Source organism: Haemaphysalis longicornis, unplaced genomic scaffold (genome assembly GCF_048455015.1).
Source record: "Haemaphysalis longicornis isolate Haplotype H1 unplaced genomic scaffold, Haemaphysalis longicornis Haplotype H1 scaffold_10, whole genome shotgun sequence".
Lineage (NCBI taxonomy): Eukaryota > Metazoa > Arthropoda > Arachnida > Ixodida > Ixodidae > Haemaphysalis > Haemaphysalis longicornis.
Genome location: NW_027526204.1, coordinates 147,986,804 through 148,130,982, shown reverse-complemented (window position 1 = coordinate 148,130,982; position 144,179 = coordinate 147,986,804). Strand labels below are relative to the sequence as shown.

At 44.8% G+C, this 144,179-nt stretch overlaps 1 protein-coding gene across 1 annotated transcript; it reads right to left on the bottom strand.

Moving 5' to 3' along the window:
• Positions 1 to 40,901: 40,901 nt before the first annotated feature.
• On the bottom strand, positions 40,902 to 141,598 carry LOC144159603 (orexin receptor type 2-like). The gene is made up of 6 exons (XM_077691191.1): positions 141,437 to 141,598; positions 55,739 to 56,178; positions 54,462 to 54,654; positions 50,556 to 50,850; positions 47,443 to 47,555; positions 40,902 to 46,158 (listed from the first exon to the last, which is right to left on the bottom strand). Exons 2-6 carry the CDS (start codon positions 56,114 to 56,116, stop codon positions 46,055 to 46,057), a joined length of 1,083 nt encoding a protein of 360 aa, XP_077547317.1. The 5' UTR covers positions 56,117 to 56,178; positions 141,437 to 141,598; the 3' UTR covers positions 40,902 to 46,054.
• Between the last annotated feature and the right edge of the window lie 2,581 nt (positions 141,599 to 144,179).

Below are 144,179 nucleotides of genomic sequence, written 5' to 3'. Positions count from 1 at the left end.
TGCAAGGCAGAAGACTGCACGACAGCCTGCCGGACATGGGGACCGGACCGGACCACTCCATCGTGAAGCACTCCCAGACAAGCCGCCCTGAATGACTGCTGGCGCCACTCGAAACAGGGGCCACAGTTCGTCTGCATTTCAAAGGAGCCTGGGTGACGAAAGCTATAGTCCTGAGGCTTTCCGGGCATCCCAGGTCCTACAACGTCACGACAGAAAAAGGGCGGCAGCTGCGACGGAATCGTCGACATATGCTGCTAACCAGCGAGGCCTTCAGCCCGGACCTTACCGAAAGTGGTGAGGACTAAGCGCCGTCTGCTACGGCGGATGAGGTTCCAGTCGCGTTGCCGGGGTTTATGCCCACGGCCCCGATCTCGGGCACGGCTACGCACGTTCCAAGAAGATTGCAGCGACAACGCAAGGCGCCGAAATGCCTGGCTTACACAGAGAACTTTGTTGAAATGCCGTGAATGAGTGCTTAACATTTTGTGAGCAATTCAATTATGCTAACGTGTCAATTGTTTCATACACCAAGGAGGATCTATCGTATCTTGCGCAGCATGCGCCTCGTCTCAAACCCGCCCTTTATGATGCGATTGTGCGGCGAGGGTACGCACCCTTTCTTGTCTCGCTCAGTGTTTAAACACTGCTATAACAAAGATTGGGCCTTCTTCCCATCGCACCCGTGCGTCATGTCTCGTTCGATGGCGCTAGTAATACAGCCATATTTTCAATACCTTCTCTTCACTTTATTAGGTACTGCCAAAAAAACAAGTACAGCACCAACAACAACACAAATGAAGAAAGCTCACAAAGAGCGTAAGACTTGAAGGTAGCGAAGCTTTACGCAACCTCTCCGGCCATCACGAAGGTTTAGGTCCACGATTGCAGCATGTTGGGCTTCTTTGCTGCAGCAAAGACCTGTACTCCATTATTGTTACTATAAGGGTGAGCCTCTTTCATTTTTTTTTAAGTGATAATCATTGAAGATCACTTTGGTGGGGCGTACGCTATGACGTGTCTTTCTCGTTACAAACAAGTGTGTTGCCACGATTATGGCTAACGCTGGAGTCTTCCTTGTTCTGAGCCGGTGTTGCCACGATTACGGCGAACGCTGGAGTGCTTTTTTTGCAAATCCTGGCCAGTCGCAATAAGTACGTATGCTTGGCTTGACAATCGTGCTCAGGGAACGGTGGGTGGTCACCGCGAGGCACTCAAGTACGAGCGCTAGGCATTTTCCTGGATTTCTAACTGCTGGGCTGTAGCTGCGTGGCCTCCGTTCCAGTGCGCATACCGGACAATTTCTTGGTATTTTTAAGTGTGGACACAAAAAATTACGATTTGCTAAACAACTTTACGGTTTAAGCAAACACAACGATCAGTAACAAGGGGTCCGCTTTGACTCGCAATCGCCACGCATTACACATGCACACGCGTGCACTCGCATCAGTTATTTTCCTTATCTTCGTTACTTGCTTTGTAATTTGTGCATTTCAAAAAAGTTTCGTTCGCATTGTTCGCAGTTACAATTTTCGTTGCCAGCCACATACGCAATTTTCTTCGCAGTTATTGCTTACCCGAAACGTTTGGGTAGTGTCGCCACCAGAATTTTTATCATTCGCTTTCTTCGCTATCAGCTTTGAAATTAGCGCTTTCCAAAATACTTCATTTTGGATGTACTTTCGATGCGGTTAGCACATTTATTGGAAAGGTCGTTTGGGTTAAATAGGTGTTATGAATACGACTGCAACCTCTGGGAATAAGAACAAAAATGGTGGTCAATTACGGGTCCGAGAAAAAAATTTTGCCTCCGAGTGGTCCGTCATTTCAGCGGGCTTGGTAACAACTATAACCCTTTGTGTACCTACTGCACACGCACCTAGCAATGCAACATACAGAATTTTGCACGCTCAGAAAAGAAAACCGCAGAGGTCATAAAATTTTAAGGTACCGCTACGTTCGATGCGTACAAGGCTGAGTAGCCACAACACCCTGGGGGGGTTTTATGATAGATCGAGGTAACTTTGTTAGGAAAGGAGCTAGAGAAGCCTAAAAGGCTTAGAGGGAGGGAAATCAGGGAGTCAAATTATGTCCGGCTCACAATGTCAGCCTCGCGTGCGACATTCCAGGGGGAACGCAGGACTCAAGCGACGTGCGTGTGCGGTGGTGTCGCTATCCAGAACTCGTATGGTGGCCTTGACGGCGATGGCGCCGAATACCCTCAATACCACGACACTTCCCCACAAGGGGCTGCATAGAAGGGCGGACCCCTTGTCACTTTTTCGGCAGGTGATGTCACGATTGCAGGAATTAACGTCTTCAGGTTACTGGCGTCCGCGACAAGGGAAGTAAGCTCGCCATTTGGCGATGACATCATCATTCAGTGCAGCTACAGCTCCAACCTTGTGTATAGAAACCTTGGCTGCGCGCAGCAGTCCGCTCGGTAATGGAAGGGAGTTGGAAGGCACTGAGGCCAGAAGCACTTACCGTCCGCGTTGCTTCAGCAAGTCTCGCTGCTTTTCGGAGTCCTGGAATGGACGGATGGTAGTGAACCCGTGTTCCAGTGGCGGTGAGCTGAAGTTGCGAAGTGCGCCGTAGAAAATATAGGACGTTTTGCAGCAGTAGGTTTCATTTGTTTCCTGTAGGTGAAACAGAAATCGATTTTCGCCTTGTTTTTTCTTGGGCCACACCTAACAGTGAGTGTCGGCTGTTGACTATTAAAGTGCTGCATTGAAGTGGCCTTGTCAAAATTACTTTCTCAAACAAGAGAAACCTTGGAAATAGTTGCTCCGTCTTTTAGCACGAAACTACGCAGCAAACTTCTGGATGGGTACAGATGTCCATGCGCTGCTCGTTGAAAATTTCTGTGCGCTGAAGGAGGAGCAAACTTTATTTAGGTGAGCCTTAGGTTCTGATTTCTGGGCAGGCACCTGATGGGACGTTTCCTCTAGTGCGGGATACACTGACCTGCGCTAGCCACCCGGGCCCACCCCAACAGGCTTCGCTTGGAGGAGAGGTCGGAGCTGGTCAGCCGTTCCAACCACTGCTGGTATGTCTGTTGGGTATTAGGAGTAAAGGATGGGGATTGCTGACATCCCTATACGAAATGGTATAGGGGGCCAGAGTGGTGGCAGTATTTTCAAGAGGTGGCGTAGAAGGTCGGGTTCATTGCATGGAGTTGGTTGTTGTAGGAGAAAGAGTTGTTTGGAGTCGTTGGAGTATTGTGGCTTTGGTTCTGCATAGTTGTTGGCGCGGTACTGGGTATGGTTTTTTTTTTGTGTTTTTACGCTGACGTTTGCGTGACCATTCAAGCAGATATCGGCAGTATAATAGTTTTGCCGCGAGGGCAGTGCCCTTGCTTATGTTACTTGTGCTTGAAATCGTCGCCAGGAGGTCTCAAAGACGCACGTGCTTCAAGCACGTTTTCGATGTCCATGAATCCTGCACATTGAGTCACCTAGCTGAAAGCATCGCCCTCAGCTTTTAAGGGAGATGAACTCTATATCTGTGCTGCTCTCGCACGTGGCGGTGTTTCTAAACGTGTCCACATGATTTTCCCAGTGTCGCTAAGGCAAGTTTGGAAGCAGGCCCCCGTCCCTCAGCGTGCATACATCAACGCTGTAGGAAGGTACAAACATTGAAATCAAATATTCGTGTTAGTTAAGGTGTAATGACGCTCTATTCAAGCAGTTACCTATTCCTCTTTTCAACCACGCTAAGAGCGAGTCAAGCATACACTTCAGCTTCTTTTTAAAGCTTCAACTGTTTTCAACGCCGTCGTTCTGCGGTCACCATTGCAACCACGTGACGGCCAAAGCGGGCAGCCAGCGGGACTATTTCAATCCACACGAGCATTATGCATTGCTCTTTTTTTGGCGAAAGTGCCATCAACTGCTGCATCGAATACAAAGGCGCTGCTTTAGGACAGCCTTGCCCACCTTTAAAGAGAAGGCATTTTAGACGTTGTGCTCATTAAAGCGGCCCAGTCGTTTTAATGAGTGTGTGATATGCAAGGTAAGGGCCATTACACATGTTGGGGCTCTTAGTAAGTTTATTCTCTCTCTGTCTCACTTTCTTGTTATTCCTCTCATTTACTGCTTCATCTTCCCGTACGTATTTATGCTGTTTTTCTGATGCTGCCAAGATATAATTTTCCCTTCTTTCGGTGCGGCGACTAATTTAAAGATGCCATGAGTACATGTCTTCGAATTTAAATAAAAAGTGAGAAATTGTTTACAAAGAATATCAAATTTCACAGTTAAGCATGTGCATCTGTCACACGAGAGCAAGCGAAGATGAAGAAAGCATTGACCTTGAAATACTGGACCATGATCGCTTGAATGCCAGCATTTCTTTAGGGGAGTCTGTGTGTGCCGATGAACAAATGGTGACATGCGACTAGTGCAACTTGAAGAAGATTATTGTCGAGGCCTTCGACACAACCGTACACAATAACGACGTAAGCGCTGAAGATCCGAAATGAGACGGAGACCACTAGGGCAATCCATCTGTGGCCAGAGACAACGCAATCGCTACGCTCCACTTCATCGGGTTTCTTCACACACATGATTGTTAGTGATTAAACCGCAGCCTTTTGTTCGGCTTCCAGAAGAGTTACTCTAGAATATGTTAACAAAAATCACCGGCAAGAAAAGAATAGCATTTCGGAGGTTACCAAATAAAAACACTTTTTCACATAAAGGTTTTTTATATCATAAATGGCTCTCTATCTTTTCTGAACACCACTTGGATAATTCGGTTCCTTTTTCGGTTCTCGTGAAAAACACGTTCACTGCATTTGAATGTACCTATGTGCGTTCAACATTTGCAGGATCTACACCATTACTTATAATTTATAAAAAGGAACCTCCCCGTACCCGATGTATCAAAGGATACCCCAAAATCATTATCGGAACCTAAATGGAATATAAACCCTCTTTTCAGAATTAGACAAATTAATTTATAATTTTGAAACACAACAGTTCACTCTGGGTTTATTTCTAGGCGTTTTGATTCGATGAAACATGATGTGCTGTTTCTAAAATTGCCTTATTACGGAATTAGGGGCATAGTATTGAAGCTGCTTAGAAGTTATTTAACCGGTCGCTTCAATACACTCTTATCAATGGTTATCGATCTTCTTTAAAAACAATCACGTACGGAGTTCCCCAAGGATCAATTCTAGGGCAATTATTGTTTATTATATATATTAACGACATTGTACACATACCATGAACACCAGATATCATCTTGTATGCCGACGATACCAGTGTATTTTTCTCTGGGAGGCAGTTGAGCAGTATTAATACGGCTGCTAACACCTGGTTAGGTGACTTGACAACGTGGTTACAGGTGAATCAACTGCAGCTAAATGTTGCGAAAACAAAATACGTAGTGTTCAAGCTTAGAAATAAACCGGATGATACCGAAATCCAAATACATTTTCAAAATTGTGTTAGAGAACGCGTCTATACATACAAATTTCTTGGAGTTGTTTTCGAAGAAAGCCTGAGTTGGACGCCACATATAGAAAAGCTACATGCAAACGTGTCAAGATCAATAGGAATGTTATACAAAATTAGACATATGGTTCCTAAAACTATATTACGACAACTGTATTACGCACTGGTGCAATCTCACTTGCACTACTGCTTGTTAGTGTGGGGCACCACGACTACAACGAACATGAAACGAATAACAGTACTACAAAAACGAGCTGTTCGATGCATTGAAAATCTTCATTACTTGGAACATACCTCACCGGCGTTGTCTGAACTAAAATTGCTAAAATTACGCAGCTGTTTGAATTCAAGCTCCTAATACGCATTTTCAACGAAATCAAGCTCGATGAACCCGCCTTTCATACGCAGTATCAACCACCCAACATGTATTATACATTTAGGCACGAACTATACAAAACCCCAATGATTAGGACAAATTACGGGACCCAAACATTTGGTCATTTAATATCGTGTTTCTTGAACAAACATCCTGATATTCCGAAAATGGTCCACGAATCTCGTTCGATACGTGCCTTCAAACGTGATGTCAAGCAGTATCTTCTTTCCCGTACTATGGAATGAACTCTGCTGATGTTGTACCGGCGGTGTGATTACTGTTTTGCATTTATGTATACTTGCTTGGCTGAATTGTTCTTTATGTGAGTTCTTTGCTATTGATGTTGTTTTTCTTGCATTCTGTACTTTTTATGTTCGCTGCTACCGCTGTTAGCAATGTTCATGGACGGGTGAATGGGCCTTAGTCAGGCAGAGTCCATCTGCCTTTAGTCCACTCACCCGGAAAATTTTGTCTGAATAAATCATTTTGGAAACCTCAAAAAAGGGTCAAAACATCGTATAATGAAACTGGAGAAGCCTTGTGAAATGCAGTGATGTTAAATAAAAACCCTGTAAGAAGACAGCCTAATGAATGGTGTTTAGAAACTTGTAAATTAATTATAAAACGAAGTTTTGTAAGCAATATGCAGTGCTTGGAAAATATGCAGGTAATGGTAACAATTTCACCTTCAATACGTCGTAATAGTAGCACAAACATTTTTTGGTGCCAGGTGCATAAGGGAGCGGGGGGATGACGAGCGATGGTCTTGAGGTGGTCATCCCGGATTGTTGGCGTTCCTCATCCGAGACGCCACGGTCTGCTGTAGCCTGAACCTCCCGGGTCATCAGGCCACGCTGGTTCCCGAGGTCTGCGCTGGCCAGAAGACCTCCCAATGCTCCCCCTCACACTGGTACCAGAGTCTCTGGGAGTTTAGTTTTCTAGAACTCGGTCACTCGTAAGCAAATACATCTTGCACAGAAGTTGAATGCCCTGGTTATCAGAGCAACTATGTTGAGTAGGTTAACATCTGTATGATTGATTTACATTCCACACTCCTACCATCAGTACCCCATGCAGTTTGGAATTTTTGTTGAAGAACTTAAACCATTCCTATTGACAACAAACTCCAGTTGTCCACGTCTGAGCATTACAGACTTTTTTATTCGGCTTTTCATCATTCTCATGCTTATAGGCTGTTGCTGCGAAAATCCTCTAACATTTGTATTTACATTTAGACCAAAACTCTCCGTATGTATTCACAAACTGGGTCCTCTACTCGAGTGCATAGGGCAGAGCAATCGAATTTGGGGAGGGGGAATACCGTTCAGACATTTTTCATTTGCACTTCCTTTTGTTACTTTCAATGGTTCCATCGGAAAATCTCGCGATTTGTATTTACTACTTGACTGCGTACATTAATTTCAGTGTCAGATAATGGCATACGCCAAAGAGATTCTAACATCGTACAGAGAGCGGTACATCATGAAAGAAACGTCGGCGCCGCCGTATATGTATAGGTAAGAAAAGGTTAACATGTGCATCACTTTAGGACATTGCATACTTTTGCTATCAGTATCTCTGAAGCCGTTGGCATTTCTGAGTCGTTATCCAGCATATCTACATTAAAACGGGGAGGAGAGATTTGTCTATAATAAAATGTTTTAAAGTATTTCTACCAGGTTCTACAAAGTTCTGCAACAGATAACGGCGAATAAAACAAAAATCCCTGAGAGCTTCAAGAATATATTTTCTGTGCATGCGAATCAGAATCAAAGTGTTATGTGTGCGGAACGTTGCCTTTATAAAACGAAAACTATATTTCTAATATACGTTTCTCATGTGAGAGCAATCGACGTACGCAAATCGGGAAACATGATTACTGGGCATGCAACTGACGCTCCACATTGCTCCATTTCCTGAATTTCTAATAGAATACCATGTGAAACCGAAATTCTGGAAAACGGTGAGTAGAAGATGGCCTGCAGCAAAGATAACAAAGCACGGAACATTTTTTGACATTTCTCACTACTGCAAGTTGTTCTCTGGGCGAAAACTACACTTCCGGACTTTGAAAAAGGAATGCAGATACACTGAACGTTTCCATTTATAAATTACTTCCGATACACATAAAACGGTTCCTACGGCAGTCAAGATTTTAGAGCTGTCTTAACTCGAAAAAAGTTCCGCTGTTTCACAATTCCCATGAAGCGTCCAGCTGACTTCACGGCATGTCTTCTATTCTTGTATTTGCGTCCCTGCTCTCCTGCTCGCGTTGGCGGTCCTTTGCATTTCTGAAACGGAGCAGGTTGCACTCAATCTTTGTGATTTTTTTACGGAATCGAAACTGCTTACTTTCCAACAAAGGTCCCCAATCTATTCGAAATGTCGATTTCTATTCAAGTGTACACAATCTAGAACACTGCAAAAATGATTATCCTGTTGCGAGGCGCGCTTAAGGCTCCACCACATTTTTCTTCATCACCTGCGCGATAATATGTGGTCTTTTGCTGCTGCTGTTACTACTTGCGTGCTGCTGCTACTACCCACGAGCTCGATTATACAACTCGGCATATAAATCCTTGCTTGCGTATTTTATCGATACCTACATATATCCCTTAAGGGAAAAATTTTTACCTTGGTAAATGAGCATAATTATCTGTGTGTTTATTTTACTTCTAACCTATCGTGGAGTAATCAAATTAGACATGTCTGCTCTAAAGTATTACGCGTTTTACGTTTTATGCGGCGCAATAGTAAACATTGTCTGTTATACACAAAGACACTGTTATGCAAAACTTACATCCGCCATATTTTCGAATACGCGTGCACAGCCTAGGACCCCAGGAGGGTCACAGATATACAGGGGATAGAAAGGATTCAAAATTGGTCTGTTTGTTTTGTTTGGAATGACTATACAAGGAATTTCAGTTTGTCCCGGGCAAAAAATTCTCTGAGATGGCAATTTTTGCATGGCCGCAGAAAAATGCTCCGACTGAAGCTTTCTAACGACGTATTTCACTCGAAAACTGGAATAAATCGGGATCATGACTTACAAAATCCCTATGATATCATTCAGAAGAGATCATTTAGTTAAAGTGAAAGAAATTTCATGCAGAACAAATTCGTTTAACGTGTTTCTTTTCGAGGTCAATATGGAACTGAAATAATCCAACTCAGCAGGAGGTGTCTTTTACGTCGAGTGAAATTTTCGTCGCAAGCCTGCAGATGAGTTGATTCTTTTCAAAATTGTACGCTGTCTTTGTTCGCCGTTGTAGAACAGTTTGTGTTACTTCGACGGTTTCTGTTTGAACCCACTTTGATCCAAAAATTGGTGTTGTGGGTATCGTGATAAATAAAAAGTTGCAGATGACATGTACGTTTACGTCTTAAGATGTACAACGCGATAGCATTACTTACAAGTCCATGAAGCGTTTTGAAACGGAGTTTCTGCCTTTACAACCTATGCTTTTGCAGGCACTAATTTTCAGTGAAGAGCGCGAAACTAGCGGAAACGATATTTATTTGCCGTAGAGCAGGAAAGACCGAGGCCACCTGCGCTTGTGTGGAAAAAGAAGCCAGCGTGAAAAGCTACGTCCACAGCGTGTTGTTCGGGAAGGCGACAGTGCCAGTGTTTCAATGTTTTATTCTCAAGCGTTGTGACCGGCCTTAACTTTCTGGGATTTCATTCTAAGCGGACGGGAGGCACAGTGAAGCCTTTTATTGTGTATAATGTTTTTGGAGCTTCGAAAAGGAGGAAAACAGATGGTAAGGTGCTGAGCCCGAATTGCAAGGCCCCAGACGCAGCTGCTTTTTTCCCGGCTCTCTCTCTGAATAATCTCACGCTGATATATGGTGGCGAGTTAATCGGGGATGCTTCCCATGTTTCAACGGAAGGGGAGGATGTAAAGTTTCACTTGTTATTCTGTGTGCATAGTTCTGAATTTCAAAAGGTTGCGTGGAAGACATTGTGCATTTTTCCTTACATAGCAGCTTTCTTTTATTGTCGGGCATTTCCTACAAAACATCTTCGCCCATCTAGATTTCTCGATATATGTGTTGCTCCGCATCCTGCGCCGACCTTGCGATTCTTCGGCGATGACATTCTATTTGGCACGGGGAAAAATGATGTGTATTCACGTGCTTGTTGTCACCCGCGGCGTGACCTTCCAAACTCTCGTGTCCGGGTGTCAATGGGATGTGAACTGTGGTCATTATTGACGGAGAATATTTTTCAAGCGTTTGGGTACTCTGCCTGTAGGAACGAGTCTTTTCGAGAGTGGGTAATGATGCTTAAGCAGATGTTTTGTAGTCCTGATAGGCGGGTCGCCGACCTATTTGGTACTCGCAGAAAGTGGGAGGTTGAGGGCGGCCTTATATACTGCCATCATGATGGTGTTATTTTAGTTTCATTCAGTGCAGGCAAATTTCTGGAACGGCAGGCGTGAGGAGTGTCTGCTTAAGTGTTGTCATTTCTTTTTCTCTCTTTCTAGATCCTTTTTTGGTTAGGTTTATCGCAATGGGGTACAAATGGGTAAAGAGGTTCTATTTCTTGGTGATAGTGAGATCAATTCTGCCGCTTGTCTGTAGTGCCCTGACGACGATTTTTACGTGACCATCCTCTCGGATGATATCCTCACCAATTTTTAGAGTAATGTTTAAATTGTCCGCGTGGTGCCATCTATCCTTTTCCGCACATAGCTTGCACCGGAGACACGGCCGAGAGAAATTTCAAGAGTATATAATCGGTCTATTACACGCCCTGTGCCCGGTTTCATTTCTTATAAACAGACATTTTAGTTAGTTTGCGTTCTTAAAATCAGCCTTCCTTGCTTTTTCATATCTTTGAGTTATTCTTTCGCCAAGATGAGCGTTAATCTTTAACATTAGCCTTAAATATTGGCGTTAATCTTTCGCCAATCTTTCACAACATTTTCGCCCTTTCTTAGTCAGGTGAGACATAGTTGGTGCCACATCAGTCCCGCTGGCAGGGGAGCTTTGGCGTGATGGAGTAAGCAACGGCTGAGCACTGTATCTGACTTGTATGTGACTACCGATACGACGTATAACACACCGCACTGCGCAGGCTCGGCCTCCGCTGAAATCACGTATCGTTGCTTTCGTGTCGGCTGTAGTATTATTGTCCTCCTCTGCAGATTCCAGTTGCCGCTTCCTGTATTCGATGTTCCGGTGAGCGCTCGCAACTAGCTGCACCAGTAGTAGTTTTCTGTTGGCAGGGGGGTCGTACTTTCGTGGACACTTGGCGAGCATGGTGGTAGTGGACGTCTAGCAGGCACGGGGAAAGCGAGAAATGAGACTAATAACGCTATCGCGTTAATAAATAACATACGCATCTATACGTTTTCAGGGCGTGTTTGCTGAAGCCGAATGGCCAGTAGCTGTACAGTACCTTGAGGGTTCTGTATGAAATGGCAGCGATCAGAGGAACTGAGTCCTTTGAGGTCATCATTTCAAAGTTACTGGTATTATTAGGTGAAATATCAACTTCTCTAAAGTACGATCCCTACTTTTTGCGCTATTTTAGTGTAACGGCCATTCCCTATACGTGAACATTAATAATCCCTGTTTTACAACAACTTTCTGGCACAAAATGATTTCAAAATACCTATTGTGTAAATATTTAGCAAACCAAAAGTGTCTGGTAATCACTGGAAAATTGTTTACGTTCATCGGTTCTTTCTTTTTCCCAAGTTGACTGTAGTAATGTCACTAGGGCGCGGTTGTAACGGCACTTTTTTTTACGTGTTTTTTATTATCGTCGAGATCACTTAGTAGTGTCTGCTCCTGTAGAAATAAAACAATACTTATTTTAGGGTTATCTTCCAAGCTTCTGTGGTATGATAACGTCAGCGATACAGAAAATTCTGTTCTCAAGCACTCCCACCATGCCTACTCTGACAAATATGATAGGGGCGCCCGAGTTTTCAAAACTCGGTCGTCCCTTTAAGCGTCACTTTAAACACGAATTATTTGGTGCTTGCAAGCAGTATAATTTCTGTCTTTACTACATAATAAGGTTTTTAGCAGGCTCTTAGATCTGGACGCTGCCATTTATGTACCTTCAACAACAAAGACATTTTCCATGAATTTCGTTGAGCGGTCTACATGTTTTCTAGATTTATTATGTGACACCGTATTTAAAATTCCCGCCAACCTACGAAGGCTCCGCGCAAATGGGCATGCCGTTTCCGTTTTTATTATAACATATGTACCGTTGTACTCCACTTTGCACTCCTGTATGGATATGTAAAAATGGTAAACTAGCCACTAACCAGCAGAAGGGATGGAGCCTACAGGAGAAAGTGCCGATTGTACACCCAGGAGCCAGGAATCCGGGGTGTATCTGTACATTTAATTTCCCCTTATGCTGAATAGCAAACTTCCGCAATAAAAAAAAGGATGGAGCAGCTAAAATGTTCAAGCAGTGATTCATTTTGATGAGGTAATAGGCTGGTTCTAAATGTTCATTTCTAACCTTTTTTCAGTCTGCACAACAGCAGCTTTTGGTACCAACCCCAGTGTCAAGGGAAGAAATATTTCTTTCCGCAGGAAAAACTCCCTACATTGGTTCAAAATAAGCATTGTGTATCTTTCTGTCATTTTTTTACAACTTCCTTTCCGTGTCGACACCATAGGCTCCACCATAAAACCAACCAAATTTCCCATGTGGAGCAGCAAGCTAGCTTTTTGATATTTTTGTTGCATTCAATGCGGCTAAATTGTACTGCTCAAAATTTTCATTGCTCTCAGCTGGTGTGGCGAACAAACTGTGGCCCTCTCCTGTATTTTGCTGCGTGCGCACTTGGGCTACTACACTTAGCTTTGCTTCCAAATCTGCTTTTCCGCGGAAGTTCTAGTTCCCTTCCGGAATAAACAACTGAAGCGCCCATTTTAGAGCAGTCATTGTAGCCCAAAATAGGAGTTTGAACGTGTTAAAATGCAAATCTTCCACTTTAGGTCAATACAATCTATTTTATGGATCAACTGTTATACAAATTCCAGAAAAAAATCTGCGAAGGTTTGCGGGCTTGTTTGACTTTAGCGTATGGTTTTGTGAAATATGTTCCTATAGGGCATAAAACAAGCTTACGCAGAGCTGCATTTTCTAGTTCTCCAAATGCGTTGAATGGCCTACCCTTCCCAATCGGAATGGCAAGCGAGTAATGCCCCATCCCGGTTTTTCCCCTGCTATAGCTTTCGTATGTTATCGCCTGTGCGAGAAAAGAAACTCATACTTGGAAAACAACCTCTGACTTGCAGAAAAACAGTGCAAGAAGGGACAGCTGGTCGAAATTTTTGATGGCCTGGGAAAGCCTAACATTCCAAGAAAGTGGTTTGTTGCTGCAGCTGCTGTGGTCCTGAAATGTGGTCGACACACAACGCCGTTATATCTCGACATAATGGCCGCGCCGTTTTGTAAGCATTACTTTCGCTCGAAATGGGTCTTTTTCCAACCTTTCAAGCGTCTTGCCTGAAATAGTTGGGGGAGCGAAACGTTGTTTAGAGACCACGTAGATGTCCCACTCTGCCGGTCTGAAGTTTGTGATGCTTTATTCACCAAACAATGTCGCGTTTATACGGGCCGTAGTCTACGACATGACCCTTGATCTTGGTAATGTGTGGGTCCGTTCTCTTCTCTGGGCCATTTAGGTAATGTAGCGGAGGAATCATCACCGGGCAGAGCACATGAACACCCGTATTCCGTAAAAATCAGAATGCGTTTAAAAAAGCGAAAATGTGAAATCTCCTATTCCATCTGGCACACATTTTCAAGAGAATGGAAAGCCTTTTAAAAATTATTATGGTTTGACGCTCTTTACTTCAAATTTTGGTCCCAGGCAAATCAAGTCAAGATCAGCGTATGATTTTCTGCTTTGTGCCCATCTTACGGTGAATAAAAAGCCGCAAGTTTCGAAATATCCTTGTTACCATGACCACAACCAGCGCTAGTTTCTTAGTATAATGGCTTATAGTACTTCATCTTATATAGCATATGCAAATAGAAATTTTGGTTACAATCTTCTTTTTGAAAGTGAGATTTTAAACAACGGATCAAATACAATGGGAACACGAGTACAAGATATATGATGCTAGTGTAAGAACTCTGGAGAGATGAACCAAGAACTACTTCATGAGTGTATGGTGGGTATACAATCCTGGACTGACCAATGCCACGTCTTATAATGACAACGGAAACTTGTGTTTGAAAAGAGCGCAAAACATATTTGGTATGTGTTTGATCATCACTCATGCTATATAGTTTCCTCATTTGTTTTATTGCACTACATTGGTGACCTGCTGCACGCAAAAATAATTGTCGACCCAACTAACATAGCTTCCATAGATTTTTTTTACTTCTACAAGGAGTCGGTATACAAATTAATGGTCGCGTAAACAACGGCTGACCATATATGCCACCAGGGAGGTTATGCAAGAATAAGCAAAGCAGACACTTTGAGTAATTCATATTCCAGAACAATCTTTCTTGCAAACCACGTCCGGCTTTAAAGATAGCGACCTGCCCATCGCAGCCACAGCCGCAATGGGAGCCTTCGTGCCAAATATTTACCGTGTTGGGACGGCGCGCTCCTTTAGGTAGGGCTAGGCTTAATCACCAAATTTGGATATTCGCTTCGCCCGCAATGGGGCCTGCGACTACTAGAAAAAAAAATAGCGGTCGTACCGAGCAATGTCGATTGTACGAATCACTACCTATAATAACAGCCTGCAACGGGAATTCACGGTTATGTCTGGACCCATTTTTTAGCTGTGCAAACTCTGTCGTACACAAATTAACCACACGGCTGCCACCACCACCTGCTCGACTGGCATTCTTCATTTTAGAGAATTTTTGCAATTTAAACAAACAGAAACGTCATCAACTTTCGCTTTACGTCGAGGAGCTTTCTTTTGACGTGAGGCTCGTATATGCACGTCCAAACGTTCACAGGGAAGGCTCGTATTTGTATAAACACCCCAAAAGTTCTATTTCGTCTGGAAGCGCCGTCACTCTTGCCGGGAACGATAATGTTTTTCCAGCGAAGGCAACACTTATCTAACGCAACCTTTTAGCTGGTTCAGCGTGTACACCGTAACTGGAGCGCCACGCTTGTAGGAGCTCCTTCGGGGTGGCTTACAAGCTCAAGAAATGGCAAAGTTGGCATAACAGCTGTCTCCGCTCAATGCTTTCGGGGAAATCCGTAGTTATGCTCGGGATTGCTTTCTGAGCCACTGCCCCCGTACCGAAGCAATCGGATTTTGTTGAAAACAAATTGGTTTTACGGTGCGCCTGCCAGGATTACTGAGGTGCGCTGAACAAATACGATCGCGTACGAAATCTTCACTGAAAGTATAAAGCGAAAATGTTGCACAGGATATTTTAACATTTTCTTGCTCGGAAGCGTTTCTTTCCGCAACATTTTCCGCAGAGCCTAGCTTCTGCCTAGCTTCTATAACCTAGCTACAGCCTTGGCATCAGACTCACTGCACCTACTTTTTCAAGAATGACCTTTCATGCTGCTGCTACACTGCCTCCACAGAAGCTGTAAACTATCATCGAAGACTGCATAGGAAATTTCTATCGCCTTCTTGTTTGTTTTTTGTTATACTCCCGTTATGGTTCGTAAGTCAATAGGAATGGACCACTCTCCCTTGTTTCTTCATGTTCTTTTCCTTTTCTTTTGATGCAACATTAAACAGTGCGGGCAAAGGGCTTCGTCCTGCTCATTGTTTCTGATCCATGCCATAAAAAAAAGTGCACTGACTATTTTGTTTTCGTGTTTTATTCTTTGAGACGCACGCGCGCTATCAAACACGTGGAACGCCATGGAACGCATTCGAAAATTTTTAGTAGCTATATCCGCATGGGTGCGCGCTCGATGGACGCCCACCGGTGCGTGCTTTCGCCAGCCCAGTCAACCAAATTTTCGCGTTAAAAAGCTCTTACTTTTTACATCATCGAGCCCACAGAAGGTGTGCACTTTTCCTATTGTGAATCGGCAAAGTCTGAGCAAGGCGGACCGAGAAAAAGACAAAATACCAACGATGGCAGGCCGAACCAGGGCGTATACAGCGGAGAAATGGGTAATAAACGCAGCGCCAGCCGGCGCAGTGGCGTCGGAAACAACTAAAAAAGCCAAAACGCGCATTAACGAATTCGGCACGGGGAATCCGTGGGCTTGGGGAGGTGTCTATCTATAAAGCTGGTCGTGTTGAAACTGTGTTGATTCCTGCGCGCTCCTATTTATATCTCCTGCCTCCGCTGTGGCCTTGGTGAAAGAAACTGCGCCTAATGGACCTAATTTTCAGCGCTAATGGAACTCATCCCTAATGGCCGAGTTCAAAAGATCACACACGTCGCGTAGACATTCGAGCCGAAACCGCGAACCTAACCGTGCATAGGTCAGGGTAGATTACTTCCCGAGCCAGGTTATTGAATAACGGGACATGCATTCAAATAATTTCAGGCAGTCAATTATTGCTCACCATTTGTTAAGATTTTATTTTACTTTATGCGGAACAGCGCACGAAGCAGCGTGGATGCAATGTGGTGCTTGTATGCGCAATTACACCACCTGTCATATTCATTACACTTTACAAGGCTGAGTTAGAAGAGAACTGAATAGTAGCACACAATACAGAAAGCATGTACACAGGGCATGCCTGCGAACGTGGCTCGGTGTGCCCATGTACGCCCAAAACTAACTTATGTCCGACACTGCCCTCCACAATATCCGTAAGGAGAAAGTAGCCGACCACATCGCTGCCCAAGAGCACAGGCTCCCGACGTCAATCCAAGGCAGAACCATCCTGGTACATATAGGGTTTGGGACATCTCCCGTTCTCCTCTACCAAAAGAGCCTCCACCATGGGACACAATTCCTCGAATAGCAGTCAAACCCATTCCGCGACACATGAACCCGTCCTCAGACACCGGCAGGCACCGAGGCAGAGCCCTTTCCCTTTTCAGCCCATCACACGAGACATATTACTCAGGCGCCACATTTACAGACAACATACCCACAACTGTAGCAGTAGGTCCACGCGAAGAGGTCCATGCTACATGGCAGCCCTTAGTCACCCGAATTTTTTTTTTCTGGAATGGATCCCCAGACACCAGGAAATTATAGGGGATGAAAGGGCTCCGGCCCTTGCTCGTGCGAAACAAATCCGAGCGACCCTCAACCCCGGCCCCAGGAGTACAGCCTGAAATAAGAACGCACCGCTCATCGCAAGGCTCGCAAGCAACAATTGAAGGACTTTCGCAGTTCCCGTCGCAACGTTTCTCCTCCCACTTCTGATCTCACACGCTGCGAAGGTGCATACATCTGCCAGGTGAATACTGCCCCCCCCCCCTCCTGTGTGACCTCATTCTTTACTATATTATGACTCGGACTAGCACGCCACAGTATCAGATGTGCGGTGCCCATCCTGATGTCATACATACTTAGTGCACTTGCCCTCGCGCAGGCGATCATCCCACTTCCTCCTCCACACCTTTTACCACCCCAGATTCCATAATGGGAAAGCTGGGCCCCTCCACTAAAGGATCCTCGCCCGATGTCTCTGGCCTCACCTCGCCCTAGCAAATTGCCCACGTGCGGGTACCACCCCTGTGAGCACATTCCCCACCCACCAGAACTGTATTTTCGGCATCCTGGACATGGGCCGCTTCAAATAAAGGTATCTCTCTCTCTCTCTCTCTCTCTCTCTCTCTCTCTCTCTCTCTCTCTCTCTCTCTCTCTCTCTCTCTCTCTCTCTCTCTCTCTAAGTGCCCTCTGCCTAGTACCCGTCGGTAAGGGAGCCTGAAAATTCTACAGTTCATGTACACTGGAGACAGAAACCCTCCCGGTTTCCGGGTGAGTGCCTCTAAATTTTAAGGCAACAAATAAAATCAATTTGATTAGCAAATAATTTGCTTGCTGTCAATTCAAGTAAAAGCAGATGTCTTCGGGTGTGTAAGCAAAAGGTTCATCGTTAGGCTTCGTTAAAGTAAAACCTGTCTTTATATATCAGCTGTTGAGGGCTTCACATAACTATTGGTTTTTTTTAGGAAACGTTTTACCGCATTCAATGGCTGAGACAAATCCACATCGGCGCCACGGATGCGGGTTCACCAAGAATAACTCATGCTTTGCTCTGTTTAGTGCCGTACTCGTGTAATTCCCGTATATCATGTTCCCTTTCTTGTGTATTCGAGCTTCTCACCGCAACCCAATCTGTAAGTGAGTCTGATATAAAACAGACAAGAGGAAAAAAGTATTATGACGTGCAATCGGCTTGGTAACTCTTTGCTTGCTCTCTGTACAATGAGAAAGCACCTAAGCATAAAAACAACTTAATGTGAGATCCCTAGCTAAACGCAACGTATTCTTACTACACTCATCACGCTTATCCTCAGAGTCTGGATTTTCCCGAGAATGCAGCTTGACCGACTTTGCCGCTAACACAAGACCACCAGAACAGACGCTGATCAAATAATAAACATAATATTTTCCTTCTGTAGCAAGCTAAAAGTGTCGAATTATTTTACAGGCTGGAATATTGTAAAAAATGATATTAAAGAAAACTTGCCGAATATGCTGGGCAACAGAAACTGTTGCGAAACATTGACAGGCAAGAAACGTAAAAATAAGCCCCCAACATATAAATTCTGTATATTCTGCACAGCGGAAAATCTGAATATTCTCCAATGTAACCTTCAGCACTGAACTCTACGCAATAATGTATCAATGATCTTAAATAAAGCAAAGTTTGAAAGCAACGCAATAATAAATCATACAAGAGGGGCTCAAAACAAGCACGATGCTCGTGCCTGTTTTATTTTTCTGGGTACAGAAGCCGATGCGTTCCCTCCTATGCTTCGTCGGCTACGAGCCTTCTCATTCAATAAAGACAACCAATCAATGTTGCTCGTTTAGCACTCGCATTGGATATTTGCTCTTTATTATCTGAGAGGCCTGTCAACTGGGGCTAATTTCTCAGTCTTACATGACAGGTAACACACCTCGATGCTTATCTAATATTATATGGGGAGACAGGTGTGGCGTGCGTGTCCAATCTCTTCGAATGAAAGTATATAAAAAAAACACGGCTGCCGAGCCACCAATTGGGAAATTTCTGTCTTGCTAAAACGGCAAGATGGGAAGGATCTTTTGCCCTGTTTGCATCAAATGTCCCTATTACAGGAACAGCAAAAAAAGATTGGCTTTAGCTCGCTGTCACAAACACGCGCGAAGGCAAGTATTGCTAAACATTAAGTAAACATGACGAAAATATGCAAATGTCAGAGACGAAAATGAACCCTTCCTTGTATTTATATGGCATCTTATTAAAGGTCCATGTTAGTTCTGAAGAGCAAAGCACAATCGACGACGGGCAGCAATGCGAAGATTACCGGTGGCAGTATATATCCCCAGATTCGGGTTATGCATAATTCCGCGCGTGATATAAATAGAAAAAAAGAATATCTCGGCGCACTTAAGTCTGCTTACATGCTTTGAAGAAGAAAGCCCGGCAATACTTATTAACAACTTCTTTACTGCAGCGTCGTATATGCGCCTATTTCTCCGCTTTGGGTTGTTCATCTTGTGGCGCGAATAACTTCGACCTGCTTCTTTTCTGCTACAGCGAGTTTTCGCCTCTACGCGACGGGTACATCCAAACCCTGTCTCTTTTTTGGCACTGGCAACACGCAGTACCCCGCAGACCTAGTTTCCCCAAGAGCTGTACCACTTCCCGTGCCAAAAAAATGACACAATTCTTCACCGCTCTGCAGACGTGCCTTATTTGCTCCGACGCGACAGCCCCCTCCAAGCCCTCCTATACCAATATGCACTTCAGAGAAAACTAAAACACAGCACCTGGCATTTCACAGGGGAATTGAGATCGACTCCCTCCTCCCTGCGCTCAAAGCACTTGCCCTTTTTCTTTCCTCAAGAGAAATTGAGAATATAGTTCTCCAACACGTCCTAAATCCATCCTACTCTACAACGACAACGCGATCACGGGCAAACAAGATATTTACAACGCGCATTATAAGCACATAGCTAACCTCGGCGTATTTGATCTTTCAGAGTTGTCATTAAAGCAGAGTTATTTTACCGTTCAGCCGAATTTGTTGTGTTTGATTTCTAAATCGCGGTGCCTGGGTTTGACGGGCCATAAAAAGGCGTGTGCCGAAGTGGAAAACATCTCGCGGCTCGGGCCTTACATCCGCACATTTCGACCTGCTTTATCATTGTTGTGCCACTATTTCTGCGCGCAATAGATCAAATCCACCGAAAAATACCTTTTGTAGCGTTGGCCGAGATTGAGCAGTTTCGCGTGGGTCCTGGAGAGCCGTGCTGCGCATGCGCGAGGAGCCGTGACGTCTCACGGCGCACAGCTGTCGCGCCTGAGCCGCCGCCGCCGCGACTGGATTGGATTGGATTGAATTAAATTGGATTGTATTGAATTGGATTGGATTCGAAATCCTTTTACCAGCAATATGCATGATAATCAGCTAATCCTAGACAACCAGGAAACCTCAGAATAACCAGCTGAGCCTTAGCTCACGCTACGTATATCCTGGCATAGCCGAGCTAAGCCACTGTTAATTTATATGTAATTTTTAACTTTGGCTCACCGCGATCAAAACTGGCTCTCGTCGGAATAAAAAAATTTCGGCCGCCTTCGAAATTGCGATGGGAAGTCTGAAGAGACAGCGAAGCTGTCGGTCTTGACTAGTTCTAACGTGGATTTTCTTAGGTCTGCCCCTTTCCTAAGAGAGAGATGGTTGAAAGGCAAACTTTCTCCATGCAAGCTCTGTTAAACCAGAGTCCACAATCCTCCTTCGTATAGGTACAAAAGCCGAACAGCCGATGTCCTAAGCCAAACTCAGCATAACCCCGAAGACAACGCTTGCGCTACCAACCCAAAGGAAATGCGGTGCGCCCTGAATGTGATGATAGTGGAATCGGATAGTGGAATCGGATAGTGGAATCGAATCACTTCCATAACGCGAGGGATCCAGTGTGCGCTCCGACAACAGGAAGGATTTTTTTTTCTCTAATTGGCTGCAGTTCTTATTGTTCGTGAACGCTTCTAACCCGCTGCCCCTCGGGCCTTTGGGGTGGCCCCGTGGTTAGCTTTCCGGCTTCACGGTGTAAAGGTACCGAGTTCGAAACCAGGGCCCCCTAACCGCACCTTTTTTCTTGAGGCGCGCACTTACACCTGCTCGAAGGTGCCTTGCCTGTTCGCAATTTTCCTTCACACTTCGTTACCTAGCATTTTCACCCTTTCTACCTTGCCGAGTGTAATGTACTGTTAACGATCCACATGAACAGTAGAAAGCTTGGAAAAGCTCCGCAGTTAAAAAAAGGCTTGCTCATGAAGTGCTGTTCAAACACTTTATATATCTTCTTCAATGGCATTTCTCTACGTGTAGCCATAATATACTGTGATAAAGTGTGCCAACGGACACAATTCACGGAACGATTCAAGTTACCAGGTCTTGACGCTGGGCCTGAATAATAATAAAATTAGACACGCGAAGACGTTAAACTACGGGGATGGCGTCCCCAGCCAAGTAGTGTAGTATTGGAGACACTGCAAGTTCACAGCAGGCCCAAGCTCTGGCCACTGCAGAGAGGACAGTGTTCTCTTGAGGCAGGCTAAGACTCGCATGGTTCCACTATATTTGTCGGTTTGCACACAGTAGTAGCTACGAAAAAGTTTACATTATCATATGGGACATTTCACTTCCGCCAAAAGCTCTGCTCTTCGGGGGTTACATTTTTCGCCTCCATCAAGTCAATGGTCGCCCTGGCCGGTAATATAATCCGCGACCTTTCCCTAAACGGCACAGGGCCCTAACCGCTAAACTCGTATGACGCTTCTGTGCTTCGAAGATGCCAAATGCCCCCAACTTCCTCGCGCATCCACATGGTCGTTGAACGGCCCCCGCACTTAGCCATCCGTCGCCCAAGAACCTGGTGGCGCGAGCCTATTGATCGGCCGCTCGGTGCTATGCGAACAGCTCTGTGTCTTTTTCTCTCAGAACCCTTTCTCTGTAGCGCCAATGGCTTGCGGAGTGATGTGAAATTGGGCTGCGCTCTGCCGTAATGCAACTCGCATTTGCCCGATGATGCATTCGGTCGTTTGCTTCAGGCATAAGCCACTCGGCATGCCGTGCTTGAGAGGCGCAGCGGTTTCACGGGGATGCGTCGAATGATTGATTATCTCACGACAGCATTCCGTTAACTGTTGCATTTAAAAAAAGCTAAAAAGCTGTTGCGAAATAAAATACCACCAATTAAAAAGAACCTGCAACACTTTCTTCAACGTTCGTTTTTTAATGCCCGAAATGCTTTCAGAATGTAGTGAACACCCGCATTGACTATTTATATTGTAAGGGGCAAAGCTGCCCAGCCAAATATTAATTACGGCTGTAAAATAACTTGACAACTGACTCAAAGATTTTTTCTGTTTCTTGGTCTCGCCAGTGTATTCTCTCCTAATGACGTCATCTAAGCAGTACCGTGGCTATTGGCGGACTTTATCCCAGACGCAACAATCACCGTATTCGATAGCTATTTTAAAGAACGTCCAAACAAAAGCAAAGTAAGAGCTGGAAGGCGTATCTGCTGCGACGAGCAAATCATGCAGTGCCAGTTTGTGCTGGCGTGGCGATCGCTTTAGATTTCACAGTGCTTCAATGCACGAAGTAAATAGTGAAAGCATCTAAGGCAACTCTGAAAGACTTCCCATTAGCGCTTTAACCCCTTCCTTCGCGTGCGGGAGAGTGCGAAAGCTGCAGTTCTCCCCAGCAGGGAGGGTCACAGCGTTATTTGCTCGTCGTAGCAAATACGCCTTCTAGCTTGTGCTTTGCTTTTGTGGCCTTTTTGTACAGTGCTGTTGACTGCGTTCATCGCTGCAACAGAAGCAAAGCCGGATAATAGCCGCTACACCACTTGTAATGACGTAATTCCAGCGGTCGAAGAATGCCAAGACTGGGAAACGGAGAAAAAAAATTGAGCTACTTTTCAAGAGCAGTAACTTTGGGCTGAGGTACTTTGCAACCCCCTACGCTAGGTATTCCGTGAATTGCTTAACAACGTTCTGCATGCGTTTTAGGTTTGGACAGAACTTGAAAAAAGTGTTGCAGGGTCCCTTTGAGAGACGTTTTGCGCGGCCCTTTAAACAGCAAATAAATTCTTCATGCAATTTGTCTGCAGTCTTCAATTGCAACTTGTATGCTATGCTTTCCCAAATAAGGATCGACATTCTGAAATCCCCGGTACTTGAGAGGCCCGTAGCTGCTGCTTTGGGCTTCCTTCGTGGAAAAAAGAACCTGCTATATTTTTTTGCGCTTTCACAGACAATTAGAGCAAGAAACTCAATTAGGCTTCAGAAAAATTTCCTGCGCCTTTTCAAGACTTCGTTTACGAAGTGCTCATTGCTCGGGAAGCTTTTCTCGCTTTTAAAGTTGTAAATGCATTGAAGCCTCCAAAAATAGGATGTCCTACTTCCGGTTCGATTCCTTGATCTCCACCTCCGGAGAAAACACGATTTTGTCAGAAATATGAGACATCCGACGAACCCTCACTTCAGTAGGGTTTGAAAATGAAGTTCTCCCGCGACCAACGCTTCCCGTTCTGAAATAAAATCGTTCACTCAATTTTCCAAGTTTTCGCTTTTGAGAAAGCAAGCAGACAACAGAAAAGTGCTGAACGGAACAAATGCACAGGGCGCCGCACAAACGACAGACGCTGCGCTCAAACCTTCCGATAGAAAATAACAAGAGACTGGAAGCCTCTCACTCGAGGCGCACTTCTGGATTTCCAGCTAAAGAAAACTCTTCACACGAAGTTGGAAGCTGAAGACTACAGGGGGGCCAATAGCGTTCACGACCAATAAGCATGAGCGCTGTCGAAGATAGTTCTCGCTCCTCACGACTGCGGCGTACGCTCGATATTTTGAGGCACTTTGTCCCAATGCAATAAACGAGCCCTAAAAGTGTTCTGGGCCCATTGTCTGCTCGTCTTCAGCTCAGTAATATTTGAAATATTTTGCGTTTAAATATCATGCGTCAAAATATTTTTTTCTTTTGCACGCAATCAAAGCGTACAAATACGTAAAACACGCTGACATAAGCCAACATCAATAGTTCCTAGGAAAGTCACTCAATATGAGGAAAGTGTTCGATTGCCGAACCACTTATCGTTTTTCTCCTGTTAGCGGGGAGAGCCCTGGCGAGCCCAACCTGCTACTGACGTATTACCTCCCAGGTGCAATGTGCACGAACATAAATCTTTGTGCGTTGCTTTTGCAGTCGCCTTGGCAAAGCTTGCAGAAATACACCTGCTAACAGGCTTTCCACGTTTTTAGGTTTCGCCACACGGTTCACTGCGCCCATTAAACATTTACGTCATAAAGGAGGATGTTTATGATTGAGGAATGTGTAGGAAAGTAATCTTTTTCTTATATCTGAGAGGTTTTACTTGATAATTTCAAACTAAGCAATGATTAAAACTAGGAACATCGTAACCCTTACGATCAGCCGGCCGTTGGAACTCAGGCATAATGATGTAAAACCTTTCTCCTGAAGGTGAAATGCCGTATTTTTTACTCTGAATTATGTGCGAACGTGTCCACTTCAAAAGAAGGCACATAATAATGTTGGTGGTGCCACGTTCTTAATTCAAATATTGTTGCTAACGCGTTTGCAACACGTACTGGCATCCATACCAAAAAAAATCGATTTTATTCGTAAGAAATAGGGATCATGCCTTCGCTTTCAAAGTCTATGTTGCTGTTTAAATTTGAAATTTTCAAACCTCCGCAAACTGGACTTGCCTGTCTGGACAACGGCGACGTAGGTCGCTGTGTACCGTCTGCCTTCGAAAGGGGATTCAATTGTCTGGTGCATTTATGCTGCACAGTACGCTTGCGGGAACAATCTAATAATATTGCTCTTAAATTAAATACCAGCGTAAACTCCCAACAGCTCATTTATATGACGATATCCACGGTAATCAAGTTCTGCAGTCGGCTCACATAAATCGCTTCTGCTAAATACAGGATGCTTTCAGTGTACGTGCATGCATATTTGTGGAGGCCTTCTGCTTGATGCCTGCAAGATTTGGTACGGCGCATTCTGAAAACCCCACTTTAAAATTTTGCTTCCGCGTCTCTCTGACAAGAAATCACCGAGGATACTCAACAAAATAAAAGAGCACTAATATATTGTGCTTACCAATAGCTTTTCAAATGTAAGAGCATGTTCAGAGCCATCTCGTGTTTCCAAATGACCTCTCTTTTGTTCTTATTTTTTACCTTGGAGAACATAAATGTCAAGGAGCTCTCAACGTTTGATGTTCACGTCGACCTTCACATGGAAATCACGCGAGGCATTGTAGACGCTTCATTCATATGCATATTTTCGACGAAGCCTGCTTTTAAAGCGCCACCCGCGCACTGCCTTCCGCTTCACAGAAGTTTCTTTAAAGCAGAAAACAAATAGGCGAACTGGAGGGCACAAAACAGGCATGAGTGCATGAGTGATCTTTCCACTTCTATGATCTATGAACTCTTCGTAAGGTTCAAAATCGTCTTGCCTGGACAAGAGCCCGAACACAAGCACAACCCTATTTTAAAGGAAATAATTTATTCCACTTTGAGCACGGAGTTCAGTAGTGTACTTCAACTTTCCGCCGTCACTGCGGCTGGTGGAAGCTATGACGACTACATCAACTGCATGCGGTGTAATTTCTCATTTTTCGCTGGGCTATTTGGGTGGGGCGATATTTACGGGTTTATAGACCTGAGAAACAGAATCTGTGAGAGCCAAATCTGGCGAACGTGATTCTGCATTAGTTCATAGTGAGTTGTCACCCCGGCCGAGGGCGAGTCATAGCTCTACTGTGGTTTGTTTTAGTACAACACGCTATTGTCGCCATACGCGCAACAGCTAGGGTCCTGTGCTACCAGCCAACGTTGAATAAAGATGAAGGGTAACGCCCGTCTTCTACGTAAGTCTTCTTTGTTCCTTAATAGGGCTAAACTCAGCTTTCCACTCTAATTAACTCGAAGATCGGATTGCAGTGAAAGCTCATAAATTCGAACTTCAATTATTCGAACTTGTGGATAATTCGAACTGTACGATTTGGTCCCGTGAAGTCTCCATAGAGTTATATGCATGAAGAAGCCCATAAATTCGCTCCGAGTAGAGTGCTGACTGTCGCCCTTGTTCAGCCGAAAAACGTAGACATTTTCAATCATCGCAGTGTTGAAACGTCCTATTGCTTCATAACTGGAGTGTGTTGTTACTGACCTCCGCTATTCCCTCCGGGCCACTACACAGCGTCTCTAGGTGCTCCACGCAAGTACTGTCGCGGCCAGCAATCGGAGATACATCGGAGACAGCAATCGAGAGCCGGAGTCGATGCTGGAGAGGGTGTCTGAGGGGGTACTTCAGCTGTGGTGCTTTCAGGTCGATCTGAAGCCCTGACTTTGTTTATAATACTGATATCACCGCTATAAGTTAGTGTAACCTGGTTTGAAAAATTCCATCTGTGACGAAGAAAAAAGAAGGCAGCTTGAATAATTTTACATTCCGCGCATACACAAGAAAGTGATAAATTCAGAACGTCCTCTATCATTACGGAGATAAAAACTATGTAGTTCTGGTGCATCGCCCTGTGCAGCAATGTTCCTTCTGCAATGATACCATAAAGAACACAGCCTGTAATTCGTGGCTTACAAAGAAAAACAAGTAGCAGATTATATACGCCATCACTGGGCTGTGAGTGTTCATCGTATTGATTGTTGTCCATAAACAGACACACCAGCACACGAGCACTTTCATAATTCCTAATGCCGATAACCCCTTATGAAAGTTAGGACATTACGGCAGGTATCTTGCTATGAGCGGAACCTTTCTTGTAATGAGAAGCAGTTTTGGCTGTGTTGTTGGGTCTATGCTTTTAAATAGCGTCGTGCCATTACGTAAAATTTTTCCGCCCTGACACTTTCATAACGCTACATAGCGATAACAACTGAGGAACGTTAGGCCATTCGGCAGCTAACATGCTGCAAACACAATCCCTATTGGTGACGAAAGGCAGTTTCGATATTTTGTTGCATCTAGGCTATTGAGAAGGGCATACTCTAGCTACGCCATTGGGTACTCTTTTCCACTGACATTTTCGGAACGCTGAACAACGTTAACGCCTTAGTAAAGTTAAGTCATTACAATAGCTAACATAAAGCAAACATAATTCTTGCTTCTTAAGACCACCAGTATTGGCTCTGTTATTGTGTCTAGGCTATAGTAAAGAAGGGGACATTGTGTCACAGCATTAGGTAAACTTTTTGGGGAACAAAACGTATTCATGCAATTCTCTCATCCTTGCAGACTTTTGAGTGCACATCGACATATCTAAAAGCTAGTTTTCTCATTTAGATTTTCTTTAAATCTCTTGGTACGTCCTGTGTTCGATACAGCGAATTTTATATTTCAGGCGGAAAACTGCGTAAAGGACGGTACTAAGTCTAAAGACAGGACGTTACTTGCGTCTTGCAGTTTTTTGTTTACAAATCCAACCCCAACTCTAGCCACAACATGCTGTAAGGAATTTCATCTTTTGTCTTTAATGCTTTTGTTCTCATTCTTGTTCCCTTCAACAATCCACATTTATCTTACTATCGCAGGGAACAAACTGCGCTCGCAAGTGCCCTATGAGCGGTTTATCCTGCCACTCTTTCTGTGTCCCCATTTGGATGACAGTATCAAGCATACAAACTTGATTACCACAAGGCTTTCTTCGGACTTTTACTCTTGTTTATTCTCGCCGGTGGCGCTTTGGCGAAGTGCAATGCTTCTCATGGTGAACGTGCAGGTTCTACGCGGTACTTTGGGCACATTTTTCTTATTACAAACGAAAGAGAAAAGACATCTTTCTGTAAGAGATGTCAGTGAAAGATAAAAACACCAAGGAGTCGTAATTGAATACTGAGCCCACCGGAATGGCACCCCACATGCCTTCAATTCGTCCAAGCCAATTAGGAATGACACCCTTCGCTTAGTCTAGCGGCATGCCTAAAATATCTACGCAACCTTTTATACACATCCTGAAATGATTTAGCGGGTCCGCCGCATGGTGTGCACAAGACTTCCATGCAAGTCACCATGATTCAACTCATCATCATGAACATCAACAGCCTAATTAGGTCAACTGCAAGGTTAAGGCACTTCGCATTGACTTCCAACAGCTCACCTCCCGGGCCTCGGGTCCACTGTTGGCCACAAAATTTATTTCATCCCTCCATCGTGTTGTTGGCAGTCCCCTTCTTCTAGACCCATCTTTGAGTATCCACTGTGTTACCTTAACTGTCCACCGGCTGTCTGTTCATCTCACCACATGGCCAGCCCAAGTTCAGTTCTTTTTATTTCCTTGAACCATGATATCATCTGCTCGAGTTTGTTCCCTGATCCCTGAAGCTCTTTTCCTCTCCCTACGTGTTACTCCTATTATTATCCGTTCCATAGCCCATTGAGCCGATCGAAGTTTGCGTTTTAGTTGCTTAGTGAGGCGCCAAGTTTCAGCTCCGTTTGTCATCGCCGGCAGTAGGCACTGGTTGTAGATTTTTCTTTTTAGTGACAGAAGTAGCTTACTTTTTATTGTTTAGGAGTGCTTACCAAGTGCTCTCAAACCTATTATTCTGCGCCGGATTTCGCTCTCGTGGTTGTAATGGGAATTTGTCCGAGGTAGCTGTTTTCTTTTACTTCTTCTAGTGCTTCGTTTCTTAAGCTGAACATGGCGCTTTCGTCATGCTTATTCCTCATTACTTTAGATTTATTCATATTTATTTTTGAATAAACATCAGTAAATATGTGCCGGATTCACCTACGTGATCTCAGCTGTACCCCCCAACAGTGTCACCGCACCGCTCACTACGAGAAGCACCTCAGTGTGCAATTTCGCCTTGACCCAGCCACAGGGTTACGCGGTAACAACATAGAAAAGAATAACGGAAATGCTGTCGCATTCACTAGCCTTGAGCATTCTGGTAGTCCTAATAACAAGAATCAATTCATAAAATGCATTGGTATTTTATTTGAGTTCTAAGGTCTGTGGCACTCTTTTACGTCAAAGACAGGTACTTCCGGGTTTTTTAAGCAGTGCGCGAATACTTTTAAAGTGAAGCTCTCTATGCCTCACTGTTGTAGACAGTCCCACCACAATTACGGACCGTAGGAAAACCAACTCAATGGGTCTCACAAAACTATGATGATGATAAGCGAAAGCACATCAAGCACCCCAAGGAAAAATGTGGTTCATCCATCTTTCTCAGGAACTTGTAAAACACGAAAGTGAAATATGCTTTCACAGAAACAGTTGAATGTTTATTGAGCAACGATATGGCCTTGCACATCGCTGTTTATATTTCTTCGGTATGGCCCTGCTGTGCGTATTAACAATAGACACTGAATTACATGCGCCGGAGCATTGCGTAAAGGCGATTGAAACCCCTGGCGCTCGCAAACCATGCTAACGAAACCGATAGGGTTGTCTGCGGATCATTTGGTGAAGTCACGGTCCGCTACAGCAAAAGGAGCATGATGTGCGGGTCGGTAGCATTCTTGTGGGGGTGCTTGGCGAGCGATGGCTGCTCCCAAGTGGCGTGTACGTCAGACGCTTGGTTGCGACGAGCTCAGCTTGCGGAACGCAAGAGGCAGAGTTCTTAGCTCGGTTCGCTGAGTTCGGCGGACGCATACACACAGCAGCTTACGCTGCCCTATCGAGGCGCCAACTATCGGCGCTAACTAGCGCCATGACGCACTACTTAGGGTCACCTATCCTAGACGGCAGCACCATCTGAATGGAGAAATTAGAGGAAAGGACATAAAGCGCGTTCGACGGCCTTGCGGCTCTGACTTCATTGGCCCAGTCGGCAGAGCGGTTCACACCTCCCGTTGCGGCCAGAGTGATCGTGGGCTCGAATTCTAGCGCCGTTAAATCAAGGGAACGTTTTCTTGTGATGTAATTTCTGTGACGGATGACGGATATGACGTCGGTGAAATTTGTGTATACCCCGGCATAAAACACTTTCTTGCTAAAAAATCCGCGTACCGTGGTCGGAATCTAACCTAGGTCCCTCGCGTTTTAAAGCCGGCGTCTATCCCAATGCACCATTCCAACATTATCGAAGCACACTTTGAATTTCTGAATTTGACTCAGTTTGCATGGGAGAATAATTCAGGTTTTAATCAACTTTCTCTTAGGAAACGGGTTTTTTTTACTTATGCGTGAACGGAATGAGTTTCCAAAATTTTAGAAAAAGACCAGGTCGCAAAAAGGGCGTCAATACCCCTACCCAGATGGGTTCTACAGCACGGACAGTGCTGTTCTTCCATTAGCTGGGGTGGTTTTGAGAAACAACGGCTGCCTGAGGAGCTTAATTCGGGAGGATGATGTCACTACATCTGTGGGCTAGTAGACCCGTGGCACCAATACGTTTGTCTTGCAGCGACGACCTCTGAGTTGAGAACAAGACGCGTGGGCAAGAGCGAAGGATTGAGTGAACTGTCAAACGTTTTTTTTTTACTTACTGTTGCTTTGATTCATGGCCTCTTGCTGCCTGGGTAACAACTTTGAATAATTGGTTGACGGGAGCACCAGGCTCTGACTGGTGTCCTAGCAACACTGGCAGGTATGTGAGAACAATTACGTCCGATGTCAGGGCTTCGTGAAGGTGGACTGGGTGTGGAACACTATCGAAAGAGAGATAAAACATTGCTGTTAGGATTTTTAGGTCTTGTACTGGCTAGCGCTATTTCTCCGACAAAATCGGAAGGTTGCGATGCATTATTTTGCATTTTTGTTATAGCGGTCATTGGGAGGGAGATACCTCGGGATATTTATTACTTTATACCTCACTGAAATGAGTTTTTTTTATAAATTCGGCCAAGAGCCGAATTGACTTTGCAGTCCATTGGGAGTTAAAATTTGAGGGCAAAGTGTCTAAAGCAGAGCCTTACTGTCCGACAATTGAGTCATAAATTTTTCAACACTGTAAGCGATGCTCATCAAAATTTTTGAGGTGTTGCTTAACTGCGAAGTGTCTAAAAAGAGAAGAAAGTAGGCTGGAGCCATCGTGCAAAAGGCAGCAGAAAATAGTATAAATCATGTACAGATAAAAGAGCTCAATAAACTTACCTTCTGTATAGAACAGCACAAAACAGGCGATTCATAGCCAGAGTAATGCCGCGGCAGGAACGTTACCACCCATTATAATAATTGGCCTTCAGCAACGATTTGAAGCGTACGTGCGCCTGCCAGCCCGGCAGGAGATTTAGGTTTCACCTTGATGGCCGCTTCGCATAATTTTAGGACGTACGGGCTGCGTATATCTTCCCAGTCCGGGGTATTTTAAAGTAGTAACAATCGCAAACCCAAAACCGTACGCTGCCCGGGGGGAGCGTTTTCCTGCTTTGAAGGTATTTTATGTGCGGAGTACCTCAGGACCGCAGAATATCCATCCGCGTTCGTGCGCATAGCACTTACAATCGCCAAAAATCACACAGGATCCGGCCGGATTAGAGCCTGTGCCTGGTAGACCGGACAAAGTGAGTGTCAGTCGTCTTACCCATTACGACCATGAGTTAGTACCTGAGAGTCAAACGGCTTACTGCCTCGCCTGTAACGGTGCGGAGTACCTTAGGACCTCGCAATGTCCGTCCGCGTCCATCCATGCGCACACCATCATCAAGCGAAAATCAAGCGAAATTCGATTTGAGCCGTGAGTTGCACATTCATTTACGAAATAATCAAGGTGCAACTCACGGCTTAAATTCAATGACGGTCGGGACGCAAATCGGATGTCACTCTGGGCGCAACTTGGACGTCATTTCGAGTCCCCATACTCCGCACCCTCCCCATCATCCACGGAGTGGAGATGCCGCCATTTTTTATCTTCCTTGCGGCTTTAATATCTTTTGTGCGTTAAGATTTGCTTGCGGCCGTATGAGCAAAAATAAGGCTTTACGATTTTACAATTACAGAAACCTTTATTCTGGCATAAACGATACACTAATTGGCATGCATGCTGAAATGAGCGGCAGCTGCTTCGATTAGTATTTTGATGCTGGCATGACATAAAAAATATCGCGTTTCCCGCCGTTTCTGTGTGCAAATGCACACAAAAATCTTCTAATACCTTGTTGGAATCGTAGGTAAACACTGCTTTTAATAAAGCAGGCATACGACCAAATGTATTCATCACATACGTTTCAACTGCTGTCCCTTTCAGTTAAAAAAATATTTAATGTTTTTGTTTGGAGTCAACAAAAATCTGAAACTGCCCTTGAGTGAATACTCAGGGTAAAATTATTTCTGCAGATTTTGTACACCGAGAGTGTTAGAGATATGTTTGTCAAAAACGTTTATCAAAAATGTGCGTATGCCTAGGCATGCTTCTAGAGAATTATAAAGATTTTATGGCGAAAGCCTATTTGGACCTTCTGTTAGACTTTGCGGCACGCCCGTCACCACTCTACCAGCTATATCGACAGTTCCCTCCGAACCTCGTTCTGCTCTCACACCGTCGCGAGAAGCCTCCTGTTCTCCCCCGTTGGTACCGATGCACCAGATATTTCAAATAAACACGAAGCCTAATTCAAATTCAATGCGCAGTCAGGAACGCTCAGACACATTATTCTTGAACGCACCCAGTACCCTGATTTGCCGCCTCCACTGCCGCCTGCACTTTCTTCGAGCAGTGGGAGACGTTGCCGTCCTGCTCTCGCCTTTGCGATCAGCTTCTACTTGTTGACAGAGCTCAAAAGCTGGACTCAGATGGCGAGAGAGCTGGGCCAGGCAGTGCATATTGTCAAGAAGTCGATTGTGTGTGTCAGCCTGTCTTCTGATTCATTACATGGAAACAAATTTCATATCTGGAGATAGGTTGAAAGATTTGTAATAATCTATACAGGCTATGTTAGCAGCAAGGGTGTTTCTTACCCGTCAATTCGCGACAACGCCAACCAAAGCTGTCAACGCAAACGAAAATTTTTATCCCTCTTCTCTCACCTCTTCCCAGTCTAGCAACACTAACAAAAATCTCACTGGAAGTGTGATTATTAACTCTAGTATTACCCTATCACCAGATATGATGCGCGCCCTGTCAAAATGTCTGAAATGTTGCCCGGCAACTGGCTGTTTCAACGAATTTCAACTTTCTGAGGACTGAGATAACTTCGCCAGGAATATGAAACAGCTAGAGTACTTCCATGACCGTCTTCCAGCCGACGAAGCCCGAAGCGCATTACCTAGTCATAACCACTGGACCGCTCCCACGCAGCGTGATAAGTGCCTCGGCATGTACATTAAAGCCGTTCATCACGACGTACGAGCAGCATACCAAAAGCAAATCTCTTTCCGCCGTAACATCACTAACAAGGAAAAGAAAGTCCTGGCGGAACTCGCACGTTGCCCCAAAGTAGTAATGAAACCCGCCGATAAAGGAGGTGCCATCGTAATCCTTACCAAAGCTGACTATGTCGACGAGGCTCATAGAAAACTATATTTGACGTTGTACAAAGTACTCCATAGTGATCCTACTAATGATTATAAGCTAATTGTCGGAGATAAAGTTACTGAGCTTGTTCAAATTAAAGAAATTGAGGAAACGAGCACTCGTTCTCTTATACATTTAACCCCCGTAACTGGTACATTCTACCTTCTGCCTCAGATTCATACAACATACCATACAAGAGTGGAATGAATTACCCCCTGTATAAGTGCCTTGTCTGCTTGTATTGTTTGTATTATTTTAATTTTATCTTCTTGTGCCCCCTGCTTGGACCTAATCATGGTCTGCAGTATGTATAAATAAATAAAATAAAAAAATAAATTCATAAGGTCGCCGCATTGTTTCTGGCATTGGTACTGTCACCGAAAACCTCTCACGCTATGTAGACTCTCCTATTCGCGATATTCCCCTGAGCTTTCAATCCTTCATTAGGATACGAATGATTTCCTTTGGAATATCATGAAGATCGAAATTCCTAACTGCTTACTTGTTACCCTTGAATGTTGTGTCGCTGTACACTAACATTCCGCATGCAGATGGAATCACCGCTGTATCATGTGCGTATGAGCAGTCGTCGGGTCACACACCTATCGATTCTCTCTCCCTTGGAACTTTCCTTCACCTTATCCTTGAGCTGAACAATTTTGACTTTGATGGTGCTGATTGCGTACACATCAGCGGAATGTATATGGGAAATAAAACCGGGCCCAACTACGTGAATATTTTTATGGGATCTGTAGAGTCAAACTTCCTCTAACCCCAAAATTTAAATTCACTATACTACAAAAAGTATTTAGATGATATATTCATAATATGGAAGCATGGTGAAATGGAACTTTTTACGTTTGTTGAGGCTTTTAATCTAGCGCACCCTAGTATCCCAATCTGTCATTCTTACTCTATGTACAGCATAAACTTCCTGGGTGTTACAGTCACAGATTCTCATGGCAGGTTTCAGAATAATCTTTATCGAAAACTTACAGACGTGCGGCAGAATGTGCACTTCCACAGCAGCCATGTCAGGCACTACAAGACCGCAATACTTTAAAGCCAATTTTACCGTTTTCGGCGAATCTGCACAAGCCAACCGGATTTCGATTCTTACTGCAGAGAACTTAAAACCGTGCTCTTGAATCAAAAATACCCAGAGCAGGTGATCAACAACGCCATTACGCGAGATAACCAGTTGAACCGCCCCGAAATTCTCCATAATAAAAGCTCAGTAACTCAATCCACAAACAAACCCCGTTTTGACCCATTCAGCGTCGGCCCCGAAAGTTGAATCCATACTAAGGAAACATCACAAAGCCCTTGTTCAAAGTGAGCGCTTAAAAGAATATTTCCGAGCCGCCACAAGTTGTTTATAGATTTAGGGCGACGGCCTCAACAAATCCAGCCTCAGCCGACCACAGACTACTGGTTGCATACCCTGTAACAAACCAAGGTGTACGCTATGCCCACAAATGACCACTACACAGCGCGCCACCAGCACGGCTTCAAACTATTACGTTAATGTAAAAAGCAACTTTAACTGTGACTCCACCAACGTGATATACCTGCTGGAATGCACCCTCTGCGGCCAACAATACATCGGCCTGACTGAAACACCCTTCCGTTTAACTGTTATCAATCACCGCTCTCATGCGAGAGCCTGTCCCGCTTTGCCTCTATCTTCGAATGTGAACACTCCTGGTAATTCTTTTGAACAGTGAAAGCCACAATTCTCTAAACTAGTTTTAAAACACATCATGATCGCGAGGTTCTAGAGTATTACATTATCTATAAGTTTAAGTCAGTGCGGTTTCGAATGAATGAAAGTAATGTGAAACTGACCTGTTTTTCCTCGGATTAAAATTTTGGCTTTCGCCTACCCTCCCCCTCTCTCCGTCTTATTCATATGCTGAAATTCAGCGTTTGTCAAGATAGTGTTATGACTGTTCATTTATTTCTCTCGATAATATTCTCACATCAGTTGGCAACCCCCAGTAGACGAGTATAGTTGCGTGCTAGCACCGAGTTCTTTAACACAGAGGCTTCACTAAACGAAATCTGACCAGCATGTATGGACATTATGTTCTGGTTACGAGGCTGGCGTACCATTGTTACCTTTGATATTCTCACCTTGTAATCTATTTGAGGACGCAAGCGTGTGTGATTGTTTTCTTCTCCCCTTTCTTTTTTTGTATTCATGTTTCCATATATCCATTGCTGATCGCCTCGGCGCTCGCTGAGGCCACCATCTCCTGACCTGTTGTGTACATCCAGGTGCGCGTCATGTGTCCGCATCTGTCTTCGGTTATCTTTGTTTTCATGACCTATTTGCCCCTGTCTACTTTTTCTTGCATTTTGCTGCTCTTTGTATAGGAATCTATGCTCATTTCCTGCAAAAACTCCCTGTCTGACTACTCTTCTGCGCTCTACCCTTTTCTCCCACCACAAGCCAAGTATAGTACCCTCTGATGTTTTAATCACATGACTCTTATTTTTAGAACGGATGTCTATGGCAAGATGTGCGCCGTATGCGAGCTTGGGTATATGTTTTTTAACCCCTCTCTCACCCCCAGTTGCCACGGGACACTGAAAAAAGCAATTACCTTTCTAAACTGATTTTTTTTTATGTTCTACCCAATTGATTGTGGTTTTTTGCATGCTTTTCTGATTTTCTCCCTTCTTCCACTTCTCTCAGTTTTTCGCTGCCCTCTAAACAGGATCTCATTGTACAAACTCTCCCTTCCCTTGCCATGCCGTCTCCCTTGCTACATTCTCTATATAACAATGAAGCCAGCTCAACCTGTACTCTGAAGAAAGGAAGTCTTCTTCCTGAAACGTCAGCAAACTTTTATTTTTTAATGTATTTCTCCTCGTGTGTCTCTGTCATTATTTACCTTATTTTCTCGCGGTCTTTGTGAGTTTTCTGTTTCCATAGTATATATATATATATATATATATATATATATATATATATATATATATATATATATATATATATATAAGCAGAAACGCCTGTTTTGCTTCCGGCGTTTCTGAGAACCTTTCCGTGGGCCGCGCGGTGGGGCAACAAGCCCCTCTCATTTTTTCTCTCCAAAAATTTCCTGGAATATCAACTCTCGGCTGAGTTCCTTCTTACCGACTTCCCGGCTCAAACTTTACAACCTTCTTTCCCCCGTCAATATCTTCGCCTACATACTCCCAATTCAATCCGCTTTCTCAATTCCACTTCTCTCCTCTCACCTGGGGACCTACCCCAGTATAAACCGTGCCACACAGGCAAGGGTTTTCCTTACGAAAGCAAGTCTTTTTGCTGAAACGTTGGCGACAATCGTGGTATCTACTTTGTTCGAAGTTTTCTTTTCTTGTGTTCTCCACCATCTTCCAAGTTTTATTGCTCCCTGTATGTATGTATGTATGTATGTATGTATGTATGTATGTATGTATGTATGTATGTATGTATGTATGTATGTATGTGTGTATGTATGTGTGTATGTATGTATGTATGTATGTATGTATGTATGTATGTATGTATGTATGTATGTATGTATGTATGTATGTATGTATGTATGTATGTATGTATGTATGTATGTATGTATGTATGTATGTTTTATATTTCCCTTATAAAATATCTTCCCAGCAAATACTTTCTCTACAGTACTGAAGCTGGCTATAAAGGGCTCTATATACAGCGCTCCTTAAGGATAAGTTGGGTGTTATGGAGGTATTTATTAAAAGATCCTTGTTTCTTTCTAGCTTTGGGTCACAGCGCTTATGTGGTGCCTAAAGAAATGCCTTTCCAGCATTGAACTGTGCACAGTATTGAAGCCATCTTGAAGACGTCTTGGCAAAGCGGAGAGGGGCTCAAGCATTGATGCGACAAATCCCACTGGGGAGTTTAATCCCGGTTTTTTGGTAACTTTCACTGCAAAAATCTTGCGCGGTTGCGCACAAAAAATGTTTCTTTTTGATTGGGGCAGCCCCGACACGAGTTTGTGCTCTCATCTGTAATTCCACAGTAGTGCTGACGATCCAGTGAGCAGGCATTTTCCCCTCTGACTTCGGTGCCACGACATCTGTTCGAGAGTTTGCATCAGCTCTTTTTTGGTTCAGCCAGCTTAGAACTCGCTGGTGTACGTGACTGTGTTATTGATGTTTTGTTCATTTCAGCAGGGTGTTCATTTCAGCAGGTAATGCAAACTAAAAACAGTCACGCACTTTATTTTTACTGAACTCGGCTGCTGCATCGCTATACTACCTACTCCATTACCCACCATTATTTACTACCTACGTTATTTCAGACGTCGTTCATGATGCAAGCGGTTAAAATAGTCAGCTAAGATGTCGTAGACTCGCTTGGTCACATCTTCACGCGCACACAATGAAGCAATGAATGACCAACATAGACGAGACACAACGGACTCTGCGATTCGTGCGCTCACCTCTGCTTCTTTTGCATTTTGTCTGCAGCTTGTCTGTGAATAGATTAGTAGGCACAAGAGCCCTTCACACGTGATGAGTGCGAACATTTTCCCGCGGTTTTTTCTCGCCCCTGCGGAAGTGAATATCCCTCTGAGCGCTCATTCCGTCGCCAGCAGGTTGTGCATTTGTACCGCCCTCCCGGGTAGGAGTCTCACGGGCCTCCGCACTCGGGACAAAGTGAAAGCCTCATTGACGGCCGCCCGGCGAGCTGCAGCGCTCTGAAAAGCCACGTCCGCCCGACGTGGTTCATTGTCAGAGCAGACAAAAGGGACCGCTCGGGGGCTCCGGGCGCTCCGTACACGACGCCCTCTGCGCGTAGAGCATGCTGATGAAAGTAAGCCGGACAATGAGCGCGGCTGATGGACGCCGACTGCCACGCTTGTGCGGCTTACCTAGAATTTCTGCAAACGCTTTCCCTAATGAGCGCGCTAAAGCGTTTCCCCGCGGGGAAAAGGGCAGCTTGGAGTCCGCCCTGCTTTCTCGTTTCTTTGGAACGCGGACTGCGTTTTGGGAAACGAAGTTGTAAGGCCGGATTATTCCAAACGGTTTCGTTAATCTAAGTCATTTTTTAAACTTTACACTCTGAGTCCAACGATGAGTGAATGGTCTCGAATGTGGAAGGAGCTTTTTGTCTACTCAATTTTTTTATGACGAGTTATTACCTATGGTTCGCTGGTTGCCCAATCTGACCGCTCTTACACATTACATGGGAGATTGCAGTCAATTGACCGCCATCGCCATCATGCCCCGCTCTTCGCGGATATTTGGGCCCCAGTATCACTCTTCTTAACAAAATTTTGTGGGTAATCTCACTTTCACGCAAATGAGAAAATGGATCACGGCGGACACTAGTAAAAAAAATGGCAGTAAACTAGATGGTCTATTTTGTGTTCCCACGTCCTGAGATGCTTTGGAGGAGTTCTTGGCAGTTCAGAACGAAAAATAATAAATCCCATGACACGTCCTCCCAACTATTTACCCTTTCCTTAAAATAGTTTACAGCATGGCAACGTAGAATATAATTTACTCGCAAACACAAAATTTATTGCTCGTAATATTCAGTGCATTTATTCTGCGGAAAATTATTCAAGCATAGTATACATTCACAAGTCATTAAATACCTTTGAGGAACGTAACCTCATATTGAAGCATCAGCACGGTTTTCGCATAAGCTATTTATGTTAAACACAACTGGCGGGCTTCATTCACGACATGCATTCATCTATAGATACCGGAGTCTAAGTAAACGCCACTTTCCTAGATTTTTCAAAAGCAATTGATCGTGTCCCTTATCGCCGGCTCATTCACAAGCTTACAAAAATGAACATTGATCCTACTGTTTTGTCACATACGTAAAAAAATTCTTACGGGATGCAGTTTGGATCAGTTACCAATGACAACTCCTCTTTAGTCACCGTAAAATCTGGTGTACCACAGGTAAGCGTGCTTGGGCCTCTACTTTTTAAATTTATAATAATGATCTGCCTGCCGGTGTTAAATCCAACATCAGTATTTGCGGACGACTGCGTAATATATCGTAATATTTAGTCTAACTGTAATATGACATTCTTCAATCTGACCTAAACGCTGTAAACGAATGGGGTTACACCCGGCTAATGCTTCTAAACCTGGGTAAAACAAGTTCATGTTTTTTAGTAATCAGGCACGCCGACCATCATCTTACAAATTAAACAACAACTGCGTGGAACAGGTCTCTACCTACAAATACTTTGGCGTCCACCTACCCAATTAACCATATTCCCGGATCTGCAAACCGTGCTCTTGGCTTCCTGAAACGTAGCCTCAAACATGCTCCGGCACACTCACGCAAATTTGCGTACACAACGCAAATGCGTCCTAAAATAGAGAACGCTTCAGCCATAAAAGATCATCATCAAGCATGCCTAATAACTGATTTAGAAGCACTGCAAAGCCTTGCTCTAAGCTTCACCTACTCGGATTATTCACATCACACCAGTATAACAGCACTAAAAAGTCGCCCCGACCTTGAAGCCTCATCCCATCGGCGTTGGGTATCTCGTTTCACACTATTTCACAAACTTTACTACCATGTTTCACTTCATAATGATTTCTTGTGTGAACCTTCAGGAATCTTCCCGCAGCTTGATCATCCACACAATCAAACGCATGTTGTGTCGTTCCTTCTCATTTGACCAATCAGTCATACCTCCAACCGCGATAGAATGGAGTAATCTGCCAACACACATTGTCCGCGAAACAAATGTCTAGAAGTTTACAGATTCTCTACACAATAACATGCAAACCTAATCAGATTTTACTGCATCACTTGTAAATTTATCGTTTCCCTTCTTTGTTGCTGTTTATTTTGCTTTCCGCACGCTAGTAATTGTCCTTCTGACGTTGTACTAACTTTAACATGGCGTTCCGAGACGTTTAGGTTGTCTTCTAGGCGAGGGTTTTTTTTACGTGAAGCACTGTCATTTATTTTATGCTGTTTGTTTTCATGCTGTGTTTGAATTACAATTTTTCAGGGCACTGTGTTTTACCATTGTGATGTCATGTACACCTTATGTAATACGGTCCTCCCCTGGCGCGCCTTTAGGGTTATTTTGAAATAAATAAATAAATGAATAAATAAATAAATAAATAATAAAGCTGGACAATGCCAAGGGAGAGCGAAACACAACTAATATGCGTGGCCATTAAAGTCAAGACAGCTGTTGTAGCACGGTGTCATTTTCTTAGCCCTCTGTAAGTTAGCATAAAAGAAGCAAAAACACTGAAACTCGAGCTAGTTGGAGGCAATTCATGACTGTAAGAAATTGAGGTGACTGACAATTCATAAAACAAGCTCTTGAACTAGAGTAAAAATTTTTGCGCTCTTATTTCGGCTCCACTAAATTTCTGCGGGGTACAAGAACTTGCGGAACACGGGAATTTTCTACAAATGATTTCTAACTTGCGCAAATATAGGGGTTCCTAGTATACGTTTGCAATTTCCTAAAGAAGCAGCCACTGGACAAGAGACAAAGGAAAAAGCGTTTATGTGAGTCACATATTTTGGTATACACAAAGTACTTGGCTCAGGCGCTCTGTGACGCCAGAGCAGTTCATGACGTCAGCAACACGTGACACGCCACCACCGACCGCGTTACATAGCATATGTCCACGTAAGAACCACAAAAAGAGTACAGTGCAATGTACAACTGTCAGTGTGAGGTACTGATTTTTGTGAAGACACGCAAAGGTTTCTCTCTCCGCGAGTGACAACTGTGGAGCTAGATTTTTACATGCAGTGAATACCCAGAACAATAATTATATCCAATTTAAAAAAATATCTAGCAACAATCACTGCATTCATTACTACCTTATGTGAGGCTTTTGACCTAACAATTTTGGACGCATTCTCGCAAATTCTCCGTCATTTGCTCTACGAACGAAGCAGCACCAGTGATGTCACATGAGTTTTTTTTTGTACACCTAAGAGCCAATCTCCGGCTGCATTGGCCACTAGTTTCGTGTGTAACTATGAACACCTTATTTGGAAAATAATCGTTTGACCTTTCGATCGTTATTTTGTTGGAATAATACCGCTCAATAAAAGAACACAATTGCTGGGGCGCGGAGCATTGTTCTAGAACTAGTGCTGTTCATTCGACGTTAACCGGAGTAGCATCTCATTAACAGAGATAGCCGAAGGAGGGGGGGGGGGTATTTTTTACACACCATTAATGATTCCTTTGCTCTGGCTGCTGTTACTCTGGAGATTACAGGACAGTAGTCTATTCCACCACAAAGGCTATACGTGGTTTTGAAATACCCAAAAATGAATATAAAATAGTTCACCCGTAAAATGGACATGGTCTCCAAGCGGCCTCTTCTGGAACATTTGTGAAGGTAGGTTTGATAGCTGGAAGCGCAAAGGAAAGTATGGTAAAGTGTGATTAAATTCAAGGATGTTGATCAAAAGTGTCTGTCACGTCACATTTGTGGGATTCATGCTACATTTTACTTATCTAAAACGGTCGAGATCGATTGAAAATCATTATGGTTTCATAGCGAAGGAATCAAGTATTTAAAAAAAAATAACATTCAGTTTCTGCATGCTTCCTCCAGACAGCACACCTAAAAGTTAGAAATAATACCTTGTATTAGTGCCCCATGAAAACTACCAAATATTCGCCGTCATCTTTAGCTATGCCCTACTCTCCCTCCCAGAGTCATTTTTATCGCAGTATTTTTGCAACGCATCTTTGAAGCTTTGTTTTCCTGACAAACGTATTTTCAGTGCATTTTAGCGTGCCTTCGTATTACCAGTACAAACACAGTCAGGTCAATTTTTACATGCGATTTAGTTAAAATACAAAAAAGGCCTCGAGGTTTTTATTAATGGAGGGTTGAGGAAACAATATTCTGTATGCTACTCACGTCAAAAGGACCTTTAGGTGTGAAAATAAAGTCATCGTTCAATGCAATCTGTTGATACTTTGCGGAGACTTTGTTCTAGTTGCCAATTTAAAGAATCGTTCAATGCATCAGGAATAAATAGGAGGGTCTGTAGGCTTTGCACCTTTGTGAAAGTTTTAAAAATTTATCATCATGAAGGGTTTTGCTGGAAATACGGATTTTGACCTCAATTATATATTCTCACGGGCATTCGTGGTCGGTGAAAGCATGCGTGACGTATTTCAAAAATGTACATAGTCAACGACGTTCACACAACATCTCTAGAACACTGAAGCGTCAAAAAACACAGTACCCTGCTTACGTCTTCTCTCTTTGGTAGTGGTGATAGCTACCCAGAACCAGAAAATTAAGAATAACTGCTGCTTCACCTTATGAAGGTTGTAATACAACTTGGTGTTTCAAGAAACGTCGAGATGTACTAAAAACATTCCTCAGAAAAGCCGTAATTTTTTCATTCTTTTGTGAACTTTTTGTGATAATTTTCTCGAAACATACAGCCAACGCATTTCCTTTGAAAAATACATACTGTGGTACCAAGCGACAAGCTGACGCGAGGTGATACAGATATGCACAAAAGGCTTGACGTCTCTGAACTGCCCATTAAAATGTACAACATCACAGGTGACATTTTCACGGCATATATATTAACAATTCTTTCCCAAATAGATTTCTTTATATCCCATACGAAAACACACATCAAACTTGCTACAACTGTCGTAAAAGTATTATTCTTTGGCACTTACAGCTGGCTTTCGCCTGCATAAATACAACGTTTATGTACAGCCTACATATCCGTCACACCGAGGCGCAAATCTAATTACCAGCTTCCCTTCTCGCTCCCTATTCTGGCGCATAAAACAAAACATAAAGAATCTTCCTTTCCCCGTATCTCTGGAACAATTGTACTATCAACCAGCTGCAGTTGCCAACAGTGCAGAGTTTATTGTTGTCATTACTATACGGAGCCCGGTAGACCGTTTTATATTTTTAAGGACTGTAGGGTTCGGCAGAAATTATAATATTCTGCATATGAAGTTTAAATTATGAGTAAGCACTTTACTTTTTCCCTTTGTGCTTTTGGAAGAAGCACGTTTAAAATAAAGTGCGCCCATTTCGCAATCATATCCAAGGTGCTCTTTTCGTATCGGCGTCTTAAGGAAGGCTGGGACAACACCATGGCTTAACGTTGGCCACATGGGGTGCATATATTGCGATAGGCACAGTGGGCCTATAAATTGTCCCAACTGTTAGCCGCAACAAAAAACTGCTGCTGTTTCAATCACCGGTTCCCTCTTGCTTGTGACTCCCTTGTTTGAGATACTAGCGTGCAAATTCTAGTACGCCTGCCCGACTGACAAAGGTTGATTAACAGTTGTGGAAGTTTGCTTGGAAGGCAGAGTAAACCTACGGAGCATTGCAGAATAGAAGACAAACGAAGCCAGCGCGATAGACGCTTTTTTTCTCCCTTTAGTTTGGAGCCCAATTTTACGTTCCTATCATGAACCATCTCGCACAAAATCACAATTTACTGACATACCTTTTTGTTTGATTTCTGTGGTGTAATAAAGGCTTTTAGAAAACAATATTTTGGCCAGCTCAATTGATATGAACAGATCTTTTAGAAGACCAGAATGGCCGTAAGTACGTAATCGGTAAGTGCGTCAGTAAGGACAATAAAAATGTAGTCCTGGAGGCGCTGTGCCCAGAACGGAAACAGGGTTATCTCTACTTAACCGTTGAAGCTAGGTAGAGCTTTTGCCTTGTATAAAAATGCAGGAAGGGCTTGATTCAGATAAGGAAGCTGATTGTGAGGCTTATATTCAGCAAAAATATTTGCGTGAGGCAACACGAACTCTCACCATTCTAACAAAAAATGGTGACCTCATTGCACACCATTTATTTTAATTTTCCCAGCCTCAAGATGTTACATCTGCATTAAAATTCCTGTCACGTCTTTATCTCCTGGATGTTTCACTATCAGCAGTTCGTGCACCTCAGCCGCTTTTAATTGCCAAAACAATGCGCTATCACGCATTTAAATTTCTAGTATTTGCAGTTGAAAGCTTTGAGTCCTCTAACATTACCGTTTATTTCAAAAGGCCAAAGCCATGTCGTGCAGGCAGACGAAGACATGTCAAGTCACGTATTTTTCATGCTCTTCAGGTAAGGTGTCTTTAGGAGTGGCGGCCCTTTCATCTTTATTTTCTCAAGCCTGACCGAATGCATGTTGCGTAAGGCTTTAAATATTTCGTTTTTACTAGGCAATCATTTGTCCAGGAAATAGTGCAGGCTGTCCTCATGGTCCTTTGATGACGCGTTCGCTCTGCATCCCTTAAATGCCATTCTCTATGAGTAACCAAGGTGCAAATTTCCTTGTGAACGTTTTCCATTCTGTTTTTCCAAAACGCCTTGGTACTGGACGCAGTACTTCCAGGTCCATTACGGTATAATCAGAAAACAGCTTCGAGAATTATTGAAATAATTTAAAGAGGACTTTTTTTATTTTCAGCACCTTAACAAATAGTATTGCTTTTTAAGAACAACTTTCAGGTGTACAGGGCTCAGTGTCGTGCACTTCTTAGCTACGTCTTTCATGCTACTAACGCAAATACAGCATTTTAGCATGAATAAGTCGGATATCCCTTTCTCTTTTTTTGTGGGGAGTCGCTCGCGCTAATAAGTAAATCCATCCGAAAAAGCCGCTGCTAATATTTTGATAATGCGGCTGTGGTTCATTATTTAGTGAATCATTACCTCATACCGCGAACTTGAAAAGCTAACAACAGTAGAAATAATGCTTCATTCGCGCTATATATACCAAGTCGCAGAAGAACAAACCTGTTCACTATACAAGTATGGACACTTACAGGTACAACAACATATCACAAGCGTTACTCTCTGCGCAAGAGAAGGACGCCTGTGTAAACAAAGAGCGGAACAACAACACTTCGCCGATGATAAGACTTACAATGAAGTCCATTTCCTGCTATTCAAAAAACAATCAAGCAAATCGCTTAGTTTGAGCTGCGTAACAATAACACAAATCACCGCTGCTGACTTCTCCCTAAAAACGTAGGCTGCGCATCTTATACGAAAACTTCTGGGTGAACCTTTAAAGCTTTTATTTTTAAGGTCAGAAGGGATTGAAAGTTGAGTTTTCGGCTGCTAGATGACGAGGTTTTCTCAGGATTTAGTTATTATTGTGCGTCACTCCTTTTTTTTATTTAGGGCAAGTTATATTCCACCTTAACACGTAGTTGGACCTCTCTGTGATTGAAGCATTTACAACACGACATGCAGCTGTTCATTATATCAACAACGAGAGCCTACGTATTTTTTATGTACAACACAGCCAGTTGCCCGGCATATCACACATTCAAAAGAGTTCGGTCAGAATAGACGAGTTCACTAACAAACATTTCACATTCGCGAAAGCGTGACTGGTTCACCAAGATTTTTCACCACAAAAGTGTATCGCCAAACATCTTCCGTGTGATTTCTCTGGTTATTGGCCTCTGGTTCGAAATTCGGAGGTTGATATGGGGTAAAATCTGACATTTTTGGTTTTTACGAGGCATCGTAACTACAGTTCGCACACAGTGACGCCGGATGTGCTCTTCCAGGATGAGTGTCTCGTGGAACGCTGCCGCGTACTTTGGTATGACTTGGCTAGCCTCGAGTTGATCCGAAGCCGGCCAGCGGTATGCTATAGCTCTGACGTGTCCTGGGACTTCCGTCGGTCGAAGCCACAAAGCAGCACACGCTTCAGAAGCCAGCGGAAGGACTTGTTGTACTCCTTCCGGAATTTTCCTTGAGAAAGAGGCAAATGGAGCGGAAATGACATGTATTGGTCAAGACCAGCAAAGCTTTCACAGCACGCGCATTAGTTGCTACATTCGTCAAAGTAAAGTCCAAAGATGGTGCTGGTTTAGCCACATGGGTCACACTGTAGCTAGGGCGCAAGTCAGAGTGCACGGGAGTTTGCCTATGAACGTGAGAAGCTGCTAAGCCAAGGCAAGCGGATTTGTCCGGTGTCAACACACCGTAGTAAGAGTGAGATGGTTTTACGGGGCGCGCTTCAATTGGTAACTTGCGCTACCATTCATCCTTCCGCGCACATGCAAACAGAACTGCTCCTAATTTTTTATGGCGTGTATTTGCAGAAAAATGAAGCCTTCGGATGCGTTGGACGGTTCAGTAATCATCGACACTGCTCAAATACACGCGAGGGAGCATGCAAGGTAAGGCGGGTAAAATCTTATGCGAGCAAGAATATATTTTCGTATCACGCCGCAAATAGCCTCACTAACGCTAAAATAAAAGCCTCCAGGTCAACGCTATCGGCTACAAGAGTAGTACGTGTGCTGCACTGCAACTTACAACTTACAGTTGACTCGGCTCGCTTGCAGGTGCACCATAGATGAGCATCAACAAATTTTGACAGGCAATGCTTTCGAAGGCCTTTAAAACTCCGTGTAGCACAGGTATAAGACACCTGTCTGAAGGCCAGTAGCTCGGTTATTGTTATTACATGATGCACTAGTTAACCACACGATGATGGCCATATATTTACTGCACAAATTCCTAATTACAAATTATATTCTAATTCAAAGTAACCAAAAATAATTTATACGCAAATTTTTGTTGCACTTCTTCGTTCTCTTTGGATTATTTACTTGGTTCATGCTCGTGTTTTAGCAAAATCAAAACTCAGGTCTTTTGTGCATTCGGAAAGAAGGCACAGCAGTTTCCACGTTTTTTTTTTCGTAAGTTTCTTTGCTGCTGGCCCTGCACGGTAAAATAATTTACACCCTTTTTGTCTATAACTCCCTTACAACCTTACAAAACACGAACAAAATCACCATGTTCAAAGGTGTAAACAAAGAGAAAACGCTCTTTCAAAATGTGTATTTTTGTGTTTTTGTTAGGGTCTAAGGGTGTTAAAATGACAAAACACACCAAAGTGTGTTCTCTTTTCTTTTCTTTGCTATGATGTAAGGGTGTTAGTTATAGCCAGCGATGTAATAATTTTACATTGTGCTAATATTGCGTAGCAGCTCGCCAACAAGAAGCAATTCAGCCAACTTATATTACCGCTCATGAAGTTGTAGACAATAGGGTTAATGGCCGAGTTGAAGTAGCATAGCCAGTGGGACAGCAGTGAAGCAACGCTCATCATCGGCGTCTGGGGAAGCTCGGTGGTGTACCTGCGGATGGGAAATAAAGGTGCCAGGTTGGCTGTTTTATTTCATTTATTCACTTACTAAGCACACCAAGCCGTGAGGTAACGGGTAGTTAAGCAGTCAAGTATTCCTGGTGCCAAGTGTAATCAAGATAGTAACGCTCCACTAGGAACCGCTTGATTGCCTTAGGTACATTGATCACATTAGTATGATTAAATGTCATTACCGCTGGTACCTCCGGATTTAAGCAGTCTAAGGGCGACAGAAATTGTAGAAAGACACTATCACTGTGCACCCTGCTGATTCAGCACTGCAAAGATAAAGGAGAGCTTTTGCATCCCAAGCTGAGAACACTTTCAATTCTTCAAATCGCTTTTTTTGCCAAAATACTTCCCAAAAATATGTTTCAAAAGTACCTGCCCAGGCACTAAGCTTTGAAAGCTAAGTGGAAGGAACAATTTAACCAGAAACTACATTACCAAAATAAGCCTGCAGCACTCAGTGCTCTGGCTGATTTTGCTTGGTTCAGAACGAAGCGCGATGACGATTATTCAGCTATGTATGCCACACACAATTTCGCAATTCTACAATAGGTATTTCCCTCCTGACTTTTTTTTTGCTTCAAGCACGCGGCATGAGCGCGAACCTCTTTGCCGTCTTTTAACACCGAAGCTGTACAGAAACTAATTTGTCTATGGTGCCCGCAGCATAGAGTTTCATACTAATATATACTAGAGGAAAATCTGGCGCCACTGCCTAGGCGAGCCGCGCTTCAGCGAGCGTGTCGTCATGTACCGGGAAGGCCCGTTCCACTTGTCCTTGGCATGGCTCCCGAACAGGCTGAAAAGTTGGCTTTGGCTTCAAAAAGGAATCAATATTACTGCAGAAACTTAATAAAATTTGTTTTGTTATTCTAAAATTAAAGCTCCAGAAAGATTTATTTGTCAGGGATTATTGACACGTTTTATTGAAGATGAACAAAAAAACAATGTTACCCCTTTTGGCTTCAAGACAAAAAAGAAGCCATGTGGCTAACTAAGCCAATGAGGCGAGGAACGTCGCTAGCTGCAATGGCGCCGCCCACGGCGGCCCGCGAATGCAGCGCCAGATTTCCCTCTAGTGTATACAAGTATAAAACTCTATGGTCCGCAGTTAAATTACCAAGAAACTGCCGAGCGCTCGTACACGCGTGCCTCGAGCTCACGTTCGTCAAGCTAAGCATACCCAGTTAGGGATATTGGCCAACATTGGCCTCAAAAAGCTCCCGCGTTCGCCGCATCATGGGTACGCTTGCTCGAAAGGAGAAAGACACGCCATAGCGTACGCCCCTCGTTCATTCGTCCTCGTGTCGTCCTGTGCACGCGCTATGCACCATAAAATAGCCAGTGCTCAAATGTCGAAACTGGTGTTGGTTATCATTAACTCCACATGGCCGGTCAAAGATAGTTCGCACGGCAGAGGAAACCTGCACGGCCACGCTACGAGAGGCTCGGCGTGTAAAGCATTGGTTAGAGACGATAAGTCGCGCTCGTAGAGTGGCCTACAGACACGTCGACCAAAACTGCGTGATCACTATGGCCTTTCTCAACACGAGGTGGTTGAACTGCCATGCCACCGACGTCAACCACAACCCCACAACGATAACAAAACACAACATTGTGTGCGTCAGTCATCACCTGCAACAGCTTCGGCTTTCCCGTCTTGCTCGTGAGTGCAAGCTTTCCTGAATTTTTTCAGTTCTATTTCTCGGAAAAATTATTTATCCCTCTGTTTAACGACGACAATATTTGAACGGGAAGCTTTGTTGTGAGGGACTCCTTGGTTTTCGTCTGAGTTTGCTCTTTGACTCGCAAATGGTTTAGATTTTGACACGTTGAGCTTATTTTTTGATCGCAGCGGCTTTGACTTACGCCATTTTATTTCGCTCGAAGAGTGCTTCGCGTTCAACCATTGTCATCGTTAAACGGAAGGGAGCATGAATTTTATGTCTCATTTCGTACGTCCATGCACCCCTCTCCAAATAAAACTGCTTCTACCGTGTCAGAATGGTGCAGTCGGACAGGCGTCGGCTTCATAAGGAGAGGAACCAAGGTTCCATTCTGACTACGGAGACTTTTTTTTCTCACTTCCCTGACAATCATCATTATTCTCAGAGAAAGTTCGCTTTCATACAGTGCGTTTTCGATGCAATATACCCCATTAGTGAGACGTACAAACCTTCGACTTAAAAACAACATAACTAGGGTTTGCCACACTTGACTTCTTTGAGATCATTCAAAATGCAAAGCCACCTATAACTAGGAGTGCTTATCTTATAAGTAAGATAAGCACTCATAAATTCCGTAATTGCACGGAATTTATGAGTGCTTATACTTATTGTTCTTATCCCTGACTCGCGTTTCCCCGGTACGAGATGAAATTGTGGAATTAGAATATATACAATAGCTACTTCTTAATCATGCATTAGCCATAAAGCAACGGTTGCATATTGTTAAATAGGGGTGCCAAATTGAGGTTGGTTCAGTTTGTGAAGAGGGCAGATTGCTCGTTAGCGATAATCGAGATAGCTTAGTTTAGCATCGAATTTGTGTTTGTTAATAAATACGTAAAAACACAACAACCCCCGCCCTGCGTAACTGTACCAGAAGCTTGTCGTATGGTTTTTGCCTCCTTGTTCATGTGTGCGCTAAGAAGTTCGTAATTCTCGTCTGTTTAGAAAATTGTTTCGTGTGAAAGCAAGACATTTTGCACCTGCGCACTCCCGACAGCGTGAGACAGCTAGCAGTCTATTAATAATTACATCGCAAACTCTTGACTTCCACGGCTTCTCTTACGTCGCAACTATTTGCTACAGTAAACTGCCATTACCGCCATTTCGAATTTCGCCAGCACAACGCGGTGACCTGTCCTGCACAGAAGCTTCTTTTAGTGGATGTGTGGAACGCTCGGTGACTCAGCTAAAAATCACAGACAAGTGCAAAAATAAACAGGCTAGATGTCATGCGGGCCGTCCAGTTTGCCCACCTGAGTAGGTTGAGCGTGTGCACGGGAAGGTAGCAGAGTCCGAAGAGGCTGACTACGGCAATCAGCATTTTCGCAGCTTTTCGCCGGGCCAGTGTTTGCGGAGGCGGCTGGGAGCCCGTCAGGGAGCCGGCCTCGTGGAGCGCAGGCATACGCCACAGGACCCGTGCCATCTGGTAGTACGCGGCCGACATGAGCGCGCAGGGGACCACATACAGGAGCACCACCAGGCACAGCTGGTACACCGACGTGTAGCCCGCTGGCCACGTGTAGGCGCAGTCGGTGAGGTACAGCGTCCCTGCAGTCGCAAACAGCACCATGTCAACCCTTGGGTGAAGGTCATCTTCGAGCTTGCTCGAAAAGTTCTAGCAAATAAAATTTACGCAAACGTTTCTGTGCCTCACCTATGCTGTCGTTTCGCTAAAACGCACTGCAGGAAAGCCAACTTAAACAATGCGTTGCCGCAAAGGCACCTCAAGCTTATCAATAGAAGATCATGCAACTATCCATCTAACGAAGACGGTTGTTGAACGCCAAGCTCTCTCGTTATGGATTCTTTGGTTGGCCAATCCCACACTGCGAGTATTTGCTTCTCTGGAAATATGCACCAATTTTGTAGAGTCTCACAGCAACTCTCATGCATTCACGTAGGCCTAACATTTGGGATTGCGGTTTACGGCACCAATCGTTACCTGCTGTTTGGCGTTCAGTGAGCAATATTGTGATTGTGTACCACTCTGAAGTATTAAACCCCAAGATGCAACGTTAGACGTAACGTCCTAAAATTCAAAAGGCAAAGTTAAACCTAACGTCTTGTGGCTACCAGCCCCACGGGACGCAAAGCAACGCTATTCTTCTCGTGACGTATTCTTTTGTTGTCGCCTCAGTTTGTCCAAACCGGTTCGACCATGTCGACATAGTAAACCGGACAGACGATGGCTTCATAACGCGAGGGATACCGGTTCGATTCCAGCCTCGGGAAGCGTTTTTTTCTTTCGCTTCACCCACGATCATTCGTCATCCTCGGCAGAAAAAATTGGCTTTCCTGCCGGGCGTGTTGGCGTACAACGGCATCAGTGGGACACTAAAGCTTCGCTTTAATAAAACGATTCCCGCTGTTGGAATACAAACTGTGTCCCTCGCGTTATAAAGCCGACGTCTGTCCAGATGCGCCATTCGGTCATGGTCGAGGCTGTTTAGCTTTAGGACTTTGATTTTTACTCACAGTGCATTTGATAAAGCTGCGTGTTTCCGCCATCTTTCTCTTAAGGGGGGCACTTTTATTTTAGGGGCGAAGCTCCTTAGGGCGTGGGTCTGTCCATCCTCGACGTATGTATGTAGCCACCTCTAGTTTAGTTCTTGGATTGTTTACTAGATGGCGTGGCTACCTCTAGTTTAGTTCTTGGATTATTTACTAGATGGCGGTACTTGTATATGATGAAAAGATGCGCTTGGATTGTTTACTAGATGGCGTGGCTACCTCTAGTTTAGTTCTTGGATTGTTTACTAGATGGCGGGGAGCGTTGTAATAAAATCCGTTCGCTGTTGGCGCGCGCTCGGAGTCGCCCGATGGATAAGGCTGCAGATGTGCGAGCCCGCGAGGCAGAAGCGCTCCGTGAAGCTGCGCGACGCCGCCGCCAAGATCCTGCCGTACGAGAGCGGGAGGCCGAAGCGTGTCGTCTGGCTGCGCGACGACGCCGCCAAGATCCCAGCGTTCGAGAACGAGAGGCCCAAGCGTCACGGCAACGGCGCGAGGACCCTGCCGTACGCGAAGCGGCACGGCTGCGGCGCGAAGAGGATCTCCAAAACGTCAGAGAACGGGAAGCGGCGAGAAAGCGCGCGTATCGGCAGGCAGACCCCGATGCAGTGAGAGCTCGTGAGGCGTCTGCAAAACGCATCAGGCGAGCTCAGCCCCAAGGTGCCGACGCGCGGTTTAAGCGAGACTTTCCAGACGTTACGTTCGGACACAGATGTAGTGGGCGAACTTTCACTGAAGAGTCACGGTTTTACCGATGATTTCCCCTCAGGAGCTTCGCCCACTCATCATCATTCACCCCGTGGACATGCTGTGAATTTTTTTGTCTCCCTATTTTACCAGAATTTAGGGCGAAAAGCGGGTCCTCAACAAAAAACATTTGCCACACATACAGAATGCGTGTTGTTTGTAACATTTTCATTTGGTGTAATACTGCAACAAAAAATCACGTGAAACTCCACTTCTGGGTTTGTAAGAGGGCGTAAGAACTAGTCCGCCTCTCGCGAATTTTAGGCGAACCTGATTCGCACGCCTAGCTTTGACGTCCCGTTTTGCCGCCTTGCTCCGAGGTACAGGGCGAGCCTCACTTCGACTTGACGTCGCCATGGCAATGTCGCCAGTGTTACGAAAGCAGCTCTCTCTTTCTCGAAGGCAGCTCTCTCCAAACGTTCTTTCCCCTCTCTAATTCTGCTCTCTTCTGTCGCTCGCGTCATTGACGCGCCAACGCTCTCGATGGGAAGTTTTACCGGGATGCCCCATCTATTGCTTACGCAATAAAAATAACACGCAGTTTTGCTGTACTCTTTTTTTATACAGCGAGCTGTTCACAACCAAGACATTAAAGACGTAACTTTGCTCGAGCTATGTTTTCGTTTCCATTTGTTTCGCTGATTTCTTCTACCAGGAAACACTTAGTGAAAGACTTCACCACTTTGCTAGAGATAAAGCGTTGCAAGCGTGTGGGGATGCATTAAAGAGGGTATTTCACGGGCGCCAGTCAAAGGAGCGACGTTTTCTCCCGTAACGATTTTTCTTATATGCACACATACGTTTAGAGTGCACTACATAGCAAATTCGACCAAGACACGTAATGAATTTTCGTATTGTCCGAAGCTTCCGCAACAATGTGCGCATTGAACGACATGCCATTTGCGCGAAATCCAAATTGCGGGCTAGCGTGTTTTCCTCTGTGTTTCCTGCAACATTTATCTGAAAGCGGGCAGGCCAGCTGCAACTTTCTTGTTATTTTTGCAAGCGGAGAACAGCTCGTACTCAAATAATGGCATGGCATTTAGGGTACAAAAAGCTGTAGAATATGGTTACGTTCAAATGAAGAATGGTAGCGACTTTTATGTGTGATGTTCTCCTACCAGCGTCCTCTTAGGCCCCAAAGATACTCACGCAAGGCACGTTTGTGAGACTGTGCAAGCTATAAAGGTCAGTTCTCCATTAACGGTTGGGCCCATGGCAAAAGACGACAACGAATATATATCAAGGCGGCAACATTATCTTGAGGTTCTTCTGGCATCCTGGCGATGAAAGCATATGCGCCTTTGGCTCAGCTATATGCAGAACCTTTGTCCAATGATGTTCAATGGACTATAAAAAGGCCCTGTGAATCAAACTTTGCTCATCTGCGGTTAGTGCACGTTTTATTCATGTTGTGCATATAGTATGTATATTTCGTGTCCACTTATTTCAGATGGGGACATCGCTGATATTTCAAATCCACCTTGGGTTCTAAATGACGAATCATAAGTGAAAAAACTTGGAGAGGAAACGATATTAATTGCGACGTTAATCCTCAATTTACTGGCAACAACGTTTGATTTGTACGCTTTTTTCTAACGACTGCTAAATGTTTTACGTTTAAAGTACACTGACTGATTTTGATTATTTACTCCCTGTTTTTATTACAAACCAGTTATACTCAACCATTTTTGTTAGCATTATAAATCAAAGAAAACACATTTCGAAATCCTAATATTTTACTTTTCCTCTATTAAACCCCGGCCCTTCGCTCACTCTTATTGGTCGCCTTGCTCATTGTAACACTGATGTTATGGACTTGCTTAATACCAACAACACGAGCAACACGCACGTACCAAGAACATAGAACGGTGTAACCAGTGTAACTGTCAAACCATGCTCACCTGCCACAGGTCCTCGTCGTGTGTCCAAGACCACAAGCTCCGGCAACATGACAAGGCACGACACGAACCAGATGGTTCCGATAGCAACGCGAGCTCCTGGAGAGCCTTGCGACCGAAGTGGCCGGCAAATGGCTCGCCACCGGTCCAATGAGATGAACGTCAGTGTCAACACCGACACTGATACGGACACGCACTGCATAAAAAGAGACACATTTTCAGTGGCGGCTTTTTATTCAGCAACCAAAGAAATTCCCTTCATACGAAACGGATCCTTTTGCGGTGTGCTCGCCACTGTACTTGTCTGAGCGCAAACCTATTGTCAACATTGTAATCTTATTATCTGCTTTCTCCGCGGACTCAGCTACAGTTGTGCCTTATGTATGAGTAATCGACATTGGTTTTCGCACGCCTCCTGAGCAGGTGTACGCTTGGAAGTAAGACCATTTGAACAGCAACCAGCGAATATGCGCTTCGTAGGGAACTGATACTTTTGAAGTTTCATTGGTACTTGGCTGTGTACTTGCGCAATCCTTGCTATAGCAACATTGGGGTCATATACATTCATAATGTGAAGAACACCTGCTATGTACAAATTTGATAGGAATACAAAATATTGTTTTGAGGGGAATTTGCTAGGTATTACCTAAACATCCCCACCTGCAGAGATCCACGTGTATTGTGCTGTAAAATGGCTTTTGTTATTTCTGAAGAATAACTGATCCTGAGCAGTCTTCCTTGTGCAGGTCACTGCAATCCCAGTGCCAACGGCCGTCTTTCAAATTAAAACATCCATTGGTTTCACACAAATACCAACGGCAGGGGTAGGAGTAGTCAACATCTCAAGAATGTGATGTTCAGCGCATAGACACTTCAATGGAGTGTTTACCGCCAGAGCAGATTTTATTTTAAAGTGTAACAAAACAGGTTTACACCTGTGTTGCGTTTTCACAAAAGGCCGATTCACCCGCTGTCTTTTTTGCCTTCTGCTCCTTTCTTTTAGCTATGACCGCGGTAAGACAACTGAGGACGTACACTGGGCAGAAACAGAAAGCCGAAAGCAAGCAAAGGAAACGAACCCACAGATTACTAGACTTTGGTGTGCTTGAGTAATGCGGCAGCAAATCTTGCCCCTATTAATAAAGCGCAGCCACCTTACTATGCGCAAAGCGCTAATCCGCAGGCATGTTTTCGTTTGTTATTTGCAAATCTTAAAATACCAGCGTACTTCTTTCGTAGTCTGAGCACACACGCTTCATTTTATCTCACTTTTATGTTACCTGTAGGTAGAGGACAATCTTGCAGAGCGCTGCGCCGAAGAACCATGTCTCGGTGACGTCCCAGAGCACGGTGGGGGGCAGACAGACCAAGATGACCAGGAAGTCCGCCACGGCAAGGTTCACAATGAAGTAGTTTGTCACCGTGCGCATAGTCTGGTTCCGATACACGGCGATGCAGACGAGGCAGTTGCCCACCAAGCCGACCACAAACACTGCCACGTGAAGGCCAATGAGGCCCCACTCGTACGATGACGGGAATATGTACTCTTCCAGAAGGTCCAGGTACTCGGCCTCGGACACGCACAGTTCATTGACGCACGACGTGGTGTTTCCCTGGGTGCCAGTTTCATTGAGCGGTAAGGGGTCCAGGTCATCCATCCTGTCAAATTACCGTCGCATCCTACGCATTGCTGCAGTCGGGTCCAAGTGCTTCACAGCTCCTGCGTTAGAGAAAATCGAGAAAATGTACAAAATTTTTTCCGGAATCCCCCCAAAAAGCACAAGTTTGACATGGCCTTAAAGCAACAGCATCTATCAACAGCCAATAAAAGGCGTGAACTGTGACGTGTCTTTGTAGTAAAATGTACTTTATGCTTACAGTAACAAAACGGTAAATATAAAAAACATGATCACAATGCGCTTGGCGGCCTAAAATATGAGAGAACGGCAAATGCGATTTCTTCCTTATGTGAACCTACGACACTCACCTTTTTTGTCAATTTTTTTTTTCAAATTATTCCCACTAGAAGCTTTCCGGCTACCCTATATTACCCAAATTGATAATAACAAACTATAACACGGATGATTGCTGAATATGCACACATATTCCTAGACACGTCTGTACTTGTAAGTATGCATGCTCGGATGTAGGTATGTAAATACGTACGTATTTACAAACGGCCGCAAAGTTAAACGAAGGAAAGGAGCACTGCGCGAAAACTATTGACGCAACACCTTCAGGACCGGTGCCTACTGCCGACACTGCTGAGCGCACATGTATCTTTCGCGTTAGTCAAGGCGTATGATATTTGTTGATGTCGGCAGCAGCCGCACCGTTTTCTCGAATGTGACACCAGGTGGCACCTTGTGCAACACTTCAAGCGAGCCTGTGGCATGTGCTTTATGCGTGCTACGATTCGCGTTCTGCCTCGCAATAGATGTCTGTGCGGAGGAGCCCGTTTACTGCTATTTTACTGGCTCCAAAGCAGATTGGCGTAAGAGCAAGCGTACGATAAAGCGTTACGTAATACTTGGCGCCCTGTTCGCGCAAAATTTCAAGCAAGGGTTCAAGCATATCTTAATCTTTATCGTCGGCTTGCTGAAACGCCAGTTTGCTTTGCAGTCGATAAAGTTACGACAAGCAAAGCACCTGGCGAACGTGGTATCGCAAAGCTGAATAAGGCGGCTGTATTGATGCACTCAATGTCAGCCGCTGACGAGAATCGCGCTGTGTACTCGCCCCGCCGTGTATAGGTGCCACTACATGTTACATTTGACGGAAGCATTGCCGCGGCCGAGTCGAAGAAAGTTTATATGCATATACTGGCGAAGTAGGCGCACGCGCGCATGCCTATTTCGACAGCAGGCGCTGGGCCACAAAGTGTACCGCCAATATTTTTCGCGAACCGCTGGCTTGGTCCATTGTAGTTTGCGGCCACCTGTATGTACGTCCTATCGTGATAAATTGAAATGCGAACAACGGAGCGCGTGGCTTTGAGTACATGCCGCGCATCCTGGCGGCGTGCCGCGTATCCGCAGCGCAAACAAGTTACGAGAGCTCGTGACCAACTTTGATATAGAAAGACCATCGTATTTCTATCACCCGTTGGACGCTCAGCACGAAATAAAAAATAAAAGAATGTAGCTGCGTCTGTCGCTTCCACTGATCGCAGCAACAAAGTTAGATAACGGTCGCGTGAGCGGGCGCCTAACGCGGTGGGAAGACAAACCAAAACGCTTACACACCGAACGACTCGGTTTCCACAAACTTTCCACATCAATGTTGGACATAAACTCTCGCAACTTGTTCGCACTGCGCATACGCGGCCCGCCATGACGATGCGTGGCATGTACGGAAAGCCACGCGCCCCGTTGTTTGTATTTCACTTTATCACGATAGTACATATGTATGTGAGTATTTATCTATGCACGTATGTATGCACGTACGTAAGTATTGATTCATGCATGTATGTATTTGGGTGTATCTATGTATATGTCCGTGTATGAACCTGTGTGTGTACGTACATACGTCATACGCATGTATATATATGTACAGTCATTCTCGAAAGTTTGCGGACCGCAAAAAATGGCAAGTTTCTAATATTTCATTTAGTTTAGCAGCCCACTAACTGTGGTCTAAATGTTTGATGTCTATAATTACTGAAGTGTGCCATAAGTACCACACATAATACCCCGGGATGCCGTGCGACCGACAAAAAACCCAATATTGTTGCCTCAATGGTTCGTAAATTTTTGCTCTCGATGGTACGTAGTATCGGCGTCAAATGAAACGCGAACACAATAATATGAACCTGAACACACAAATAGCGCTATTTCTTTCCATGCAAGCTAAAATGACGCATAGCTTAGTTACAAAAACAAAGTTAATAAAAGTGGATTTCCAAAGATACCAGTAGCAAACCATTACATGAACTCTACGAACAGTATTTTTTTTTTTCCATTTTGCACGTTCTGGTTCATATTTTCGTGTTCGCGTTTCATTTGACGCCGATAGCACGTATGTATGTGAGCACGGCATCGGATGCATATTTTCTGAAGGTCATGGGTTCGGGTAACCCAGGAGAGACCGTTTTTCAACGCTTTCTTTTCGTGTTTAAAATATTTCAGAAAGTATATGCATTTCCAAATGAAAAATTTAATACCTACTTCTCACATCCTTATTCGTTTTTTTACTACAGTGCCTTTCCTTGTATGTCCCTTTAACGAGCCCTTCATTCCGTACGTACACGTATATGTGTGTGTATTTTCCCATGCATGCGTGTATGTATACGTTCATGTGTGCGTGTATGTTTATGTGTTCGCGCGTGCGTGCGTGAAGTACTCCGGAGAATGCCAGAAATCAGGTTTTTATTGCGAGCAGCTAGGACGTTCCCACCCGGCCAGGTCACTTTGAATGTTTCGAAAGCATCGAGGCCTGACTTCGCGTCGACGCATTGCATCATAGGGTAGTGCACCGCTGTTTACGAGTTTGCCAGACGATAGCACGACCGTGGCTACGCGCCAGTCACTGCTGCGTCGTGTTTGGCTAGAGCAAGCATGGCTCGTTCGATTGACGTAAGGTAGCCAGTGTTATTTATTTATCCCCGCAACGGCTTAATCCCAGTCCTAATGTTTTGCAGGTTTGAAGAACGGTATAGGATGTTACTCCACGTTGCAGCTTTATGATGCGGAACCAGTTCTTTTAGCTTTGAAACTCTTCGCATAAACTCTACTTTGTGGAAACTTTTCTGCGGTCCTTATCTTTCTTAAAACCGGTGTTCTTGAATCCTACAGCACAAATGTCTCGCTCTCCCTTGCCCTTATGCAAGGGGGGTCTTCGGGCGCCATGTGTCGGAACTCTATGCCGTTTCTATGCTTTTTTTAAATCTGGGAACACGACTGTAGTGTAACTGTAAGATCGCTAAAATTTCCACCGCAGTGATTTCAACTTATATTTAATTGTCCACAAAACAATACACCTATAACTTAAGGGTGTTGGAATCGGTGCGAAGGTGTTTACGTTCAAGCGTATTCTTGGCTACTGCTTAGTCTGAAAAAAAAAAGAGCAGTTTAGGGTAGGGTTAATATCTTGGTGTCTGTTGAACTTAGCGCACGTAGCAGGTATTTTCACGTTACAGAACAGTAAATTCATCCTGAAAAGCAAGACATGTCACTGCGGAGCGCATATACGCAGTAACATTATTTAAACCCGCTAAGAAGCGGATAAGTTGTTCCAAAGAATAACTGACCCTCAGAGTAATTGGCTTCCTTTTAATAACGTAGTGCAAGCTTTAGTTATCTGTCCTCTAAATATCGCAAAGTATAGGTGAAATATCATATCGTGAAGTGGAAAATGATTCGTACAATCGACTTACGCATAAGGAATTCAAGCGAATGGAAGAAACGCATTTCGTCGATCTTCCAGTTTCAACATTCATTCCGCGCTTCCTCGTCTATGGCGGTGGCGCACTCCCGTTGCCTGTATCCGAGCAGTTTTGTGCACCTTGCGGCCACAACGTTCAATAACGGTGCCTCTACGGTGCGTTAAAGAAACAACCTCACACTTTCGGCAAAAACGTATCCCTTGTGCTATTTCTTCGAGATGATGTCGCAGCCCTGTTGGTCTCATACACTTCGGTGACCTCGTCTACTGTGTTTTTAAGTGACGTAAATATATTCCTAAGGTTTTTTTGTAACACGTCTGGGGACCTGCTCTCCCAAGCCAGAACAATGATGGGGCGCTTGTGCTTAGAACGACCACAAAAAAATTATCAGTATCACTTCACGCAAACAAGCGCAGAGCATACAGCGCTGGTCATGGGCCAGTGGCTAATATAAAAGCAAGCCGGCTTGACGTTAACATTTCTACCTCTTGTGGTCCTGTATACTTTATTACACAGTTCCACAATACGAATAAACAAAGTGCTTCCCCGAAATTTCATGAAACTCTTCAAGTGTTTTTTTGTGTTGTTTGAAACGCTTATCTATAGATATTGGGTGTTGCACACTTTACCAGGTAGCTTTTGGAAGTCTGCAATAGGTAGAATTCCGCTTTTGCGCTATGGAAATACTGTTATCTCAAAAAAATGCTTCCATAACGTGAAAGTAATAAATATGTTGTTTTGCATAAGCTGCTACCTTGATGTGCTTAGTTTTGTATATGCTAAATTATTTCTTGGGAGTTTATATTTAATAAACGTATTTGGTGCGCCTGTCAACTGTCTACCTGACGCAGAGTGCAGTAGACCGCAGAACATCTTCTATTTAACGTTGTTGCATTTTCCAGTTATTTACGGAATTTTCGGAACTGCTAATTTGTAGTCGAATCCACTCGCCTCAGAAATAAATTCCAGCGCATGAAATAATAAAGCACGTGTTTCGAAAAAAACCCACCCCTTATGAAGCACTTCCGCCTTTGCGGGAGAGGCTTCTTTTTTTCTTTTTTTTTTTTTTCGTCTGCTGCGGCTACTTGAGCAGTTTCTGCTGTCTGTAGTGCGTGGTAGGAGTACCGGATGTTGACCTACGGTGTAGGCGACATATCCGAGTCCAATTTTGCGCCACTCGTGTTCTGGAGCAGAGGACTCCCTCCGTACCACTTGACACGGCCAGGCGACGGGGTCAGGCAGGAGAGCGGCGCACCGTGTCCAAGCGTTTAATAAGGGACCCGCGTGGTAGTGACTGAGCAAACACGCTGTCCCGGGCCACCAGCTGTGAATGAACAAGTAACAATTTTTTTGGTGCGCGGATGCGTTACCACGCGTATTTTGGTCCCTTGTTTTACTCCGCCAAGTTTCACGTGTGAGGCACTTCAAGTAGTAGCAAGCTTGTTGACATACCAGAGTTACAAACAGCGCCGGAACAGGACGATAGGAGGATCACACAAACACGGCGATGACTAATAACTGATGTTTATTGTCGCGAATAAGCAATAATTATAAAAATACAGAAAACATGTGACATAATAATCTAGAAATGGCAAATGCAAAAGCAATAACAATAGCAATGTCGTATCGCTGTCTTCAAGTGATGCATTTGCTTCAGTCGTGTGATTTGCATTTTCGCATTTGCGTTTTCATTTCCTTTCAGTGCTTTCCTTCTTGCGCCACCAGAACCATGTTTTGCTTCGCACATGTACGATTATGTTTTTCTTATCTTCTTTGTTGTCGTTGTTGAGCATACATTAACGGTTCTTGCTTTTGGTATGTGTCAGCGATTTGTTTTGAACTGTACTTGTTATTTTCATGTGTTCAGTATGAACTGCTTTCTTTCTATATGATATATATGTACTTCTTCCCCCCCACTGTAGTGCCAATATGGCGCTGTGGGTACCATGATAAATAAATAAATAAATAAATAAATAAAAGTAATAAAAATAATTAAAAATTAAATCTAAAAATCAGAACTAAAATATGCAGCAGCCGGCACAGTTTATATCAGAGCGCCCTCACAATTTCTCCTAGCTACCAAGATAGTCAATTTCTTTCCCAGTAAAAGCGACGGAGGGTGGGCTGATGCAATCCTTCTGACAGGTGTGAGTTCCCCAGGCCTCTTTGATTCCCAGGCTTCTCTGTGATATACATACGAAGGTGTGGCTAAAGAACATAAACCTTCTTCCCACTTTCTGTTCATAACTACTTATGACACCGTTGGAAGAGTATAAATCAATACTTTAGGTCTTTTTGTTGTGTAGAGCGGAATGTATAATACTGGTGGATACCCACAAACATTTCTCATTATGAACATGAGCCTGACTCTGTCCTTGTTCTCCTCTCGAGTGAAATGAGGACGAGTGGAAGCGAGAACAGGCGTTTATGGTAATTATAACTTAAGGTTAGGGTACATGGTCTAGAGCTTTCCGAGATTATTTACCCCGCTGCGAACGCCGTACTCGGCACCCGAAGCTAGTTTTCCAGGTCGGTGCGTGACAGCACTCTCTCCCACCACTCGCGGGAGGGGATATGTATTGGCTCTAGGCGGGGTTGTCTGCACACGCCCATATGACGTGATCGAGTGTGCCAGTCTCCTTGCAGAAGCGGTCGAGCGGAGAAGTAAATGTCGAAAGCGAGAAGATGTCCATTCGATCTGGAACGAGAACGTCGTCATTCGTAGGAGGAGGCGGAACGTTGTTTCTTCCTATTTAGTGGGCCATTTATGCATGAGTAGATAACGTCTACATTCCAGCTTATATTGTTTCGTAATCTTTTGGTACGTCCCTGTCGGGTGGGCAAACCCCCGTTCGCATTCCCGTGTTGCCCATCAAGTCGACCATCAGGAAAGGCTACGATACCACAGTCCCGCTTGCGTGGGTGTTCACAATATCTTTAGCTCACCACTTCCTTGTATTAAAAGCTGGATTATAATTTATTCCAACTGCTGCAACGTGAGTAGGTTAAGATTGGGCAGGACAAGATTGGTCAGACTGCTCAGGATTGCTCAGCCGCTATCTGCGTCGTAGCTAGTATCGTGCATTCGCAGTAGTTCCATTCCCGGTTAGTGTGAAGCGGGATGACCGCCACTGACTCGTGAGCGTGGTCATGACTCCTCTTATAATTCAGCGTCATGAGGTCAGTGAGGAGCATGTCATTTCCCGTTACTGAGGAGGTAATGATCGATGCGCCGTGACGTACTTAATGTACACTGAAAATTCTGCCTGGAGCCGAGTGACCATTTCGTGATAAAAATTCCCAGATCCCACACACGGTGGGAATACACGTAAAGGGAACCTTTACACTGGTGCTTTTAAAATGAGATCGTTTCAAATGAATTAAGCATGTGTCTTCTTTCCACGTTCGTTTAAAAAGTTTTGCTGTATGCAATTAAGAATGCGAAACATTAGCGATGCCCTGACAATAAACGTGCACATTCTGAAATTTCGGAAGCTAACGGCAGGGCGCTACCTATAAAACTAAAAAAAAACTGGAAAGCTGCTGAAGCTGAAAAACGAGTACCGAAGTACCGAAGCTTACGTGCTCCCAATTCAATGAAAGTACACCGTATTGATCTGCAGGACACTCCAGATATTTCCATAGAAGCTCTTCTGTTAAATGTTTCATTTGAGCAGATAGTTCGCAGGCAAATAATGGAAAGGTGCAGCAGAGGAAAAAAAGCCAAAGGGGAGATATATTTCTCTCGCATTTTTTTCAGGCGACTGGCTTGTATACGAAGAAATGGTCTTCACTACCAAGCCTCCTTTACGAATGCCTGTTTAACCACGTGACCGCTTGGCGGCCACGTGGTTAAACTTGGTACTTTTGTCAATGATTCGTGACAGAGAAAATGAGTTTATTCCTGAATAAGAAATAGGAGTTCAGGTTTTTAAATTTGATGTTAAGGTTCTCTTGCAACAAAGGCAACTTCTTAGACCCTTTGCAAAATGGGGAAATATTTGGCGGACCAGTGGTTGTACAGGAAATATGTGCCGCAATGGTATCTAGTGAAAAAGGGCGTGGGGGGAATTTCGCTAAATGCATAAGAGGAGATGAGGTTTTTAAATTTGATGTTAAGGCTCACTTGGAACCAAGGCAACTTCTTAGACCCTTTGCAAAATGGCCAAATCATTGGCGGAACAGTGGTTTTAGAAGAAATATATGCAGCAATTGTGCTGTAGTGAAGAAAGGCGTGAGGCGAATTTGGCTGAATGCATAAGAAATAGGAGTTCAGGTTTTTAAATTTGATGTTAAGGCTCACTTGCAACCAAGGCAACTCTAAGACCCTTTGCAAAATGCCCAAGTCATTGGCGGAACAGTGGCTGAAGAAGAAATATATGCAGCAATTGTGTTCCCGTGAAGAAGGGCGTAAGAAAGCCCATAAGAGTTCCGAGGCAAGACAGGACACTTCGAGGCCACTCACACGCCCACAGTTTAATGCAGACGCCACCGCGAGGGTACGCCCAGTCAGGGCAACTGAACGGGACTGCCCAAAGGGTCCAAAGAAGCTCAATTAGGTTGCTAATGGCGACTTTACAGATGTCGCCGCGATTGAATAACCCGAGAAGATTGCTGTAGCTGTGTAGATAGTTTTTTTGGCGAACGTGTTTTCTGCGTCCTACAGGGTCTTTGTGACATCCCGAGATCAATTTAATCATACATATTTGATCAAGTCGAGGTCAGGTACCATGTTTCGGTGACGTGAGAATTTATCGACGGGGCACGTTCATTCATTTTCGCTTCATATTTAATCCTACCATAGGTCCCAGAAAGCACGCCCTGTTTGGCACAGGTATCAGTTCCGGGTTCTTATTGCTTCTATCTTTGCGCCCAATGTTGTGCAAAAGCGCATATAGCCCTAGTTTTTCGGATATTTCGTCCCGTGCCACCAAATTTAAAAGATCACAAAACTGCCTCCATTCGCAATTGTTGCCGCACATGCACACGCTCGCATCTAGGCAGCAATAATAATTGAGGAGTGGGTCTTTTTTTATCAGGGAAGGACGAACATACACTTTCTATTTAGGCGCTCCTGTCATGAATGCATTGTAAAGGTGGGTTTATTCCAATCAATGCTTAAAATCGTTTTTACTTCTAGTTTTCTCAATGCAGCAAATAAAATGTGACGGAATATTTATGCTTATTTTTCGCGCACATTTTTTTTTCAACCATGATTAATTTTCGAAATATTACTTCGCCCAACTAAAAGCGATTTCTAGCTGAGAACATATTCGGAAAGCACGCAAGACGTCACAGAACTCTTCCAGGTTTAAACAGCTTTTGTGTACTGTTTCGTGCAAGTTTGTGTTGCCTACTTCTAGCGTATAAAAGGAACACCCCTTATTCCTAATAATAAGGGCACACCATAGACATGCCGTGAATATGCGGCTGCTGTTGTCACTTTGTTGCTCGAGATTCGGCTGGACACTCAGATCACGGTAAAATTTCTTGTCAGAAGGAACCGACTTTACAAATGGCAGTTGACTATATTCTAACTGCCAATATATGCTCCGAACTTCAAATTGGCTATGATTTACATTATAGGTGTCAGCTATTGATTACTATAAACCACCTGGTAACACTTTAAGTGCAATAAACACTCGCCACATGGGAGTGTTAGTTCTTCGCCTCCACCAGAAAACACATACAGCTAGCCGAATTAAACTGCTTTTGAATTCTCAGTGGTACAGGACCTCAGCAACAGAAATGCATCCCAAGATATCAGTTCGTAGTCTAATTTATGAAGAGCGAACTTTTACAGCGAATTTTAATAAAAATAACGAGTCTAAATAAACGTTTCCTATGCTGGCTTCTTATGCTATGTGTCATTTCGTACATCTCATTCACCACTTCCCCGGCACATCCCTCAAATTCTTACTACGTGAAGCCAACTGGCGTACATCAGCTGCCAAATCTAACACGCGACAAGCATACACATCATCTATGCGACAATTGAGGACATTAACGGTATAGGTCGCAACACTATAGTCTGTATACCTGATTGCAGTCTTATTCGAATTACTCAATACATATTCTATTGCATGGTCAACGTGACAGTCTCGTATTTTGGTTTCACTTCGAAATATCTTGCTTTATGAGGTTTTTCTTTGAACACTTTCTACGGCGGAGCTCTGGGTGTATACGGGTTTGTGAATATTTTGCTGCCTTGAATACATCTACTGCGGCAAAAAGCCTTGCCAACTTTATCGCGAGTGTTTCACAGTGTGGAATGGCCCCTAGTCTTTCAACAAGAGGCTCTTGGGAGAAGACGGGTCAATGATTTTATGGGTGACGAGGCGTTCCAACTGGGCCTTCTTAGAACATCACATTTCCTGTGCTGGCACAAGTTCACAAGTAACTGTAGGCAATAATGAAATCTGACTAAGCACCGCAAATATATGAGAGTACTGACACGAAGCATTCATCACGTGATGCGAAAAATTCTCCCGACTCATTCAAGCTGCTTGTATTCCTAGGGCAAGTCGCCAATGCGGTTGCATGGTTTTTAAACATCCTTCCTTGATTTGTCATGACGCTTCAAGGGACTGGACGGCCGAATCCACAAGTAATGCACTTCATTCCTTGTGATACCAACTGTATGCACTTTGCCTGATTTAATATGCTCGAAGAGCGCAACGCGCTTTTATTGTGGTAGCATTAATTCACTTGCATGATTACAGATTGGCGCAACTACGCTCGGGTGGTTATGATGACTTCATCCATGTTTACAGCCTCTTTATTTACGATTTAAGAAGCTCGTTAGGTCCCTAAGTATTATGAATGACACAGAAATTTAAATTCTGCCAGTCGGAAGTAAATTGACGGCAGGCCTACAGTTATCTTTGAAGTTAATTATTGAGGCTCTGAGACATCATTTCCCTCACAAATGCAGCGCGTGTTTAATGAGACAAACTTTTCTCCGGGATCACGTGTTCAGCTTTGTAGTACTGCGGTATGTGCCGCGCGACTACTCTGCATTGAAGAAACACGACACTTCCTCCAAAACCTCGCCGCTTGAAGCTTCCGCTATTTTAAGCCATACCTTGAATTTCGGAAAACCGACCCTGTGGAAAATATGCGGACAGAATGCGAAATTTTACGAAGTGTTTATTCATTCCACGTTTTAGGGAACTGTCGCAAGGGTTTCCAAATATATCCTTTCTTTTTCTAAAGGCCCTTGACAGGTACGTGGAAGTCGGTTCACAAAAGGAGCCAACTCGGAGTCCCTAAAACCTTCAATGCAACTTGAGCTGAGGTACATTTGATTCTTGAAGAGGACCTCGCCGCAGATTAGCGACAAAACTCTGCGACAGTTTCATTCCATGTGTCGCATTATTTTATGGCACTGCATTCGTGATGTAACGCCTCGTTATTTTTGGTTGTATTTCTTAATTTAACTCAGAGTTGGGCCCCACTGTTTTCAGGAGGATTGAGTGTAACATCAATTACAGCCTGAGTGTCAGCTACTTCCACTAAAAAGTGGGAACGAAGTTTGCCAAAAGAAGGTTGAACAAGCATAAAACCATAATTATTTAAAAAGTAGTTATGCAGAAATTTATAAAACACACTGAAAATATTAACCACCGAGCCTTGATTATGTTGCTGTACATTGAAGCATAAGTGCCCTAATCTTAGTGTCTAATACATTTGCGTGCTTGTTTCGTGTGTCCAAAGGTTTTCAGTTAAGATCGTGTTAACTAGCACGACTCGGAAACGTTTTCATTTACTAGCGTAATAAACCAATTTACGGCGGCGTAAAATAGTTCTACACGCGAAGTGGGTATCTTTAAATAAGGGGCGAAGGTTTAAGTGATCAACAGAAAATGTCTACAAAGAGCATTATCATAAGATATCACTTGTCTGGCGGTCTCCGCAAGGGCATCTCGGGGGTGCGTGGCGTACATCTTTTTCAGCGGAGAATTTAGTTATTGCCGCTGGCACTGCGCCGCCGTAACCACCACTGTTGAGAGAGGAAGAGAACCTGTTTAAGGGCAGGTTGGGTACCAGTACAGCCAGCACCCTTCATGAAACTGAAGCTGGCTTGCCAGTGAGAATCTCAGGGCCCAAAACCGAAGTTTTGCTAAGTTCCGCACAAACACCTAAAGAAAACTGACAGGTCATACAGAATATCCGAGACGCCATTACAACGAAGATTTCAAAAGTAACGGCGACAACAGACAAGAGCACTAGCGATTAGAACCTTCTTCGTTGCAAAAGAGAGCGCGATTATCTACGTTATCGATTGAAAAACTATGAACAAACCTTTTAACGCCTGAATGTGAGGTTGAATAAGAAATATCTTGCTAATACTGGTGTGTGAAAATCGAAGGGTGTTCATGAATAAGCTAAAATTCGTGTTTTTCATTCGGGCGTAACCAGGGGCGTATACAGGTGCCTATTTCGAGGGGGGGGGGGGGGGGGGGGCAGGGTTCTGTAATGCTGATGGGAGGGGGGGAAGGCGCGACCAATCAAAATGTCATGATTTATTCTCACTTGCAAACCTAGTGATTTTTCCCCAGCATATTTCAAACAACCATGTGACCAGTTAAAACAAAGCTCCCTTCTGGCGGCCGCGCTGACACTCTTTGAAAGGGAAAAAGTGGCCGAGGCGAAAAACAGATTAGAGCGCTCACACTAAGGCGGAAGTTTCTTAGCCTATATATCACGCCTAACAAAAGTTAGAAGTGAGGTGTGCTTTGTTCTTAGACCTCGGACAGCGATAATCCCCGCCGTGGTCTAAGAAATATACACGTCCCGCAAAATTAGTGTCGAGTGGTGTGGAAAGAGGGTAAACTAGTTAGTAGCTTTGGAAGAGCGGGGGCTACCGTCAAAACGCTCCCCCTCCCCACCCCACCCCCCCTTCCACCATCCGTGGATCCGCCACTGGTTGTAACGGTGGCAACACCAACGCAGACTTGCAATGGACATATTCCAGGGCTTGAAATTTGGGAGTTTGCTTTGATTCTAGCCGAAGTCATAAAGCACTTTCAGACCTTCAATGGAAATGCAAGAAATTTTCTCTTACACCAGTCATAGCAGAAAGATAAAAAAAGCATTTATTGGAGGCAAGGTGCGCTATACGCCCGTTGCGTGAATCGGGTACCAGGATAGGGTATACGATGCAGTGGGATCTAGAAATTACAAAAAGTATTGGTCTTGTCTTGAGGCTTCTAGGACGAGAAAGAGTCTTGTGGGTATCGAGATAAGAAGAGGAGAGCCATAAAGCATTCTACCCTTCCTGCTTGGGTACGAATTTATTTTAAACATCACTGTTTTCTTTATTTTTTGGCTCCAAATCAACTTATTCCAGGGCAGTTTTGTCTTCCGCTTGCCATTTATCCTTCACCCGCCGCGGTGGCTCAGTGGCTAAGCGGTTGCGCTGCTGAGCCCGAGGTCGCGGGTTCGATTCCCGGCTGTGGCGGCCGCTTTTCTGATGGAGGCGGAAAGCGAAAACTGCCCGTGTGTACGAGATTTCGGCGCACGTTAAAGATCCCCAGGTGGTCAAAATTAATCCGGAGCCCTCCACTACGGCGCGCCTCATCGCCTGCGTTGCGTCGGCGCGTTAAACCCTGCAATAAATCAATCATTTATCCTTCATATTGTTGTCTCAAGTTTTTTTTCAATACTCAGCCACCCTTCTCCTAATTTGTGTCTCTTTTTAAAGAAGCACGCTGTTGCTAACAGCGGGATTAAACAGGGATAAGAGAAAAACACGCAGTAGAAGGCGCACACAGAACACTGCTGTTGTTAGTCAAACGGCGTAATGTCTGTGCCTTTTCTTTCTGCCCGGGGTCCTTGCACTAGTTCCACTTTAAGCACTTTATGAACCAAGTAGCCTAGAAATTTACCCTCTTGAATGTGTTAACAGCGCAGTGCCTTTTCCGAAGACGCGGTCGAAAATGGAGACGGATACAAGCGAAATTGTGCAACAACAAGCCTCGGAGAGGTTAGCACGTCGGTTCAGAGGGGCGAGGTTGCAACACTCGTTGTGAGCAACTGACAAAGCACTTCTAGTGCTTTTTCTCAGACGCTCTCCAGGGCGGTCGTTAGCCGCTGGTTTCGCAATCAAAAAGGTTTGTATCTGAGCACGACGTGCCCGGTGACCGCGCTTCTCAGGACGCCTGCCACGTCGACCAGTTGCGAGGGCATGTACACACTCTGTAATCACTTGCTTGCACTGTCCTCATTAGGGTGTCCTGACCGTCTGCCATCCCATCTCCGTCTTTTGTCATTCATGTTTCCAGCTTATGTTCCTTGCCGTTCTTGATTTTCGTTCTGTAAGCTTTTTCACCCGGCTTCGAGTGGGTGGAATTCAGAGAAGATGCTTAGCTTTCTTGTCACGTGCGCGTGCTTATTCGCACGTCCCAAAGCACTTCAAAGCGCCTGCGTGGGTTTTTGTTCGTAATGAGCCCATCAATTTCTTGCATGGGGTCACTGTTATTTTATGAGCCAGGAATGCACTAAGGTATGCGTTTATTCTTAATGTTCGTGAGCATATTAGTGGTTGTTTCTTTCTCAAAATTGAAATGGAACAAAAGTGCACTAATTAAAAACTGTTAGCCCAGATTTAAAGCAGCTATCCGTAGACCAAATATTACGGTTGTCGATAAAGGAGGGTATTTGAAACAGTCGAGAGGTATTTCTTAGCAAACATCGTCTATACAACTACCACGTTGCTTCAACTGGAATTATGCTAGATGCGGCCGTGAATTGAATCAGTACAACCTATTTTTCTTACTGTACAACCAAAGGAAGCAAGGCAACAACATTCTTTTCAACGCAAAATAATCCTAAAGAAATATACGTGGCCCCACAACAAAATTGCTGGAGTTCAACAAAATGTTATGGAGCCTTCGTCTGCATTGTTTTGTCCTTTTGTTGGTAAAATCGCTTGTCTTTTAACACTCACAATGCAACGAAATTGTCACGTGAGATCATAATATACAAAACGCTGTGTTTTTGTTTTTGTTTTCCTTAGGTGTGTTCTTAGGCCCTGGAATGCAGGCATTTCCTGCCTATTGCATTCCCTCCAAAGGGATTGTATTAAGGATGCGGTCATCGCAACGGGAAAGCAAATACGAGCTGGAGTCTCCAAAAACAGTATATACTGTTTCATTCGTTTGATATTCATTCTTTTTGCATTTAAGCGATGAGCTATTTTAACTTAAGGGTCGGATATATTCTCCCTTCGCCCCTATATATTTAAGCCCACTAAGGAAGGCAGACGGCAAATGTGAGATAACATGGTGCCCCAGATCGCAACAGGCCGGGCGGCACCCAGGAAGACGACTTCGAATGAATGAATGAATGAATGAATGAATGACGAAAAGACGAATTTGCGATTCAGAGCCCTGACCGAATTGACTTACCCAAAACACCAAGTTGAAGACACGCTGCTCACGATGTGGACCTTCGCCAAGGAGCCACACCTCATGAATGAAAAGGCCTTAAAAAGTAAAAATGTGCATCATCTGATCTTCTTTTTCTGACTTGATGACCTAAAGCCGTGTGCTAAGATGTGATGTTTAACGATCTACCACGACTTCCTTGTGCTTTCTTCTTCCATATTCTTTTTGCACTTCAACCACATGCGACTCCCCCTCCCGAAAATTATCTGCCAGGATGTACTGCTGTACTGTTGCTAGCTGGACGAAATATGTTTTGCAGGGGTTTCTCGTGGCAAGTTCTCTCACATAACTACCTTATCTTGCTATCATTTAGGTAGCCACTGGCAAACAAAAGACAATGCAGGCTGCAGAGAACGGCTGGGGAGAATTAGGTGACTCTTTTAATTAAGACGAGAAGCTTCGCCCTGTTAGCAGATTAAGTTGGGTGGGTACTGCGGGCAGTACCCACCATTGTTTGAACTGCGTCGTTAATTTTACTTTCAATATAATCGTTCATCCGAAACTCTCCGATCAAGGTATTAGTTTAAAAAAACAGCAAACGCATTGATTAATTTTGGTGACTAACAACCGGGTTCTCTCACTTATGTCAACAAAAAGAATATTTCATTATTCTCCAGGAAAGTCGATTGCAAGACCATTACGCTGTTTGAGATTATCAGGTAACAGAGCACGAAATACCATATTTGAGGTTCAAAGTAGTGAAGCCATGAACTGATAATGTGAGCTTCAAGGCACGGAGAAGTAATTTAAAATCATCAAATTTTCTTAGGTTGCAACACAGCAGTAATAATTTTCTCTTTTTTCAGGTGAGTATAAAGCAAGATTTACAAGTTAACACTGCGCGAACTATGTGAAGCGTTCAATACAATAATTTAGCTTGAATCATTTGCCGAACAACCAGGCTGCGAGGAAATTTCTGTACATTCATATGTGTAAAAAAACATTGATGTGAGGCATATCAAGTGCTGAGGGTGTACCTACAGGTTTGTCTCGACAGTATTAGCTCAGGTTCTCTTGGCTTCCGTCGAGCACAGACACATTCAAAACTACTACACTTTTTTACTCGTGTTTCAAGACAATGATAGACCATCAAAACACAGACTACGTGGAGAATTTCGACGTGGACCACTATCTCCCGCTGCTGTTGAGCTTTCTTTCAAGATACAGTCAGTGGAGCTAATTCTGACGGCCCGTCTACGCATGCAGGTAGTATTTACGCGCGAAGAACACCATTAATAACGTGCTTGTCACCGTGCTACTAATGCGATAACTATTTGAGAGTAATGGACACTATTTTTCTTACGGGAAATTTACGGTAAGCGTCTGTCTGGTACGACGTTTTCTCTACCCTCGGCTGCTTGACCGTAACCATGCTCTTAGGTGTAAGCTTCTGCATGTTGATAAATCATTTTGATAAATTGTCTTTCTCACTGTCCCGGAAAGGAATAAAGCCCTTGTTTTGCTAATAATCGGTCTTTCAAGACAGCCACAGCAGGTAATTCTGACTTCAAGGCTTACCGAAGTAAAGTTCCTCTGCTGGAAGAAATTAATAAAGCGATCCGGTGCTGCAATGGGCGTTTTTGGCGCTTTTAATATACACGTGCTTCTGATACACCTTATAGCTAGCGTCAACCGCAAATCACACTGTAACGAAGCCGAAGCTGAAAATAAAAACATTTTGACAGAACGAAAAAAAATAAGCATGCATGCTGCGGTAATGATGCGCCGAAGGCTCCCGTGATTACCCGCGGGAACGTGAGGACGTGTATCGGACAAACCTTGCTACGCGACCGGCACTAGAGCGGGGAAGCACGGCGCCATCAAGCCTCCCGAGGGCGGTAAACCGATCGCAGCGACGTGCTTTGCGCCACAGCCGCCTTTCTCACAACGGCCCCAAATTGGCCGCTACCGGTTTCCCAACTAGGCTTTCACCCGACGTACCTTTCACGTCGGCAGAGGACGCGCGTGCAGTTCTTCTGGCTAGTTGCGTGCAGTGCGCATTCTGCACGCTCTTTGTCTTCGACGAAGCTTTAGTTGCTGCGCCTACTTGCCTGAATTTATCACGAACTACCTAGTTAGCACTAATGCGCGTCTAACTTGGGAGTTGACGAATTTTTTTGCGCGGTGAAATGTTTTTACCAGCCTTTTCAACCTTTTCCCTCTGTGAAGGTGAATGACCAGAGAAGCTGGAGTTAAGACTATTTATACGAGGCCTCCACACTAAAACCACTGGAGAGACGGGAAATCCAAGACTGGAAATCGCAATTTGCCTTGATGACGAAATCTGCACCCCGAGGAACCGGAGGAAGCTACAGCCGCAAGCTCTTGAAACGCTCAGATAGAAAAGGCGGTGCTAACGTATACATGGCTGACGCGGATCGCACATTGGTAAATCTTTGAGAAGCCTTTTATCTTTTACCTGTTTGTCTATTGGTCTTATAATGGTGTCTAGTGGTGACAAATCTACTCAAATGCGTATCCCAGTGATGTGACCCGCCATCTTCGGCATAAAATCAAACAATTTTGCATCTCATCCCGACCTACCGCGGTGGCTTAGTGTATAAGGCGTTGTGCTGCTGAACCGATGTACGCAGCTTCGATCCCAGCCGCAGGGGCTGTTTTTTCGAGGAAAACGAAATGCAAACACGCCTGTGTGTTCGAGGTTTTCGACGCACGTGAAAGATTCTGATTTTGTAAAAATTAATCCGTTGCCCTCCACTACGGCACCCTTCGGCGCGCAGGTGTATTTTCGGCAGGTTAAACAACAAAATCAAACAGCATTTCATTCAAGACCTGAGTTTTTGCGCAATCACAACAAAAATGTTCGTAACGCTAGCCCTAAACTGCTTTGCTGTAAAGTATCCGCTTAACCTCACCGGAAAAAGCTTGTTCTCTAGACTGAATGTGCCGAGGAATCAGTTAAACTATAGGTTGATTACTGCAAAGCGTAGGAGCGACATCGCAGAAGCAGAGTGAAAAGAGGATATCGTGTTATATTTCATTATACTGTGTTAAGGATTCAGGCTCGTGCCCTAGAAGTCGTATCCTGTGGAATTTTGAACTCCGCTAATTTGCCTTTGTAGCCGGGAACCTAGCTCAGCAAACACGCTGTGGAGATGAGGTGGTATTTCTTCTCCTCAAGAAAGCGGGAGTTAGCTGTAACAGTCATATTATTCAATCTTTCATTTCACTGATATCCTCTCATGGAACGTGTCACGTAAGAATACCTGCCACCAAAATCTTTACAGCAATCCCTGCTCCGTTCCATGCAAACAACAACGTGAATGCGGCCGTATGCCTTGTGTTTACGGTTCACCAGGACGAATTGAAACACTCCTACGCAGGCGTTTCCAAAGTAAAATGCCTAAAACGCAATTTCTTCCTGGGCATGTGGTCGGCCAATAATACTTATTTACACGGAAACTTTCCTTAATTGACTCGATTAAACACGACGTGCCAACGCCTGAGGAATTTATTTTTTGTGTGGTGTGTGCAGGCTATAATGGATTCACTCGCCATTCAGAATACGAGGAACTGAACAATCCAATCAACGAATGCAGCATGCGGGAAATGTTGGCTTGAGTAAACTGCGCTAGTACTGCGCAGTTTCATCTAAGTAATTATCTAATGCTGATTGCCGTATGAAAAAGACACCTACACAGCTCCGTGGTTCCGCACGATACCTCGACAATTGAAGTTGTCTGCAAACAGAAGTGGTGAAATAAGGAACCCATCTAATTTATTATTCCTCAAACGATATTTCACTGCTCTTCCACAATCATTTGCAAACGTGGCCCAAATTGGTATACGTTCCAGGCTCTACAGCCTACATTGCATGAAGAAATGTAGGTGTCCGGAATCAACCCCGTGTAAAAAAGGCAAGTGGGTACTTCTTTCAAGTTTATTTTCGAGTAGTGCGTAGCCTACCTTAAGCAGCTCATTACTTCTTGCGAGTCACCCATAAAAGGTTTTCGCTTCGGCCATGCTTCTTTCTAAAAATGGGAGCGTTTTACACTTGATTTGACAGCAGGCGCTTGCAAATAGGGTCCACGTAGTGCAACAAAAGCCCACAAGGCAGGAAAAGAAGGGAAGAACCTATAAGCCCCAGACCAGCAGTGTACCAGACCAGCACGAGACCAGTACACCTACCAGACCAGCATGGCGTTTCAAAATCCAGATAGAAGCAACGACATTTAAAACCTTGTCAACACAACCCTTGCCTAAAGGTAAACAAAAATTCATTTTTTTTACTGAAGCGGGTTCGCAAGCCTCTTGGAGGTGCTGCACAGAACCAATACAAAGGCAAGAAAAAAACCGTTCGAACCTCCCGTGCCCTAACAACAGCCGCGCGGCCTGAGGCGCTATCGGCATCGGGAGCTCGTTTGCTCGGTGGAGGCACGTACGTCTTGCGCCTGATTCACAGCGACACCTTTTGCACTGCAAGCACAGCTCCATCAACGAAAGAAACGGCCGTATGTTATTGTTACTTTTTTATCAGCGCTGTATAGCTCCGTCCGTGCTTCGCGCAAGCATCCCACCAGCCATGGCGCACTACCTTAATCTTCTATTGGAATCCGGCTTACAGCCCCCAAGCCCCGTGCTCTATCACGTACCTTTACTACCTGCACGGTTCCGGCAAGAAAAACCGGAAGTCAACTTCATATAAAAGGGTCTCTGGATGAATGGAGCGCCGTTATTTGGTTGATTGTGTTTTCTCTGCGCTTTTTTATCCGGCACTGTCACTTTGCGAAAACCCAGTCGTAAGGCGAGGTGCCTGTTCGCACTAAAGGGAGCACCCAGCGGAACTTCCAGTGTCGTAAAATGGAAGCCGGAAAAGTATCGGCTGGGAGACTGCCCCTAACTCAGCTTCTGTGTTACGGCTATGTCACACTAACGCCGCGAGAACGACCTTGCGAAGCCATAAAGAGCAAAAGTTTGCTTGGCTGTCGCTAATGGTACTTGGGCTTCATTTAAACTAGGATTCGTCCAAGCATCACCACGCGTAGCTGCGTAACCCGAATTGTATATTTTTGCTCTAAGAATAAAATGTTGCCGTACAGAAAAAGAGAGTTTTTTAACCAGTTCGTTGTATCCCATGTCGGTGAAGCAGCTGAGAGACGAGAACATCCCCGTCCCTCATGGTACAGTGATACCGAAAAGCAGATACTTTTGAATATTAGAAGCCTTGAAAAACAAATTGGTTTTAATAGTTAGACAAACACCATTTGGAATAAGGTTCACAGGAATTATAATGTCATAGAACGTCTTGCTGATATTTAAATAAAGGAGAGGCCGCCGAAAGCATCTAATTGGGAATTTGTAAAGACATTTAAAAAAACTAACCTTAACCACGATGACCATATTCATATATTAGAAGATCCCATTAGGAGTGAGAATGACCCTTTTGTATGCTTGTGAATGTTGTAGGGATCTAAAATTTGTATTCTTGCAATTCCTGCTAGCAGCGGTAACTTCGCTATTCCCTTTCTGGAAAAGGGGTGGTTGCGGGGGCCTACTAAGGGGAAAAAAGGAGAGCACGATTAGGAGCAAAATATAATGAAAATGAAAGCGTAGATTTTAATAAGAATAACTCAAAAATATCAAACCAGAACATCCAGTATGCAGCACATAAGCTTCTGATTATCTTTATTTTTATTCGTAGAAAGCACAAAATGCCCCGTCGTTGGTGGCAGCCGGAGTCAAAGTCCAAAAATATTTTTTGTCGCTCAATGCCTACCTAAAGACCATCAGGGGTAGTACGTATTTATGACAGGCAAAGTAACTGGCCACGTCTACTTCTCTGTGCTTCACGAATCCGCAAAATCCAACTTTAGAGCTGAGCCACTGTGTACCCGTATCAGTGCCTGTTGTCAAAAAACAATCAATCAATCAATCAATCAATCAATCAATCAATCAATCAATCAATCAATCAATCAATTCTTTATTCGAAGAAACCAAAATACATAGTGTGTACAGGGACAGAGACTAAAGGCTAAATCGCCTGACGAGGACTCTGAAAAGTGTCAATACATCATTTAAAATTTAACTTCGACTCCTGTGAGGACAGGTCTACAACCAGGAATTACTCGATGCACACTCGGACGCTATAAGGACTAGAACTTCCAGTACTCGGTGTACGGAAGCTGGAAAAAAAGTAAGAGCAATGCTGCCAAGAACCGAATAATGCGGGTGCTAAATTTTATACGGGACTGGAGAGAGAGAGAGACAAACATTTATTTTAGTAATGAACAGGAGGATACTGGAACCCAATAGAAATAAATATTGGGGGCTAAAACCCGCTATTAAAACATTCGGTCGTAGTCCCTGCGGTTGATGATTACTAACGCTAGGAATATAGAGGCCATAAAGTTTCGATAGAAGTGCATCACAGAAATCAATTTATCTGAGAGCCCTCTTTACTCCGACTTAAAAGTTTGGGGTGATGTGTAAGACAGCTAGGTAGCTAAACCCAAAACTTCGCCTACCAAGCCGAAAGCGGAAAGCCTCAGGCAAGTTTTCGCCGAAAATACGCGTGGTGGGAGGCCTGCAGAGTTCATTCAAAATTCTTGCGAACGCTTTGGCCATAGTGGACGCCTGGGCAGGTATGCATTCGATAGATCTGGGGATTATTCATGGGTGCGTTGTGCGTACGACCACGAGAGCGAAATCAGCCCACAGCGCGATTTAATGACGTGTCTTAATCCTTACGAACTTCCTGGCTGCATTGTTAAAGACGGGCGGCTGCGGGACTTCTTGGGAACTCCAGCTTCTCCACGCAGCATTGTGAGTGACGTTGGCATTCCACGGCAGCTTCGGTTTAAGTCCAGAATTTGTTTGCATATATCCGTGTTTATCTGAAGTTTCGTAATTACGGTGGCACGACGATAATATAAAAACTGAAACACTGATTTTATGTCAATCACACACACTTGAAAGTCAATCCTAATTGTGAATGGCTGCACGTTACGAGCACGTAAAAATACAAAAACACTTCTCGCTCAGCTTTCAAGAGATGTAAGTACACTCGGGAACACTTGAGCTTGGTTCATCAAAGGGTAACTCGGTATAACGCCAGCTTCGGTCACAAAATGTGCTTGTCATTTTTCCTGATTACTGTAAAACATTCACGACTTTAATAGAATGCTTTGTTGATTGAGATGATTCATGGCTTCAAGAGACTAAGAAGGGCGAGGACATAAAAAAAGAGTAGACTGAACGAGCGCCCGTCCAGTCTTCTGTGTTTCTCTGTGCTCGACATTGCGCTCTTTCAAATTTTTTCAATTCACTATTTCATGGTGAGATTTTGTGGCCTACATCTTGAATACCGATCAGCGTACATTTACGTCCTTCAGTCTGTCTTAATTATATTATTTTGTCTGCCACGCTCTTATCAAATAAACGCTTACTGTAAGTGTTTTTCATTAAGCTGGAACGTGAGAAGAAAACAGCACTCCCTGGACTATACGTGTAGCCGATGGCTAGACCGGTGGTAATCTATTTTCAATGATATTGACATTACAATTGCTTCGAATTGGAGGAATGTGTTCATACGAACTGTAAACTTAAGCCTGAATGCAAAGGCGGGACGTAAGAAGAAAAGACGGGCACAATAGACGCAGACATTATGGACACTAACACAGCATTGTGTCTATGTCCTTCGAATGTCCTGTTTCTTTCGTTCAAGCTGAAGTTTGCAGTCGGTAACGACGTTAACCTTACGCATGGCATAACTTCTCCTGCCAGTGAGTAATTACAAACCAGACGAAGACATTTTGTCGCGGTGAAATTGCATAGTCGTCCTTTTTCGGCAGTTGCGCGTATTTTGTGAAGTAGGCTGCAGTAGCAGAAGTGCAGCGAACGCGGCTATCCATCTTTAAGAAGGCTCCTGGAATTTCTGAACGCTCATATACTGCAGGGAGGTCGTGTAAGCTCCTCATTGTACTCATTTTACGTACAATTGAATTATCAAATGTCAACTTACGGGTCGGCTAAATGGGGGTTCCGTAGGTCAACTCCAGCATATTAAACAGCACCATTCTCCATTCACTCCTCTAAATCATTTGCAAGCTTGCTTTTTTACAATTCTCCCCACACATGTTTGCGACATAAAAGGGGTTAAGGCATAAGCAAGTGTTTTCCTCCGCAGTAACTACCCAGTCATGTTTTATTATCCTTTCTTTTTCAAAAGCCGTAAATATAAGTCGTAAGCCATAAGCCATTGTTAGGGATAACGGCCGTGCAATATACAGCTCGCGCCCACTGTCTTGCACTAAATGCAAAACAGCAAGCCCTTGGACATTTGAAGCTCCCATACAACCCTGCAAAACTCTGCACTATAAGATATATGCAATACTTGGCCAAAAAACGTAAGAAATGTGTGATATATAAAAAAATTGTCCGCTTATCTGCTCACTTTGTTTGCAAATGACCTCGAAAGAAGATAGTCTTGTGCCACCTAACCAGGTAAATGCCTATATTCTCTGTCACGCCCACACTTTATGCTTTTTCCCTCGTGCCTCGCTCCTCCCACAAAAAACACGAAGGAGGTTTTGTTTTTATTCAGACAATACTGCAGGCCAGAATTAGGTTCAAGCATTAGAAAAAAGATTAGTACATAGTTTTTCAAGCAAATGCAAATATATCTCTATCTTAGAAACAACAACAAAAAAGACAAAGACAAAAAAATTCTACACGTGAAAAAGATGATCAATTGAAGCTTGCACATTTGGCGAAGTAAACACAGTGACAGGGAGACACAGTGACAGGGAGAAAAAATTTGCAGTGGCTTAGCTCGGCTATGTCAGGGCCAGGATTAGCTGCTAGTTTTAGCTAAGATTAGCTGATTATCGTGCTTACTGCTGCTAAAAGGATTTCCAATCCAATCTAATCCCTCCAAGCGCGGCGGCGAGGGCGGCTTCGGCGCACCAGCTGTGCGCCGTGAGACGTCAATGCTTCTCGCGCGTGCGCAGCACGGCTCTCCAGAAGCCATGCGAAACTGTTCAACCTCGGCCAGTGCAGCTCACGCTACTAAAACTAGAACATTTGTCTGTACATAACTCACATTCTAGACAAGCGGCATAACAATGTACGCTTAGTAGATACTTCTCCGAATAGATACTTCTCCGAAAGCTGCACTGGCTGAGGTTTAGCAGTTTCGGGTGGACCTTGGAGGGCCGTTCTGCGCAAGCGCGAGCAGCATTGGATTGCATTGTATTAGATTTGAATAGGATTGGATGGGATTGGATTACATTGGATTGTACTGGATTGGATAATACAATGCAATTGGAGTACGGGTGTGTAGAGACTTTGGTCTGCACATTCGCCGGTCTGCGCATTCCAGAGGAGTGACGTCATAGCCGCGGAAAACGCACTGGCGCCGACGCGTGTCCAGCTGTGTTCCTCCGTAGCGCAGTAGCCAAGTCTGACGGTGCAACGGCGCCGCTTGATGACCATTTCGCGTGGCTCCTGGAGACCCGTGCTGCGCATGCGCGAGGAGCAGTGACTGGACTTGACTGGACCTGACTTGAGTGGATTGGACTGGACTGGACTGGACTGGATTGGACTGGACTGGATCGGATTGGATTGGAATGGAAATCGTTTTAGCAGCAGTAAGTATGATGATCAGCTAATCCTAGACAATCAGGAAACCTAAAAATAACCAGCTGAATCTTAGCTCACGCTGCGTATATCCTGGCATAGCCGAGCTAAGCCAGTGCTAATTTTTTTATTTAACGGACACTTCAAATACCACCTGTGCATTGGTTTACTGCCTGAGTCGTGCCTAATGTTTTCTTTTTGCTGAACAACGTTGACACGTGAGTCTGTTTCTAGATTGGGTGGTTTGGAAAAGTCTTGCTATATGAGTTTCTCGTTAGGTAGTTCGTTTTAATATTTGGCCGACCACCTAAATCGAGGGACAGGCAGACAGACAGACAGCTAGACAGGAGGACGTACCGACCGACCAAAATTTTTGCTGTTAATTATCCCAAGGAAGACTCTCGTCTTCAAACATACCCATATCTTGTTCAGGCGCCCGTTTTATTTTCTTGTTTCCAGAACTGCTGTGATTCGTTTTTTTACTGTAAAACAATCGTTCCCTTCTTCGACAGGTTTCTTTAACGTCTCTCGACGTCATCCGCCATAAGAGACCCAGCAAAAGGCCGCAGGAAAAGTAAGATAGCAAAAAGCCAAGAAGAAAAACTGCAAAGCCGCGACGTTCCGATAGTATGGCGGAGTTTTATTTATGAGATGGCGATGTAAGAAAGACGAACCCGCTTGAGCGAGCACCGCCGACTTCATGGCGGGAACCGATGATGACGTCTTCGGTTTCATACAACTTCTACAGTGTGGTTGAAAGGATTTCACTGCATTCTATTCATCTGGTTTATTTGATGGAATCGAATCGGATTGAATTGGTTCGGTCGGCGTGTACAGATTAGACTTGGCTGTAATTCAACAATGAATAGGTTTGCTCGATGGTGCGGTGGGGGAGCTAAGCCAGGCATCAAAATAACGGCACTACACTGGAAGGAAGTGAAGGAGAGAAAGAGAGAGTGGTGCAGCAGTGACGTCATAGCGGAGGAGGGAAGCGGAGCGTGCGAGCTGTTTTGTTAGTGGGGAACTGATTTCGTGTGCATGATGTAGCAGTAGCGTGCGCGTCACCGCTGAGCTGTTTTTGTCACAGAGGCACAGCGCCGCGAGTCCAAACGTGCTGCCGAAAGAGATCGTCTTCAGTCGAACCTCGAAGAAAAAAATTCCCTCATAAAAAAAGCGTATAAAAACATTTTTTGTTCAGAAATTCCTTCTCTCGTTTGCATTACAGCTCACAAAACTCCGCAGAATCGTAGAGAGGAGGGGAACTTTGTTTTAAATATTTGGTAACTGCAACCCGCCTTCAAAGGTCATCTGGCTCTCACATCAAAAGATTCATGGCTGACACAATACTTCAATGGAAGGGTAGCAATTTCAAAATCCTTCAATTTTAGTTCCACTCACCAAAGCCGAGAAAAGAAACTCGTTCCTACGATACGTTTCAAATCATTGGTGTATCGTACGCTACATACACAGGCATAGAAGTTCGTTCAAACTCTGGTTGTATTGTTTTACGTATCACCTTTAGCACTCAAATATTGAAACGACACGCGAGCATACCCTTAGACCACAATGTGTGCGTCTGTAGAGCGGCTTCAAAGTGCTTGCCGAACGAAACCATGGCATACCATATCCGTTTCCAGTTTGATGGGAACCAGTTACTTATATGACACGATTGGAATCAGATATCCTAAAGAGCTATCCTTAAACAAGAATCAAGCCATCGTAATATGCCCGCATTGAAAGAGAGCCGAGATGCTTGTATGTATATAAAAGGGCAACAGATTCTAGGCAGTCAGATTATAAACACTACTTCGTAACCTCTGGCGTGGGTTAATTTCCACGCGAGAGCAATTTCTGTCACTCTCGTAATAGAAAAAAACTAGATTTCTGGCTGCAAATATATTTCGACCACATATTTAGGTAATGTATGCAAGTATTGTAAGCGTATAACTTGTTAGAATGGCAACTGAGCATGTGCTTTCTCGTTACCTTCAATATTCATCGCAAATAAGCATGCTCGACGTCGAACTCAGCCGATTGGACAAGCAACCATTCACAGTAGGGGTCACCTTAGGACAGGAACCCTACCATCTTCACAGAAGGCCACAAAATCCTTTCTAGTCTTCCTGGACGACACAAACTTACACGCACGACTATACTGTCCAAAAAAGGACTATAGTGCGCCTGCGTTGCCGCTCCTATATTTCGCCTTCTCACCTGACATCTCTTTTGCTCCATGAACCCCGTCCCCACGTGCCGGGTAGCAAACTGCGCTCAACAGCTGGTTAACCTCCCAAAATTTTCGTTGGTTTTCCTGTTTTGCTTTCATAGAAAATTTTAAGGGATATTCCTCATGGGAGAATTTTTAATAGCACGCAGCTTTCGCACTCAAATCGCCTTTGTCGGAATTGACCGGATTGTAGGGGTGCAGTACGGCGGAATGCAATTGCGTTATTTTTTTTTTTTTGTAGCATTTGGCGCCACTCTGGGAAGAGGGAAGGTGCATATTTTTTGTTTATTTCCCATTATTTTTTTTCTTAATTTACACCTCTATTTGACGGCGTTTTAAAGCACGGCTACTGCATTTATTTTCGGAAAACCCAGTCAGACATTCATTTTTCGTAAAAGTACGCTGCAATTGTTGTTTACGTACTTATCGTTTTGCCTTGAATTTGTCCTAATCTACTTGGGCGCTAAGGAGTGTTCACACGTAAGAATCGTACCACTTGTATCAATAGTGTGGTAACGTTTTGCATACTTCGTTTTCAAGCTTGTTATATGGAAGTCACACAGAGATAGCGTTAGAGGTACTTGGACCATGACAAAGGTGAATAAGGATGTGGTCCCAGAAGAATGCTACGCCTTAGTAAGTATTAAACCTTTGTTCCCGCATTCTCTCGCCTTTATTAGGTCACTGCATGCCAAACTGCTACAAAATTCGGCTATTTCGTAAGTTCATTTCAGTTGCGTCGATTGCAAACGTCCCTCAATCCTTTGGTTTTCAGCGGCCCCCACTGGTACTCGAAATAAGAAAGATATCACTAACGCGCGGTCAAAAGTTTCCAGTTGCATTTTCAGTGTGTTTAGTTTTTGCGCCATTTTGTGTTTACTTTTTTTGCCGAGGACTTTTTGATACATTTGTTCTGCGTTGTTTTCTTCTTGAGGACCCCGCCCCCCATGCAATCCCTTCCGAGTGAGAGCCTCTGGGGGTATAATAAATAAATAAATAAATAAATAAATAAATAAATAAATAAATAAATAAATAAATAAATAAATAAATAAATAAATTTGACGTGTGGTGCTGATACCGGTACGCTGCAGGCTGCCATTTTTACAGCAATAAAATGAGCACACCAATTCAATTCCAGCGGCGCAGCTGGCCGTCGCGTTCCTTTGGAATTACAGGAACTGCATGGTCGCGATGCACCATTCAGTACTCTCACTGCACACAACCGCTGCCCTCGAACAGACGGGCAAATTCCATGTCCAACTCGACAGGAAGGAGCCAAATGAGTGGCATTACCTAAAACCACGGAGTCAACACTTCGCCGCACTAACCGTAATGACTCTGACGAATGTAGCCGCAGTGCAGGCTGGGTACGGTTCGCTACGAAGAAGTGTGCGGGGCTGAGCCACCGCAGTGCCAGTCCCACTACACGACTGTAGAACAGAACAGGTTGGCATTACGAGCAGTTTGGTGCTGAGGCTGTTGTACGCAGGGGGTGCGATAGACTGTAATGGTATATCGCTTCGAGGCGGCAGCTTTCTCGCTCAAGGCGCTACTCGGTGCTTTCACATTGAAAGCCCCAAGAACCGACGCAAGTAAGACTAATTTGCCTGAAATAGAAAATGCTTACTTAACAGTGTTGTAGTCTTTAATGTGAGCCATTCATTCTCTTCATTACGAAACGAAGCCCTGTCGTTAATTTACGCCCGGCGGATTTACGGGCAAAAAAGGCACATCTTCGCTCTTGTGGTGGGACGGTGCTATACGTGCAACAGCCCTGATTAATCAGGGTCCATTTCCGCGAGCAATCATCAGTAGGAGTCACTACTACGAACACAGCGCATTAACGCCAGTGAATAGTTCGCGTCGTCAGCAACCCTATTTGCCGGAACACCGTACGAGACAGCTGAAAGTAATACTCCTCATGGTGCGTAGAAGCCAAACAGAGCACGCTCTGCGAAAAGGGCTGCAAATACGTATTTAAGCATGCTCGTTCTCATCTCTGCCTTCTTCGTTTACGTACGTGCTCCTGGGCCGAAACGGGAGATGTGCCTCCAGGAAGACGACAGCCATTGTGTCCGAACTAATAAGCCGACTGAAGAAACGAGATACGAGGCACTTGTCGAGACTCCCAGGAAGCGTGTAAATTGCGAAGACAGAGCCGGGAAGAAGTCGCTCCTCTGTACGCGTTCCCTACGGCACTCTTCAGACTGCACCAGCTTGCGCGATACTCGATACCCTTGCGTCCGAAAACTACGAGAGGCAATTTCCGGGCTGCGATATAAGTGGTCTGCCGGACTCCTGGATATTGTCCAGCTTTGGCACTCCACTCGTCGCTTAAGGCGAACGGGGCAAGCACTCGTTTCATGGGGAGAACAAGGCACAATGGTTATACGGTAAGAATACAGAAAGGATATTCAACGTGTGCAGCCTTCACTCAGAAAATATTCGTGCTGTGATGTGTTCCACCAAGAAAAGACAAAAATATGAAGCTAAATGGCAGAGAAAAACATTCAGTGCAGCGAAAATTTCTCAAAGCTTTCGCAGAAACAAGGAAAGGCGAGGCGTGCTTCAAATTCTTGAAAATGTGAAAAGACTTGGTGAAAATACATTAAACTGTTATCCCTTTTTCAGCTCCACTGATTGTAGCAGGCTCACCCCCAATTCTGCGATAAATACGGGAAGCATCCGTCAGGTGAAATTCACTTCATATTTTTAAATGGACGCGAAATTTCGTTTATATTTTTACCCCATTCCCCGGATTGGCCATGTCCGCAGCAAACCATTTTCTCGTAATGCTTGAGCCTCAAAGCACGAGTCTCGATGGAGAAATACACAATCTTGAAGGAGTGTTTATTAGCATGAATGCATGAAAAGGTTGATTCGTGCTCTCAACTCCATTGGCTTTAGCAGGCTCACCCCAATTCTACTATAAATAAGTGAAGCATCCGTCAGGTTAAATTCAATTTATATTTTTACACTCAACAAAAAATGCGAGTTTCTATTTTTGTCCCACACCTCGGATTGACCAGGTCCGCTGCTGCAAACATTTTTCTCGTAATTCTTAAGTCTCAACTCATGACTCTCGATGCAGCAGTCGCGATGCAGGAATAGACACTCTTGAGAGAGTGTTTATTAGCTGACATACGTGAAGAGGTTGATTCGTGCTCTCTCCCATGAGTGTTTTATTCTCCTAATGCAGACCCGGAAACGATGACTGTTGGCTGAGCGGGCATTAGCCGATGAGCGGTTTTTTTTTTTATACCCGAAGGAACAGAGAGAGAGAGGGAGAAAACTTTAATAAATACTGAAGAGGTTAGCCCCACAAACGGCGGTGCTTGCTACTTCAGATGGGGGTGAACATAGCGAGGTGGAAAAAAAAGAAGAGGGGAAGAAGTGCGCATCAACAATGAATAAGAGGGAGAAGAAAATAAGATCAGTTCGGAACGTAGAAAAAAAATTACAGCACTAGGAGAAAAAATCTGAGGATCCCAAGTTTAAAGAACATCGGTTAGTCCCGTGTCAGACAGAAAAGTTAACAGAGCCTTTGTCCCTTAGTTAATATTTGAAAAATATGCGTAAAGCACACTAATATACAAAGCCCTACGCTGTCAATAAAGAAGGCTTAACAAACTTCTTGGTGCCCGGCAGGAATCTTCAAGCGTATTGATCGTTGTAACAAAAACGCTTACCAATTTTTTTCTTGTTATGCGTACTGCGCTAGAAGTCATAATATACGCACTCTTGGCGTACTGTTAGTGCTTCCCTCTTCCAACCTATGTTCGTAGCTGCCATTGGCACCAAATACGCTATACATTACTTGCCGTGAGCAGTCTGTCGCGTTGTTTTCGTAATCCTCCAAGGTGTGTTTGTCACTGCCACACAGGCGCAATTTGTGGATGCGCTGCAGAATACTCGAATTGCTTTCGTGAGCGTTGTTAGTCTTACCAGTGTTACTATTACCACTCTGTCAGGCATAAGTTCCCAGTTCAGCGATCGAAGTTTTTTTTTTCGCATCGTGCACAGGCAACGTTTTTTTTTCTGAAAAAAAGGTGTTGGCAGGAGGCGGGAATTCGTTCTCTGCGCTGATGTTGCAATCATTCGTGCGTAAAATGTAGCCGTTAGCGATGTCCCCAAAGACAAACAAAGAGGATTCGCATGCTTCTACGCAGTCAAGCCACAGTTGAGACCCTCTTTTAAGAAGATTACGTCTCGTCACGTAGAGCCTCCGCTACTTCGATCCCGTTGACTCCCTGCGACTCTACTAGGCTCGTATCAGATCCACGCTGCTTCCATCTGTATAATCGCGCGGTTTAAATGAAAGCCCGTCTTCTCCCTATCTCTGCAGGAAGCTTCCCCCGTTTGGCATTGATGCCAATCACGCCTTCGCCTAATTACTCCGGATCCTTAGTAGAAGCTCGCCGTCCACAGTTTAAATGAACCCTGCAGACACTCTGTAACTACGGCAAAGTTTTACCAAACAACGCATCTCTTCCTACACCACCATTATTGAGATTGTGCGCAGTACTTAGCTCCAAGTGAGCCGACGGATTTCAGGCCGTGCTAGTCCTACTCTGAGATACCGCCACTGCTCAGCTGGGGACGGAGATTCTCCCAAAGCGCCCGCACTAACGAACCTCGTTTCTAGAGCTCTTGGGAACTCGGCCAGCCGGGTTGGTATAGATTTAAGGGATGCGACCTCCAAACAAGCTTCATCAGAATGGGCGAAGTGTCCGTTTCTTCAAGGGCGCAGACCACGGATGTAGGTCCCCCCATCGTCTTCACTCTGTAATCCGGGAAGCCACAAGTTTCAAAATGTTCATTAGAAATTGTGCCAAGCTCCGTACTTAATCAGGATAAGAAAATTGTGGAGAGCATCTTTTCCATGCTTGGGGTTCGGAAGTTAGAGAGGACCAGTGCCTATTGTCAATAACTCTAATGGTTGGTTATGAGGTATCTAAGGCTTTGCGTGGTATTTAAGCAATTCCAAGCAAAATTCCCGCTCTTCCCACCTACACATTTCTTTCCAGCAGGCATATGTATACAATAAGAGGACCAAGGGCCGAGGCGTCCCGGCGAAGAGGTGGTGTTCTATTTACAAAGATGGCGAACTGACGAAGAAAGACGAAGCAGCTCGAACTAGAGCTGCTCCTGCGTGATGACAGGCACCGATGATGATAATCATCTGTGCAGCAATGATGACCTTATAAAGTTTCTACATCTTCCCCGGCTACAAAGAAACTCTTGTCAGTCCGTCTCCGTTGAGTACGTATGTTCGTTCCAGTTTGATCCAGTGTGGCAGTCAGACGGCGAAACAGTCACTGTGGCCGTCTTCTGAGCACACGCCAAGTCTGTCGATGCAGCCCACGTAGCCAGGTCGAAATTCGAAGCGCGTCTTCGACGGTCTTGTACCCTGATGTAAGTTCTTCAGGTTCGTTCGCTGCAATCTCAAAATAATGTCTTGGAGGCTTCCGATTCTTTGTGAAATTCTGGACATTAGTAATTCGATTGTCGTTGTGACGTGCATTGCTGCTCAGATGTTTTCTGCAGTGTATCGTTTTGATTAGAATGGATTTCCGAATACGTGCCGCGGCCATCTTTCTCGCATAGCTTACAAAAACGTACTCATACCGTTCTCCAGGGTCGTGCATCGGTTTTCCCTTTTGTGTCTTATCTTGCCCTTGAGGCTCTGCAGGTTCAAAATCCGTAGTCTCCTTCTTGATATATTCGTAATACGGAGAATCTGATGGTTTCATGGGGTTCGTTGACCTGTAGCCGGTCCTGTTCGTGGACATGTCGGCCGACTCTTTCAATGCTCGCGAGATTAGGGCGCCTTGATTTTCAAGGTCTAGTGCAGACAACGAAGATGTCGCATTCTCAAATCCTGTTTGTGATCGGAAAACCGACTGAGGTGACGTTTCTGATACTAAGACATGTTCCGCGAGTGTCTCCAAATCGCATGGGTCATAGCAATGTTCAGTCATTGTAAAAAACTCATTGAAGTTTCTTGATGAATGCAATTTCTCGATGAACTCGGACTGTTCGATGAACTCGGACTGTTCGATATCCCCCATCAAATGCGGATCTTCTACCTTACCGTCATACAGCCTCTACAAATAGTTCCGGTTCGTCTTCTGGCCAACATAGAAAGCCGAAGTCTTTCAATTGGTAGTACAGGCGGATCATTATATGCGTGATTTCGTCTTCATTTTCAATGTTGGTAGTAAATTCCTGGCCTAAATCTTCGATATCAAAAAGTGGTTCGATCTCCTTATTCAACAACCTCAATCAAACTCCATTTTTGCGTAGCTGGCTCAGAAAGCTTGTTAACACCCCGCCAACATCAGTGATCGTTACGGATGAGTCTAATATTTCTTTAGCTTTTCGGCACAGTTCTCCTGCGATTAACCGCCTTTTTTCTCTTTCATTCCTGAGTTCTTGGAGGCCCATCTTGCATTGAAAAACACCCTGTTCGTGCATCAAAGGTAGTTCATTTTCATTGCGCGATGCGCTGCGGCATTCCCCTCAACGTTTCTCGAATGGCCGCCCATCGAAGGAATGGTCGGAGGTGGTGATCCGTCGTTGTCTAGTCCGCCCATCGCCTCTGTCACTTTCGCGTACCACCACCGGTTCAGTCCATCACACCGGTCCGTCATCACTATCAAAGGGTCCTCCTCCTCCAAAAGGCCGAAGTTCGGAAGGCTCCGAATCGAAGGAGGGCCTTCTTCCCGGGTTTGGGCACCATATAAAATAAGAGGACCAAGGGCCGAGACGTCCCGGTGAAGCGGTGTTATTCTATTTACAAAGATGGTGAACTGACAAAGAAAGACGAAGCAGCTCAAGCGAGAGCTGCTCCCGCGTGATGACCGGCACCGATGGTGATAATAATCGGTGCAGCAATGATGACCCTATAAAGTTTCTACAATATATAAGCACGAAACCAATTGATACAACCAGACATGCACAACATTTTTGTTTGTCCACATATGACAATCCTGCCACTCTGCCTCACGCGTTTGTGTCGACATTATTGTTTTCATCGTTGCCCTAAAAGTGTCAAGGTTTTGAAACGTGCCACTAATATCTACTTATGTGAAAACATTCTTAGGGGATGAATTACAAGACCGGGTGGATGTCATTGGGAAGGAGGCCTTCGTCCTGCAGTGGTGCTAAACAGGATGAAGTTGATGATGATGGTGATGACGATGATGGTGATTATAATGATGATAAAATACTTCTCGCCCTTTGATTCTGTTTGAATAGCACAAACATGGTAGTCTCTGTCACATCAACCTTTACATTTCGATATATTTCAACCGGCGACTGCACTTTCTAATATACGAAAAATCAAGATCACCCACCGAGGAAGCAGCTGTTTGCGCTTCCTTCCTGGTTGCAGGTGTAGAGCTTTGCCGTTTTTATTCACATCCGCTTTTGGTTCACCGTACATGCCAGTCGACCCCCAATTCCCGATGCTGTCAGTGGCGGCATAATAAATTCTTAGAATGTACTCGTTACGGCTGCCTCTCAAGGCGCCGTGACCCATTGCTGAATGCGGGAGTATTTTTTAGTGTTGCAGTTTGGCAGAGTGTCACCACGAAAACGCCCGAACGTGACAAGAAGGCCACCCGCGAGCGCGAAAGATGAAAGGCGGTGGAAGGGTCACTTCATCCATCCACCTCAACTTTCCCAAAATGTTCAGTTTCCTTTTTAGACACAGGAAGCCCATTTTCGATCGACACAAAAAAATGGCTTTTAGGAATACACATGAACTGTGGCTATCAAACATACGTCTGTGATATAAACTGTCCTGGCTTAAAATTGTCGCAATAAACTCTGGCACCAAAGCAAGCCGCCTGTCTCTGCAGGCCTTTCAGATAAAGAGTTGGTAGAGTGAATTGTACCTCCTGCTAAGCAAGAAAAAAATCTTGTTGCCTTGTGTCAAGTCTAACAGAATCCATATTAGGATGTTGCAATTTTCACGGTGTTGAGTGCAATGGAGAAATTTTGGAATATCAGTTTTTCAAACTGTCATAGTCTACCGCCAGGGTGCCAACGCCACCTGACACGAGTCGATTCTGCTCCTCTTTTATCCCCCATAAAATGCGGATCTTCTACCTTGCCGTCATACAGCCTCTACAAATATTTCCGGTTCGTCTTCTGGCCCACATAGAAAGCCGAAGTAGCCCCCAGACACGAAAGTACAGAGCTACCACCCACGTCATAGTCTCCCATCTATCCGGCCACCCTAACCCTCGTCTCCAGTCCTAGTAACACCGTCGTTCCCTGCCATGACCCCTACAACACCGGACCAGCGTGACTTGTCGACGTCCCATAAGGCAACACCTATCAGCGTCAACATGAAATTCGACGAGCTAAGTGGACGCACCATTCCCACCGTTAATCCTCGGGAGACAGTGCCCGTCGCAAGACAAGAATTGCCTGGCGCCGAGGAGCCGGACCGCCTAACACCGACGTGCACGAAAACAACTGCAACGACGTGCGTGATCAAGCCGCCTCTCCTCCCGGACAATCACTACATAATCATTTACCGACCACGCTCTGGTCTCAGTATAGCTGCCTGGGCTCCCCGCACACTTGCTGCAAGTCTTGCTAACGCAAGTGCCGTTTCGCAGACACAGTTTCTCAATGAAGTCACCGTAGAAGCTCAACAGGATCGCAACCTCTTGGTAGCGAGTACAACCAACAATCAGATAGCACTCACGCTAAGCAAAATAACAGCGATTACCCTCGGAAGTGCCAACTACGAGCTTGCACCATACATGAAACCACCACCCAACACCTGCCGTGGAGTGATCCACGGTTTAAAAAAGGACATTCCCCAGGACGCCCTAGAAAAACTTCTAGAACCCAACCGCCCGCTCCTCCTACACGCTCGGTTCATGGGCCGCACCACATCCGCCCTCCTGACGTTCAACGGCACTCGGGTACCCTACTACGTCCAAGTGGGCTGTGTACTTCACCGCTGCCGACCCTATCGCCGCATTGCCCAGGTTTGTCAACTCTGCGGCGACGTCGGACATCGTCAAGACATCTGCCCCCAGCCGTACTTACCAAAGTGCCCCCGCTGCGACGTCCACAACCCAGCCTCCCAGCACCACTGTCAACCTACGTGCAAACTATGCCAACAACCGCATCCCACTGCCAGCAAGAAGTGCCCGAAACGCTTCCTTCCGCGACTTGGCCAGAAAGGGGTGATCTCGCCGCCTTCAGCTTAGACGATGAAGTCTGCCCGCCAGGACACGCGCCATTACAAGACGCCCAGCAATCCCATGGCCCACCTCAGCAAGGTGAGCTGGTCCAACTTCGAAGTGCAAACTCCCACTGCTCACGACTTCGCGCCTCCCACCCAAACTCCCTACCCTCCATCCACATCTCAATAAACTCCCGTTGCCCATGTCATTCCTTTTTTCCTAACCAAAACAGCCGAACTCTCGGAAACACCTCAACAAATGTTTCTCTCCGCAACTTTAAAGAAATCCTTCCAAACATCCAACAACAACAGGCTTCCTTCAGCCACCGCCTCAATTCCTTGACAGCAGCTCTAGCCGCTATTCAAAGCCCACCCTTCACAAATACCCCACCCAGAACTCCTCCTTCGCCGTCTTTACCAGCCGAGCATGTTGCAGCCATCCCTGAAAAGAACATCCCAGCACGAATAATCCCCCTCATCGATCAACGCCGGGAAAAGCCCCTCGGTGCTTTCCAATCAAAAATCCAACATCCCTAGATTACAGTCAGAAGATAAGTGAAGTGCTTACTGCCCGCATCACAAACATTGAGAAGACCCCCGCTAGACTAATCGTTTCCCATATTGCAATCCGCGAAAGCTGAACTCCAACCATCCAATACGCTTGATTATATTGCCCTAGCCACCGCCCTCCCAAACAATGATGTCTAACTCCCCCGGCCCTAAACATCTATCAATAGAATTCCCGATCCTAAAATAACAAAAAGCTCAATTGGAATTCTACATTACCCCTGCCCTCCCGATAACATCGCCCTCCAAGAAACTGAAACCCCTGCCCCTGAAATTCGTGGGTACACAACCTACATCCAAGATTCCCTGCACCGCACTGCAATACTAGTGGCGCTGCACCTCACGGCCCAAGAGCACAGCTTCACGTCCCCTTTCACCCACACATTTGGCAAAATGCTGTCAACTAGATGAAACCAACCCAGTGTTCTTATTCTGAACGTTTAAAGCCCACCCCTCCGCCCTCTTCAAGCACTCATGAACTAGCAGGTGCTCCGCACAATTCCGCTTTCTTGGTTCCCCGCGCCAGATCCCGCCGTCGACCCCTGAGCACCCCACCGGATCCTCAAGCCACCATCAAAGATGCACTGTTGCCGCAAGTCCAAAACCCCCGAATCCTTGACGTGCATTTTCACACGGATGGGACTGGAGCAGCCCTTCCTCCTCAACTGCCGGGCACAATAGCGCAACTTGTCCACGTCATCAGGCAAATATGCGCGCACAAGTACTGCCTGAAAGAACAAGGCCCCTGACGTTTCGTCCACGCTCTACTCCTTAGTCGCCTCACATGCAGCACCCCCTACGCCCGACTCGAACGTTCAGAACAGAGAAAGCTAGATACACTCACTCGTCGGGCTTAGAAGATCGCACTGAGCCTTCCAGCTTTCACATCCAAAGAGAAATTGCTTAAACTGGGGCTTCATAGCACCCTCCCCCAGCTCCTCGAAGCCCAACACGCTAGTGGATTGGCACGCCTGTCACTCACGCCTACCAGCCGAACAGTCCTCATTGCATAGGCTATTCCACACCCAACCCACATACCGGGCTTCACCCGCTCCCTCCCCACATCCAGAACAATATCAAGGTGGCACCAATTCCCCGCCACACTTATCCCATGTACCCTAACCCCGACGCAAAGCCAGAGTGCAACACCATTACCGCGAGTACTCCTCAGCACCGGATGCTCGCTACACAGACATCACCCAAACCCCAGCATACCCCCGTTCGACCCTAGCCGCTACCGACAACGAAGGAAACGTTCTCAACGAAGCTACCTTCCTTCATCTCCATCTCAACCGCCGGTGAAACCTCCTTCATTGCCCTCACGGCGGCCAATCACCCCACATCCCACCCACCTAACCAAAATCCCTGACTTTCAACAAGCCTGCGGACATTACCAACTGGGAAGACTACCCCCTGCAGCGCTCAAGATCCTCAAAGCCATTCTAGACGTACGCATAAGCACCATCGTATGGACCCCGGCAAATACCTCACTACCAGGGAATGAAGCAGCACATGCCGCGGCCCGAGAGCTTCACATCCGGGAGTTCGCTACACGTTCAGGCAGCTCGGCTTCTACGACGGCCACTCTCCATCCTCTTTCCCCTACTTCCCCGAAATGCTATCGCACAACTCCCTCACTCGCCGAAAGTATCCCAGCTCCGCCCTAACCACTCACTCCGTCGAAGAATAACGAGTGTGGCGCCGGCTACAAATCGGGACATATTATAATGTCGCCATCCCCTCCCACATCTCCCCCTCACGCTTCAAGCATAGCTGCCCCGACTGACAAGTTCCTGTCACAACTGCCCACCTCATCTTCCGCTGCCCCCAACTGTCTCAAAACCCCGTTCCACTCCCGCCCTAACCCCGAGCAGTGGGATTGCGCTTTGACCAGCTCGGACCAGCGGGAGCGGCGTAGTCTGATTCAGCGGGCCGCACGAGCAGCGGCGGCACGCAGCCTCCTGAGCTGGAGAGGCCACCCACCGCTTTTCTCTTTTTGACCAATGAAAGTTTTGCTTCCTCCGCGTCAAAGTGGAATAAAAACTACAACCACGCAGTAGAATAATAAAGCGAATTTGAAAATTTCCCCAGTTTAAGTGACGACGGGGAAGGACACATACGAGCGCACTCCGACAACCATTTTTAAAGCGAAGCTTTGTATGGTTAGACGAAAAGCGAATCCAGCGGTCACGTTTAAGCAGAAAACTCTGGTGCAGCCCCGTGCGCATGCACGAAAAAAAAAAAAACAGGTCGCAGAGGTGTTGGAACTAAGGGGAAAGAGATTGCCTTGGTTTGTGGATGGCACAGCTTACGCGCTTCAACCGGCACCGGTAAGGGGAAACATCACATAGGAGGCAGCAAAAAGAGCCTCTCTCGTAGCACAGTGCATGCACAGCAAGCTGCTGCATAAATCATAGCTCAAGCGACAACGGCGAGCATTCATCTATCCTTCATGCCTCTTCCCATCTGCCTCAAATACGCTTTCCATAACTTAACAACTTGTCAGGCACAACTGACTTTTGGCAATTTGCGTTCCTTTCTGCGTGGTTTCCTTTTTTTCTTGGACGTACCGTGGAATGTTTCGGAGGAGTTTCGAAAAACGTCCGCGTCGATATTCAGCGCGGTCCAAGGCGGGAACCCGTGAAGTATCTCACTAACTGCTCTTGCAGTAACCAGCCAGAAACCATACGGCTGGTTTTCCCGCGATCCGTTCGAGTTATAACGCAGAGATGTGCTACGAAAAAATGGCGTTGGAAGCACCCCGCTAGTTAAGCAGTTAAGCCGGTGGCGTAAGTGCAGAGTCTCTGGTTTCGCATTTCGTCATGGCATACGGTGTCTCGGCCGGCATAATGGCCCAAGGCGGTCTGGCAGTTAGCGCGGAGATAAATAAAAGAAACACAACAAAATGGTCATTCCCGCGAATCCCTTTCACCGCCCGCCATGAGAAGGAAGCTCACAGCATGCTTGCCCCCGACAACACATTTGCCGGCAACGACAATAAGGCTCAGAAGTTTCTGTGGCAGAAACCCGGGTTATGATGAATGAAGCCTCCGCCCGGCCGCGCTGGCTTCGTGAGGGCGAAAGTAAAACCAGTGATTTATGGCCGTCGTGGTACTGAATTACTCTAATTTTCAGTAACGACTCTCGACGGCTCTCTTCCTTCCCGACGACCAAAATGTTCTCGGAATTGCTGTGTGTTCCCACTAATAAAGAATAAAGCAAGACTTTTCAACTTAGGGCCCAGAGGTTGCATTGAAAGGGCTTGGATTACGTAAAGCTAGTAACATGGTAACACTGTACCTCTACTGTTTTTGTTTGACTTTCAATCGGGAAACATAGATTCTACTATTTCCTTCCTTATGAAGAATGCCTTGCGACTGAAAAACGCTACCTGTCGTTTGTTCTTGGGGAGGCTTTTCAAGCTAAAAATGGAATTTCAATATCGGTGCAATTTTTAAGCTACTATTAAACTACACCAGCTTATATAAATTTTTAACTATACCTTAGTAATGAGTGAATCTGGGCTTATTATAGAGAGATGGCGACTTTAGAAGCTCCTGGTGTATAACGGTCATACCCTTCAGCGTTGATGGAGGTTTTGTAAATTAGGTTTTCCCACTTGAACTCCGTGTATTGCAGTGACGTCTTGCTACAGTAAACGCGTACGAACGGCTGAGACAGGTCTACACAACTCCGACGGATGCCGCCATCGTACTTTTCAGCCGCGGTAACAGCCGAAACAAAAAAAACTTTGGTTGATTCCTCCGTCATAAGAATTGGTAAAACACGAAAGTGAAATGTGCAGCGAAATCTGCAGCTGATGAGGATTAGCGGGTCGGCGGCTGTCTTTTGGGAGGGCTTGGCGAGCGACGGCCTGCTGGCGGGTCGCTTCGGCAAAGGTGTACTGGCGTAATCTCCGTGACGAATATGACGTCAGTGAAATGTTGGTGTATCGCGGGATAATATACCACCGTGCTAAGATATAAAAACCGAGAACAAACAACTCTAAGTATAACGTACTGGTGATGATAATTGCTATTAGTTTCCTCTTTCTAGTGGGGTGATAACATATTATATTACCAAAAAGGACTAATATACCCATGTTTTACACTCTTGGTTTAATACTAGCATGGCTTAGGGCAGGCGCAAAAAGCTTATTAGGCACACAATACTTTTTTTCTGTTACAGGTGGTAACTTTCCTAAGCAATATTCCCCTGTCTGCTTTTCGACCAGCAGAATTCTAATCTTTTCGTCACCTTGACAGCCGTGAAGTTAACTTCCTCTCTGCTGCCTTTAAATTCTAGGTCTTCAGGAAGCCGAATATTTCCCCCATTTTCAGTACTTCAGTACTCTTTAGTACTAAAGTTGTTTCCCCGCAAGAAGACGCTGTGTGCAGGGGTGCACCCTTTACAGGCCGCTTGATTTGTTGTTCTGGCGTCACTTCCGTGAAGGATATGCCGTAAGTGATACTTTCATGTATTCCTGGAATAAAACACTTTCGTATTAAAAACAGACGTCTTGTACAAGTCGAGGTGTATGTGCCATCTCGGAAAAGAATGCTTACGCATTATACGACCATTTGAACTTAGGAGTTACTGCCATTTTTAGCCACACGAAGTAATATGTACAAAGTTATAATGTGTTCCACTGCTTTGCGATGCCTAATAAAAGCACTTTGAGTAACTGCGATCCGAACAGTCGCTTTGTCTCACAAAAATTGCAGCTATTTGCAGAGTATATCTTCATGTTCGCGGGTTGTACCAGACGCCATTCTACCTGTCCAACGCATTATACATTCTCGAAGAACAAAAGAAGAGACATTCTCCCAGATGCAACAATGCGAGGAGGCTAAATGCAATGGTCATTACAAACGTTAATGCGCTACTGCGTGTAGGGAATGTGCGGTGTGGGACCATTCCCACGCTGAACATGCTTGTGCACCTGCTAATTTTTGCTGAGGCTCTTATCAGTAGTCTTTCTTAAGCTACTTAAACGCAGAAATTTTGGTCTGTCTGTCTATCTATCTGTCTGTCCGCCTGTGACTCGATTCAGGCACCTGGCCAAAGTGAAACTCAATCTGCGCAATAGTCTTATATACCCACAGCCAAATTTGAACGTCTAAGTCCGGTGTTAATATTGATACTTGTCAACATTGATAAACAAGAACAAGGCATTACACATATATAAGGCAGAAAATCAATACGCGAGTGGTATTTGCAGTGTTCCTCTCTTTAAAAAATCACGGATGCTTGGTTTTTCTCATAGCCAATAAAATACTACATCAACTGCAGAAAGACGTCGCGTGCTGTTGCCCCCGCTACCAGGCGGCATTTTACAAAAATCAAACGGCAACAGCAGCGAAGGGTTCCACTAGATATGTTCCACGTTCCGCTTGGAATCCTCGTGGAGTAGGGCAACGTGGTTCTATAAACGTTGTAGTAGGGTGCCTCCATTCACGCGCGTCTCCGCCTTACGGCAGCGCTGGCATCGAAGCACCCGACTTGGAGCTGTAGAACGCGGTAAATTTAAATTGACTTGAGGAAACCTCTAGCCTGTTATCTTCGGAGGGAACAGACGGGAGATGAACAGCGTGAGAGGTGAGCAGGAAAGAGAAGGGAGGCATTTACTTCCCAAGGGCGCCGGTCGACTATCATCCTTCGCCTACTTTTGCAACGAAAGGAGCAGATACGGGGCCAATTTTTTTCTCTATTTTGCGTTGTTGGCATTCCTCGACGGCTAGATTTACGCCATTACAGCGGTGTAGTGTCCATTGGCCGGATTTATTCTATTGCAGCAATACACGCTTCCGATAGCAACTTTAGAAAAAAAGCCACAAAAGCAAAGCAGAAACCGTAGGCGGATGTACTGCGACGAGCAAATCACGAAGTGCCGCTCCATGCTGGCGATAACTATACCTTTCGCGGTGCTTTCAGACGCGAAAGAAATAGTGAATTGTTTAACGGAAATGTTGCAGTGTCTATTTAAAGAGACCCTGCATTACTTTTCTCAATGTTTCTCTAAATCCTGAAAGCTTGCAGACCGTGGTCAACAAATACACCCAGTGCTTAGAATATGGGGTCACGAAGCACCTCTGCAAAAGTTACTCCTCATGCCCATCAGGTAACTTAGAAACTTGCTCAAAAATACTTCTCTCTTTCCCGGTATTGGCGTTCTTCGAGCGCTCGAACGACGTCATTACGGCGATGCAGCGGCTATTTTCCGGCTTTCTCTGAGTTGAAGCAATCACCGCATTCTGTAGCCACTTTTAAAAAATCGCCACAAAAACAAAGCAGGAACGGAAGCCGGGTCTGATGCGATGAGCACATCACGCAGTGCCTCCTTGGGCTGTCGATAACCCAAGCTTTCACGGGGCTACAAGACTCAAAGGAAAGAGTGGAAGAGTTTGTCGGAAGTGTCGCAAACCCCCCTTAAGGGCAGGAGTATCCGGTCGTTCAAATGCGCACATTTTTTTGTTATTCTATGTTCAGACTACTGACGTAACAGCCATATCGTGAGCTATGGATGTAAAAAGCGGCATTTCACGCAGTTCGGTTTGCTGAGATGTTAAATGGCGTCATTATGTACAGATATTACGAAAGTTGCGACAATACCATGAACCTGATGCTAGCGTCCAAATAGCTTGGCGGTTTCCCGCATTATGTTGTCGCCACATTAAGTAAAGTGGCTTTGTTATATTAATGACGCCCGCAGTCATTTTTTTCTTTGTTGCCTTGCAGGCGGTAAGAATTACACATGGAAACGTGAAGCGAAGAAGTATCACACTTTTTGGTGGGTTTTTGACCAGCGTATGTTTTTTGACCATTTTGATGATGGACTATACTTAGGCTCTATTCGGCTGAACTTTGACATCAAACGTTTTCTTGCATAGCAGCAAACGTCTCGTGGCCTCACGCCGACGGCGACCTGACAGCCCCAGTCCTGCCCGCCGGTCAGGCCCGATTTCAAGCACAGTCATTTTCTTTCTCCTCTTGCACACAGCTAAGCTTTCGCGGCCATGACCAAGTGCTGCGGGACGAAACAATTTGCGTACAGTAGCGCCCCAAAACTAGCGCCCGAAGCGCCAGCGCGTTATGTTACCGAAACGCAGGAGCGCTGTCGCCGGAAAACAGACGCCGCCTGGAGAATATTTGCAATGCTGATTCCCGCAAACTTTGCGGCTGTCAGGATTGCATAATGGCTCACGTGGGAAAGTTTCAGGGCCCTCGGCAAAGCCCCGTGTTGGCTCTGGGGCTAGAGTGTGCCTTCCGGCGAGAAAATCTAGTGCCCGTTTAGTGATCTCTGGGGCAAATTGGTTCGAGCCTTCTGGGTGTTATGGAACGCGGGGATTCACTCTTCCCTCCTTGGGGGATCTGGCGTCGCATCATTACTCTATTTCACGGCGCCGTCGCCCTGTTATTGTTAGGGTTCGTGGGGCCCAAAGATGCCATTAACGCGAGGAGTAGCCTCCGGCGAGGTGGGTCTGCACAGTTACCACCTGGCAACAGCGCTGGACTGTAATCTTGCTGCGTGAACTTTGCAAATTAACCGTGCGATTAAAAACATTGTTAGTTTAAATTTTGTGCTGAAATTCCCAGAATTTACAACGTTTTCTTCCTATTTTCTTCGTTTTTATTTTTTCTAGCCAGATTAGTGTATTACCAGCTAAGTTAGGCTACTTGCACACTGAAAAAAAAAATGTCTCAACATTGCCAATAATGCATTTTTGGGAAGGCAGAAGCCGTTACACACATTGGGCCTTTTTACGTCCTTTTTGCAAGTTTGTGTTTGGTTGGCAGGCAGAAGCCGTTGCACACACTCGGCCTTTTTACGTCCTGTCTGCAAGCTTGTGTTTGTTTTTTTAGGTGTTTTTTATGTTTGTCTAACTCGCTTAAAGGCGTTGAATTAGGTAAACCTTTGTGACCTCATAATTTCATTTTTAGCATATTTTAGTACTTTATTCTTGCTGTCATTACTTTAAAAAGCATTCGTTTGATTATTTGTCAGATGTTAAGTTTTTAAACCTTATCTCATATCACGCATAATCAAATCTGGCCCTATACACCAGCCATCACCATTACCTTTAATTGATTTTACTATGTCCGATTTACATGTTTTTATACCTACCTTTTTGTGGTAATCACTTCGCTTCATTATATAACTTCTTTCTGGCGCTCTTTGCCCTCGTTGGCCTTGCGCCATGAAACACCAACCATCATCATTCGCACAATTATAATAATTAAATGCGCTAAAATTGCAACTTGTGCATTTTCGTTCTGACACAAGACGTTCCTTGCTTGTTGCTCTTTGATGCGCTCCGAATAATTCTTACGCATTCATTACACCTCCGTTTTCTAGCAGTAACAGAACAGCTTTCGAAATGCCTGCAAATGTTTCAGCAAAGCAGATAAAGCAGTACACGCCATAAAAGTGTCGTTTTGCAAAGCACAAAAATATTAAAAAATTCCATCCTAAACTTTACGTCCAAGATAAGAAAATGTGATTGGAGTAAAAAGAAATGCAGCGATTCCGTGTAATTGAAAAGAGCGTCGCGGTAAGCCTCACGAGGTAACAATGTGTCTTTCTTGCGAAATGCGTGTTACTTCGTTATCCTTCATCCATAGTTGTCAACGCTCGGCACTCCTTGGGGCGCGCCTCGCGTGCTGTCGATAACCCGGCACGCCCAACCCCTATATTTCTCAAACCTCATATTGGCAGGAACATGTAGGTCACGCAGACTCATTCTTCGCCTGCTTGGCCGTGTAATCCGTTTTATAACACCTACGGCGAATGAAAATTCCTGATACGGTGGAAAAGGAAATTGCTGTTTTTTATACCCCGCTGTTTTGTCGTTGCGGCATTTTCTTGTGCCGAGGTATTTTTTAGTACACTTTAAGGCCCATCTTTTTTTTTTTTTTGCTTCTCTGTTTCATGTGCACGCAGTTCGGTTCCGTGCAGCTTTGTCCGTGTCTTCTTGACATGTTTTTCTCTTTACCGGGCCTGTTCATTTCTGCCTACTGCTGGTTACAAAACGAGGGAGTGTGTTAATTGAGCAGCCACTCACTTAATATATAAACAGCAGAGCTTTTTAGTTACTGTTATCTGCGAATGCATTTAAAGTTAGTGTGGTAATATTTGTTCAATGATCCAATGAGATAGTAGAAACTTGTCCTTATTCGCAAATATTGCATAATTTTGCACTTCATGAGCACCCACTCACTTATTATATAATAAGCAAAGCTTCTTAATGACTGGTATCTGCGAATGCATTTGAAATTAGCGTGGTAATATTTGTTTATTGATTTAATGAGACGGTACAAAGTTGTACTGGTTCGCAAATAAGGCTTATATTTCGTAATTCAAAGAAAAAAATCATGTTGCTTTTTTTTTCAATTTCGAGCCACAAACCCCTACATTCTCACGTTCGAGTAAGATTTCTCGTTTTGAAGCAAATGTACCAAAGCTTTCAAGACAATGTTTTCAAGCACACGAAAAAAAAAACATTTACAAACGCACAAAGTGCTCAGAATGCGCGTGCTTGTAATAACGAGACAGCGGTTCAAAACTAGCGAGATTTAACGCGAAGACGCGTCGCCTGGGCTACGGGTTAATATTTCCCCCCTGGGAATCTTTGATGTCCCCCCGAAATATCGACACACGGGCGTTTTTGCTTTGCCCCTCCATCTTGAGAAAGCAGCGGCAGTGTGCGTAATTGTAACTGGTCATTGCCCGCACTGGCTACGCCCTCAGAAATTTGATCGAGGTTAGATTTGTTCATCCGCGCGCACACACGCACAATCAACCTCCTAGCTTTGTCTGGTCGTCGAAATAGAAGGCGGCTCGAAATGCCACAATTCTAGTGCAGCGCGAGGAATCACCCTGTTTTCGTGACCGCAATATGGCAGACAAAATGGCAAACGAAAGAAGCCCGACGTGAGTACGTGAAAGCAAGGGCGGTTAAATAGACAGAGCACCTGGGATGGACTTCGTCAGGAAGCCGCACGATGCCATAAGAAATGATTGCTCACCGCACCTTATCGCTAACCTCCACAGCAGTGTACAAGATATTCGGTTGGTTAAGTCTTTTTTGAGTGCTGACTTCTTTGCAATGCAGCAAACCACATAAAACGGAATTTAAATTTCTGCTTGAAAGAAAAAACACAGGACGTAGGAAGAAAGCGGGGACACAATGCGGCACTGAGGCACTATTTTGTTCTTACGTCCTGTGATTTTTCTTTAAAGCTTTAGTTTCAAGTCTATATTAACCAACTCGCCCAAACCGAACCCATTATACGTAAAATCACCTGCTGAAGCTTGAGTACGTTGTTTTCTAACGCAGGGATAAACAATTAGTTCTTCTCTAACAGACAAATACGTCAGTGAGTATGCGAAATAAATAATAATGCAGTAAAGTATGTAAATACTGAAACCAGTAAATATTATGTGAGAAGAGTACGTGTAACCAATGCTAATTTGTGTAGTAGCGCCTGCTTTTATTTTCAAGTAACGCCTGAGTGGTTGTTTACTTTGGTGTGAATTTCCAGTAATTGTAAAAATAAAAATGCCGAGGAATTCCCAGATTATCGGAGACAACTATTTCCCGTGCAAGAAGTGTACAATTACCTGTAAAACGGTCGTATATTACCTTAAAATCAAGTACGCAGAAAAATTAAGGACAAAATAATAAAATGTCGGCCTTTGCGCACACGTCTTGACAAAAAACAAATTGACGAAATGAGCAGCAAAGCTTTTGAAGGAAACTATCTTCAGCCAATGTATTTTTTGTTTGTTTTTATTTCCTAGGCAACACGCGGGTGCCCAGGACGCGCGCTGCAAACAAGCGAAACAGGAAATACAGAATTTAAAATGACAACCGTACAAACGGCCGTCGAATTCCTGTGCCGTGAACACTAATTTTTTTTTAACTATTACGGGATTGAAATATATTTGCTTCTTTGCTTGTGCATTGAAATTGTGGATTTATTTTAGTTTGGGGACCGAAAGTATTTATTTGGATAGGCACCTTATCAAACTCAGGTCAAAGATGGCCTTTTTTGGTATGGGCCCTGATGGTGATGTTGGGGGGAGGAACATGCGTGGAAAAAATTTTTGCGCCAGGAAAATTTATTTTCGTTTTTTGTTTTCTTTTTATTTTTATAGTCAGTCCGTCCATCTGTCTGAATGTCTGTCTGTCTGTCTGTCTGCCTGTCTGTCTGTCTATCTGTCTGTATGTCTGTCTGCCCGTTTGTCTGTGCATCCGTCCGTCCGTCCGTATGTCCGTTTGTTTGTGTCTTTCTGCCCGTCTCTCTTTCTGTCTCTTTGATTGTTTGTCTGTTTGATCTGTTTGCCTGTTTGTCTGTCTCTTTGTCTGCCTGTCTGTTTGTTTGTTTGTTTGTTTGTTTGTTTGTTTGTTTGTTTGTTTGTTTGTTTGTTTGTTTGTTTGTTTGTTTGTTTGTTTGTTTGTTTGTTTGTTTGTTTGTTTGTTTGTTTGTTTGTTTGTTTGTTTGTTTGTTTGTTTGTTTGTTTGTTTGTTTGTTTGTGTCAAATCCTTCTTGCTGCGAACATCCACTGCATTCTTCGCACTCTTTCGCTCAGGAACCTTGCAGGCCTCGGCATTCTTTACTCGGGCACTCACTCCTTTTCTCTCATAGAGGCCTTAGAATCTCTGCGTTTTACAGTAGCGTCGCATTCATCGCTTTCAAAATTAAAAACAAAACACGCACACATTACCAATGGACAAGGCCGCGAGTTTGCGGACCCCGACATAAGCAAAACGGCGTCGTGTTTTCTCTTGGTCTATCGCAGAGCGGCGTGAAACGATGACGAATGAACTAAGTCGGAAGCCGCTACGTGATCTCCTCAAACTGCGACGGCTGGCTACCGGGACACATTAACGGTGGCCTCTAGCGACAAGACAGCATTGCACAGACTGAAAACCGCGGTCAAAACAACCGGAAAGCGGTGTTGGCTCGAAGCTTGTGTTTTAAGCCCGCTATTGGCAAAAGAAAGGACGTGTTAGCGCTTGCAGGAGGCACGCAGAATAACTCGACAGACAGGTTTGATCATAATTTTTATGTGCCCCTTTTAGCTTGCGCAAGAAAAAAATCGCCCACCTTCGCAATTGAGATGCCAAGACCGAGGAAACAGCAGGGCTGGTGGTCTCCACCTGGTTTAAATTGGCTTTTCTTTAGCGTTCCAATTTTATCGGTAGATCGGACACTGACGCCACCGCGCGCATGCCATCTCTCTACACTAGCAGAACACCTGTGCGAGAGAGCTTACGTCATCATAGGGAGCCAATCCCTTACAGCCGCCTCCCCACCCAACATATGTCCTTTTCAACTCTCCCAAAGTCTAAAATCAGCACGCCCGCTACGAAACCAAAAAAAAATGATGAACACCCCAAAATGCGATGACAGCGCAATCGGATAGACGCCGGTTTCATAAGGCGAAGGACCCAGGTTCTATTCGGGCCACCGGTACAGCTTTTTTCTTGACACGCCCACTCTCCACTCCTGCTCGCCGCTTCCTTGCCTCCTCACCACTTTCCCTCACAGTTATTGGCATAGCATTTTCCTGCTCTCCACTTTGCTGCCCCGCGTTTTCGGTGACTCCAAACAAGGTTGGAACTCGAGCCTCAACGACTGCGCTGTTAGAATTCTCCCGAACACATTTCAAGTTCTGCCGTCTACGGCAGAAGAGTTTAAGGGGAAGCTGTGCATGGAAGGTCGTTTTTGACCGCTAGTAACTTTGAGGAGATGACGACCACCTGGCTGACCTTCTCTAATATTCAAATAAGACTCGCCCTTTATTCAGCAGGATCTCCAAGACCCCTGGGTAGGAGGAGTGGGGAGGGACTATCTGTGATACATGTCCTCATTCAATGCAAGGAACTCGACGTTACACGACGCAAACACTTCAAAGAACTCTACCCACAACATATTCCATTTCATCTGTCATACTTTTTAGGAGACGATGTCATGTTTACTGTTCAGCGCACCTTTAAGTTTCTCTCAGAGGTTAACTTCTTACAGCTACCCTCATACCACCCATAGTTTTACCCCTGGTCCTACACACCAACCACGTTATTTATCTCTTAACTACCCTTGGTCTTTATCCTGGCCCTGTACGCAAGCCTCCTCATCGCCTTTAAGTGATTTTATTCATGTTCACTCTAACCAGTTTTAACAAGTGCTCTTTGGCCTTAGTTGGCCTTGCGCAATTAAAATCCAAACATCATCATCATGTATTCAGCAGGAAAGTATTCTATTTGCGGCTTGTTCTTAGGAGGGAGAGGGGGGAATGTGAGAAGACTCGGAAGGAAGAACACGGCTGAAATGGCTGTTAACAGCACATCAGTCCGTCATCGAGCTGGTTGCAACAGAGTACTTAAGTGCGTTGCAAGAAAATACAAACTTGCACCATTTTATTTCAACATCTTAAACCCCACATACTACTTATTGTGCATCATATGGCGGTATGAATTCTCGCGCAATTTAAATGGCGATATTTCTTACCCCTTGTGGGAAAGAATAAATCTCCCGTAGATTTACTGGCTCAGCAATTTATTCAGATCATTTTCCTAATTCCGTTATTGTTTTACGCTTTGCTTTTGTATAAGCACTAATTGGCTATGGTAAAAAATCTGCCGTCTTTTATAAAATGTCGCGCACTTCAAAAAGCTTTTAAGTCGTGAGTAGCACCGGGGTAGCTTGCTCCGCTCAGTGTTTTGCTCTTTTAATTATTTCTTAGCTTTCTTGAGCGTGCATGCAGGGTCCCTTCATCCTGTTTCAACTCTGAAAAAAATAATAAAAGGGGGTGGGGGTAGATGGCGTTGGGAAAGAATCAATCGTGCGCACTGGCATCCAAGGCGACAACATTGACCATAGCAATGACCCCGGACGCCCAAGGTCTTCTCGGGCTACACAACGCAATAAAGCGACCAAAAATGTACTGAATCACCACGTCTCGGGCGGGTGGCAAGACAGATGTGTCGTGGTCTTGCACGCGAGCAACCACTATGCCAGCAGTCATCCACCCAGTCCGTATCGCAGCCCAAAATTGCTTCATGGTGTGTAAGATTGGGTATTGTGTAACCATCAATATCGCGTGCGTTTCGCCGTGCCGAAGATGCCACTGTAGCCATTTATTACCGACTTTCCTGCCATCGCTTTTTCTATTTTGTTTTTGCGTGCACTGCGGTGTCTATGCCAACTACCAGCTGTCAGCTCCCTAATACCTCGTCGGAGAAAAATTGGTGACTGTAGGATCTATGAACAGCGTAAAGGCGTACCAGCACGACCGTTATTTCGAGAGTAAAATTACTCCCCTCTTGCAGAGCTTGGTTCTTTTGGAGGAATTTTGTTATGCCGCATAAAGAAAACTATATGCCCAGGTGCACTCCGGATTCCCGAAGAAATCGAAGCAGGGTACCATGTTGTGGACGCTGCATCCACGCGACAAAATCAGGCGGACGGCAGGGGAAGGCTGCAAGAAGCATAGGCTTCGCAGGGCAGGCCGCCTACACGCTAAGGGATGTGCCGTAGTCTGCTCGCCAGAAGTGTGATGCAGTCTCGAGAAGCTCTATAGGCGATTGTACGACTCGTTCAAGACAAACTTATTTAAGTATTTTGAAAAGACAGGCCTACATTTAATCATTTCATTTAAGCACATGGTAATTTCAGTATCAGTTTATTAGTGATTTCAAAAAAGTAATACTATAATAACATTGTACAGACGAGGGTCCCAAAGTTAAAAACTGTAATGGGACTCTCGATAAATAATAACAAATGATGAAATAAATCAGGCAAACAAGAAGCATGTAATACGAGTGAACGGCAATGAAGTATACAATTTCTTGGGATGAATAATCGATATAAGCTTGAGGACACAACAGTCAATCAAAGCAACACAAGAAAAGAAGAAAAGAGGAACAATTCTTTGCTATAATTGTGGAACGATCACAGTACAAAAATCACGGCAAACTTATGTTAAAATCGTTTAACGTGGAAACTTTTCTGCTTTGCTCTGGGTTAACGCTGTACTGTTCCACCATTTGTCCTTCTTTTTGCTTCCAGCTTTCAGGTGACAAGCTGCAACGTGAACGGCGACACAAGAGGGAATTTCTCAAGTTAGAGACATAATGAGTATATGCTTTGTGAATTCAATGTTTAAAACAAAGGTAAAACCACCTTCGTAAAAAAACAGCGTTGGTAGTGTGCTTCCTGCTGCTCTCCTTCGTGTGTTCGCGCTTTGCCACTTCAACACGGTGAGACTTCGTTTGTGAGCCGCATAAATGTTTCACACGAGTAATCTACTTCCTATTTTGCAAGGGGAACTGGGTGGAATCGAATGAGGTAGAATAGTAACCATTTACTGCTGTGAACACTGTTAGCAATGAGGCGCTTGGGAAGGCATTGTGAAAACGCGTACAGACATTAAAAAATCAAATACGAAAACGAAAATATGAACCAAAACAAACAAATTCGCGATTTTTTTTTGCAGCAAGTCAAATTGACGCTTGACCTAATTACAGCAACAAAGTTGGGAACTGCGGCTTCCTAACTATACAAAAACAATGCACCATTATTGGACCTTCACGAACAGTATTTTCAAATTTCCCGCGTTCTGGTTCATGTTTGCGTGTGCGCATTTTATTTGACCATGACCGTACATGTGTGCATTACTGCACATTGCAGAGCGCCAGCTTGTTTTGTTTTATTTGTTGTCGCTTTGTTTGCTACTTTTTGCTTGCATTGTAATTTTTATGAATGAGCCCCTCTGCAGGAAATCCTAAAATTTATATTAACATATACGTAAATAAAGTAATTAATATTAACCTCCGCCTTACTTTTCATCATTTTGAAGCACTACGGGACCACCTTTAGACCCTCCTTAACGTCGATATCTTTCCTGTAGCCAGAACTGGCACGTGCCCTTCTCGAGGTGGGCGTACGACGTAATAACGCTTGGTGTTAGTAGCAAAACGCGACATTTATGATGATTTGCAGGGAAAGGTAAAGAAGGACAACAAGAACTAATCAGGAATTCTGGTTTGCAGTAATCAAGGACGCAACAACGCAGGAGTTCGCAGTAATCAGGTCCGGCCAGTCGGAGAAGGCTGTGTCGTCATCAAACGCAAGCAATCAGGGGCAGTGTTTTATCGTTAGTTCCAGGCATAACATTTTGAGCAGGCTCATTCAGCAGCAGCCACAGATCCCGGTGCGCGGCAGTGATAAACAAACACAATGATAGATGACACACCAGGAAGGTATGTTTCCTCACACAGGCTTGTCTTATTCTATTTTCGGTGGATGTTCTCCTCTTCATAACAAACGACTTTGTTTGTCCTCGCATGCACCGAGTAGGAGTCACGTTGCCGACGTGACCATTCTCTTGCAATGACCAAACAAAAAACTACACCGCGGCATATAAATTTAGCGGTGCAGTTTGTGGAAACTTGTTCTGGGCTAACGAAAGAAAGCAATCAGGTATTACAAACTGGCTCACTCGGGTGACGTGTTAGGAAAGTAGGGGAATACGTGGAAGGTCGACCCTACCAGCTACGTCCGGCACAGCGTTCCTCGCATGGGTGATGAGGCAAGTGCCAGGGCGAATGATAAGTAGCTCGGCCAATGCCTGTCCCGGTGTGTACATAGGACGCCTGGCCGCTGCTGGAGCCCCGGTGCAAAGAGTAGCAACGGAGTGGTGATGAATATGCAGATAATGGAAATGAGGTGTTGCTAAGGGCGAGTAATGATGGAAGCTGACTTTCGTTAACGATCTCGAGTGAGGAATTTGCTTTTCGCGCTCAAAACTTCGCAGCCAACGAAAAACGTCAAATGGGATACTTCGCAGAATGAACTGGCTATGCAGCGCACCTACCGGGCAACCTCCGCACTTTTTTGGCGGTCAAGTTCCCCGCAAGGTCGCATATTAAGCAGACATGTCATACCATAGAGCCCTGCAATAACGTTAAACCAATGTCCCTGACCTGCATCGTCGATAGTGGCCAGAAATCAATTGTGTTAAAGTGAAGCTTTCGATGTCTCACTGCGGTCTATGTAGTTGCGCCACAACGCACTGCAAAAAATTCGCCTTTGCACAATGGGTTTGCACAAAGACACACCAATTACACCACATACGTAGACAACGGGAGACCTTTACGCACAAAACGCGATACGGTATGGCACGGGAAGACACATTCGCATTGCAATAGAATCGCTGATAACGGTGAACTCTCCATGATTTCCTTTGGGTTCATCGCACGGGAGTCAGCTTTGTAATATCGCTGAGTTGAACTGGACTTTTCTTTCGTACCTTGACTGTTATGTTTCAGCTTTGGGAGCGGGTATTTCTCGTTTTCATTTGACTCGGTTTCAATGGAGAAAGCTTCGCGTTTTAACCTTCCTTTTCTTATAAAAGGGGCTCTGATATTTTTTCATTTTAAGTTAGCATTGAACTGCAATCTAAGTAAATCCTGTGGTTCAGCTTGTCCACAACGCACTTGATTGAACAATCCTGGCAACCAACAAGAATATTTCGGCGAATGGCAACTTCGATCATAGATTGGAATTACAAAGTTAAATCTTCGCTGTGGCATCTCGCAATGCAAGCACGACTTCCCGCATTGCACCGTGCAACAGCGCAGAAAACATTTCTGAGTCGTCTGGTATGCACGCTGCTATCATTTGCCGAACTTTCTTTGTTGGCGTCATGAATTGGTTACTCAAGAACCACAAGATTGCCTTGAGCGTGCCATGCAAATAACAAGCTCCCAACATTTAGATTGCTCTCATTTTTAAGCTCTCTTGAGATATTAACGTTCGCAGATTTGAAAGATGAGCAGGGCCACAATGGGTGATCACAGACTATTTTGATAGCTTCAAATTAATACGGCTCGATCTATATAGAGTTTTTGGTTTCACTAATGTGAGTTACAAACTTAGTGTTCGAGAAGTAGGGGCCGTACTGTACCCCGATGAACTTTACAGCATCGTAAGCTGCACAATACATACGCACAAAATATCGGGTTTTTTGCAAGCGCTGCAAAGGCTATGCGGGTGTTTCATAACTTTAACTGTAATAGAAGAGCATTTAAATCTTTTTTTTTTCTAATTCGGCCTACCGCAGCAATAAGAGAAGAGTATAAGGTATACGCCAATCAATACCGCGGCCGAGATTCGATTGCCCGCCTCTGAATCGCAACGAAACAGAAAGATATCGCCATCGAAGGAGGCGTGTTCGTGGCGTCACCTGGCGGCTCCCAGGCAACCTTTCAGGAAGCCATCAATCGACTCCAACAGCGTCCAAGTCACCGGGCTCCCCATTGTATCAGGAAGCATACCAACTAAAAGGAAAAGCCCGGCCAGGTCATGACCGCTTGCCTTGTACAGTTTCTCTGACGTTTCTTTCACGCTGTTTCAGATGAAATAATGTGCCGAGGTGCGGGAGATTAGAGTTCTTGCCATTGCATTTCCTCCGTTCACGTGGCTTCGTAGACAAAGCGAGTAATCGTCGATCTTAGTCGACCTACTTAATGTTTCCGCTGGTAGAAACGATTAGTTGTACCCTGAACGCGTGTCGAAGCCTGGTACGGAAGAAAAACAAAATTGGTGAAATATGAGACTGCTTCAGTTAATGACTGCCACTTAGACTGCTAGGAACCGGATTTCCCTATAACAAATCACCCGTGATCAGTAATAACAAACGGTGCGTTATTTTGGGCGGGAAAGGGCAGAAGAAACGTACGGCTGAACAGCTTGTCTAGCTAGTGTACACCAGGGGTTGTTGCTTAAGTAAAATAGCTTACGGTGAGAAACCTACGCATGTTTGTCGGGCTTCGCCCAAGCTTCCACGCTTGTGCAACTATTAACCCCGCAGTAGTGCATGAGACAGAAACAGGTGAGATTTTTTGGCACCCTTTGAGGTAGAGGACATCATGTTTGGAGCCCGCTGATCGTACTAAAACTGAACGCATGCGTCTTATAGTTCGAATCGGGTTACGAAACGGTGAGGAGTACATATGAAAAATTTAAATTCAATCGTTCTGGCCGTCCCATCGGGTCACCCGCCAGAAAATTCCCCAACCTGGCACGAATGTTTTCTCTCTAGGCCAGAAAACTTGCATCTTGGAGAACAGCGCGAACTAACAGATACACCAGTAAAGAAGTGAACAGGACACGCGCTGTCCTATTCACTTCTTTTTTATTTGTGTCCCTGTTAGTTCGCACTGTTCCCCAAGATGCAAGTACACCAACTCGCCCAACTCGATCGTCACCTTGATACAGAAATCTTGCTTGTTTTCGGGAATTGTGATACGCGCCCACTGATACTACTCCAGATAATTTAGACATCTCTCTTCCGCAAGCTGTTGGGACAACACTATCTAATCATCGCCCACTTTTGTGAAAACAAAAACGTAAACGTTGCGAAAAAATGATCGGTATATGTATTTACACAACACAGGTTGTGGGGCCAGTTTTACGGCTTACAAAATAAAACAATGCTACTTAAGACCGGCACATGAATTAAGCAAAGGAGGACAAATTCGTAAGAGACAGATTTTGATCAATTCCGATTTACTTTTATTTTTTCCCCACAGCATCAGACAGACTGAGTTTTTGCGGGGACGGGGGTTCAAATCAATTATTATGACATAAATGCTTTCGCAGCCGTTGTAAACATTGCCGGGGAGATGATGTTACCATACATTTACCATGCTATACTATACGGACATTTACTATAGCCAAAAGACAACGGCTAATGCCTCCCCGGCTATTGTAAACACCACTGATATTCTGTGGCCAAATGAAATAACTCCAGAAGGCCAATTAAAGCACAGCTTTTACCCTCTCTCTGAAGTCGTCTGTAGTCCACCCAAAACGCGCTGCAGGAAAGCCAACTTTTTCTGACGATGATAATGATCGTGTGTGAAGTGAAGAACATTAAAACACTTCCCGCGGTCGAAATGGAACGCGGGTCCCTCGCGTTGTAAAGCCAACATGTATCTGATTGCACCATTTCTTTATTGCGTGGGAGGGTACGCCCAAACATGAAAGTGCGAGGACACTACATAGTACAGCAAACAAGAAAACACAATAAGATTAGGAAACGCAAAAATACATCACAATTAAGGCAAACACACACAGGCGTTCAAAATATAAAACCAGGGAGGTGGTTCGTCGAAACAATAATACGCACTATCTACAAACGCCACAGTTTCTCAGAAATATGACTTTGTTGATCTAGGTGGCTCAGCATGCCTATCCCACAAGCGAAATCACCGCAGACTGTACAAGCCAATTAAATCAAACATGTCATAGCGCGGCTCACAAGGATAGCCGAATGGCAAAAGTAAGATTCCGGAACGGCCGAAGCAGTGTCGACTTGGAGACGGGTGCATGGACGTGAAAAATTGGACATAAAATGCACTCCTGCGTCTAATGTCGATGGTTGAACGCTAGGGAATTCACGAAATTGCTGTATCAGTAAACCACAAAAAAGAGCACAATCGCAGTGCAGCCAACAATCCCGATAACATACAGCTGCTCATTTCTGGCTTCGTTTGTTTGGTGTTAGACTTCATCTCGGAAAGCTTCGCGGTCACTCGTTGTTGGCGTTTCGACAGAGGGGTGCTTTCGGGCTTCACTCTACTACTTTTTTTTCTGTTTACGTGTCTTTCCCTTTTGTCTACTCCCCCCTCCAAAAAATATATTTAAACATGCTTTTCAACACGTCAATAATATTGAACCCCTACAAAAGCAATGCCCACCTAGAAAGGATGCGATACGCTAACGATAACGAAGGAGTACTAATTACTCATAGCAACGATATCCTGTCACAGTGTTATTAAACTTGAAGTGCAAATTTTCACTAAAATTTAATTTAAGCGTCAATAATACTAAAAAGCAATGGAAACTCACACTAACGCGTAAGACTTGAAGGTGGGTGCGCTTTACGCTCCTTCACGACCCCCACGAAGGTTCAAGTCCACGGTTACAGCCGATTTGCTTCTTCTCTGCTGCAACGACGTTTACTCCATTCTTGTTGCTGGAAGTGAGAGCTTCTCTCATTTCTTTTGAAGTGAAAATAATTGGACATCACCTTGGAGGGGCGTACGCTATGGCTTGTCTTTCTCTTTCCGAGAAAGTGTTGCCACGATTACGGCGAACGCTGGAGTCGTTCTCGTTCCGAGCAAGCGTTGTCACGATTACGGCGAACGCTGGAATTTTTGTGTTGTTGTTTTGGCCAATCTTGGCCAATCTCCCTAAGTGGCTATGCTTGGCTTGACAAACGTGCACCGGGGACACTAGGCGGTCGCCGCGAGGCAAGTGCACACTAGCGCTATCCATTTTCTTGGTTTTGTTAACTGCCTGGAGGTCTCCTCAAGGCCCGCGCCAACTAGCCCGCGCTCGGAAATTTCTTGCTATTTTTAACTGCGGACACGGAACATTACGATTTGATAAAAAGCATCGCTGCTAGAGAAACAAGGAATACTCTATCCCGATCCATTTCGGTCGCTTCCTCAGCCGAACAGGCATCTTTAAGCCAATAGTAACTGCACCGGAATTAATTCAATGTTTCCCAAAGAAAACACCCAGCGCAGAAACTCCTAACACCAAAAGAATATGCGTACCTCGAAACACCGGGTTATTTTTTTTTCTTCTTATTCCGGTCGTACAACAAAGTACTCTTGGGCATCGACAAACACACTCATCAAGACTACATGATGGAGGGGTTGGGATTTCGGCCTGGGGCACCGCAGGAAACCAGCATTTGAGCTAACGGGAGGCTCACATCTCCGCATTCATAATTTATTCCATTTCGCAGAAGCCTCGCGGTGGCGGCAGAACCACCGACTACGAGCCTTCGAGAAGCTTCCCAGAATGGAATTGGCCGCACCCCTCATGAATTTCGGATCGCCTTCGCGTAATGTTATTGGTATAACTCTGCAGCAAGGTTGCTTTACATTTCATTATTCGCTTCGGACGAGTGGTCCACAGATAAATGTTGTCGTGATTAAAAGCATATATGGCCAGTCATTATTCAGCTGTTGAATCCACGAGTAATACAATCATACTTTTTGACTGCATGGATACCAGGGCAGATATTCAGGCAACTAGTGTCTACCCAACCCGCTTTACTGCCACAAGGCGAGGTGTGTCGCACTACCTAACTGCAGCTGTTTTTACTTTATGCCAAGTTCCTAGTTGTGGCACGTAAAATATTTCGTTCCTGTTATGCATTTTATATTGGGTGCACGGATTCAGAACTTTTGGGACCGAACAGAGTTTTATTTAGGTCATTGATTGACTGATTGATTGACTGGTTATTGATTGACTGATTAATTCTGATTGACTGATTGATTGACTGATTGATTGATTGATTGATTGATTGATTGATTGATTGATTGATTGATTGATTGATTGATTGATTGATTGATTGATTGATTGATTGATTGATTGATTTATTGACTCGTTGATTGATTGATTGATTGATTGATTGATTGATTGATTGATTGATTGATTGATTGATTGATTGATTTATTGATTTATTGACTCGATTGATTGATTGATTGATTGATTGATTGATTGATTGATTGATTGATTGATTGATTGATTGATTGATTGATTGATTGATTGATTGATTGATTGATTGATTGATTGATTGATTGATTGATTGTAGGGTTTAACGCGCCGACACTGCACAGGAAATTAGGCGCGCCGTAGTGGAGCGCTCTGGATGAATTTTGACCACTTGGGGTTTTTAACGTGCGCCGAAATCTCGAACAGACTGGAGTTTTTTTCGCTTTTCGGTTGCATCAGAAACGCTAATACAGGGGCCTGGAACGGAAACCGCGTCCTTGAAGTGCAGCAGCACAACGCCTGAGCCACTGAGCCACCGCGGCGTGGTTTCTAAATGTATGCCACCGACATTTTTTAAAAGTACACGTGATCTGTTTTAAAGCAAAGCTTTGGTGTTCTCACTTATGGCGCCTGTAACGCGAAAGCGGGTGAAGCGAAAGCAAGAAACACTTCCGGTGGCTGGAATTGAACGTCGGCCTCTCACCTTAAGAAGCCGGCATCGATCCGATTTCTCCATTTCGACATATGGCCGAAGCGGTTTGGATATGGAAGGGGTGCATGGACGTGCAAAATTAGGCAGAAAAATTGTGCACCCCAGCGTGTAAAGACGACGATGATACGTCACGAGAAAACTTCGTGTTCAACCATCGTCGTCGTTAGAGGGACTTGTGCCCGATTTTTAATAGTTTTCGTTTCGTCGTGACTTGATAATTACCATTCAGGTATTGAATTCTCAGAGTCCTCAATGTAAATATGAGTGCAGCTAAACCGTCACCGTGTTGTGGGAGCGAAGACGTTCTGCTGCTGAACCCAAACAGGCGGGTTTAATTTTCGGTCATGGTGGCTGCTTTTCTGATGGATGCGTAAAATGAAAACGTCATATTGTGTCGAGATATAGGCGAACGTCAAAGATCCCCAGGCAGTCGAAATAAACTACGAGCCCCACCCGAGTGCGCCTCATTGGCAACCTGCATTTTCGGTGCAATAACTCCCAAAATTTGAATTTTCGAAGTGAAGGAGAGCGAGAGAGCGATCTTTAATGAAGACTGCCGATGTTACCAGGGCTAAAATGCCTAACTTGCTACGCCAGTTGATGACGTGATGAAGATGATGGCGATGATGTTCAAGAAGTTGATGCGTACAGATACGGCGAGTTATTCACAGCGACTGGCCTAGACCTGTGTGTTGCAGGTACTCTATCAGAGCTTTGGTAGCCCGTAAAGCACGTTTGGGACAAGCCCATAGTCCTAAAACGTCTGTTAGCCGCATGTCCACGGAAAGCGGCAGTCCCAAAGCCACTACGAGGGATACTCTCTGAGCACTGAATCGAGCACATTCACAGAGTAGTTGCTGCATGGTTTCTCGCACATCACAGTGTGGGCAGAGTGGCGACGTAGCGCGTGCCATCTTAAAGAAGAAGTTGCGCGTGTATGCGACATTCAACCGCATGCGATGTAGAATTGCTTCTACCCGCTTGGAGAGTCCTGGTGGCATTTTAAAATTTGCAGTTGGAATCGATGAAAGATAGCCGCGCGTAATGACGTGATGCGTCATCCCAGGCTGCACGCTACATGTTCCATGCCACGCTGGATGCAAGTATACATGCATCTTTCCTGGAGAATGGTATAGCCATTGCCGATGCACGATGCTCATGCGCAACGGATGCAGCAATGCCCGCCTTCACATTGCCAGTTTCCAGTTATCCCACAATGAAGGCTTAGTGGGAAGGATGGCGTTCAATTAACAAATTGATGCGCTTCCCCATAGATCGGTTGGTCGACCGGAAAGCTCTAATAAGATCTCTGGACACACAGCGCGTGCCTAAAACCGGTCCTCCATTGCGTCAAAATGGTTACCTAAAAATCGCGAAATAGGAACGGTTATAGATAACACAGTACACGCATCAATCATAAAGAAGGAGTGCAATAGTATACCTTTATCTCATAAACCACGTGTCGGTATGCACTTAGATCATTCGTAGAAGCGAATATTTAGGGCCCGAAGAATCGCCGCACGGGTTCCTTCTTCGTTTGCGAGTCCGTCTATTGAAGGTTTGGCGATCAATTGGACGCCCTTTCACCGAAGGTTGGGTGCACTTTTAGTTTTCGCACTTCTCTCAACTTTCTTTAGGAAGGGGTGGTAATTTTTTTCTTCCTGTTCTTTCTTATCGTTCTTGTTCGAGCGGAGCTTGTACTGATCACTTTTGCCTCGAGGGAAAACGTTTCACGTGGTCGGAACCAAACCTGGGTTTCTTGCGTTATGCAGCCGGCCACGATTCGATTGCGCAATTCGAACATGGTATTTATAATCAAAGCGTTGGAAGGGATCCTTGCACTGCGTCGTTGCCATGGACACCACCGTTGCTAGGCCGCACTGCACGCGGGGACATGCGCATTCAATTTAAAATGGGAGCACTGCAGACTCATGTCACTGTTAACCTCAGCGCCGTTGGCAAGGACGATGTCGTTGATGGGTCATGCGGCACGCCGCGAGGGGATCGGCTGGTTTTAAAAGTGGCCGAGCGGTATATCATGACAGCAGACACACCAGAGGAGGTTAATCTTAGGTGATTAGGTTATTCTTCGTGTGATAAAGCGTGTTTTTTTTTATCTGGGGTGGTATTCTCGTGACTGTCCCTTTCGAAAACGTCCCTTTTGGGTCCCCTTCATCGTGACGTACTTCCGGTTAAGTAGTGGGCCTTTGATTCAAATACCTTAACTGTTCTTGCAAACGCATTTTAAAGAACTGAAACCGTATCAGAGTATATTTTATGTGTTTATTGTTCCGCGAGTGAACCAACAATAAAGCAATGAAAAATCGCCTGCTCCAAATCGTCTGCTCCGAGTACCAGGGCTCATAGCTACGCCGTGCTTTCATGGCGTCATATCCGGGTGTTCGCTTTTAGCCAATGAGGGCTCGCTCCAAAGGGACACTTTTGAAAGGGACACAAAAGGGACAAAACATGGGAATACCGCCCCTGGTGCGTGGGTGGGGGGATTTTTTTACATGGGGTCAAGCTGAGCCAGTGGGTTCGGCGGGCTGTTGGGTCAGGGCTTGTGTTGGGGTTGAATGGATAAGGGTTTACATTGATTGGGGACGGGTTTCAGTTTGGTTAAGAGTTGGTTCTGGGTTTTGAGTTTTGTTTTGGCCTGTACTGACGGCTCACAGGGTTTGGGCGCGCCCCTGTTCTTTTTAGGAAATTTCCCGGCCGCGGCGCCCACTTTTCTGATGGATGCGAAGAGTGAGAACGCCCGTGTGTTCGAGATTTTGGCAAGGGTTAAAGATCCCCAGGTGGTCCAAATTAATCAGGAGCTCTCCACTACGGCGCACCTCATCACCTGTGTAGCGTCGGTGCTTTAAACCTCATTCGTAATCAATCCATCTTTTAAGGAAAGGGGTGCGTTAGTTTTAAATGCAGAGCATTTCTTAGCCTCGCCTCTTCCTGCGTCGGACGGCGTCCACAGCTCCGCGTCCGCAGCAGGTGCGCCTCTCCTCCTTCCCCCCTCTCTCTCAACAGCAGCTGGCGCACGCATGCGTCGTAGTCAGCCCGTTCGCTCCGTCGCGGTCTCGGCGTAACAGGTGCGTGATGGCAGCGCGGTGGGGCGTGGAAGGGCGCGCGCTGCTTGCGCATGCGCGCTCTCCCCCCCGTACTGCTCTCCCTCTACTGCGCGCGCTGCAAATATAAAGCGTCTAGCGGTCGCTCGTGCTTCAGTCACTGCGCTGCTCCTTCCTTCCCTGGTTGACGCTCGCCCCCACGTTTACTCGTGTCTGCTACTCCAGCATCACGGAAGAAGTGATTGAAACAACACTGCCTTCAACCAGTACTGAGGCCCCAATGCTCTGCATTTACTCGTGTTCCCCTCGCGGGAAGGCGCGGGAATTCTTTTTTATTCCTTCCTCTTTTTCTCCTCTTTCATCTGTCTCTGGCCGCTGTTCGTGGACTTTCTCCCGATCAGTCTCGCACTACCACCTCATTCACCGCTGGAGCGGCTCTGAATTTCTTTGAAAATATCCGTTTTCATACGTATTTCTTTTCTATATTAATCTTGCCTTACTAAGTTTCTTTGTTTAAATAGTTTTTCCGTAATACGGAGAAGCCACTCACCTTTGTTTTCCGTCGTTTTTTAATTCATAGGCTCTAATAAGTGTTTTTACAATAAGACCAAATTCCGGCTTTGGGATAACCACCGTTTTGGTTTGCGTTGCGCAACATGGGTGGCCAATCCTGCTCATCAGAGCAGGATTGGCCACCCTGGTGTAGTAACGGCCACAACCTCCCATGAATATGCCAAGTAACCCTCGGCCCTCAGTCCCTAGCGGCTGCGAAGCAACTGACCACGGCGGCGGTCAGACCTGTGACGCAGCAGAGGGTGCTAAGAATCCCTGGATCCGGACAGGCCGCCAATGGAATCTGAACCTGGCAACGTTTAACGCGCGAACCTTATCTAGCGACGCAAGTCTCGAGGTGTTGTTCGAGGAATTAGAGGGCATTAAATGGGATGTAATAGGGCTTAGCGAGGTTAGGAGGGCTGGCGAAGCCTTTACGGTGCTGAAAAATGGACACGTCCTATGTTACCGTGGTCTAGAGGACAAAAAAGAACTGGGAGTGGGATTTCTAGCCAATAAAAGCATAGCTGGCAACATAGACGAATACTATAGCAGTAACGAAAGGGCCGCAGGTCTTGTAATTAGGCTCAATAAGAGGTACAAGCTCAAGGTGGTGCAGGGGTACGCGCCCACATCCAGCAACGACGACCAAGTAGTGGAACGCTTCTATAAAGATGTGGAATCGGCAATGGCTAAAGTAAAAACACAGTATACCGTAGTTATGGGGGACTTCCATGCCAAAGTAGGCAAGAATCAGGCTGGAGACAAGGCAGTTGGGAACTATGGTCTGGCCTGTAGAAATAGCAGGGGGCACCTACTAGTTGAGTTTGCAGAACGGAATAACCTACACATAATGAATACCTTCTTCTGTAAACGGGAGAGTCGGAAGTGGACCTGGAGGAGCCCGAATGGGGAGCACAAAAATTAAATAGACTTCATATTAAGCGATAACCCTGGCGTCGTGCAGGATGTGGAAGTGCTCGAAAGGGTAAGGTGTAGTGACCACCGTATGGTAAGATCTCGAATTAGGCTAGATGTGAGAAGGGACCGCAACAAGCTAGTACGAAAGAAGCCGGTAAATGAGCTAACAGTAAGACGTAAAGTAGAAGAATTCAGGATCGCACTGCAGAACCGATATTCCGCCCTTAACGAGGAAGCCGAACTTACGACACAGGAAGCCAGCGACAACCTTACACGCATTATCACGGAGTGTGCAGTAGACGTCGGGGACACTATGGCTAGACAGGATACTGGTAAACTTTCACAGGAGACGAAAGATCTAATCAGGAAACGGCAAACCATGAGAATCTCTACCGCAGCTGATAGAATAGAACTAGCCGAGCTCTCAAAGTTAATCAATAAGCGTAAGACAGCTGACATACGGAAGTATAATATGAAGAGGATTGAATACGCTGTAAAGAACGGAGGTAGCCTGAAAGCAGTGAAGAGACGTCTTGGCGTGGGGAAAAATCAGATGTATGCACTTAAAGATAAGCATGGCAATGTCATCACAAATAGGGATAAAATAGTCACAGTGGCCGAGGAGTTCTACAGGGATCTGTACAGTAGCCGGGACATCCAGGATAATTCCGAACGAAACAGTAGTTTAGAGGAGATAGACATCCCACCAGTAACGACCGAAGAAGTAAGGAAGGCTTTGAAAGAAATGAAAGGGGGCAAAGCACCTGGTGAGGATCAGATAACACCAGAACTCTTGAAGGATGGCGGAGAAATTGTACTTGAAAAACTGGCAAACCTGTATACGCAATGCCTAATGACCGCAATGGTACCGGAATCTTGGAAGAACGCGAACATCATCCTAATCCATAAGAAAGGCGACATGAAGGACTTGAAAAATTACAGGCCGATCAGCTTATTGTCAGTCGTCTATAAGGTATTTACCAAGGTTATGTATAATCTTGACGAAACAGCGTAAAAAACCAGTACCAACTCGCCCAAATGCTGCTCCTTCTGCAGTATTTACCAAGGTAATCGCCAACCGAATCTCTGCAACCTTAGATTTCAGTCAACGTAAAGAACAAGCAGGGCTCCGTAAAGGTTATTCAACAATAGACCATATTCACACGATCAATCAGGTGATAGAGAAGTGCGCTGAGTATACTGAACCCCTATATATAGCCTTCATAGATTATGATAAAACAGTTGACTCGGTCGAAACCCTAGCAGTCATTCAGGCATTACGGAACCAGGGGGTAGATGAGCATTATGTAAGAATACAAGCGGATATCTACAATGGGTCTACAGCTACCATCATCCTCCATAGGGAGAGCAGTAAAATACCTATAAGGAAGGGTGTCAGACAAGGAGACACAATCTCTGCAATGTTATTCACAGCATGCTTACAAGAAGTATCCAGAACGTTGGATTGGGAACAGGTGGGAGTAAGGGTTAGTGGAGAATACCTCAGTAACCTCAGATTTGCTGATGACGTTGCCTTGCTAAGTAACTCGGGGGACGAATTGCAAAGTATGCTTTCCGCACTGGGCGAACAGAGTAGAACCGTGGGCCTGAAAATTAATATACACAAAACTAAAGTAATGATCAATAACGTCGGGACAGCACAGCAGTTTGAGATAGGTGGTGAGGCAGTGGAAGTGGTAACCGAATATATCTACTTAGGCCAAGTTGTGACCCCAGATCCCAACCACGAGGCAGAGATAATTAGAAGGATCAGAATGGGGTGGGGTGCATATGGCAGACATTCTCAGATAATGAATAGCAGCCTACCATTGTCGCTGAAGAAGAAAGTGTATGACAGCTGCATCTTACCGGTACTCACCTACGGGGCAGAAACTTGGAGGCTCACTAAGAGGGTTCAACTTAAATTGAGAACGACTCAGCGGGCAATGGAGCGGAAAATGATAGGTGTAACATTAAGGGACAAGAAGAGAGCGGAGTGGGTCAGGGAGCAAACTGGTGTTAAAGACATATTAGTAGAAATTAAGAAGAAGAAATGGACGTGGGCAGGGCATGTACTGCGAAGGCAAGATAACCGCTGGTCATTAAGTGTAACAGAGTGGATCCCTAGAGAAGGCAAGCGTTGCAGGGGGCGGCAGAAAGTTAGATGGGCAGATGAGATCAAGAAGTTTGCGGGGATAAATTGGTCACAGTTGGCACAGGACCGAGGTAATTGGAGAATAATGGGAGAGGCCTTTGCCCTGCAGTGGGCGTAGATAGGCTGGTGATGATGATGATGATGCGCGACATGCCTTCAAGACGACGGTACTCTATTTTGGGCAATGGACGGACAAACCTTTGTATTCGCTTTTTGAGGCACCTTAACGTTGTTTTGGACCCTCCCCGCTGCAAATAAAACGACTAATTATTGACATTTAACACCCCCTATCTCATTTAAATCAATCTTCCGTACCTAGTTGCCCTGGCGTAGCACCTCTTTTCCCAAGCAAGATAGGGTTATGGCTCTTGCAACTCATCTAAACCCATGCGATTCAAATCTTACTTTGCTTAACGCCATCTTGGAAATGGCAAACGGTGAGAGGCCTCGAGAAGGTCCGGGACCCTACGATGTCACCGCTTACGCTCGTTTGTCAACTGCTTCTGGATTGAGAGAGAGGGGGTTGGGGTTAACGTTTTTTAATAATGATACTGTTCGGGTTCGCCTGCAAAGGGGCGTAGCTTTACTCGCCAGACGTATAACTAAAACAAGATGAATTTGATTAAATGATTATTTTGATCACGGCCATGATCCGCATGCTTGCGTAAAGTTGTTTAAAGACACTGATCAAGCCCTGTGCTTCGCGGGTAAGTCAACAGAGCTTTTGTCGGTCGACATGCCTGTGTAGGCTTCAACCAGTTGCATAACGTGTCACTTTGTTTCAATCTCTCAGAGGGTGGCCGGCCAAACAAGAACACTAAGAGAGACTTTCTAAGGGATGAATACTGCGCACATTCACATAATACGTCGTTTACGTTCTCGCGTACATCGTGTGATGAGTGGGAAAGGGTCTCTTGCAGCTTGAAAAGCTTTGAAAGTAAGTGCTTGAGTTGTCTTTACTGCTATCTATCAATCTGAAGACTACTCGAGAGCATCCACATGACGTATTTTCTGCTGTCAAAATGACACAACCAAGAAGATATGCCACGCAGAGGGCGTTGTCTCGGATCACGCGAAGTTCTAGCTCAGACAAATGAGGACAAATTAGTGGAAAGAAACAAAATCAATCGAAATGGCGCAAGTGACAACGAAATAAACTGCCCTGGGGGGAGCCTGGCATCACGTATCCTGTTCTTGAATTTCACAGTAAGAAGAGTGCGACAAGAGACGACTTATTTCGTTTGCGTCGGCTCTGTCGATCCGATCAATTTTTCGAGGCACGGAGTGTTTCCGTTCTGTGTTGTGCTGTCATCAGAACAAAATGTGGCGAGGCTGGAACAAAGTTCGGATGACGACACAGGAAAACAAAATAGATCACTCGGAAGCGTAGAAATTCGGAGCCCAAACAAAACCAGTCGACGGGGTAAGAAAGACGCTGGTTCGATAAGAAGTAAGCTCGACCGCAGACACACTCTCCCCTCCATGGGTGACATTTTATCTCTTTATACTTTCTTTTTACTATCCACGGTTCATCGGCCGCAAAAGAGAAAGTTTTGCCATAACCGCTACACCGAGCAGCGACCGTTTTCTTCATTGGGCTCGACAAGGGACCGAAAAGACGACCAGCCTGGGCCATCTCAAGCAGCCAGGAGGGAGAAGAGATTTGGGTCGAGATATGTTTGGTAGTTGTTCGGCGAAATCCGGCGATACTCCAGGGTTTGCAACTTGGTTTTGCCTTTTTTTTTCTTCCAGTTTCTTCATCTCGGGCTCGCAAACAGGCTTCTAGCTGCAGGCGCCATCGTAAGAAAATGGCGGAATGCTATCACGGCTGCTGCTACTGTTGGGAAACGCGGCGGCTCTCCCACCGCTACGGTGTTGACGGTTGCTTACCTTATCCCGTATACTTCGCTGCGGTTCTGTTTGGAGGCTTCTCTGCCCGGCCAACTATCGTGGATCTGGTGGATATTGTTGCTGAAAGCCCAGCTCCTCAGACGGCGGGCAAAGCGGTCAGAGCAGTCGACAACAGCTTGCTTTAAAATCTAGCTCCTTTTTTTGCCCGTTCAGTGCGGACTCGATAACGTGAGGTACATTTTCTCAAAACAAGAATAAAAAAAAAGACGTTGAGGTTGTACTTTCACGTTTTGTGAGGAAGAGGTGGGCGTCACAGAATGTGCGCTCAAGAGATTGCCGCATATAGGACAACACCACAACTATACAGAACGACGAAGAAACGTTAACAATTGTGAGAACTTCGTGAATCACCATACCAAACATGTGATTACACAAAAAATAAGACGCAGGGACAACGGCTCAGGGCGTTAATTCGCGTTGTTGTCCCATCGCAGCTTCAGTGTTTTACTGAAATCGCATCCTAGGCCACGACATTAGCAATGTTCGCCCATTTTGTCACGCTGATTTGTAGTCCGCAGCATTGTGGGGAATGCCAACTGCGAATGTTTCTTAGAGTGTCGTTTTGGACATCTTAACCTCCAAGCGTTATGGCTGATTGATTGTGGGGTTTAAAGGCCGAAGCTACGTCTGGCCTATGAGGCGCGCCGTATGCACTTGATGGCTCCGGAATAATATTGAACACCTGGGGATCTTTAATGGGACTGTGCAACACTACCGATAAAAGCTTTCACTGTTTACTTTGCGTCTGGATGCACTGTGAAATCTATAATTATCCGCACCACGGCGCGGCACAGCGTGATTAGCTCATCTCAGTAGATATACCTTCGGTTTCTGTGTTACTTTTGTGGCTTTCTTTTTAAAGTGCTATCAAATGGGTTCGTTGCTGCACCTGAATAAAAGCCGTCCAATGGCCACTGCACCGCTGTAATGACGTAATTGCAACGGTCAAAGAACACCAAGGCCGCGAAAAAGAGAAATATCTTTTGAGCAAGTTTCTCAGTTATCTGACGGCATATAGAACAGTAATTTCTGGCTGAGGTACTTTGCGACCTCCCAATCTAAGTACTGGAAGTGTTGGTTGACTACCTTCTGCAAGCATTTAAGATTTATGCAAGCAGGGTCCCTTTAATGTGCTGCGAAACCTCGACACACGGGCATTATCGTCTTTGGCCTCCGTCAGAAGAGGCAAGCGTTATGCAAGTTGTGAAAGAATATTAGGTGCCCGTGTACTTGTATGGCGTTTTCTGTAGATAAGGACGGGATAATGTTCCGAAAGTTTTTGTTCGATCCTCGGTGTTTATAACGCCGTGCGTGTGGTAAAGTAAATAAAGTAGTTCCGTAAAGTAAACCTCATTAATGTTCTGCTTGTTAAAAGCTTCAAAACTAAAGTTCCCACGAAATTTACAATGCAAAACTCAAGACACTGTGGGTATGGTAGCGCGCTCATGTACGGGAAAATTTGAATAATTACCTCATAATATCAAAATCTCAGTGATCAGTCGTTTATATTCAATGACCTTTGCCGCAACATTGCCTTATGCTTTTTCTACCGCCGTTCCCGGTTTAAGCTTACTCGGTACAATCTCCAAACGACCGCTTATCTCAGATAAACTCATCTTTAATGCATATTCTTATTAGCCACTTCGGATTACTGATTTGTACTGCTTGCGAATTGCCGGCGTGAAATCCAATTATTGCGCGATACCGTGCCCTGGGAACGGTAAACCCTCTCCTTGTGCACGTGTAGATTTACTTGGAACATCTATATTTATATTGGGAGTGTCCAGCGGGTTTCTAAAGCCGTAGCGAAAATCCAGAGGCTTATGTTGCCCTAGCCCAACGGAGAAAAATAATTGGGTTTCAACAAATACTCAAGAGACACGGGCGGACACAGGAGATTAGGGGTACAAAGCTCTCTTTCATGCGGCGTGAACGTTTGTGTTCACAACACCAGGGGTACTCTTCGGTGCTCGAAGCCCCGCTCGGGCTTACTCAACTGATTCTTTATTTGTGATAACCAAGCAGCCCTGTGAACTTCAATTTTCCACAGGAACGCCACTTCCGGCCCCGTTCGGTTTATAACGGGTTGGGACACCCTGCTGGTCATGTCTTCTTTGGTAAGGAATCGCGCGACTGATGAATTATGCAACAGTCGCTAGGTTTAGAATATTTTATGCAGGATTAGTCGATGGATTTAAGCATCGAGCCTATATACAATACAAAAAGGAGAGAAAGAAGTACTTAAGGACACATAAGATCATTTTATGTGTTGTGAATTCGAAAACATTGATTTTCAGTTGAACGCCGCGCATTGTCTCCTGTCTTGCCAGTGACTTTTGCGACACAGGCGGCTAATGTCTTCCTCTTGGTTTGTATGCGAGCTTTTCGTTTCAGTTATTTCAAATTCCTGTACGGCTCAGGAATGCAATTTATTAATTTGTTCATGAACTTCTTTGAATGTTGATAGCGATTGAATGAGCCCAAACAAAGTGTTTAGTTAGTTTCAGCCACTCTAGCTGTGCTCGGTACTCTTCGCTGGAAAATTAAAGCGAAGCTTTTTTTGATGCTACCGCAGGTTTTTCAAGGGCTGCGGCTATGGTTCAGCCGGATGAGCCACTGGATTTGTTTTTTGCTGCACCAGATGGCGCTGGCGTCTTCGCATCATGTCTTCCTAATTTGCTCCGTTGCTGCCTTGAAACCCACAGCGGTTCCCTCCGGTTACACAGAGACAAGCCATCACATGATAGTTATAATAATCATTATCATCCCCACAATCGCTCCTGTAGCTATGCCCTTTGAAATGGTGTCTGAAGAGCATGCCGGTAAACATAAGCGTGTCCGCGTAGTGGAGACAGCGAAGGCGGGCTGCCTTGAGGACGTGAGGCAAGGCGACGCCGAGTGGCGGCCATGAAAGACGACGATGGTCGTGAGAACTATGCCTTGCCGAAAGAAAGGAAAACATTGCAGTCTACAAGACTCGTGCGCCAGAACCTTGGAACGTAAATAAGTGCCGCACAAACTATGGGGCATAAATGATACGGTATTTATTACCTACAACATTAAATGCGGTTTTCATAAAAATAAAAGTCACCGTTTCAACGCTTTCATTCAGAGTTGTGTAATACGACTTGTTAACCCAATGTCCCGTAATAAAAAAATTTCAGGCTGCACCTGGCATTTCTCATTGCTGTGAATTATCTTGAAAACTTTTCTACTCTTGTTTTGTACTACCCTTGTTTTGTGCTAGTGCACTGGTTTTACACCTGTTTTGTAAGGGCACTCCATTTGTTTTGTAATTTATGCCGTCATGCTTGACTTGCTGCTCTGGGTATAAGGTCTCCAGGGACCAAACCAGCTGTTTCAACAGCTTTTTACTTGGTCTTCCTGAAACAAGGTTGTAAGATAAACTCAATCCAAGTCAATGCAACTAACGGCGTTCATGTACCTGGTACATGGGCATCAGTGCGGTACCGTCGCTCCAGTCGCCAACTTGTCGGCGGACGTGGATCACTTGGTTAAGACGTTTCTGTGCGACGTTTCCGGCGACGCGACAACTATACGCTCCCCTCAGAAATATGCGAGTTTGGAAGTCAGTGTACAAATAGAAGCGCAAAGCTTCGCTTTGCGTCAATTTTTCCCTATGCGGAGGATCCGCCAATTTTAAGTGTGGAGCAATTTAGGGGCCCGGCTTTTCGTCGTAGCTCGTCGCGGGTCACGGTATCAAGTCACCGTAGTCACGCGGCATCACTCCCTCAAACAGGTCACCGCTTCCCATGGTCGGGATCCAACCTGGGTACTTCCCGTTACGAAGCCGATGTCAATCTCATTGCTCAACACAGGCCCACGTTACTCATGTTGGGGAGTGATCTTTGCGCAACGCCGTTGCCACGGTGGCTGCCATTGCTTCCCCGCAAAAAAGTACGCAATAATAAAAAACGAAAAAAGAATCATTACTTACGTTTAAGTACACCCAAAATAATGAAAACTCGATCAAGTATCTCTTTGTCAGCCTTTTTAGCGACTGCAGCGCCCTCTTTCGACTACTTTTGATATCTACGTCAGGCTGATGCTGAAACATGTCAAGAGAGGAGATCACAGCCCTTGTGGCGAATCGCTGATCCACACTTTACAGCTTTAATATTGACTGGAAGTCTTTATTTCATTTTCTAATAACAAGCTATAATCAGCTTAAAACTTGACCGACCGAGGTCAGACTGCGTTTCGTAGCGTGCATATGCGCTTTTAATTAGTGTTTAATGAAGAGCTAAGCCACGTCATTCCAAGAGCCACTTGTCTTCGACCTCAACTATAAACCTCTTCAGTCCGCAATCGAAAACGAAAAAATTGCGCCAAAAGGAAAGAAACTGCAACGAAGCAAACCCGTATCTTCTAAGATGTCGAGACACCCGGCAGCACTAACGAGCAAGGGCGGAAAAGGACACACGACGAAACTGCGCACTAACTTTGACAGTTTATTCACTCAAGAAAACGCCAGCGTTTATTATCGTTGGAATGTTTTCACAGCTCCGACACCAACCCGCCCAGCAATAAGAATTTTTAATTGATTCTCATTTCATGAGGAACAACACTCCGTTTGAACAGATTTTGCTCTTCAGCTACGGGAAGCAACTGACGTGTTGCGGCAGTACGAAAACCCGCACAGGTTGTCATCACAAAATTGGAGGTTTCCGCGCAAATAAAATTATTTCAGCTTTTTCGCTAATAGATTATTTGCCGGGCGTAGCATGCTCGCAATCATTCGCATACAGAAAAATGACCGCGACTATATTTTCGAATCCAATACGACGCCTGTGCCAGCTGCTGCATCATTTTGTATTTTTGTTTTTTGTTTCTTGTTTTGTTTTTTGGAGAGAGGTGGGGAATGAATGGCCCGAAATAAAAATAAAATGGGAAGAGAGACACCCGAGCCGGAGAAACAAAGCTGCCTTCGATCCGGAGTCCGCCCAAACCATCTCTTCCGCCGCAATTAACGCTTTTTGCAGTTACTGCGCTTTTTCCTCGGTAATTAACGGCGGGACAGTCGTACTTCCCGACAAAACCTCCCGGCGCGTTCCCTTCTCTTTGACGCACCCACGAAGCGTGTGACGCCCGGCATTGAATTAAAAAATTTTTTTCGTGTATGTTTCTTCTCCCGACCCGTTACCATTTATGATACCGCCAATGCTTACGTGCTCAGTTTTTCCGTCCGTCTGCCCAGTATACAAATCTCTCACTCCCCGTTTTGTCCAATATCAGCGGCTCGCTCGTACAAGCTCGTAAACATCTACTATACGGCAGTGCGTTTCGTTAACGTATGCGTAGGAAGGGTCCGTCGCTGTTTATCCCGTTTAGCCGACGCGTGGATGTTAAGTTTTAATTCCCGTTACGACATTTACCAGCTGGTTATGAACGTTAAAGCGATTACACTACGCTAGGGTGCATGGTATCGACGAGGGAAATTGCCGGAAACGTCCGCGCCGTCATCTGCCTCACAAACCTGAACACCATTTTCACTCGCTGTCGCAAGTGACGTGCCTTTTTCCGCAGCGGTTCCATGGGGAGCGGGTAAAACTTTGACGTTTCGAAACTGCCGCGTTGACAGCGTTCACTTTCGCCGGTGTTCCAGCCACTCAAACAAACGTGGCGTAAAGGCACAACAAAGAAAGGGCTAATGTGTTGTCGCAGACCCCAACTTTACGCATGAGAACCCATTATTGCCGCGTCAAAATTTGCTGAAAGGTGCGCGAGCGTTAATGCCCCAGGACAAGCTGCCCTTTTTGCGAGGCCGTAAAACGCAAATCCCAGTAGGCACCGTGGGACGCCAACTCACAGACGCCGCACTGTTAAAAGTTTGAGCGGTGCCGCACTTTCCTCTCATCTTCCTGCGCACTGGCTCGCTCGTTTGTAACATTTCTTCCTGTGCTGTTTTTCGCCAACAAGTTTTCTTCGCTAAACGGGTTTTGTAGCCCGCTCGAGTCCTTCTCACTCCCTCCTTCCCCCCCTCTTTCCCTCCCTCTCTTTCTCCCTCCCTCCAACCCGCCCTCCCTTCTCTCTCTTTCTCTCTCTCTCTCTCTCTCTCTCTCTCTCTCTACAGCCAAATGCAATTTCAACATCACTTCGGATAAGATGGGAAGGGCAATGAAAAGTTTCACGTGTACAGCATTGCAAGCGAACTCCGTAATGAGTCACAACTGCGGGAAACTGTTGACAGTACTTACAGGTGCCGTAGGAAGTAATTGAAACAAGGATTTGTGAATATCCCAACATATTTGTCGTGCTGGCATTATGCCAGCCACAACCGGTTTATAAGAAGCTTTTTCTGTTAAGGAGGACTCCTTTAAAAGCGCACCAGTGCAGCCATGCAGTTATCGGAAAAACAAATTCCTGAAAATTTGCGAGACCGTGTTTCTATTCTTTTGACGCACCTGTACGTAACCGCGTGACCGCTTCGGAGCTTCCCATCGTACGAGGACGGCTAACGGTTCACTAACGTGGGCAGAGGTGAACGTACCTGGTAGGGGTGGAAGAAACCCGAACAAAACATTGTACAGCCACGAGAGGAATTCCAAAACGAATGCTTTAACATAGACTGGACACACTTTTACACAGGTCAACACAACCGTGAACTCGACAGGCCACCCGTAGACTGCAGCTTAATGAAAAGCACAACAGGTCGGAGGAAACTGTATTGAGAAGGTTCCAATGGTTTGCCTAGGGTTGCACGACCCCGGTTGTCACCGGGCTTCAGTTGCCGCACTGGATTGCTGTATTGCTGGGCAGGCTTTTTGAAGTGCTTTCTTAAACGTAGGGTATGCAGGTGATGTTGATAACAAGCCCACTTCGCTAAACTAGATTTGAAAACTACTATCACTTTAATGAACATGAAGGAGTCTAGTGATATTACGCTTTGCGTCTTAAAGCAGCCATGAAGAGAAAACACAAGTTTGGTTCATTCAAAAGATTGCCCCGTTAGAACCGTACTGACACCACTATTAACGTAAATTTCGCTCAAATAAGCTACATAATTAGGAAAAAAAGGGAATGGCCATGTGACCCACCAGCTCATTTCCCGCAACAGAACCTATGATATCATTCGAGCCAGCTCTGCGATTGGCGGAGGCCGCACAAGCAGACGCAAATTAGGTAGAGCTTATAAGCTAGCCGAACGAGCGAATTGCGCTTAAATTTAGGGCGAATTCTTTACAAAGCAATACGAATGGTGGGACAAACCGTGGAAGTTACGAAAGCACATGAAAACATTCAAGTACCGATGCGTACTGCTGTTGGTACTGCGCGCATTATGCTTGGTTTAGCTGCACAGCGCTGCGGGGCGTTGGGGTTATCTCAGACGTCACTGGCCGATTGACGCAAGCAACGGTGTCTTACGTGAACATATTTGCCGATTGAGCACTGCTTCAGGTAACGATTATTTTCTCCCAGAACAAAAACAAGCCAGGTTTAAATACGGTCAAAAAGAACCCAAAGGCTTGACACGGTATAGTGGCGCCATCTGGGTCCAGGTAACGTAAAGAAACGGTGGAACGCCACCTTAGGGCACCTGGAAACCAGCACTGTCGTACAGGGTAAAGACACCTTTTGAACGGTACCGTGCCGCCGCCATTGGGTAAACGTGCTCAACGCGTTGTTCTTTTCGATTCTCATGAGACCTAGCAACACGAAACAAATAAGATGATTCAAAATTTGCCAGTAAACCGCGTTTCGGCGATAATTTTAGCGCGGTTTTGACACAATGACTTGCTTCGGCGGTGAGCGAGCGACCCAAAATGGCGGTTCCAGCGTATACATGTCTCTACCCTGTATGGCGGACGCGTGAATCAAGGTACTCTAGGCTACAGAGCGGTCGGTTCCTGTGATGTCATTGCAGACCCCGAAAACAAACGATTTAGCGAAAAAATCAAAGTTATAGCTGAAATTGATTAATTTCTCAGTGAATAAAGCATCGTTTGTATCCGGACAAGCGCTGGGGGCACTATGAAACAAAATCTTTCGAATAAAACAAACTTGCATTTTCTCTTCATGGCTCATTTAAGCAAACACGGGAAAAAAAGATGTACCACTGCATTCGGTTCGCAGGGAGGTTCTGTAAGTTGTCCCCGAGCACTTCAAGAACTTTCCAAAAAGGTGTAAAAACAAATGGGAGGTGGCAGTTCAATGGGAAATTATGAATTTTGGGGCCCGCCACTGCAGGGGACGCTACCTGATTTTATGTAGGGTACAACGGCGTGCAATTCAAACAATAACGGGCAGGCTTTCCTATTGTTTTTTTTTTAACTAGACCTATACCACGAGCCACTGAGGAGACCTCGTAGTGTATACTTAAAAACGTGTCCACTGGTACCTATGCTTAAGTGTTCGGGACGCCTTATCGCTATTTGTCTTTATCTTCCTGGCAGTTAATGTTGAATAAAAAAGAAAAAAAAGTGCAAGCTCTTTTTGCTCATTTGTATTCGATGTTTTGTAATTCTTCAAAAAACCAAGAAAGGGAGGTAGGCAGATGTGGCAATATCAGAAATACACCGCTCGTAAATAATAGAGGATGAAAATTGCTACTCTGCATGAGGAAACTGACCTAGTGGGCAAATGAAACAGAAGATAAATAAAATGCGAAATTAATTAAAACAAGAACCCATTTGTGTTATTGCTAGTGTTTGAGAATTCGAAACTCCAAATAAACTACTTCTCGTATTTATCTGCAGGCCGAGGAAGATAATACGCTTCAGGGTTCTTTTCCGTCCTTCTGTCCTCCAACATAATGAATCCATTTTCATCACGTTGTGAACAGAAAATTGAACAGCAAGCGTACAGCAAAATTAAATTTACTTACCTGCGGATGGAACCACCGTACGATCGAAGGGCAAACAGCCTTGGGTAGATTGAGTCCCGAGCAGAATATATCCGGCGCGCTTACTTCGGCCCCTGATTCTTTTTAAGAAGAAATTTATGTTTGCCTAGTTCGCATGACTATGCAGTACCTCGAAGCGATTCCCTGGTTTGAATGAACGTCGACTACAAAGGACGAAATAGCAATTTTTTTCGAAATTATTACCCCAATTTCCTTCGTAGAGAGGGAGAACATAAGCCCCTGCCGCGTACTGTTTATTCAACATCCGCTAGAAGCCCTGTCATGGGTACAACAGCCTTGTCGGAGACAATTAATTTTACTTATTTTGGCACTTAAAAAGATAAATATTTGCTTCGATCCTGGTTCTCCTACGCTTTTGTTGCGTACATTTCTTCCCGGATGTAGTTCAACGGCAAACACACTATCATGGTACAAAGATACATTCAAATTAAAAGATGCGGGCAATACAATACTTTTTGAATTTACATATAAGTAAATTTTGTTCCGCATAAAAATTACAGCAGTTCAATATAATGAATTCTGTCATATCGGCATATGAAGGTACGTTTGTATATCCGCATTTAATCTCGTGCGTTTACCTATACCTGCGCAGCTCGGCACAAATAGGGCTTTATAGAGATAAGCATGTTCACGCAGAATCCTTTATTGAAAGCCGCTAGTACAGGTGATATAAGTATGTGGAATGGAGCGAGAAAACCATTATCGTTAAGGTATTTTATAGAGATAAACTGCTACTCTGGATCAAATACAATAAATTACAAAAAATACCTTAAGGGAAAGGGGAATCAAAGAACGAAAGAGAGGGAGGGGAATAAAAGAACTGAGCAACACAAATAGTACGTTCAGAACTTGAAATTCTAGCACAGAATATCATGCAAAAGAACCAGAAATTGGTGCTAAACAAACATCGTCTATTGCAAAACATCAGCTCGATGCTGCACTGTTGCTCTGTAACACGGTGCAACGCCCCGGTTTCAGAGTACATGCAAAAGAATGAGAGCATGTGCACATAATTCTTGGGTTCGGTTATCTTGGTGTTTGCCGTGCGGGTGACAACAATAGGCTTCAAATAAATAGTTGTTTTAAATAAGTAATATTTTAAAAACACATAATTTATGAAATAATTATTGAAAGTTAACCTAATTATCATAAAAATTCCAAATTGATTGTTGAATCGCGTATTTTGTGGTTTCTAAGAGAACTGGGTCATCGATCGATCGAATTATTGATCGATTAGTGAAACTTTTCGATTAATTCGAATGACTGGGTTGACTAACCGTTTTATAAACCATTCTTCAGTGCAACCCCACACGTATGCCTCGCTGTACGGGGAGCCAGATTCTGTTTGCTGAAGAGGTCTACGCTTCTGTGGCTTGAGATGCGGGCGTAAACGTGTCATCGTCATTCTTTTGTTTTTCTGTATTTTCCTTCTTGTCTTTTTCACTATAGCTGAGGGTCTTGGCCAGTTGCTTTCGTTAGAACTACGTTTAGGCTTAGCGTTTGCCAGCCCGAGAGTTAGGCCTAATGACTTGACAAGGAACGTCAAGCTCATTATACGCAAGCTGCGGGTACCCCTAGACGGCCAGAGCTAACAACCACATGAGGGTGTAATCAAGCGTTCGCTGAAAATTGGCGTCGTTCGCGGCAACGGGGAAACACGCAGGGGAGAACTCGAGAAACAACTCAAGAACGGCCTAGTCACGTGCCAGCCGCTGCGTCGATGACCGTTGCTAAGTCTGTCATGTTTGTCTCAACTGCATGCCACTCCCTTCAAAGCAGTTTCGGCTATTAATGAGCAGTCTTAAAGCAACGCTTTATTACTTTCGTCCAGAGATTTTGTGAAGGATGCGCAAAGCCACCTTTTGACGTGAGACACATCCCCGGCGACACACCTCTCGAAGCGCATCGTTTGATTCGCAGGGCCCGCTGTTGGCGCCTGTGGGCGCCGACAGCGGTCGCCACCGCCGCTGCGGCCGAGGCAGCCGACCACCCCCGCAGCTTCCCATGCATGCGGCTCTGGGTAGTTTCGGGCAACGTGACTCGTCTCGCGCCCGGCTAAAAGGAACGTTGCGTTCGCCATGAATGAACGCCGCGTTCTTTCGGCCTCCTTCTGTGAGCGTTGCACGGAACCGAACGGCTTTGAGACGTGGTCGGCAATACAGCTAAATTAAAAAGCAAGACTCAAGCACACTTAGCCAAGCTTTTGCTTCGATATCCATGGTTAGCTGAGCTAAGCGGTAGCCATTTTTTTAAAGCGAAGGCTTTCTTAGTAAGACTGATGACGTCCTGTCAATAAACTAATGCGTCATCCCATAGACTGCTTGGTCGACCGAGAAGCTCTGGCAAGATCTCTGGACACACAGCGCGTGCATGGAACCGGGTTTCCAGTGTGTCAAAACATTCACTTGAACATCGCGAAAACGGAACAGTTCTAGATAATACAAAACAAGCGTCGATTATGAGGAAGGAGTATACCTCTATCGCGTAAACCACGTACTCATTGAAACCACTCGTACGTGCGTTTGCCCAGAGTGCGAAAAGTCATCGCATGGGTTTGTCTTCGTTTGCAATTTGGGTAGTTGAAGGTTTGACGATCAACTGTACGCACTTTCATTTGATTGGACGAAGCTTCCGTGCTTCTGTCGACTTTCTTTATGAAGGGATGGTAAAGTTTTTGGGTTGTTCACACACAACTATCAAGGTCATAGCTCTATTATAAAAGTAATATTTGGCCTTCTTTATTCATTGCCAAGAATTTTCGCAAGTCCTTTTCTAAGCCCCGCCACTGTTTTTCAAGTCGAAACCGCAAACGCTTACAAAGAACAAGCTGGTCGCTGGTCATTTTTCTTAATATAGTGTAAGGGCGCTGATTATTGCAATATCTCGCAGCATCGTTCTTGAGTCGAAACTGCTACAGTTAATTGGCACTGCAAACCACGTCCAACCTACTTTACCCAACATGTATTTACAGCGGTACCTCGCAGACTTCCAATCAAAACTGATACAAAAAAATGATCTTAATAGACCTGCCATCTGCCTCGGAATCATTATAACCTATAACAATTCTTCCCAACAGGTCAGGGCTGGACCCTTTTTATCACGTAAAAGTCGTTTTGTGACCAATTATTTGCGCTGCAGGACGAAGGAAAAAAAAATGAAGGAAGCTCACAATAACGCGTAAGCCTTGAAGCTAGCGAGGCTGTACGCAACATTCACCACCCTCACGACGGGTAGGTCTACAATTGCAGCGGATTTACTTCTTCTCTACCGCAACGACCTTTACTACATCATTGTTGCTATAACTGTGAGATAATCATTGCAGATAGCCTTCGAGAGGCGTACGCTATCGCACGTCTTTCTCGTTTGCGCCGATCACTGGAGTTCTTTTTGGGGGGGAAGGGGGGGGGGAATCTTGGCGAATTTTCCTCAGTGGGTATGCTTGGCTTCACAACCGTGCGCCGGCGATGCTAAACTGTCAGCGCGAGGCACGCATACACGAGCGCTAGTAATTTTTTGGTTTCTTTAACTGCCGGGCGGTCGCTGCGAGGCACGCGCTCACGTGCGCACGCTCGGCACTTTCTTGATATTTTTAACTGCGTACAGGACAAATGGCGATTTATTAAACAGCTTCGCTGTAAGGAAACACCGAGTTTTGCAACACGAGCGCCGCAATTTCAACGCATAGAAATCAGCTGCCGCGTATAAATTGTTTTCCCTTTTTTTTCTGTCTTGCGTAAGATTCTTGTTTTTTATGTCACTAAGTTGCAGGACTTTTTTAAGCACAACATTTTAGTCCCGGAAGGATCTTGTCAGCATATTCAAATCCGCCTTTAACTAAGCAGGTCTCTCCAGACGCTCCTCTTACAGGTATTTTGGTGCCGTATCAAACTCTTATTTTTGACCAAGTCGCCGACCAGCTTCGTGGTCTCCGTTAGTAACCAAAGATTGTGGTTAAATTCAAAACCAAAAAATGGCAACAAATTTGCTCTGTAAGAAAACGGACGTCTACTACGTGACTTGCCGGCTTGAATTCCTCAATTCTTTTTTTTTTTTAGCGCCGTCTGAAGTTTTAACGACTCAAACTACCGAACGACTTTCGGGCGCTTCTTCGAGAGGACCCTTAATTGGCGGCCTTTTCTTGCTGCCGCCCACGTGACGTCCGCGCAGTTTCGCCGGTACTCTCGGATCCGAGGCTCTTCCTTAAGTGGGGTCATTGATTCACTGGGCCCTGAGTGCCGGCGGCAGTTCTCGAACTGTATATTTCGCGGCTGATGTGAGGTCACAGCGACCAGCTGCCGCTGCCACACCCGATATTTAAATTCTTATCCCCACCACTCTCGCCTAGCACCTTCCGATTGTCTTGTTTTTTTTTTTTCTTTTTGTTTTGTTTTTTCGTGAGGACCAGACTTTGGAGTATTTTTGACTCGCGTGCCAACGGTTCTCTTTGACCCGGCAGCGCTACCTGCGGACCCACTTGAGACCCTAGGTATTTTTTTCCTACTTGTCTTTGTTGCTTTTGGGGCTTTGAAATAGGCGTAATATTTTTTTTGTCATCGGCTACCTCGTTTCAGACCAATCTTGTCTACGTTTTTGCGCAGTCCGCCGTCTCAATTTTGAATTTTCGTAACCCAATGAGCGAATCTGTTGTAATCATAATCTCGCATCATTATTAAACGAAGCTTATACGGCTAGTGTTCTCTGTACTTTTCATGCTCGATAGCGAAAAATCCCGAATATCTGTGCGTCTTTAAAACGCGAGGCGTCCTATAGCGCGAGGCGTCGTGAAACGAACATTTCGATGTGTGCGCTATTAGGACGCGATCTTGACCAAAGTCACACGCAGTTCGAAACAACTTTTTTTAGGTTTGAAATTTATTTATTTAAACCAAAAAAGATAGGTATACAATGTACATAGGACCCAAAAAATGTCTTCCCATCACTTGAATGTGAATCTTGGATAGCTCAGCTAACAATATGCGCGAAGATACCATTTTGCGCAGTACAGCGAACATACAGACAGTTCACTATGAATACAGCATAAAGATTTTCGCAAGCGCTCAATAGAAATAAAATTTTCCCCTGCCTTCAAACCAAATTTTGAGTTATATCAAATGTGTGTACTTGTTAAAAAGAATGCAGTAACTCAAGGCTTTTTCTTTTTGTATTTTCTTTTTTCGTCAACTCCTCTTTTTAGTACTTCAAAATAAAAAAAAGCTAAAGGCAAAGGACTCTCGTGTTGTTGCGCTGTATGAGAATATTGCCGCTCATGGTCATCCGAGTTCGCGTGATATAAGGGTATTTAACAGGCATTAAAAGAGCTGCCGTACCCGCTCGCCGAAAAAAAGCCTATTACTTTTCAGTAGGAAACAAAACATTCCAAAACCTCTAGAAAGACCATCCCTGCAGAAAGATATAAAACTTAAACGCTTATACATGAGCACACAAAAACATAGAATCAAAATTTACACACCTGAAATTTCTGTACAGGATAACAAAGCCAGGGGCAGCGCTTACGAATTTCATTTTGTTTTTCAATTATTAGCAACTCGGAATTGAGAAATTCCCTTATATAGGTACATGCTACGTTCTGCTACGTCATCAACCTGAATTAAAGAAGCCAAAATTTCTGCGTCTTCATCTAAACTTCCTTCAAAACCAGGGTTTTATAAAAGTTTCTTCATTAGTGAAGAATGTTTTAACACACTACTTTTAATGAACGTTCATATTAAAAACTTGGAAACCTGCGCTCCTCCAAATGATGTTGATTATTGTCATCATCATCATAAACATCATTGAGAAAGAGGGAAGTTGGCTTGATGCCGTAGCACTGTCTGACTCGTACCTGTACTTAAGGGATTGCCCAATGCCCGGTTGGTAATAACGCCAGAAAAACTGAAATGCCTCGACGCCGCCCCTCGCTATGTTATTTCGTGTGAAAATTCCGCGGGCGTAAACTTCCTTACCTTGCTTTATTTGTGCTAAAAATGGGCGTGCGTAAAATTTCCCTCGTCTTTATTCTTTTTCTTTGTATATAGTTTGTTCAAGCGTTTGGGTTTCCCCTTTTTTATAGAAAAGCTTTTTCACAGAATTTTTGTTACGTTTTCTTCCTAAAAAATACGCGCTCATGTTTTCTAGATGCGTACATTTGAGCCGCAAACACAATAAAATACAACAAGCTGGGTTAACCTCTTTTTTATGCTACGTGAGAACAATACACTGCTTTAGTTTTATTTTTTCGGCGACTGGGTCTGGCAGGTCATACAACTTCTTTAAAGTAACGTACAGCCTTACATCACCAGAATTTTCTTATCACGCAGACGACACCAATTTTCCACCCTGAGTATCCCGAATAGCTATAACAAACAAAATCAATGGCGTGGCCTAATGTTTGCGTGCTCTAACATTGGTGTCGCAATTTTCGGCGTCGCGACTTGACTCGTGCCCCTTTAGACAAGGCCACATTTTCGCTCCCGCAATGTATTTCACTGTGAAAAGCTAAAGCCGGGGATGTCTTTCCTTGCGCAACTTAACAAATGCTCTTCGCCGTTTTGTCGTTTCTTTGTTCCGGAGAACTTCCTTCGCTTATGCAGCAACCCCGATGAATATAAAGTAAACGCTGACTCGGAGATTCCCCAAAGTCTGGCCGCCAAAAACGCGCAAAAACTGCTGCCACAGTCCTTGTCTTCTCAAATCTCTGTTTCACTCCGGAACGGTCTTCCGTGTTTAATAACGCGCTAAACTTGGAGTATCGCGTTAGGCGAGCGCGAAATAAATGTGGGGCCAAAGCGCACTCAAGTTATTTTCGGAAGTCCAAAAGTACAGAAAAGTCAGGAAAAGCACCGTTACTTTCAGAAAAAGATAATTAAATTTAAGGAAAAGTAAAACAAAAGATTTTGCCGAGTTTCCTTACATTATACCTATTTTGCTAATTAAACAGTCGAATCAAATGTGCTGCTTGTAAAGTTTAAAAAAAAACTGTCGCAAGAAACACGAAACTGCTCCGAGCGATTCCTCATTGAGAAAAAGGGAAGCGAACGAAATATAGGTAGAAAAAATCAATAAACACACGTTTATTTTAGAACGTAAAAACCTTAACGTCTCTTTTTATGAGAAACATTTGAAGCCTTTCATATCTTAAAGCGGGAATCGTAAAGATGAAGACCCCGTAGCATTCCATGAAAACGTTCACGCGTTCCAAAAAAATCACTTTCCGAGCTCGATCAGAATAATATATTATATCTCCCGTTAAATAATTACGCATTTCCGTGCAAAATTGAGTTCTTTTCTGCCACTGTAGTCAAGGCAAGTAGCCACAGATACACGTGGGACTATTTAACAAGCAATTGCTAATAAAACGATTTTTTCCAGTTGGCAATCGCTTTCGTTCCCGAGCTTGTGAACAACTGCTAGGCGAACTCACCACATGTTTTGCTTTTGCAAATATAGCAATATTACCTGCCTAGAATTTGCACATCACTTGTAATATAAGAACCGGCCAGCAAAAACGTAACGATAACCTAGGAACTCGAATAATTATGCAAACAATTTAGTAGAAACATCCCGGTCGTTTCCTTTTCCTCGTTAAAACATCTAATTTAGACTCCTCTATAATTTGTCCTCCATAAAAATTTGTCGTTGTCGTTATTTATCCCGTGATGGCGTCACCTTTTTTTTTACATAAGAAAGCAGGTCCCACCAGAATTGCGAACTTTTATAACCTCTGTAGTGCTTTAGAAGTGAAAGAAATCAAGCCCAACTTTTGCTGTTCGCTCGTATTTTTCCTCCATACAACATCAAATTTATTGTCTGCACATCGTGTTCCACACAAGGTATTCGTCCTCGGTATTTTGGCCTTACTCGCGAAAACTTTTTGTCATTACGTAAGCAAACGGATCTCACAAAATTGCGGAATTTCATAAGTTCCGTAGTCTTCAAAGAGTAATAAAAATCGAGCGCCAGTTTTGCTGCTCGTTCAGCTCACCTTTCTCACGCCGTGTCGTTTTCAGGCTGATTCCGACTCCTATTCCCCCCCGTTTTCTATTCCCCGGAAGGTCCGGAAACTCTCGAAGCGTTCGCACGAAGTCTCACTCACTCGTCGCAGGAGTCCCGCCGGGGCGTCTGACCACGGCCGCGTTGACGCCAAGCGCGCACCCTCAATTTTGCGGCTCTAACTGGGCCGCTTCGACTCCGGTTCTCGAACCAAGGGGCGGGGCCTCTCCTTCACGCGCTTTCCCCTTCTCCCGGCCACGCGCATGCGCCCCTCCCCGCCATTTCCCCGAAGCGCTCGCTGTTCGTTGCCTTATTCCCGTCGCGCACCGGGGCGTCCCGAAGGGAAGATTTGAGTGCGCGTGTTCCTCTCATCACATGGCGCGTAGACAGAGCTTGACGCTTGGCCAGTTCTCTGACCTTAAGGGCAAAGATGGCGGTTTGAGGGAGCTAATTAGTTAGGGAATACTTCCTACGCCATCCGGCAATGATTCTTCGGGTACATTACCTCCTTTCACAAATAAAATCTTCGGTCAGTGTGTAAGAAAATTAACGGGCTACTGTTTGGATTATTGACCAGTTCCCTGACCCTTAGGGAAAAGATGGCGTTTTGAGTGAGCTAATTAGTTAGGGAATACTTCCTGCGCCATTCGACAATGATTCTTCGGGTACATTACCTCCTTTCACAAATAACATGTCTACGGTCATTGTGTAAGAAAATTACGGGCGACTCTTTGGATTGACGATAGAATTAGTAGGAGGTAACTTTATTGAGTGGGATAGCGTGAGGCCTGCTTGGGAAAAGAGAAGTTGAGAATGTTAAATGTGGCTCACTGTGGAAGACGCACTGCTGAATTGAGGCTTCTATAGTGATTTGATTTTCTCTTCTGGCTCGGTTGGCAGCCGTATCTAGCATTTGTAGATCCCCGCCATCACGGGGCGAGGGCTTTCGTGGGTCATCTTTCGATTCTCGCTCCCCGAATGGCGTAATGCACGTTAGAGTCACTTCTCTGCCACATGTGTAACACTTTATCAGCGGCAGGAATTGCGAGAAGTTGGGGCTGCTTCGTTGCCGTCTCCTCTTACCTAACGCGATGGTGTCACCTGTCGTGGCGTAACCAGAGCTGACCTTATTGATGAACTTGGGCTTCCCGACACATCGCGTTGGGTAATGGGTCGTGGGCTTCGGGGATGGCAGCTAGAACATTGTATCGCAACGTTGCTTCATTTGACGCCTTCCATTTCCTGGTTATTGTGGTTGAACGCCTCCATTCGCTCCCGTTGGTTGGGGTGGCGATGGTGTTAAGCCTCACTCGCAAGCCCGTGGGTCAGCTGAAAATCTGGTTCGTGCTTGCAGTGCGACTGCAGTTGGAGAACAGGTTTACGTCGACGTACTGAAATTATTTCCACCATGTTATCTCTGGTCAAATGAAGCTGGTAAACCTCCAACACGCTCTGTAAGATGGATGTATAAGTTCCCTCTAATCGCGCAGTCGTACTTTCTAACAGGTTTCAGGGCTGAATGGTAGTGCCTAATAACTTTTAGAATACACGTTCATTTCAGTTAAAATTTCGCTTTACTTCACCGTGTTTTCATATCACCAAATTTATTTCACCACATTTCAAAGCATAATAATAAATAAAGCGGATGAAAGACATTTTTATGGATAGTAGAAATAATGTAAAAATAAATCAGAATATATATCATGTATACGAGAATGGTTACAATGCGTGAATGGAACCATAATACAGGAAATGGAAATTGACACAATGAATTTACTGTGAAGAAAAAGAATTCTTCAACGCAAACGATCATCAATACATATTGGCAACATTTACGCCATCAGAACAGAGCAGCAATCGCAAACATAGCGTATGAATTTAAGGAGCTTCTAAGACAGGCTATCGTCTTTACGAAGAATGCATGAAGTGAACTTTGCCATTTATCGTCACAATTCATGCACAGCACTCTTTCAACATTTGTTCCCCTGTAAAGGGTGCACCACCTTTATAAGACACTCCTTGTGGCAAAAACAAACCTAAGTAATCACAGAGTTATTTTTTGAAAGAATTACGGAAAAATTATTTTTGGTTGGTACTAACCCAAATCAAAAAAGGCTATTTCCTTGAAGCATAAAAGAGCCACCGTGGGGGAGTCTCACACACGCGGTAGCTTGGATCAATAGGCGGTCCAGTTCGGAACACAACGATGAAGAGTTACAAATACCATGTAAGTAGTAACAAGGCAATCTAGCAAGCTAGCAAGCAAGCGAGCAACAGACAGACAGACAGACAGACAGACAGACAGACAGACAGACAGACAGACAGACCGACAGACCGACAGGCAGGCAGGCAGGCAGACACGCAGACAGACAGACAGACAGACAGACAGACAGACAGACAGAGACAGACAGACAGACAGACAGACAGACAGACAGACAGACAGACAGACAGATAGATAGATAGATAGATAGATAGATAGATAGATAGATAGATAGATAGATAGATAGATAGATAGATAGATAGATAGATAGATAGATAGATAGATAGATAGATAGACAGACAGACAGACAGACAGACAGACAGACAGACAGACAGACAGACAGATAGATAGATAGATAGATAGATAGATAGATAGATAGATAGATAGATAGATAGATAGATAGACAGACAGACAGACAGACAGACAGACAGACAGACAGACAGACAGACAGACAGACAGACAGAGTGAGTGAGTG

Excerpts from the sequence above, each read along its gene's own strand:
- LOC144159603 (XM_077691191.1), bottom strand. The coding sequence starts at position 56,116 with ATGGATGACCTGGACCCCTTACCGCTCAATGAAACTGGCACCCAGGGA. Across the intron at positions 54,655-55,738 it reads AGATTGTCCTCTACCTACAG|TGCGTGTCCGTATCAGTGTC; the intron begins GTAACATAAAAG and ends CTTTTTATGCAG. Across the intron at positions 46,159-47,442 it reads TGTCTACAACTTCATGAGCG|GAAAATTCCGGAAGGAGTAC; the intron begins GTAATATAAGTT and ends CTCTTTCTCAAG.